The sequence below is a fragment of the Leptinotarsa decemlineata genome, unplaced genomic scaffold, assembly GCF_025532065.1.
Source record: "Leptinotarsa decemlineata unplaced genomic scaffold, Ldec_3_MD MMD2_tig00026282_RagTag_RagTag, whole genome shotgun sequence".
Classification (NCBI taxonomy): Eukaryota; Metazoa; Arthropoda; class Insecta; order Coleoptera; family Chrysomelidae; genus Leptinotarsa; species Leptinotarsa decemlineata.
In genome coordinates this window covers 9,445,152-9,589,330 of record NW_027412668.1, presented here as the reverse complement: position 1 = coordinate 9,589,330, position 144,179 = coordinate 9,445,152, and the positions used below count along the sequence as shown (strand labels likewise).

The window sequence follows — 144,179 nt, the reverse complement described above, 5'->3', positions numbered from 1 at the left end:
AGTACTAAGTGTTTCCTCCTCTTGCAGTTATTACAGCTCTGAAACGACAAAGCATGCTTTGGATCAGATTTTGGATTATATTCTGCGCAAGATTTTCCCATTCTTGTACCACTATGTCATGTAGCTCTCTGAAATTTCTGGGAGCTGGCACAGGTATCCGTGAACGTTTCTTGAGCTTTGGCCGGCGAGCTTATGCTCGCCGGCCAAACAAATCGCATGAGTTGAACCTTGCCAAGATACTGACTAGGTTAGGTTAGGTTAGGTCCAAAGACAGTGGGTCTATTCGACCCTCCACCGCAACTTGCAAGAGTTTATTGTGGCTCACACCTATTCACACTCGACCAAATAAACCCAGCTTCTTAACGAAGCCGATTAGTTTGTATGGTGAGTGGTCTTTCAGGTGAGATGGTGAGAGTACGGCTCTGTCGAACTCTAAAAACCTAATTCGGTCCCCAGTGGGGCAGGCACAAAGTATATTATGCTCTGCTATTTCATCGTTAATGAGGTAGTCGGATGATCAAGGTGCAAGATTTCCACTTTGATACCCGCGACAACCTTCCCATATGAGGGTTTTTTCACGACAGCTACACCTGACGACGCCTTGGATTCAACCGTGCAGGGCATTTTTGCGTCTGGTTTTGGTGAATCATCACTCGATCACAAACGTTTGCTAACCTGCTCATGGGGGGTTTGTCCTCCACCTAGGACAGATTTTGCGGCTCAAAAATTTGGAGGAAGGCGGTTTCATAAGGTATTCCGCTCTTGAGGGGACGACTCAGTCGTTTCCTGGCTGCACCATCAAACCATTTTTTCAGGTTCAGTTATCGGATCAGGAATTGAAGAGATGAGAAGCTCTCACTCCTGATCTAAATTTACAGAGAGGTCAGTTGCAGTCGTAAGCTCGACATCCATCTCCTCTTTAGACTGGCTCCTGGTGTAAATTTACAGGGAGGTAATTTGGAGTCATAAGCTCGAGATCCATCATTTCTGTAGACTCAGCGTCAGAAAGAATTTTTCAGTTTACTCTGTCCAAAAAAGTTCCACGAGTCAAGTCCCACGAGTCGAGGTCAATCACGGCAGAGCCCCGCATTACCGTGACAAGTCGATGCTATGACGATGCTATGACGGTATCTCGAAGGTTGCGTAGACACATTTCGGTATCCAGCGGGGCTACGTGGAAGCAGGCATTCGATGGCCGATTTGCTCAACCCCCACATCCCAAGCCAATGCACTCGCCGAATACAGCATGTACAGTGGTTCAGGCAGTGAAAGATGAACAAGGACAGCCAACCCTCCAAGATACTGACTAACGCAACATTCATGCATAATAATGCACGGCCCCACACTGCCTGAAATACTGACTAACGATTCAGGCAATATACGCTTGAGCATATCTCTCGCGTGTTCGTCCCCATACTCGTATACGTAATGAGCCCGTGAAGAAAAATCGTGAAAAGATAATCCAGCAGCACGGAGTCGCCTTCTAAGCCCTTTCACACAGGAAGCTTCACGTCTCTCGCTCACGAGAGCAAGGAAGGCTCTTGGCACCAAAATGTAACGAGTCCAAAGGAGCTTCCAAACGAAGAGTGGAAGCCGCCAAGTTTCGGAAGACGAGAGCTCTCACGTCTCCTCCTCAGATTGCAAAAGGATGAGTGGGGGCTTCTGCACGAGGAGTGAAAACGGCTCCCCTCAGTTGAAACTTCACAGTATTTATCATGGCAAATTACGATATGGAGCTGGTAATTGGTGTTGTCTGCAACCAACCCGCTCTCTGGGATAAAAGTCTCAACTGGAGTCGTAAGAAGTTGGGTGAAAGTCTGCAAGGTGCTCAACGTAGAGTTCGTAACTTTATCCATCCCATTCTTGATGGATGACTTTTTTGTCATTGAGGTTTGAGTTGACGGTAGAGAAGGTATATGACAACAGCTCGCGTGCGATCCATTCTACGACCGACCTCAAGGAGCCAGGGACGACTGAAAAGGCTCCCGGTAGGTAGGAGTGATAAACGCTTTCCTATAGAAGCAAGAATCGTAGAGCTTTCCATGTGAAAGAGACCTAACTGTCCACTCACTAATGTCCACAATTCTGACTTCTTGCAGATGATTTCGAAGGAAAACTGCTGTAACCGTTCCCCTTCTCAAAGCACTATATACGATAAGGCGGTTATCTGAAACGAATATCGAATGCCGAAAGGTCATTAGAGTCTTCATGGATATAAGTTGATGATACTTCTGCATTCTTACAGAAGCATTGAGAATTCCTCATTTGACATACAAGCTTCTCCAAAGTTTCTTCGAAGAAGGTCATTCATAATTCCTGTAAAACTTTTTGAATTGAACTCTCAATCGATTTTACTTGCTGATGAAAACTCCAAATTCTCTTCCCAATTCATTTGTTTCAGAAGATTAATTAACCACTTCCGATATAATATCAAAGGAGTTCAATTTCAACACCAGACCGTTATTTTTAACACTTGGATACGTGTTTCAAGCACCAAATGATCATCTTCAAGAGAAAGATCATTCTTACTCTTGAAGACGATCTAGTGATTGAAAGATTATGCATCACAAGTACTTGTGAAAAAACCTATCAATTCTAGGTATACCGTATATTGCACAGGTAAAAATGTACTAACAAAATCAATCACTTCAATTAACAAAAAACAAACTGAAATATTAGACTTTTCATAGTTTCCATCGAAAACTAAAATTAACGCTAGATTGAGATTGAGAATTACCCAGTGAAAAATAACTTTCCTAGAACCCTTATCAGAAAAATAATTGAGGAAAGAAGTTTCTTGTCCCAAAATACAGGGGTGAAACCCAAATATCTCAAAATTCTATTCGTAGTAAATTCATTTGTTAAACGTGGAATGCTACCCAGTACATAAGAAATAAAAGTGGCTTTTTCAAATGAAAATACAGTTGGAAAGTAGTTTTTCTCGAAATAAAAAACCAAAACACCACAAGATATTCAATCCAATATTCAGTACAAATTGAACTGTGGAAGCTGTCACAAATGATATGTTGATCAAACCGGATGGTATCTTAAAACACGAGTTTCAGAACATATGAGAGACTCTAAGAAACTGGATATGAAAAACCCCACAGCTCATGTTGAATATGAAAAAGAATATGGACACATTTTTGATTTTGATCATCCAACTATTCTAGATGTTCAACCATATTCATCCAAAAGAATTTTGAGTGAAATGATACATATCCCCAAATCCTATAGTGTTAACACTAGAAGAGATGTCGATGGCTTCAATACTGCATATTTCAATTTGATGCGTTAAATACCTGAATACTTTACACTTTTTTCATTATTTTTCTTTCTGCCATTGATTATAAAACAGACACCACCTTATCAGAATCACATATAAAGCCATTCATTTGCTTCATGTCGTTTTGTGTTGGTGTTGTCTTGGAAATTTGTTGTTGAAATATTCTTCATTTTTATTTTTCAAATATGTATCTAATATGTCCGATGGTTTTTTAAAAACAGTAATATTATCATTATCAACACAAAAAAACTACTTTTTGGTGAGTAATTCAATCAAGAACTCATCATATCTTGTGATTTTGAAACGATAATAATCGTATGAGTTTTGTGGAAGATATATTTATATGAAAATTCATTCCTTGAAGAAGAATTTAATTAAATTCGAAACGTCGCCAAGAATACAATTGATTTTATTGAAAAAATTGATCCTGTTACCCAACCAACCCCTTTTTTAGAAAAAAAAATACTGAATCACTAAACTAGTTAACAAAACCTGAAACGATGACAATGACCAGTTCTACTCCAATGAAATCGTTCTTTGTTCTGTTAGTGGATGTCATCACAAAAAATTCCATATTTATGGAATTGTTCAACATTGACACTGTGCCTGCTCGATTTCATGATGACCTATGATATGGATCTATATCATACACACCACGCGATATTTTCCAAGCAAAACTGAACGCGCATTGCCACAGATTGTTCCGCCGAACACATAAAGAGACGAAAAGTGAATGACACGGTTTTAATCGACTTCCCATAAATCATTTTGAATCACCGAGATATTGGAATTCTCGTGCATTTTATGATAAACGATAGTATAATATGAAAAATTGAGATTTTAATGAGTTTTTTTAACTTTTCCGGCCCTTTTTTATTTAAAAAGGGAATGAAATATATACCTGATTATTAGGAACGGTCTTCATTTGTCTTTGTCAGAAGTGAGGACGATTTTTGAGTGTTTTATCATTGGATATTCTCGAGATTACTTGGCCCTTTGCCAATCTGTTCATCAGCAGAGTTTTGACATGTTCAAGGTGACTATCAAGATTAAATTCTGTCCATCGCAAAGTTTTATTGATTGGTGCAACATTGAAATGAGTTTTCCTACTGGAATGAAATATATGAAACGTTTTTCTGATGTCTAAGTCTGAATCGATACTGAGTCTACACAATAATAGTTGTTGTGTATTGTTGATGAGTGTATAAGTTGAAATGTCTTGAAATGTCTTAATTTTTCAGCAATTTGTACGAAGTGGTTTTCTAAAGTCTTCTAGAAACTTGTATAAACAATGTCTCAACCCTTTAATATGAGATTCCTTGCAAAAGTTAGACGATACATACTGTAAAGGTAAGCGCACACGGTCGATTTCACAAACGGTCGATTAAAATATCGACCAATATAAAATCGTCTTGAATATATGTCTTGTAGCACAATTGAGCAACTTCACAGAAGTTCAGGAATGTATATTCTTGAGTTATGTGGAGTTGAAACTTCTACATGTGGTCTCAGACTATCTTCAAAATATAATAGACCTTTTAACCTTTTCCTTTTCATTCAGAGTCTTGTAGGGTGCTCAGATTTTGAGCAAACATCACGCATGATTCTGCCTACAATTTTTCAATCAGGTTTCTATCACTATATTCTTTAAAAGTTTCACCATATAACTGTGATCTTTCCTATATTTCACCAATGAACAATAATAGGTCGAAACAATTCAAAATACAACAAATCACAAAGCGAGGCATCTGATGGCAGAGTGACTAGCCGGGTATACAATCGACAGTTTGTACGTACAGGTATGTTACAGATGGTCGGCAGGCTATCGCCTCGTCTACAAATCTATGACATGCCACAGATTCCAAAATCAGCGCGATTCTCAATCGCCCATGTGCGCGCTTCCATTCCCATCTATATTGTACAGATTGGCCGATGAAATATTTTGGCTTGAAATAATCGCTCGTGTGTGTTAGGCCTAAGTAGTCGCAGAGTCGCAGAAGAGGGATCTGAACCGCATGAACAAATGTCATTAGTTCGTGTGCGGTATTCACCCACCAAACTCTTGACCTTGTTGCTCAAACGTTTGGACGGTTATGATAATGATACCTGATAATGGAAAGAAGAAATATATTTGAGCCGGTTATTTGTTGTCGAATCAATTTTCATTAGATCGGTGACAGTGAAAGTGAATCAAATTTATAGAAAAACGTGAAAAATACTTGATATATTTCCATCTACAAAACGAGTAGAAACGAGTTGAAGCAACAAAAACATAGAGGTGAAATAGCAAACTTTTGTCAATGCATCAAAGGAAAACTCATAGTTTTCCTTTGATGATAGAATGTTCACAATCGTCTTTGTCAAGAACAGTCAGTTCCTAGTGTGACTTCAAGATTCATTAGTATTCAATTTGAGCCCAAGCAAATCAGTGGATCCAGAGTAAAAAAAATATATTTTTCGATATTGCCAAATCTTTCAGTCAAACTCACATAATTAGAGAAAAATAATATCTCAGTTTTTGTTTCAAAGAACTTCACTTTACTATTACAGACACTGCAAGACACATTTTTCCAAGTCTCCGTTAAGATACTTCTTGTAGTTGTCGAAGATAAATATTGACAGTAGACGTCTAAATGAAAAGACCAGCAGTTATTCTTCAGTAAAGCAATATAATCGATTTCTATTATTTTTCGAAAAGCGTTTGTCACAATTCGGTTTCTTAAGGATTCCCAGCATTATTGGAAAATGTTTCACAGAGGGGAACATAATGATTTTGTTACGTTTTTTCCCGTGGGCTGACCAATAATTTACTCCACTGAACCATGATCAAACTCAACTTTATTTCACTTTCAATATAACATAACACTTATACTGAAACTTCAACTACTACAGATGTCTATCGCCTTATTAGATCACTTCGCGTACCGCACTGTAACTTCCACTTGACTATCTCGATGGGCAAGTAGAAGGCGCTTATATTTGGCTTATATTTGGAATATTTCTCAGAATTCTTTCGAAGCCGGTAGCATTATTCTCGCTATATCTAGAACAGCAGCGAATATCGTACATGCGTACGCTCTCAGTTACGTCACAATTGATTTATGGCTATCAGTGGAGGGCGGCGTTATTTTCTTTAGGGCGTGATTTACAACAATATGTATGATACATTTCATGCGTGTTTGTATTAATTGTATTACGAAAACTATTCTGGAAAAATAGATCTGTCAAATAGAGTAAAATACTCTCTGAATGTTATTTGTAGAGTTACATGTGTTGTTTATGTCATTTATTAGTTTTCACCTTTAGGAAATAGATTGAAGTAGTTCAAATGAGATGAACAAAACTGTTATAACTGAATTTGTACAATAATCTAACTGATTTTCAATAACATTCCAGATGATGATTTATTTATCTCTTGAGAAATATTAGGTGAAAATTCAACCAAACATATGAATTCAAAGTTTAAGTATATTTCTAATTGAATACTTCTTCTTTGTTCTGTGTTTTCTGTTTGAGTTCTATGTAGATGAAGAAAGGTTCCGTGCTTCTTCTCCCGAATTCTTATAGAAAATTTTCAACGTGAGCACTGCTATCTTATAGAAATATGAATGAAATATGAATAGAATGAAATATTGTCAAATATAGAAAATAATCATGAAATGATTCAGATTCATTTGAGTAAATATATGAATTGAAAGACATTCCAACCTCACTTCAATATTTTAACACAAGAACACTCAGTATTCAGAATTCCATCTTTTGATATTTCAAGTTCATAGACATCGAAATTGATCCGATCACAGGATATGGAATATAAAACAATCTCCAAATATGCAAACTTGGCACAGATTGCATGCTGTGCATTTTACCTCAGTACAGTGACCGGATCAAAGTCGCAATGTCAGCGTATAATTCTTTATAAATATTGGGGGAGGTCAAGATCATTGATAGTTAACAGTTAACAGTCTACAGACAGTATTCATTTACGTATCGATTGGGTCATCAGAAATGCAGCACATCTCCTTTTCTTCAATCCTGCTGGGTGGCAGTATAATGTAAGTTTTTTTGATTATTTTAATGTATTTTTTTTTATTAACATCGAGTGTGAGTTTATTTAAAGTATTTTTTCGTTTCTTTCACAATAAATATTTTATTAAGTTTTAAATGAGTTCTTTCATTATTTGGGATGAATAAATGAGCGGGTGAAACAGCAAATAAAAATCCTCTCGTTAATAGCCAAGCGAGTACTGAGTTGCGACAATATAAATAGAAATATGAATGAATCGTGTTGGACAGTTTATGAAGATCCACAAATCCTTATAATCCTCCATGTCGAGAATTTTACTCATCAATATTTTTTAGTTCGGCTTTCTTTCTCAGGAGAGTTAGCTGAGTTTAATTATTATCTATTGAGCACGATGCCATATTCCCATTTCTATATTTTTCCATAATATGTTCTGCGATTTTGGATTTCATTTCATTTCGGCTCATCATATTTTCAGGTTTTCTTATTTTGAATGGTTTTGGAGCCTCACCGGTACATATCTGACCACATACACATGGAACAATATACAGGGTGTACCTGAATAAGTGTAAAACATTTGAGGAGGTGATTCCTCATTGAGAAAAAGACATGATCTTTCATATAAAGAAACTTCATTGGAGCATCCCTTGTTAAGATACAGCTCCTTGAAGGGGGTACATAAAATTTGTACAATTTTTTTCACAAGCACTGAAAAAGTTACAATATTGAAATTGACCTGATGTTTTGTACTACCAAAAGCCACTTAGCCAGTAATTTATTTGGTTCACCCCATGGTTGTAAGGGGTGGAAAACGCAACCCCTAAAATATATTTCCAATGTAACTTTTTGTCTTATCATTTGTTTACCATTTAAAAATTTATTTCCGATAGCCAGTTTTATTCTTAACAAAAAATACAAACAGCAAACAATTATTTTACGAACAACTACAGAGATACATCGTCATGAGTGCGAACTAGATTTATTGTTATTTTGAAGTTAGTACCTGCATTAAACGATTAAAGGGTAATGAAAAACACTAATTTATTAATAACAAAACACACAACATGTAGAAATCATAGTAAATGTTCGATATGTCTACCTTCAGATATTACGTATGCGTCTAGACGTCGGCGCATTGAGCCACGTATTTGCTCAAATATTCCTGGAGTGTAAGAGTTGGAGGGTATAAGTGTTGTTCCTTTAAAATTCGAAATACCGTCATATGATTATATGTTTTTTCATAGTATATCAGGAACATTTTCATGAGAAGTTGGATGATATTCCGTCTGAATTTTATTAAAAATCGATTCCGGAGAAATTTCATAATTTTGTTTTTATTTGTTTCAAAAAGTTTTTCTTTGATTTTGGGGCAGTGGAAATCAATAATGCAAGAAAAAGGATATTGCAATCCCAGATCTGCATGACATCATGATATTCAGATAGCGAATACCTTGATATAACTGGAAATTGAGTTATCATGTGATGTACATATCTATATTTACACTCAATACGACGTCGCTGAGGAGCAGTCAGTTTCGAGCAAGATAGATGACTTCAATTTATTGTTAGGACCCCAGATAATTGCAAACTTTGTGACAGTTGACATGCAATGTGTATATACGCTGGGTAATGATATTCAAATGAAGCGTTTAATTACTTGACACCTCAATAAGATTAGAATGCAATTAATCTGATGTCTATCGTCATAATAGCTTTAGAACAGGTCTGTATTCTGCGTGAGGGTTGAAATTAGCCAAACAAAGCTCCAAGAATATTACTGGAGTTTTTTCCTAACACCAAACCGTTATTTTAACACCTCGACATCAACACCGATCATCTTCTTCTTGAAGATGCTTACTTGGTGATTGAACACATGTCGAGGTGTTAAAATGAGAAGGTTATCGTGTTGGTTGTAGTTCCTCTCGAAGATGATCACTTGGTGATTGAAACACGTGTCGAGGTGTTGAAATAACGATTTGATGTTGGAAAAAACTCCAGTAATATTTATTACTACACCAAAGGTTTCAAATAATGGATCAAAAGCTACAACAAATCTATAAATACCCTTGAAAATCTCTTTCAACAATGATGAGTTTATTATTATAATAGCAATTCAGTATCGGGAATAAAATATGAATCCAATGTAGTGGATAGTCTACTTTATCTTCTGAAAATGATGATTCGGAAAAACGCGCATAAAAAAAGTATTGCGCTTTTGGTATTTGGAAGCTGTACTCGTTCTGGTTTGATTTCATGCCGAAATACACAAATCTATCTGCCAATAGATAATAATATTCATTTCAGCTGGTGAATAGAAAAAACTAATATCTATAAATCTTCACTTGCTCCCAGATATTCTACACAGAGGAATTGTGCACGCTTCATTCCTGACAAAGTATGACGACAAAGTATCAATGAAAGAGGAACGGCTATATACCACTATTTCTTCGATGTTCCAGATTATAAACACGATTTTGATGTTTGGGTCTTCAAATCAGGTAGGTAGTATCTGTCTCAGCGTATGCTCACTGGTGGAGTTCCATATATACGAAAATCATGACTCCGTGATGCATTCAACATTGCTGATTCCCAATATATACGAAGCTGCATTTGCTATTCGAGTAATGTCACTTCATCAGGTGTCCAAATAGTCACCCAATAAATTAATCAACCAAACTGAAGTTGTTTCCCCTGACATCATTTTATTCAGTTTTGCGTCATTTATCTGATCAATATTGATAACTGTGTTGATTCGGCAGCAAATTCTAAATGGTTATTGTCACCTCAAGCCACACTATCCTGTAGATATTCGTTAAGATATAAAACGATGCATAGGCATCTGATTTTTTGCCATATGAATGGAAAAAAGACAGCTGTGCTGTCGTAGGAGAGACGAATATATCGATTTTGTAGTTTTCTTTAACATTTTTTGGGAAATTGGGTATACATTGATGACAAAAGTGTTGAAGCCTAAAAATCATCATTCGCGTTGAGTGATATTGAAATGACGTCGTCTATTGATCTTTTCCTCAATAAATGGTATGATGATCGCAACATATACATGAAAGTATTTCTGTTATTCAGATATATATAGATATGAAACTTTTTCCACAATTTTTTATATTGATAGTGATTAATTTTCTCTTCTTTTTAAATATACGTCTCGAACGAGTGGTTTTTCAACGAGAAAAAATATCTATGAATTAGATAATTTCTAATAGACAAAAAAATGTAGCAGAGAATTAACTTTTTATTACGAGTGAAGATTTGATCAAAGAAAGATCGTTCCGGTTGCGCAAAATCAAAAAATCAAAATTGAAAAACTAGTTCAGTTCCACCCATTTTATTTCAGTTATCGTCAGAAACAGCTTTGAGATTTTTCGCTTCCACCCAGTATAATTAGGATATTTCCATAATTGAGCCCCCAGTATAACTAGGATATTTCCATAATTGAGCTGGAATCGCAAACTCAACCCAAACAACTTGCTCAATCCATGTTTTTGCTAGAAGATCTGCATCAGAAAGGCCAGACATATTCATCAAATCTATTATGTTGAGTTTGATGGTCTCAGCTAGAGTGATGTTGTTACAATCTTCTTATATAAGCCCGGGATAATTACTTCAGACACATGCCGCTGAATAGACTGAGTTTCCAGGCCTACCGAATAATTGTATAAGGGATCTGACAAAGAAGTTAGAGAGTAAGAACGGTTTTTCACTAATGAAGAAGGCGTGTTGCGGAAGTTTCAGAAACTTTGGAGATTTTCTATTTCGTTTCTAATACTCAATCTAAAAAATTTGTAGGAACTTTCATTAGGATTAGGAGGTTATGTCCAATTCAGTTGGAAAATATTTGACCTTCCAGTATTCAAGCAAACTAAAAACAAATTTATGAATACACCGACTCTTTACTTGATTAAAATTTATAACTCCATTCATGATAATAATTATACAATTTCAACACTATACATTTTATTGAAGTCGCGTTCCCTTATACAGTGATTTTCTCATTTCAACTGTTACATTAAACAATTCTACAATGTCTTTCACATAATGTAGGGTAGTTACAAAACTCAATTCTGATGAGGAAGGTTTATCAAAAAAAAACAATAACTTTGCAATGCCACTTTTAGAAAAACATGTAATGTTGTATCGATGGTTGTTTCCTAGGAGGTGTCAAAAAAAATTCTTGATTTGATCATTGTCGTTTTGAAATTTTCCAAAGAGTTTTCTATATAAACTTCAATTTTTACAGAATTTCAAATTGGAACAGAAAACATTGTTGTTGATGAAACAGAAAATACATTAGGACAATATCACTTCCATAAAAGTAGATGATGGTAACATATAAAGCACCATTTCAAATGAAATTCACATGAATAAAACACTCGACTTCATAAAAATAAGTTCTATTAAAATTGCATTGATCAATTCAAACAACAAATTCGAAACCATAGCAAAAACTCGATTTTAGAAGCCACCTTTCTCATCAAACAGATACAGATACATCATTATCCCATCTACAAACTCCACAACTGTACTTATTCAACAAACTTCGTGAACAATATAAGACCAGTAGTATCGTCTTCAACAGCAATTCCATTGTATTTTTAAATTACTGATACCATTGAGAACTACACTCCATTCTCTTATTCGTTCAGTATGAAAGACATCCCCCATCTATTTCCGAATTGGTTTCGTTAGATTTCACAAATTAATTTTCAAGAATTCCCCGGAAGATTTCCACAAACTTATAGATGGAATGCTATTTGAAATTCACACAAAGACATCATTCCATTCTGATATCCATCTTCTATTATCAGAATTGTTTTGAAATCAATAACACAATATATAATAACAACAAAGGCCCTATCTGTCTAAAATTTTCGGGGACAACTTCGAAAAACTCTTCAGCAATATCCAAGTTTCCAAAAATGTACTCATTGGTATAGCTATAGCTATGTTGATGATATTATAGCCTGCTTTATACAAATACATCGATTTTTTCAATTGATCAACTATATTCACGGAAAGTTGAAATTTATGATAGAACGAGACACCAAAAACTTGATGAACATTTCAAACCTTATAATTACAAAAATTAATAACAAACATGATTTTGCAATCCACCACAAACCAAGCGATACATATACTAACAATAACCATTCTAATCACCCTCAGCAACATACAGTAGCAGTTTAATTTAACAAGATCTTCTGACTCATTAGTATCCCGATATTCACGAGGAATTTCACTAAATAATTAAATTTGATAAAATGAATTGCAGTGAACAACAACTTCATCTCAAACATCACTTTTCAAACAGGTCATTAACCAAGTATACCTCCATAACATACGCAGAAAATTTTTCAGATGAAATGAAAAGATCACTAAAAAACAATAACATAATGAATGATACTGGTAAATCCTGGGATAGACTGTTCAACCTGTCTTAAAGAAACAGGTCCCTCATTCTTGTTGAAAGATTGCTCGATTTCAGCCTATTTCCAAAGAGGAAAAAACCAAGAACCCAATATATTGCTTTGCTGACGACAGCACACTTTTTTCATAATCTCATTTGGATTCCAGAACGTCTGCGTCGGATAACCATCTTCACCGGCAGCAGGAGGTTGCATGTCTTGGTGACGATCTACAAGTAATTTCGAATAGAGGTGAAAGTAACCAGGTTCAATTCAATGCCACAAAAACCAAGACATCGGTTTTCTTCAAAAAGATAAATGTTTTCGAACCGCATATCATAATGTCAGGTTAGACAACTCCAACTTCTGCTTCAATAAGTTTGCTAGACGTTAAAATGGATATCAATATATCTTGACTCAATCATGTCGCTGACTTACAAAAGCCGCTTCACGAAAGTTTGAAACACTGTTCCGAACCAGAAAACTGTGCACACCTCAGCAAGTTTTAATGCTTCATAAGAGCTCAGATCAGACATTCTTTGGAGTATTGTTCTCATGTCTGGAGCATACCCTGAAGCTGCTGGATCCCATTCATGAAAGAGCCATCGGCTGATTGGGGACACAAACATCACTTGCAACCTTGATAATCTGGAACATCGAAGAGAGGTTGGAGATTTGTTTCTTTTCTATAGATACCTCCACGGGAAGTGTTCAAGTGACTTGGCACATTCGATTCCACCAAGAGCGGTACATATCAAAAATACGCGATGGAGTGTATTTGCTCGTTGTTTTGAGGTTCAACTCATTACACTTCGAACTTCACTGTTCAAGAACTCTTCCATTTGGAGAATGGAGTTCCTTTGCAATAAACTTCCTGAGAACGTTATTTCAAATGGATTTGATCTCCAGCGATTCAAATCCTATATGATTCACTACTTTCGCACAGGTACTGCTTTTAGAGCGTCTCAAGGATTTTCCTGTGGTGCTTGTGTTTTGTTCTTTGAAAAAAGTCATATGACCTCACGCAAAAGACAAAATGAACCTACTATACGCAGGAGTGGTCTATCGCCTACCGTGCACTTATAGAAAAGTATACATCAGAACCACCAAAAGATCCATGGGAACAAGGCTGAAGGAGCATGAGGGAAACAGCAGATTGTGTCAAACGAAAAAGTCGGCTGTGACAGAACACGCACCCAGCGAAAGAAACCACAGAATTCTATTTGAAAACATACAACTCATTGGCCCAACCAGGGATACCATTGCCGTCTGACAGAGATCCAATTGCAATAGAGATCCAATTTCAACAAAAAAGAAGAAGCGTTGTACCTCAATCGACTATGGAATCCCATTCTGAGAAGTTGAAGGATAGCAAACAGCATGACAGTAGGTAGAAAACCGTCAATGAACATTACCGACAAATTACCTAATGCATGTTCAGGAATTAGCACTCAGAACTACCTGACATAGCATAGATACGCGTTACAAAACCGTGATAGTCAGTCATTGGGAATTAATCCAGGACGTATAAATCACGCCAGCAAAACGCCAAGAAGAAATTAGAAAATCCGCGGCCCTCGAACTCGAATAATAGTGGCACTAACATGTGGATACTGCCCGAAATATTATATACATATTCCGAAAAAAGAATCTTCGAACATCAAAGGAACTTTTTACTGAAAAAAAAACAATTCGACCTGAGTTCGTCACCTTTCAAAGAACAAACACGATTTCTGGCGAGTTGGCTGTCTTTGTTCATTTTTCACTGCCTGAACCACAGTACATGCTGTTTTTGGCGAGTGCTTTGGCTTGGGATGTGGTGGTTGAGCAATCCAGCCATCGGATGCCTGCTTCCACGTAGCCCCGCTGGATACGGGGCTACGTGACAAAATCACTTGTGGTTCTATTATTCCCTAACTGAATCTCATCCCAACGATGACCTTATCCTGAGGTGTGTGTATCTGTACCGAGAGGATGAATGGCACTGAGCCTATCAGCTGTCTCTACGGAACCTTCGGGATATCGGGCGCCCTCTCGTCGTAGCATCGCCTTGTCACGGTAATGCGGGGCTCTGCCGTGACTGACCTTCTTTCCCTAGCTACCCGTGGGAATTTTATGAACAGAGTAAACTTAAAAATTATTTCTGACCAACTGACCTCCCTGTGAATTTAGCGGAGCGTGGGCTTCTCAACTCTCCAACTCCTGATCCTATAACTGAACCTAAATAAAAAGATGGTGCAGCAGAAAACGACTGAGTCGTCTTCTTAAGAGCGGGGTACCATATGAAAATCTCATGAAATCAATAAACACAAACATTTTAATTTTCTTTCGAACGAACAAAAAGAAGTTACTCATTCACCATTATTATTGTTTTGTTAAAATGTCAAGGATTAACATATTTATACATTACCTGTTTTCCTAGAATTACTATTGCATTGTGAATGTTTTTTCAAAATTTACCTGTTTGATATTTTATACTGTTTTTTTGGGTTTACAACCTTCCACAATCTGAGAAAGTGAAAGATAAATCAATAGAGAATCTGCTGAAGAGTGGTAAAATTAGAAATATCACAGTTTTAGGCGAAATTTCCATAATAAATACAGGTTTAAAAAATTAAAATAGCAACCACTTAAGAAAGCTAAGTATCAATATTCATGAATTTCACTAGTTCGGACTTCCATTGTCTACTATATAAAATGATTTGAAATCTCTGAAACAAGTAAAAAAGAATAATTAAAAAAGAATAGTTGAAAATAACAATTATATTAAGCGACAATAAACCTGAAATGAAATGATAGTGAAATAACCTACAAGTAAAAATATAATAATTGAATAAATAAAAATTAAAGGAATGAAAAAAGAAAATAACAAAAAATAAAAAGGTGTGCATTTACCGGATACCCTGTGAGTGCGGAAAATCCTATATTGGTGAAACTAAGAGGCCTTTGAATGTTCGCATTGCCGAGCACAAGAAGCACACACAGCGAGGAGAAACCAGCAAATCAGGAATAGCAGACCATGTTTGGACCCATCAACACAACATCGAGTGGTCCCAAGCTGAGATCTTGCACAGAGAGGAACATTGGTTCAGGAGAAAATTTAAGGAAGCCGCAAACATGTTGTCCAACAACGTAATCAGCCAGGCCAGCGTAGATATACGAAACATATGGAAACCCATCATCAAACGAAAAATGACCAAATCCCGCCAAAACGGTCATCTCTCACGGAATCATTGAAGCGGAAAATGGAAAGTAGAGAAAGTGAAAGTATTTCAACGACCTATAAAATAGTCATCTCTCGGAGGAATCAGTCCAGTCATCACCCGAAGACGATTGTAGATACCAACAATCGAAACGTCGTGAACTAACGTGACTTAGAATCTCTACACCTTTTTATTTTTTGTTATTTTCTTTTTTCATTCCTTCAATTTTTAATTATTCAATTATTATATTTTTACTTGTAGGTTATTTCACTATCATTTCATTTCAGGTTTGTTGTTGCTTAATATAATTGTTATTTTCAACCATTCTTTTTTAATTATTTTTTTTACTTGTTTCAGGGATTTCAAATCATTTTATATAGTAGACAATGGAAGTCCGAACTAGTGAAATTCATCACGAAACATTGTCAAACACCTTCAAACAAACGTATCAATATTCAATTCTTTCACTTGATATTTTTCAATTTGTTAGCAAAATTTATGAATTCGGCAAATTACTGACTAACTGGAGATTCCAGTAGTTTACATCACGCAATAACTTTTCGGGGTGAACTTTTCTGTTGGCCCTTTTTGCCGTCTCTACTTCAGCAGATCCTCTATCCATTCATCTTTTAATTTTTCAGATTATGGAAGGTTATGAACACAAAAAAAACATAAAATGTTGAGTCCTCAACAACATATATATCGCTTGAATCATCTAATTATGTGAAAATTGTTAGATCATCATGGATAATAAAAAAAAATTATCACATTCACTCTGAACGATGAATAGTAAACTTCACTAACTATATTTTTTTTTTAAGGAAACTGAGTTGTTTACTGGATGTTACCACAATGGATTTCCATATAAAAATGTTTATGGAAACACAATTTCCTTGATAGGAATGTAGATTATGAAATACTGTTCATTGTTAAGAAACAGAATTAATTATTGAGCATGATGAATGAAGCGTCATGAATGAGGGTATTGTGTAGATATGTTCGCGATATGATGTATTTCCACCTATTACCTAATGGAATGACTAAAAACTCCGCTCCATCAAAAATGATTGAAGACTGCATTTAACGGGGCACGTGGACCTCTAATGTGTCCATAAATAGTATTTTATGAAGTAAACATCAAGAATTGTAGGTTGGATATCTAATAAATCGCAGTTTGATAATTATATATCTTTTGACGTCTCTAGTAGATTTTTAGAGATGGTTAGTATTACGCTTTGCTCTTTTCAATGGTGAACAATGTAATTTCATGGGTATAATCACGTGTTGGCTAATCAGTAACCCACCGATCCATCTTGATACTACCGTGACTATTCGTAGATAACTAGATTGAACAAGATAATTATCAACACATTTTTTCAAATTCACAACGATTCAATATTTCGAATGAACAACAATATGGTTTTCGGAAATGGATACAACCGGCAACCTTCTCACACATGTTTGTTCGAATGTGGTTGCCAATATCTCTTGGTGAATGTTGCAGGTTCCAACATCCATTATACGAAAAGATTTGGAATCTATGAAAGAAAACGTAAAACTGACAAAATGACACTACCTAAAAATCAAACTTCACTCGATCTTTGATTTTGAGTATCTTGAATTGTGAAACAAACACGATTTTGCGACTCTGCTTATTATTTTGAAAAAGAGTTGATTTTGTTATTCTTCCCGAAAAGTTATTCACTTCGAACTTCTAAGTAATAACCGACTCATTGCGTACACTGGAGGCAATAACGAAGCTAAATCCAGAAAACCCCATCATAGTTCACATCAAACATAAGCTCCACTCAATCATCGAGAAACGTAAACATATCCACTTCATGTAGGTTCCATCACATGTTGGTATAGCAGGCAACGAAGGGGCCAACTAGCTGGCAAAGGATCTTATTACTAAGCCACTTACAGGTATTGAAAAAAGAATAGCCCACCCTGACCTGGAACCGTTTTACAAACAAATCCTCACTAACGCATGGCAACAGCAATGAAATGGCTCCAACTCAAAGTTATCAACAACCAAACCATTGGTCTAACCCAGGAAATCACTTCCAAAAACGAGAAAATTGCATGTTATTGTGTCACGTCTAGGGCCTACTAGCCTCACTCATGGTAATAACCCTCCAACATGTTAAGTTCGTGACTGTGCCATAAGTATCAAACATATTTCATCTTGCTACAACGAGAGAGTTGAGTACGACATCCCCCCTTCAATTGAAGCAGCGTTAGGACAAAATTTTAACCTTGAAAAACTAATTGCCTTTGTAAGACATATAAAGCTACTGCACCGTATATGAAAATTCATTGTAAGAAATCAACACTGTTGCGAAATTTGAATTGTCGCTGATGACCCTCGAGGTTGATGCGACATTAAATTAATATAATTGAAATAAAAATCGAACTGATACTTCTCTATGAGATTTATCTTTGACAAAGTTTCGAACTGATCTAAGTGAATGTTTGTTATTTTTTCAAAGTTTCTCAGAGGAAAGCATTCTTGTGGGTTATGCACAACAGTGGTATTTGAACATATTATTCAGGCTCACACGATCTTTTTTTGAATATTTTCATCTCATTTATCAGTCGTATGTTCACGATACTGAAAAAATACTTTCAAGGTGGAACTCTATCACCATATATTATACGGGCAGTTGAACTTTTATGACCCCACGTAATTCAACCTTTACGAGAACCTTTACACGATCCAATAAATCACTTCTGCTATTGAGTTTCTAACTATAGACGACGCTGGTTATTATTATAGGTTAGAAGTACACATTTCATCAAATATGACTAAATGCGTTTTAAATCATTCCGCTTCAAAATAGAGTTTTTTCAAGTATTTACCAAGCGTATTGAATATTGAATACCTCGAGAGTGTTATATTTTATATAAAAATTTCAAATGTCAGTGCATCGTGATTTTTTCACCAACGGCGTATCAATATAAAGTTATCAATAGATGAAATGATCTATTCGGATTCGGTCAAACAAGTACTTCCAGAAATCCTTAGAATTATTGCTGTTATGATATTGATTGATTATGACGATATTTTTTAAATATACCTTCCACATGGTCGAATATTATATTGATGAAAATCTTGTTTTCTAACATCACTTCTCGAGCGGATTGTAGTTTCAATGATGAAGTGTGAAAAAATATCCAGTTTCATCTTGTGATACACTGTTTGAAACCTTTGGTGCAGTAATGAATACTACTGGAGTTCATTCTCAACATCAAAATGTTATTTTCAATACTTCGACACGTGTTTGAATAACCGAGTGATCATCTTCAAGAGGAATGTTGAACTAAATCGCATACAATATTGTTCTTATTCATACCTCTGCTAAGTACCTGCGTTTTAATTGTTTCAAATCAATTTCTGACCCCTAATTAACTATGACGCAATTATTATGTTCACTCGGTATACAAATTTATTTTAGCTAACTGCATCCCAAAATCATAAAATGGTTAATACACATGAACATTCAACCCACCGCTGCCTTTTTCCTGCTCGTCCCTTATTCAAATTTTCGCACTACACTTCTCGATTTCCGTTCGATCATTATACGCTTCTTTAGTCCTACGTTAGAAAGAAAGACTATGTTAAATCGCGCTAACCACCTGTGTTTCAGAATATTTAAAAAATATTTAAAGATTCAACCCAGAAAAACTATCTTTCGAAACAAAATACCGCCCTTGACCGACCATCGAGAGAACCCTTCAAACTCCAAGTTTTTTTAACCTTCCCCAAAGTTCAAACAGACGTACTTCCAGAAAATGTTCGGCACCACTCTGAGACCGCTGCCTCGCGCAAAGAGCTCACCGAATTCTCTGTCCCCTCTGCCTTTCAGAAAAGCCAGGAAGAAATCAATGGTGCCTCGTCCCCCCGTTTCTCGAACCGTTTATCGTAACCAGAAAACCTGTTTCACTGAAATGACAAAACTCACGATTTCAAGGCTGGGAAATTGATGTGCTCATATCTATATCCTGGACGGTTTTCAGCTACGTGACAAATATATCTAACTCTGCAACTTTCTAAAATACGCCGATGAATTTTGTTTATATAAACACGCTCTCGGTGATGTTACATTGTATGAGACATAGAACCGGCGTTGAAAAAAATTATAAAGTAGAGAAATCAGTATCTTCCCGAAGAGACATACATAGCTTTTGCTGGGTATTACAACGTATTCATTGTAGGTTCAAAGACACTGAAATAAATATCGTGAATACAGTAGCTAGTTCTGACGTTAACACACAGAGATGTCTTTACTCTTTCTCTGTTGGTTACTTTTTGAAAAACCAAAATGTTCACCAGCTGATTTCAGGGACTTCCTCTCCGATCACGACAGAGGACGGTTGTGCCTATAACGACCGTTCTCAAAGATGTCACGTGGATGTTGTGGTCGGAGTGGAGTCTAAAAGTGAGTTTTTTTTTTCGAATCAAGTCAAGTTTGGATGAATTTTGAAGTTAAAGACATTTTGAGAGAACTGGCGGCTCCCTACGCCTGTAACCAGGCTGAATGTCAATGGATTCAAAGAGGTCATCAGTGCGATAATCAATGTGTTATTTGTGAAAGTCATATTGAGAGGACTGGCGACCCTCTATTGAAAAAAATTAGTGTTTTCATGTGAGAAAAAGTGAATCAGAAACCTTAGGGTGGTATCATCGCCTTGAGTGAGCTTCTGCTCACTATGGACTTCTCCTAGTCCGGCCAAATGCGCTCGACTGAGCATCAGCGGCCATAAAAATCAAAGAAGAATAATATGCTATCTTCAGGGTGTTAGTTTTTCGTAACGGTTTGCAGGAGCATTGTAAAAATTTACTCCCATCATTTCTCCCTAACGCGCAAAAAGGAATACAACTTCAAAAAATCTTCACTTTTTCTCCGCCCCTTTGGCATTGTCGCCTCAAAATTTTTTACAGTATTACGGAAAACGTATTCAGATTCCAATAGCACTGCTGCTTTTGTCAGATAACAGAAACGAGAAATCCCAGAATATAATATTTATTCCTATCCCACCAACAATTATATTACATTAGTGTATGATACAATATTGTATTAGGTACTTTCACAAGTGATCCAGGCTCATTTATCTGAACATAAGTGATCTCCTACAAGAGCTAGAACATAATTGTAGTTAGGGAGCTATATAACGTATCCTAAAAACACCTCATTGTGTGATTTTCACTGGACAGTTTTACAAAAACGCAACACGTGTTTCGCCATACAATTGCTTCCTCGGGCGTGTCTTAAGACAAGCCATTGTATGACGAAATATGTGTTGCGTTTTTGTAAAACTGTCCAGTGAAAATCACACAATAGAGTGTTTTTAGAATACGTTAGTTATGGATTTTCATCAAGTATATTTCATATAACTCCCTATATGATTCCATCATATAGGGAGCTATATGAAATCATAAATATCGACCCGATTGAGTCTGAGCACTAGTAGTGAAAGGTTAAAAAAACAAAGGAGTATTATTCAAGGCAAACAATAGTGTCACAGTGAAATTTACCAATCATGAAATGAACTGTCAATCCATTATTCACCCAAATTGAGGTCGTTTGAATAGTATAAATTTTGTATCCGTCTCATTCTACAAACTACCACATTCATAATATTTTTTCACGGTACTTGTCGCGTCATTTCTATGAAGAAACCGCAATTCGTGAAGTAATATTTTATTGAAAGCGCTCAAAACGGCATACATAGCTGTTATTCATTCATGAATATTTAAACATGAATAAACTCCACATCAATTCGTGAAACTACATTGGCCAATATCATACATACGTAACGATCATTGCGGGGTGTTCAATTGGAGCTGACCTGGTCACGCAAAGGACCACGTGGGTGAAAATACGATGCTTGGGGTTAATATTTATATCCGTTCATTCATGACCTCGGTTCATTCCAAAAGTGTTCGGGACAATAACTTCATGCAAAAATCTGTGAAATGTTCGAATCCTTTCGATATTCTATGAGACCTCCAATCACATTCCATAATTAAGATACCAATTAAGAGTACCAAAACAGAATATTAGTTAATTTCTATCGATAAAGATATTAATTTCATTTCGAATTTTCACTCATTTTATTCTTTGCCAGAACATTGTGGAAACCTTATTCTCCTGGGTGGTTCCACCGGCATCAGTCAGATTCTTGGTCGTGTTCCTACAAATGTCATGAATGGAATGTCAGTGTAGCTTCTATCACCTTGTTGTTTAACTTCAGAACACGATACTAACGATTGTCAGGAAGAAAATAGTCAGACAGAATAGAAGTGCACAGTTAATTTTCGTTTTTGAAGCTAAACAAAACCCAATGCAGACTCCTCATACTAGATCTATAAATAAACATAAATAAATCTTTACCAATTCCTGATGCCCTGTAGACAAATCCCATCTGATTTGAAAATTTTCCAGTACATCTTGAAGTTTATGGGAAAGGAAGTTTTTGGCTTTCTACTACTCCATCTTGATACATAAAAAGAAGGATGAGGGAATCTTCCAAAGAAAGGAAGGAAGTAACTCTATACATGGATGTGTAGTTCATGCAAAGAAGTAACTTTCAGACACAAACTGAAAGAAAGTCCTTTTAAAACAGCTACTTTCATATAATATATATATATATATATATATATATATATATATATATATATATATATATATATATATATATATATATATATATATATATATATAATCTTGAAGTTCTCTTCAGATGGGCGGCTTTGCTTGAGACAATCAATATTGGATTTTTTCATTGAGAAATTATTGCTGGAGTAATTTCCGAAAGCACTGCCTATCTATAATATTTATTTATCTGGACGAACTCTTTAAACCTAGATTGAAATTCTGAAAATTTGCTAATACTTCAAATCAGATTTCAATTCCAGCCGGTTATTTTGCTACGACCTTTGAGTGGTTTATATATTGGAAAAGCCAGTATTGGGAATTAAATTCACGAAATGCTTTATAGCGAATTTTGTGAATTATTCTTGTTGTTCTCTTGTAATTATCTCAAGATTGAATTTTTCAGGCTCACGTTCTTCAACCAAGTGATTGACATAATTCGTTTTCTCAGCTCACTGAATAATTTCAACAGAAAATAGACATATTTTATACCTAGCTTTCGGCTTCTATGCTTTTCTGAGCACGCTACATCACTGAATGTATCATTGCCTATACCTAGTTCTGGGAAGTCTCTGAAAGAGTATACCAACAAATTAATAATAATCACGTTTTGACCCAAACTAGCAAATTTTCAGCCAAATTCACACTTATGTTTCTATCTAATATTCTATTGTCTGGATGAATTTAACAAATTTGCAGTTATTAGTTAAAGTAAATAAATGCATGCACTTTCAGGTAGCCTGATTTTGTTCTTCATTTCCTCAGAAGAACTTCATATACTTGAAATGGATGACATACGTGATTTGGAATAATTTCAAATGGTTGATCTTAAGGATGAAAAAAGTTGAATTCAATGTTTCTTTGGAAATATTGACAGTGTTTCTTGGTAGATGTTACAAGTTTCGACTACAATTGTCTGGTAGTACCATTATCTGTATGAAGCTGCAAGTAGCTTCATCGAACCAGAACCTGTCTTTGTCATCGCTTTAGTCTTTGCCAAACAAAGATTGAACACCTGGGTGGCAAGAAGATTTATGAACTTCTGGCAGAATCTTCCAGGCTCTCTTCAAGGTGTTTATTCACCTTTCGAAGCTTGATACCAAACAGTTGTTGGACTACACTAGGGATGAACTACAATATCTAACAAGCCTTCTTACAAGTCACTGTCATTTGAATCATCATATGCAAAGACTCAGACTGTCGAAAGAGAGTGTGTTGCCTCTGTTCGGAAAATAATGGAATAGCAGAGCACATACTTTGTGCTTGCCCCGCTGGGAACCGAATCAGATATTTAGAGTTCAGCAAAACCATACTCTTATCATCTGACTTGAAAGACAACTCACCATATAAACCGATCGGCTTCGTTAAGAAGCCGGGTTTATTTGGTCGAGTGTGAATAGTGTGAACCACAATGAATCCTTGCGGGTTCCGGTGGAGGGTCGAATAGACCCACTCACTTTGGACTCAACCTAACCCAACCATTGTCTGAAAAGATGTTAACAGATTTAAAATTTACAGAAGAATAAATACAATGAAAATTTATCACCAAACCTACCGAATCTGATATTAAAATGGGTCAGTTAAAAATTCAAATATTCAAGAATGTTAATTTGTGAACCAACCAAATTATTATGACCTGAAATGGAAGTGAAATAATGAATGGTTGTTTATAATAGGTGAAATTTCAAGCATATGTAACAAACATACATAGACTGAAAGTGAAATGAATTTTTTGAGATGTATTACGGAAAATACAAAATATCAAAAATAAAGAAGGTTCAATCCGAGTTACTTCACGACGTTCCGATGTTTAGAATCGCACGAAAAACATCATAGTCTGCAGTTTTATTTGAGACCAGGAACAATAGACCAGTCAACAGTTTCAAAATAACTGAAAGGAAAACGGTCACTGTAGAACCACAGAAACTGTGGTATATGGAACGTGTCTTCCTTGATTGAAAAGTAAGAATCTAAACAAATACTGTACTTTACTGAGTCCGGAAATTGTGGAAAGCTCGGTCTATGGGTAGTTTCTGTAGTATCCAACACGGTATTAGAAAACGAGCGATACACATCAACAATTTAGTATAATGCCAGATTTGCACCATCTTGTAGTGCACCCAATGAAATATTTCACATCCAAGAAACGAAATCTCATCAACACCAGTCCGTTCCTTGGCCGTCTTTCTGCAAATTTCATAATTCCTGCGAAATGCAGCAGGACCAGCGCTGCGCACGCGCTCTCTCCTCGGCTCCAACGAGTATCCGAAGAGGAAAACTTCAGTGTGGTTTTCAACGCGCGGGAAGTTCAGCGATTCCATAAATTTCAGTTCGGCCGCTTGATTGGTGTGTGCTTTGGCAGCAAATTGAGAAAATAACGTGTTTAAAGTCTCGGTCAGAGTAAGGTTTCGGACGTTTTGTTGGACGTTGAAGTCGTGTGGTGTGGGTGTTTCATTCGAACTGGTTGGCGATCCGAGGTAATTATCGGTAATGAAGTTTTGTGGTGATATATACAGGGTGTTCAAAATTCGGAAATTATTTCTGGACAAAGTATACATTTTCGTAATTATTTTCGGGGATGACTGAATTTTGTTATGAACAGGGCTATTTTTTAAATATGTTCAGAATCTAGTTCATCTCTTTTTCGCATTTATATCGAAACTTCTGTTGTTATTTTCGTTGTCATGAAAATTATCATTCATACCGGAGTTTCATGTCTTCAAATTGTATTTCAATATTATTACATTTCTATAGCACTCCATATCATTTCAAAAATCAAAAAGTATTACCACCTTACTGTATTTTGTTTTGAATTTTCAATGATTTTTGAATCTGTTTATACAACCTCCACCTTTTTCACTTTTTTATTGAGAGGACGAATTTCTAGAGATAAGTTCCATCATATGAATAGTAATAATATCGACGAATATGCGTATTATAGTAGATACAAACATTAATTTTTCCTGAACCAAGTAGATTCCTCATTCAGTCATAAATCCATATACAGGGTGGTCTACCTTCGAGTGACGATGTCATCAGTGGTATGTTCAAATGGAACATTCTTATTGTTATTTTCAATTTCCGGAGCTATAATTTTGATCAGATTCAAAAAATGTAACAGAAGTTCCGTCAAAACCCATTCGGATAAATGAAAAATACGTCAACCATAGGATTCACAGGGACACATTTTGACATATTCACATTTGATGTTACTTCCCCTATCGCATCCCAGAGCATGTTACCAATTTTTCTCAAATGGATGATCCTATATTGTTTCGCATTATCAGATGCTCCATGATGAACAGATTTCAACAAAGTATAAAACATATGATCTGAAGCTAACTGGTCTGAATCGAGAGCTACAAATTATTTGAGTTGGAAACGAGCCACCCTGAATAACTTTTGAAACAATGATTTTCTGGAAAAATAAAAAAACATCCCAACAAAAATATACAGGTTGACACATTTTGATATATTCATATTTAATTTAACTTTTCCTATGGCACCCCCAGAGCATGTCCCCATTTTTTTTAATAGATCAATTGTTTTGCATCATCAGATGTTTCATGATGAACAGATTTCAACAAAGTAAAATAAATTATGGTCTGAAGCTCATAGTTTGGAAGCTAAAAATTTATGAGAGTTGAAAACGATCGACCCTGAATGAACTTCTGTACAATCTGTTACCTCTGTTTCATAGGTGTTTTTGTGAAGTATACTTCAAAAAAGTCTTATTCTGCCTAGTTGAGTTTGAATTTGATATTCTCTTCATTTGGTATTTGTCTCATTCTACATTAACGATTACCTACCAGGTGAAGTTACAATTGGTGTTTTTGTTTTTGTAAATTCTTGAGAAGCAATAGTTTATAAATATGCTTCGAGAACGGATTGGAATTGTGAGTTTGTACTACCAGGATGGAAATAGTACTAGAGCTGCTGTCCGTATGTTCAATGATAATAATCGAGGAAGAAATATACGACATGAATACTTTTCGGAACTATTGAAAATATTTATGGAAACTGGATCTGTTAACAATAAAAAGCATAACCGTTCAAGAGTTGTCAACGATGGAGCTATTTGTTCTGCAATTTTAGGGCACGTTGGACTAACAGAAAATTCGCAATTTCTCACTAAGTTATCTCAAGAATCAGGAATCAGTTATAAAAATGTTTTCAGGATCCTTCATAAGTACAAATTTCATCCATATAATATTAGAGTAGTTCATGGATTGAACGAAGATGATTTCGATAGACGTATCGAGTTCTGTGGAAGTCTCACTGAATGGATCATGTTGCATCAGAATTTCTTGTATACAATTTGCTTTTCGGATAAATGGACGTTTAGATTGAATGTAGAGGTGAACTGGCAAAATTGTCGATATTGTCCTTATACGGATCCTCATTTATACCGTCAAGTTCATACCCAACGACCACAAAAACTGAATGTTTTGGCAAATTATCGATGATAATTTGACTAGTGATAAATATTTGGATTTGTTGGAGAATCGAATAATACCGTACATCAATACGACCATTGAGGAGGATATACATTTATTAGAAAACGAAATAGTGTTTCAGCAGGATGGTGCACCTCCCCATTATGCAGCTCCAGTGCGACAATTCCTGGATGATCATTTTCCTGGTCGCTGGATTGGCAGAAGAGGTCCTTCATAATGGCCACCGAAGAGGTCCTACAGAATGGCCAATAAGATCTATGGATCTCGCTTCTGTAGATTTTTTCAGTGGGGTAATTTGAAGTCTGAAGTTTAGGATATTTAATCAATATTGGAAGATTTGAGAGAGAATACCATGTGAGAGCGACAATGGAAGCTCGTCTGTATCATTGTATGGAAGTTGGTGGAAACATTTACTATACTATAGTACCACTATATACGTTTACTATAGAAAATTTTGTTCTTCCCACTATACAGTCATCATATTTTGATTCAAGGAAAAAAATCGTTTTTTCAAATTTATTGCTTCCATAATTGTCTCTAGAACGAATATTCCAAAATGTGGGCTCCTGTATAATTGTTGACCTGATTTTTTATTTTTTCTGTGAATCATTGTACCAGAGGTTATTCAGGCTGGCTCGTTTTAAATGGAATGCACTATATATAAAAATTGATTTCAATAAAAATCATCAAATCTAATCACGTCGATGGATATTTATTTGAGGTTTGCTGGGTGGAGTTCATATTCTGAATAACTTCATGAAAATGGTCTCATTGGTTGAAATGCGATAATCAAGTGGGCCATTTAACTGTTTTCCTTCTTCTTATTCAGCGATATGGAAAGATTTAGTACATACATTCACGCAAAACTACAGCGGAATATGAGAGTACGTCATCCTTTCTGGAAATAGATTCTGCATTTTAAGATTTGAGAAACTACCAGGTGGCCCAGAAATCAATATATTCTATTAGAAATCCAGATACGATGTTTTTGTCTAGTTTCTATGGAAAAATGAATTTACTTCGCGCACACTACTAGCCCGAACATACACCTTTTGTCGTGAATATTACTGAAGTTCAATCACCAAACCGTTATTTTTTACACATCGATACGTATTTCAATCACCAAGTGATAATCTTCAAGAGGAAGATTAAAATAGTTTAATCTTCCTCTTGAAGATGATTACTTGGTGACTGAAACACGTATCGAAGTGTTAAAAATAACGGAATGATATTGTGATTAAACTCCAGTAATATTCATTACTATACCATATCCTCAATCCGGCAGAAGCAGAGTTGATTCTCTGGAATTGCGGAGACTGGCTCCTGAATGACTGAGAAGTAACTTGTCCAATAGAATGCAGTATAGTCAAAGTCAAAATATGCTTTATTGTCTGAAGATTCATATCTTGGTTAAAATAATTAAATAAAAAACAAACAAACAAAATTACACGTATAAGCTAATGCTACTTAGTCATATAAAACTATAAAATAATAGTTGTGGAATTAGCCGCGGTGCTAGTGCGCCCGACTCACGATCGGAAGGCCGTGGGTTCGATTTTCGCCTCGACCAGATTTTTTTCTCGAGAGAATTTATCTGGTTGAAGCTAGGATGATTCTTCAACCGTGTTGGGAATCACACGTTTAAAGGTAAGACCTCGTTATTCCTTAGCTCGCACAAGTTTCTCAACTTCTGAGAGTTGTCGTTCGTATGGGGGCGACAGCTGATTAACGTTGAAACAGATTTTAAACAGATTTTTAAACAGATATACAATTTCAAGTAGATACTGAATATATGTATATGTAACAAAATAGGACATAAAAAGTTTGTATTTACTTAGCACAATACAACACTATAGGAAAATAGCCAGTGATAATATATTTTGAAAATTTCCAATATCGATTACATGAACTGTATTGAGAGTCAGACACAAGTCAATCAATCAATCAATCATTCTTTATTGTTCAAGAAATCCTTATTGACAAAGCTAGTAAAACTTTATGAAGTCAACAATGTTGAAGTTTTTGAAAAATATTAACATTATAATATACAGTGAATGAATAGATTTAAACAGTTTCAAAAATGTATATATACATAAATAGACATAAATATATAAACCATTACAGATGATAAATAAATAAATCATTACAGATATGTAAACATCTGAAATACTAAGAGTTAAAATACATCATCATGATATTCTTTTAAGTCATAGTAGGCTTTCTGCAGAAGTACTCCTTCAATTGAATTGAAGGGGTTATATTTTTAGGAGTGATTAATTTTTGGGAAAGAAAGTTTTTGGCTTTCTACTACTCCATCTGATACATCAGTTTGTGTCTGAAAGTTACTTCTTTGCATGATCTACACATTTTTGTATAGAGTTACTTATTTTCAAATTGATTACTTCCTTCCTTTTTTTGGAAGATTCTCTCATCCTTTTTTTTGTATCAGATGGAGTAGTAGAAAGCCAAAAACTTTCTTTCCCAAAAATTAATCACTCCTAAAAATATAACCCCTTCAATTCAAATAAGATTCCTCTTGGCTGGGATTAAATCAAATAGGTGAATGAATGTCATTACTATGTCATCGATGACATAAGCAGATCAAGCTTATTCCGTGACATTCAAAATCGTAATTCATGAATGAAGTGTGTGTATTTTCTATAATGTTATCCAATTTGGTACTGAAGAGCCTTAGGGCAAGTGTATCAAGGCGAAACATCGGTGTATACCAGTGAGGGTGACAGTGTTCCATGTGAGTACAATTTATTACCATTCATTCAAAGTAGAACTCATATGAATGATATCTGATTCTTATTCTACAACAAATGTTATACAAACTGAGTAGAGAAAAGTATCTTCTGTATAATTCAGTGTTCATATAGAAGTATTTGTTTCGAAATAATTTTTGTTCTTTCGTGTAATTCAATGTTTATATGAAAGTAGCTGTTTCAGGAGGACTTTCTTTCAGTTTGTGTCTGAAAGTATGATCTACACATCCATGTATAGAGTTACTTATTTTCAAATTGATCACTTCCTTCCTTTCTTTGGAAGATTCTGTCGTCCTTTTTTTTTTTGTTCTCCTTTAACTAATTTTCTGAATTTTTTAAAATTTGCTATTGCCCTATAGCATAATGAAAGGTGGTTATATATTTTCTTGCTCTCATATATCTGAGAAAACTTCGTAAATGCTGATTTTGGGATTGGCAAGAGTAAATTCCGACTTCTTCTCGTGTGGTAACGTCTGTCATTATTTACTGCTGAGTTGGAGTATTTTTTGTGAATTAAGCAAACGGTTTCTAAAAGGAATAAACAAGGTACACTAAGAATTTTCTGACTGATGAAAAGTGGTTTGTAGTGGTCTTGTGATTTTGCCCTACATACGTATCTGACATCCCTTTTTTGTAGAACGAATACTGAATTTAGTAGTTGCTGACTATAAAAGCCCCAAAAAGCAATTCCATATCTCAAGTGCGACTCTGCCAAGGAAAAATACACGGTTCTAGCTGAAACAACTGGAACTGCATAGCAACCAGATGCTATTTTTTTGCATAAATTTGTTATATGCTCATAAAATTTTCATTCATCATCTATAAATACCCCTATAAATTTTGTGTGAGTTTTGTTAACTATAGCGTGATTTTCTAAAAGTAGGTCGTCAAAATTGAGTTTGAAGCAAACTATGTTCGTTTTATTTTTGTTGAAACATAGGGAGTTTGAATCGCACCACTGTTTAACCCTATAGAGATCCAGGGTTATGATGTCTCTGAGATTATCTTCATTTGACCCACGCCAAAGGATCATGGTGTCATCCGCAAAGAATGTGAACTTTCCTTCAATGTCGATAGCTACCAGATCATTCAGATAAAGCAGAAAGAGGATAGGACCCAGAAAAGAACCTTGTGGTACACCTGTTGAATCATTCTCAATATGCGATATATTTCCTTGGAGTTTCATTAACTGCTTCCAGCCTGTTAGATAACTGTAAAGTCAGTTATATGACAATCCTCTAAAGAGTCTAAAGTCATATCACTGAAGTTTAAATAATAGTGTTTCATGGTTCAGGAAGTCGAACGTTTTTGAGAAATCACAGAATACTGCCCCACTATATACATCTTCCAAAAAAGAGAAGATTGCAATGCCTGTGTTTTTATGGCTCATATACTGTAATAGGCAGGTCTCGAAGGATTATTTGATATGAAATTTGTCATCACGATAATTGAAAAATTCCTGGAAAAAAGTAGGGAAAGTTACGACAACATCTTCAGACTACTTCAATTGGAAAATTTTTGGAAATATCTTCAACTGAACAAAATATGGAAAATATCTTGTAAAGTGAGAGTAAACTGTTGAAATATCAGCGGCAAACATTGAATTGTTCAGAAATTGTAATAAATAATCGTCTACAATGAAATGAGTAGTACATAGTTAAAAAAAAATAGGGCCAATAATTCTTAAATTCAGATACCAGAAAAGTATTTTGATATATCACTACTCTAGCATATCTATTTTGTACATCCTTTTGTATACATTTTTGTATGAATGTCAATGTTTTTTTATCAGTATTTTGTTCATTCAACCTTCCAAAATCTAAATAACTGAATCAAAGAAACTGCTGAAGTGTACTAAAGGCCAAACTGAAATTTTCTGATTGATTTGGCACTTACTTGATGAAGATCAATAGTAATATCATAAACTGAATCTTTGATCTTCAAGAACATCATTTTTGAAAAATATCACGGCATTTTCCGCTATAACACAGTAGCTTTTTTGTAGTGAACTCACTACCATCATTTGCTATAATCCAATCTACCTGAATGAGATAGTGTGGTAAATTAATGAATTAACTGTCTTGAACAAATTTATTTCCAACAATATTTCAATTATCACAAACTAATTTATTCATTACAACACTTAGCAACTAGCGCTTAATTTATTTCCAGTATTCGAATTTCTTGTTTAGCCTCTCGATTCAGAGGTTGCAATTGAGTGGTCTCTTCAGTTACCCGAATCGAGTCCTTCAGATTTTTTCTTGAGAACATAAATAAAACGGAGAGTTTCGTACTCCTCTCGTTACTGAGAGAGCTTGGAGTATAGATGTACGACGGTAGTTTGAAGATAACATTCATCATTATATGGAGGTTGTCAAACATTTTCAATAACCATTATGTGGACTCAAGTTCAGTAATGATGTCTGAAGAAGATATTGCACAGTGAAACATGTGTTTTGGTTCAATAAAACGTTCAACAAAAATTTCAAAATGAAGTGAATGAAAAATGAGTAACTCCATCTCGTTGACGTTTTCTATTTTCACCAGCATGTATTCATATGAGAGAATACAGCATATCAAATCCTTATTCTTTTGTCGATTCTTTATCGTAGTCATAGAAAGTTTCACGAAATATATATTCCTGTGAAAGAAATATTATATTAACTCATACATAATGTATGGGATAATGTTCCTTGGAAATGCGATGGGAAATTGATGTGTATCCTATATTTTCCTGTCGCCTCCACGAACATGTATTTTGATTCGAGATATGATTTGCTTCATTTTTCGCTTTTGTTGTGGCATCCAACCGATTCTCTGCTATGCTATGAATTTTGAGCGAACCATTATGGATACTGTACCTGGTTTACACTAAGAATGGACTATTTTAATCAGTATGGAAATTGAGGTAACACAAAACTTTCATATCTCAATGAATCTCAATTAAAAAGTTCATAGGTAGAATTCGAATCTTCTTTTTTTAAGACAAAACACAAGCACCACAGAAAAATACTTATAGTGCTCTGAGAGCGGTGCCTGTGCGAGAGTAGAATTGAATCGCTGGAGATCAAATCCATTTGGAAAAACGTTCTCAGGGAGTTCATTCCAAACGAACCCAGTTCCCCAAATGGAAGAGTTGTTTAACAGTGAAGTTCGAAGTGTACTGAGCCTCAAAACGATGATATGATATATACTGCTCTTGGCTTGATCATTATCATTATCAATAGAATATAGTTTTCAATATATTAAAAGCATATGACATACATAGATACATTATCATCAACACAGCTTTAATAATTGGATGGTGAAAATATCTTGAAATTTTTCATCGAATAGAACTGGCCGATACTTGATAAGGATCCATATTAATCCATATTACATGATTTTCACTATAAAAGGGTTTTACAAAATCCGCGACACGTGTTTCGCTATACAATAGCTTCTTCAAGGATAAACTCTAATAGCTTCTTCAAGCATTACTTCTAAATTACACCATTTTATACTCTAACCTAATACCTATTGGTATACCTGAATAATAAATCTCCCTGTAACTGTCAGGTATGAATTCATTAACAATTTGTATGGATATCCATACATTTTTCGAAAGTAATTAAACCTAACTATTTTTACCTGCAAATGAACAGATTCAATAATGTCGAATTATTCAATTCAGTTTGCTCATTCATAAGATGTTGAAAGTTTTTAAATTTTTTTATTTCCATACTCTCCAACAGGTTAAGTTTCAAACCTTTCTTCTGAAAATGGAGGGGTTTGTATTCATGGGTGAACTCATGTACCTCTGAGAATAAATGACTGGCATGTGTGGAATTTATTTTTCCATTCTGAACACTATATTTGTTTTCCATTATGCGGGCTTTGAACGTTATTACAGTACTTTTATCTTTGTTATTTTTAATGTGCATACTTTAGTTGTTGTTGGTTTTGAAAGCAGTATTTACACCTTTACTGTGCAGAAAATCTGACATATTTGTGGTGGGTTGGCCTAAGTAGGTTAATGTTCTATAACTTTTATTTTATTCTTCTCGAATTGGGTGAACTTCTTTCAAAGTAAATTGATGGATGTAGCCGTTACTATGTGGTTATACAGTCAAAGCTTGACTGTATAACTTTTTTGATAATAAAGAATGTATCAGAGCACTATCGTTATCATTGTTGACGGCTATTTGCTTCATTATATTCAGTTCTTTTTTGAAATTCGCTTCTGTCAAGGGCACATTTATCAGTCTGTGGATCATACTGTTGAAAGCTGCTAACTTATGCAGATGTGGGTGGACGAATTATGAATGATAATATCTGTATGTGCCAGTTTACGATAAATTGAAAAATCATGTTTGTTGTTAACTGTTGTTATTGTCAAGTCCAAAAAATTTATAGAGTTATCCTGTTCCATCTCCATTGTGAATGGGATGGAAGGGTGGAGAGAATTGATGAACTATACCAATACACGAAACTTCTTACCAGTGGGTTACTGTGTATTCTTCTCTCCAAATCTTCCATGAAAATTTCTGCCAGAATAGGACTAAGTGGATTTCCCATTATGAGACCTTTGCAGGATGAGTAAAACGTTTCATTGAATTGGAAGTAATTCTGTGACAAACACACCGTAAGCAAGTCTAATATTTCATTTTTCACTACCGGATTGATAGAGTTTTCGTCCAATAGATTCTCCCCCAGAGTAATCGTTTCATTCGAAAGAATACTGGGAAACAGATTCTTTACATCGAATGAAATCAATTTGGCATTATCCGGCAGTGTAATATCTTGAATTTCATTGATCAAATGGTATGAATTCCACAAACTGAATTTTGATTCGAAATTGGTGTGATTTTGAATAACTGCAATGAGTTTTTCGGACATTTTAACTGAAGGAGCTAGGGGGAAAGAAACTACCGGTCTTATCGGATACTTATCTTTGTGTAATTTAATCAACAAATACAATCAAGGTGGTTGTGGTGTGTTCAGGACTAACGATTGGATTTTTTTGACTTCTTTCTGATATAAATGGGTGGGGTCGTTTCTGAGACTATCGTACATGCCAGCATTTAGACAGTCTGAAGTCTTCTCCACGTATTGTTCTTTGTTCATGGCTATGACCGCTTTGCCTTTATCAGCTCGCGTAAAAATAATTTGCCGAATTATCTTCTATGGATTTCACTAGTTTCAACTCCGGATTGAACCTACCTTTATGCATCTTTTCAGAGTTCAAAATTTCTGCAGCAATATGTTTATTGACGTAGCATGTCTCCATCAATGCGATATCTGTATCAATTCCCAAAACTTCTAAATTTGTCGAATGCTTGAAGAAGCTATTATACAGCGAAACACGTGTCGCTGTTTTTGTGAAACCCTTTTATAGGGAAAATCATACAATGAACTGTATTAATTGATTTTTTTTTTATTTTCCACCAATTTCCACGTGAATAGACAAGAATCGAGAAGGGAGATCCGTAAGACTTTTATGAATCGACATACTTTTTGCAGACAATCTAGTCATCTTTGGTCAAAGAAAAAACCCATACCCCATCCATGATTAGCTTTGACATTCACTCAACTCCCGAATATATATAATAAAGGTATATAATAAAAGTTTGTCGACTTCGGAATATACATTTTTACGAAGGAAGTTCTGAGTTTACTGAAGTTGCGGTTGTATGATAAATTCAACAGGTATATTATTAAACGTTGATGACTGTATGGAAACTTCTCTAGTGATTATATATTCATCATTCAGTATCATATCGACTGAGTAACAAAACATTGGAGTGTATACTTTCACATTCAAACTTTCTTCTCTCTTCGTGCATTCATATTAACCCTAACCCTTTCAGTCAAATTTTATTGAAAAAACTTCAATACATGCGTTGACTTGATTGCCTGTTTATTTTTCAATTTTTAATAACCATATCGTAGCAGAAGTGTTTCAATATTCATTAATTTTTTCTCCGCATTTATTCTTTTTATAATGTTTTTCAAATATACAAGAATTGGGAATGGGTAACGAGGTCTTACCTTTTAACGTATGATTCGTAACACGGTTGCAGAATCATCCCAGCTTCAACCAGAAAAATTCTCTCGAGAAAAATATCTGGTGGAGGCGGTAACGAGCAGTAATATAAGCAGGAATTTCTGACAAAAACATAACAATCTGCACTGACAGCAGACAAGCACTATTAACTTTGAACAGACAACGTGTTACCTCAGAGCTAGAACTAGAGTGCCATCAAGATTTAGCCAAAGCCTCGGTAGATAATAACATTATCCTGCGGTGGGTCAAAGGACATGACAGAAGTGAAGGTAATCGCATTGCCTACTCTTCAGCCAAAGAACCGGCTGGACTAAGAATTTTAGGAACCAGTGGCATCTACGGCCTGATGAAATCGACAATTGCGGAACCAGCCAAATGTTACACCCATGATTAATCCCTAAAGAGATGGGATGGAATCAAAGGGTGTAATCGTGCCAGGATCACCCTGGGCGACCTTGGGAAGCTGGTGCCGAAGAAATATCAGGCGAAGATCAGGAAAAATCTACGCTTAACAGTAGGATTTCTGACTGGCAACTGTCAACTAAGGAAACACCTTCATAATATAGGTCTAGTGGACACACCTCTATGCAGGAGGTGAGACTGTCAGGCATATCCTATACGAGTGCCCGGAGTTATTGTCAATAAGAGAGTGTGTTTTGCGAGTCTTGGCCTACACCTGCCGATATGAAGGAGATGTCTCAAAGTGACCTAGAAGGACAACTCCTCGGGAGGATGTGCCTAAATGTTGTGGGCTTACACTCACCCTCCCTACTCTTCGGATACAGATACAGATAAGCATTAGATATGACTCTTCATTCATTAATTCTTGTAAGAAAATGTGTTACTTTGGTAATTGAATAAATTAAGGACCGTGTGGATTTTTGTTATATATATAATAAGCTTTGTAGACTATATCTTCTTCTGAGTGTCAAAAAAACCTTGACCATTGACCACACCTACACCTCAAAAACATAAAATATAAAGCTGTGTTTGAAATTGATGAATTTGTGTTAACACAAAGTTTGATTTTCAGTTTCTCTCTTCAGATTGACTATAACATTCTCTGAATACCGTAATAATCGAAATAAAGGTGGAAAATAAAAGTTTACAATAAATTTGGTGGATCATATGGCGTGGGACGAATGAACTCACTGTAAATAAAAAATGATTTCAAACATATCACAGGTACTCAATTGGCACTTCATTTATGAACAGAATGTACTGAAAATTAAATTTGTTGACATGGATTAACATTCTTAATCAAAAAATTGTCACAAAAAAATAACTCGGTTTTGAAAATTTCACATGTTCTCGGCCTCGCTGGAGATTTTCAACCTTGCGCAATCTGAAAAAATTCAATGGAGGATTTCATACGGATGTTGGTAGGGCAACCTTTCTATTTCACCTCTTAGTTTCTGCGTAAAATCAAATTATTTTTCACAGAGAGGAATTTATCATATTTTATAATTTCGTCTATCAAAATAGCCTATCAAAAATGTTTGATTTTGAGACGCCCATATAAAATTCGATTTTGATTTTAAAAAGTGAAAATCTTCGAAAAGGTTGACGGAAAACTGGTTTTCTCCACCAAAATACATTTTGTTATCATTATTTGTTTTCACCCTCTATCTTCGTTGGCCTGGTGAGAGAATATCTGCGTTCTGTTGGTTATCCTATCAGCAGTTTGACAAATTTTCGGAGGTGCTATTTTTCATTTCATTCTTAAGTGCATATTTTCAAAACAAACCGTTCGGAGAGAAGACTTTGGGTAGCTGAAATGATAGACAATTATTTCCTCTACAATACTGGATAGATTTTTTCCGAAGGCGAGATGCATCAAAACGGATATATGAATGAAATCACAGAAAATGCCAACTCGTTTCGTTTTTTGAAGATAAAGGCGGGCACACAGGAAATATGATTATGCATTTTTCACTTTAAACAGTCATCATAATAGACAGTTTATCAGAAAATTATGACTATGAAACCTTTTATGTGCTCTCTGGAGCCGAAGGCTAGAGTAGATTCGTAATTTACAATAGTACTTTTGAAGTTCATCTAAGTTTATCTGACTGACTATCTCCTACCATTTATAAGATCTCCGTACCTAGATTTGAAAAGTTCCCTGTATATTCATCCGTTTCACACCTGAATAACCAATAAAATCATCGACAAATTTTCGAATAATCGAAAATAATTCAATTCTTTTTTCAGATGTTGAAGAATATACATATATCTGAGGGACAAGTTTCGAAAATGTGAGGAATATCTGCTTCTACCAGATGATCATCGATTTCGACGAATGTTTCCGTTTACAAATATAGTAAAAGTGGTGAAGATGGACGTTATCTGAATATGCTGCATTCAAGAATGTCAAAATATTCCCGTTATATCTCAGTTGTTTTGATACTAATGATATATTTGATCGGAGACATCGATGGATTTTCATCGACCAGTAAGTATATATTTCCATTTACTATTTTTTGATACATACATTGCAGGTAAATGGAGTTTTGGCTCTACTATCTACTACTATTTCGGAAATAAAACTGTTCCCACTCCATTCAGCTAGATTTTGAATCAATAGCTTGCAATAGCAATAGCAATAGCAAAATACCACTCAAATGAACAAGTTTTTTTTTGTTGCTGAGAACTTTTGGTGATTGAAATCTATAAACGTTAATTATTTCATCTAAATGTCTTTATTACCTCGAAATTCCGCAAAATGTTGGGAATTGAGACTTCAGAAGTCTGAAAAGTATTTAAGAAATTTGTTAACAGTTCTTCAGAAAATGGAAATCCACAATTTGAAAATTATATAACTGCTAGGCAACTATTTCATACAGAGCATTTACGGTTGAAAACAAATATCGCTATTTTGATAGCCATTGGTTTTAACAGTGGTGCCAGGCTGAATCACCAATGTATTACTCAATTCAGCTGTCCTTCAAGGACGAATCGGGTGGAGTGAAGATGAAATTATTTCCTCAACGCAGGAACTATCTATGAGATTGAAATGATATAATAAATCAACGAGGCAACCCAAGGTGATCGATTGCAAATCCCGTTTTGACATCGACTGCCGGACAAGCTTCCTGCTCTGTCTTTTACTGTAGTTTTTACTGCAGAGCAACTAGATTGAATCAGAGCTGAAAAAGAAAACATCCGTGGTACAACACCAGAAGCGCTGTTTCGACTCAACACGGTATCAAACTGAAATCATACACAGGAAGGAGAATTGGTTCGGGAGGAAATTCAAAGAAGCCGCATATATGTTGTCGATCATTGTATTTAGCCAAGCTAGCGTAGATATACGCAATATATAGAAACCCATAATCAAGCGAAAATGGCCAACTCCCGCCAAACGGTCATCTCCCACTAAACTGGTGAGGCGGAAAAAGGAAAGCGGAGATAAGTGAAAGTACTTCAATTACCCATAAATAGTCATATCTGGAAGGAATTAATTCAGTCATTATTCGAAGACGATTGTGGATACTAACAATCGAAATGCTGTTAAGTAACTTGGCTTGAAATCTCTCATCTTATTTATATTTTTCATTCAATTGTTCTATTTTTACGTGCATTTTATTTTACTATCATTTAATTTCTGTATCGAGATAAAAGTACATTACTTAAATACCTAATAAATATTTAGTCCAATACAAGAACACCACGAAAAAACGAATACGCTTGAGAATATATATGGGAATAACGCAGTACTTGAAAAAATCAAACACATTAAAGAACATTTTGAAAGTACAAACATTTTGGAATAAGTAATAGTTATGAAAATAAAAATGAAACTTGTGCACGAAGAATTCAAAAGGCGAGTATAAATAAAATAAAATGAAACGAATCAGTTGAAGAAAGGTTAGACGATCTCATTACATTTGCCTGTTGGTGTTTCGTATATGAATCGTTTACCCCATTCTCAAACATGTTAAAGTTCATTATTTCTTCAATACGGTCAAGAATGAAATTGAACGCTATATAAGAAAATGATCGCTGACAAACAGTTTTCCTCATCTGTGGAAGAACATAAAGGTGTCTTTGTCGAGTGCCATAATTATGCGTTGGTAAACTGGCGTGATTTTATTTTTTTTTCATATTTCAATATAACATTCAAACAATATCGTTGCCTCAGATCCAGTATCTCGCATCACTTATATAAAAGATATCTAGTGGTTTGATGATGATCATGGCCCCTAGGTGTCTCTTTCATAGGGAAATATGTTATTGCCTCTACGTATCCAGGATTCTTCTTCGAGGGTAGTCAAGTCCAATAACGCATTCATGCTTCAGCCCAACTCCATTAATGATACCGAGGTGAATCGAAATAGCGCTTTATAGATCACGAATGCTACACTTCGGGCTTTGGTTTCATCTCTTATATTCAACATAAGATATTTTCAACCACATTCAAGTCGGGGTTTTGATTCTCAAATAACGAACAATATGTTGGACAACTGGGATATTCCGTAATTTTCCAATAAGCAATATATGATTGTGTTTCAAAACATTCATTTCCTCGAAAACTCAATGGTTTATTTATATTATTCTTTCCTATATATTGAACGAAAGTGATTTTTTGTGAAGAAAAATTTGTTTATCATCGATCTTTTTTGGATATTTCCACCAATGAATCAATCTATGTTTATATCCATTTTTCGAAATGCTCACATATATTGGAATTGTCAAGATGTCATATTTTCATTTCTTCACAACGTTTATTTCAACATAAATGGCAAAGAAACAGTGGCTGCGGTCTTCTGTGATATAGCCAAAGCATTTGATTGTGTGAATCATAAAATTCTTTTACGGAAACTCAGTAGACACTGTATAACTGGAATAAGTCTTGAGTGGTTTGAGTCATACTTGGCAGATCGCACTCAGATGGTTGAAACCACTTCATACTCAAATGAAGGTGAAATTACTTGCGGCGTCCCACAAGGTTCGGTACTGGGCCCACTTTCATTCTTAATTTACATTAATGACCTATTGTCTGTGAACATCCAAGGAAAATTAACTCTATTTGCTGATGATACTACAATTTTATGGCATGTTCCTCCCAAGCATAGTTTGTATGAAGTTATTGAGAATGACATCACGAAATGAAGGACTGGTTTGACCCAAATCTCTTTAGCTTGAATTTATCAAAAACATAAGTAGTGTCCTATTGTTGCCAGATTCCAGCCGTACATCTATATAATATTCAAATTGACAACGTACCAACTTCTAAAATCCTTGGCTTGTTCATTGACAATAATTTAAAATTCAACAAACATGTAGTTACTTTAGAATCGAAGCTCTCCTCTGGATGTTATGCAATACGACTAACTGTATTTGAGCTCGGATCTGCAGAAGCTAGAATGGTTTATCAATCCCTTTTTGAATCCCATCTTCGTTAAGGTATTTGTTTTGGGTGTGTGTTCTACCACATACCTTCAATCAGTACTACTAATACAAAAACGTGCCATACGATGCATATGCAAAGTCAAGCCTAGGGACTCTTGTCGGCCTCTTTTTGCCTCTAACAAAATCCCAACTGTTGTCTCCTTATTTATATATGGGACAATCTGCCTTCTCTTCAAAAATAGGGTATTGTTTAACAACTTGGACGCGCCAATGTATCAAACCAGGCAAAGATTCAGCTTTAAATTACCGCTGCCTTCTCCGACCTTAGTTAAAGATTCCATTATTTACAACGGTCTCAAAATGTTCAATCACCTTCCTCAAGCTATAAGAACCATAAATGACCTTAGAGCTCTTGAGAAAGAGCTTGCTTTCTGTGAGACCTTATTATAGCTTAGCAGAATTCTACGATAATAATTTTAATTGAGAAAACTAACTGTAATATCTACGCTATTTTATTGATTTGATTTCATTCAATTTAGTTTAAATTGATTTATTTAATTTTATTGTACATGTTCTTATATCCTGAACGTTTGTTTTATTCACATGTCTCTTTTCAGTTCATGTTATCACTTACTTTTAGTGATTTTACTTTTGTGATGCTTTTGTGATTTCATGTATATACTATTTATATTTCGCACAAGAATTTGTCGATGAGAATTTATTCTTCAGACAATAAAGTATATTTGAATTGAATTGAAAAAAAAAAGTTATATAGTAGAATGAAGTGAAAATTTACATAAGAAGAGGTTTTCATATCACATACAGTTGATCACAGGTTATGCAATTTTATGAAACTACATACACTATAAAAACATTTTTCCATTGAAAAGTTCGTCAACTCGTGTTTAAATGGAAACAATTCATCTGTGTTCTTCAATTCTTCTGGAAGATTGTTGAATATTTTGAGGCCAAAATATTCAGAAGCACATGAAATAATTTCTCTTTCTGCTGAATTTACATGAAAATGTTGCATTTTTCTTTGATACATAACCATAAATATCCGAAATGCGAGTAAATGTGTTCTTATTTTCAAAAACATGAACACACGTTTCGAAAATGAAAAAACGTGAAAGCGTCAAAACACGAAATGTTTTGATAATAGCTCTACACCGTTCTCTGTTAGAAACTCTCGCGATACATCTCAAAATCCTTTTTTCTTTCGCACTCGGTGCATTGCCCCAAATGCCATATCCATTATTCGATTCAACTTCATAATCTGGCAATGGAATTTCCAAGAGAGATGTTCTTCTAGAGATACTTCTGATTACCTAACCTCTTCATGTGTATTCTGTATTGTAATTCCACCAATTTCAACTTCAATATCATCAATGGATCTATGGCGACAGTGAATTCTCAACATCAGAGTTTTTTTAATGTTGAAGAATAGGTTCCTGCTACCGAAAAAAATGAAACTACCTGAATTGTTTCAATAAAATCTGAAAAATATTAAAATTTTAATAGGGAACTTCATAATGTAGAGTAAGGGCTAAATTTCTAGTTTACCTAGATAAGTAACTGCGTAAATTCCACGCATTTTCACAAAGAAAAGTGTTCTATTCATCAGTATCTATAAACTTGCCTACCGAAAAAAGAGCTTTTCAATTCTCAACTTCTCTAACAGAAGTGAAATCAGTTTTGGAATGTGAATCATGTCAATGTTATTGATTGACTCCTGAAAAATTCGATGCAGTACAGTCTGCTGCCAGAACGTATTCTGACAATTTTTATACTAATCTGAAAAATGTCAAAATTGTAATGGAGAAATTAATACACGTGTGGAAGGTGAAAATACCCATTGAAGGTCGATTGAAAATCTTCCGTATAATTACTTGGTGTAGTGTTACTGTGTACAACATCTGTTTCAATTTTATTATGAAAGTGTGGAGTACGATATTAATGATGAAAAGTGATTTTCGTGTAATCACATGTTCATATATTCGAAAGTGAAAATATTTTTTTCGAGATATAGTACGTCTTCAATGCCAGTTTTTTAAACAAAAATGTTTTCATAACTTTTTTATTAAAAAATAGTACAGTATTCAATTCAACGAAGTTCTGAGTTCCATAAAACATGGTCAAAAATAAGGCATTAAACTGTTAGTAAGAATCATTCAACTTCCAGTTATATTGCCTGACCTCATCTCTGTCAGAGTATGGGTTCGAATGGAGTGGAGTTCAAAGAGATATGTGGCATATCATAAAATATCAGCAGTGATTTGTGACATGTTATTCACACATTTTAACGCACTTTGCTGAGTGTTTATGTTGTTCACTGAATTTTGTACACCAGCTGATGCTGAAAATGATTACCACCAATTGATATGGCAAAGACTCGAATTCTGCACACAAAATGATGAAAGCATAATTTGTATCATGATTTTCAGTGTTTTGATGTATATGGGAAAAATATAGATAGTACAAATCAGTGACTGAATAGGTCCTCAAGGATCGGAGTGATGCCTTGGTTTTCTTTCAATTGAATCTTATGTGAAAATATCTTATACAAAATTGTTGTTTCATCAATATCTTGAAAATTCTTTTCTGCAAACTACTTTCATTTGATTTCATCTTTTGAATACATTTCATGGAAAACATTTCAAGAAACCAGTAATTGTGCCCAGTAGCAATAACTAGCAGTTTCAACACATGTCACAGAAGACCAACGTTCATACCGGGATAGAAAACACTTCAAGCATACCAGTGGAGTAGGAAATACAGTTAACTTGGAAATGTTGATAGGATTTGCATCCCTAACCGTGATTTAAATAAATGAATAAAAATAATGAATAATTTGTATTGGATTCAAACTATCACTATCTATAGAAAGACATCAGATGTTTTGGAATTTTCTACACATTCCAATAGTTGCGTGAACAAAAAAAAAATGATACATAAGACAGGGTTTCACCCTAGAGTTCTATGCACTAAACCTTACAACTCCTGATTGAAATTCTAGTTTCAATTACCATCAAGGAAACACTCCTCCAACTATACTCCTCTGGCTCTTGAGATCTGTGACTGAAAAACTCTTCTAAAAATGTTTCTCTCACACACAGAATCGGTATTGATTCAAAGTTCAAGCAATGCTACTACCTGTTACATCCATCCTTTCAAACATATACACAGGGAAGCCCACCGATTCTAAGTATGGTATTACTACAAGTAGATATCTCTGTCGCTACCAAAATCAAAATGAACAATATGTATCTTCAATACAATGTTGTGAAATTGGCCCCAATTTCACAACATTGTATTGAAGTGAAATTGTGAAATTGGCCCCAATTTCACAACATTGTATTGAAGTGAGCCCGACTCACGATCGGAAGACCGTGGGTTCGATTCCCGCCTCGACCAGATATTTTTCTCGAGAGAATTTTTCTGATTGAAGCTGGGATGATTCTGCAACCGTGTTAGGAATCACACGTTAAAAGGTAAGACCTCGTTAGTCCTTAGCTCGCACAAGTTCTCAACTTCTGAGAGTTGTCGTTCGTATGGGGGCGACAGCTGATTAACGGAAAAACAAATTTCAAAACAGATTTTGAAACAGGCATTGGCATTATATTGTGAACCGTATAAAATGAAAAGTGGAGAAATGAAATGTAACAGATAAAAAATAACTCCTATGAGAAACGTATTCGAATTATTAGGAGATACAGCGGGTACTTTGAAATTTTGATACTTTTCATAGGAAAGTTGATTGCTTGTATCTGTCGGAATCACGTTTTCCTCCTCAGATAAAAAATTGTAGTACTTACTAGTCATCTTCTGATGATACCACTGAATTCCACTGAAACAGACACAACCATTTCTAGAAGTGTGTTTCGTTTCTTTAGTCGAAATGAAGCTTTTGAAACTAGTGGTTTTTAATTTCATTCGAACTAACATGCAAGGATATTAACCGCTTCCGCCAGAATATAAAATGTTTAGCAATAATCCCTTCACCAAATTATGAAGCGATTATTTGTCAGCATATAAAAATATATATAATAAATTTTATGAAGTGTTTTACCGGATATTAAACAGGATTCACTGTATTGAAAGGTTTATTACTTCAATGCAGAAGAACCATGACGGGTTCATTTTTTTGTTGAATTCATCAACTTTCGAAAGCCAGGAAATATTCAACAGATTTCAATATATATCCAGTAACTTAACATTGAAATTTCTCAGTTGTTTTTCTCAACCTAACTATTATACATTGTTTCCAATGATAGAGAGATGCAACGTCTACCACATGAATCTTGTGAATAACTTTCTTAACTAAAAGTCTAGATTCAACCAGCAGATAACTTTCATTGAAACTTTCGTTGCAACAGATTCGACCATGTGAAAAAAGAATCTCCATTTCCTTCATTGAAATTGAGCTATTGAAACAAGTAACTTTCACGAAAGGAAAAAACACTCGCCTCCGCTATAATATTAACTATAAATCTATGTTCCTTTGCTTAATTAAAGTGTTTTCCCATTTTCAACAAGATATCTGAATGATGAAATTGATTGGTTTCAAATATGATTTTAAGAATGAAGTTTTTACGATGAACGAGAACAAGAATGTTTCCTATTTATTCAGCGAACTGAAACACATCTTCATGCAGCTGCAGTTTCGTAAGAATTTATCAACTTTCCAACCAACTGATTTCCTAGAGTCTTTGAAGTTCACTAGATACTTATTGAGACAACAAGAGGATCATTCCGAATTCTTGGGGTTCTTGTTGAATACTCTCCATGAGCAGGAAAAGAGCAGAATCAATACTCCTGATCGCTCTGGATTGACTGATTTCGTACAGTCAATCTCATCTTGTATTTGTAGATCTTCAGCTGGAAAAATTCTCACATGTTTACTTTATAGTAAATGTTCAAGAGGTTGCAATAACGAATGTGACTTTCCGAAACTTCAAATAGCGTTTCCTAATATGACTGATAACAAGTCCGTGCAGAGCTTATTGGTTAAACATCTGGAAATAGAACTTTTAACGGGTGATGATCAGCTCTATTGCCAACTATGCGCTAGACTAACTGACAAAAAGTATAGCTGAGGCACCAGTCAATCTGATAATGACACTGATAATCTTCAAACATGACTCACCCTCTGACAGAAGCACCAAAATCTTACGAAGGTTAGAAGTAGATGAACACTTCAATCTAGCAGACCACTATTATATTCGTCATGCAGTTATTGTTCACAGTGGTTCTGGCGTTCAATCCAGTCATCATTACGCATTGGTCAAAGACAAAAGAGACTGATTTGAGTCTTTATATCTTGAATTCTTTGGAGCCTTTGAAGATACCATACATTTTATTCTATGAAAGAAAGAATACTGACCGATCAAGATCTTTGGATGATGTGGTGCTGCAGGTTTTTCTGGGTTTTGCTGCAGCTAAAAAAGCAAATGCGCCACTGGAATCAATCAAGTCATCCGGAGCTGTTTTATGATTTCAGGATTTGTATCACTTCATTCTTTTATATATTTAACAGGTGAATTTTTTAAAACTTCTGATTATTATCTGATGAATATTTAAAATGAAGACGCTAATTGAAACCACATAATGTCTATGAAACAATGATCACTCTCCCTGAACTCAGAATATAGTTTTTGATATTGTCTTGGAGTTGAAGATGAAAATATTTTATATTTTTTAATTTTCACCATTCCAGTGAGCTCAATTCACTCGAAGAAAACAAAAATTACTCATTTCCGGTTGATATGGTCAATTGAAATTAACAATGGAACAAATAGTTTCTCGTTCGGTTATATTACCCTCTTCATGAATATACGCTCGAACGAAATAAAATATATCAGTATCTGGCCGCATCTCATAAATGAAGTGTATTCTTCCATCTCGCGGAGCTTTCCTATATATTCAGATTTTATGAATCAATAATGCTCATAGAGGAAATAAAGCCATATATGTATGACCAGCCATATGAGAAGTTTATTGGTATTTTCATCCTCAATTACTCGATAAAATTTGCACTTTGGGGTTGAATCGTTAAATGTATTGAACGAGAACATGATATTTCTAAAGTAATGATACTTGCGTTTTTTCAATACATAAACTTCAACAATCTGATAAATTACCAAGGATAATTGAAAGAGAGTTTGCTTGAGTATGAAAAAAGGATAAACTGGAAAGTTCACTCCGAAAAATGACTGTTTAATCGGAATCATGTCTGAGAACTGTGTGCAGGAAAGATACATACGTATCAGAAAATGAATATTTTGAAATGAAATCTGGCAATATTTATCCCTCCCAACTACCTACATCGTAGTTTCTGGTAAATGACTGCCGGAAAAGAACCACTTTCCCGGCTAATACCACGCTGAAAGAAGGAATATCATGAAATACAAATAAAATAAAAAACATATGCCTCCTCACTCACAAACAAGCGATTTTGTTCAAATTGGGAAAACGTGTGAATCGTTGTTTTCATGCCACGTACCGCTATATAGGTGTCTGCAATATGATGAATTCACACTAGGTATACAAAAAATATATAAATATAACACATATAACACTAAATATAAATTTCCCCACCGGAAATTTGAGGGAATGAAGAAACAGTGATAGAAAGATAATTTTGTTCCATGTACGCGCCTTTCCCCCGTAACTTGCTCCCCAGTTAGAATATTCGAAAATTCTCTTTCATTGCAGATCAAAAATATAAAATGAACAAAGCACAAAATTTTAGCCTCCGTATATAGAAACAATGATGGGAAAGTAATTCCATTTCATGAACACGCCTTTTCGCCTGCGGCTGACGCTCCTGTTGAAATATTGATAAATCCTTCTTTATAGCATATCTACAACATAAAACGTACCTACATACAAAATTTCAGCCTCCGAAAGTATAGCGGTATGAAAAAACAGTGATAAAAACTGATTTTCATATGTAAACGAGCCCCTTTCACCCCCACCAGGGGGTCCCTTTGAAATATTTGAAAATTCTCCTCAATTGCACATCTAGGACCTAAGGCGCACTTATATACCAAATTCCAGCTTCCCAGGACGAAATAACTGAGATGAATGAGTGTTTATCAGTATAGACAGGAAATTATAATTTTTGACTCAACCCAAACTATTGTACCATATTGGGAGAAATGAGTATAATCATCCAAATGAAAATTTTTATAAATGTTATACATATTTTAAGTTATATTTTTCCTTTCCTTTTTTGGGAGTTTCCCACATTTTTGTTTATTGATAGAGAAGAATTATAGGAAGTCAAAAAGTTGCTGACCACTTAAATTCAACCATGTAATACATTCTTATCATTTTTTTGAACCTTTTGGTGGTGGTGAAAAGTGGTCAAATGGACATACATTTTGAAGATATGGTGATTGTGATTTCATTGTATTTTCAATAATGATAAAAACTACGAGCATATAGCACTCTTCTCTCGTTCCATACATGAGGGTTCCCAGAAAACAGCATCAACTTTTGAATCCATCTACATTTGCCAAGATAATTTTCAATTTCGAACTAATACGATTATCGGGTAAACCTATACTGATATATCATTCCATAGAAGAATTATTCTCGAGAATTTAATAAATAACATATTATATCTGATCATATCATTTGCAGTTACTTTCATTCAATATATTGGTATACGGTTACAATATAAAGTGTGTTTTCATTCGTTAGTTGAAGTAGTTATGATATCTAAACGTAATTTCATTCAATTTGTGTATTACGTTTATTCTTCATCTATTATTCTGTGAATGATTTGTAAATTTGTATTGTCGCCAACACTGACAACTGCAAGAAACTTGTTCCATCTCAAAAATAGACGTTGTTATCCATCGGCAGGTCCCCTGTAAATGTAATTATTAGTTTGAATATGAATTGAAGGGGTTATATTTTTAGGAGTGATTAATTTTTGAGAAAGAAAGTTTTTGGCTTTCTACTACTCTATCTCGATACAAAAAAAAAGATGAGGGAATCTTCCAAAGAAAGGAAGAAGTGATGAATTTGAAAATGTACTCTATAGATGGATGTATAGATCATGCAAAGAAGTAACTTTCAGACACCAACTAAGAGTCCTCCTGAAACAGTTACTTTCATATAAACATTGAATTACATGAAAGAAAAAAATTCTTTCGGAACAAATACTTTTTAATGAACACTGAATTATACAGAAGATAATATTCCTTACTCAGTTTGTATTTCAAACATTCGTTGTGGAATAAAATCCCATATCATTCACATGAGTTCTACTTTAAATGAATGGTAACAAATTGCACTTACATGAAACACTGTCATCGTCATTGGTATACATCGATGTTTCGCCGTAAGACACTTGCCCTAAGGCTCTCCAGTATCAAATTCAGTAACATTATAGGAAATACACACAATTCATTCATAAATTACGATTTTTAATGTCACGGAATAAGCTTGATCTGCTTATGTCATCGATAACATCGTAATGACATTTATTCGTCTATTTGTATTTGTTTTGAAAGAAGTTTTTTTTTCGTGTAATTCAATGTTTATATGATAGTAGCTGTTTCAGAAGGACTTTCTTTCAGTTTGTGTTTGAAAGTTACTTCTTTACATGATCTACACATCCATCTATAGAGTTATTTTCAAATAGATCACTTCCTTCCTATCTTTGGAAGATTCCCTCATCTTCTTTTTTGTATCGAGATGGAGTAGTAGAAAGCCAAGAACTTTCTTTCCCAATAGTTTGAATAGTAGTGAATCATAATGAAAATTCTTGGGCATGTTTACACTGTGTCGAAGATAAGAATGAACAGCATGGGGATATCGGAAAAGGTGAATGATACGAGATCGATTGAATTAGAGAAAAAAAGCGCATTGATGTGCGTAACGATATGCCATTTAGAAAGTTTTAATATTCCGAGAAGTTTTGCAGATATCGGAGAAAAACCTAGATTTATTTTCAAAGGAAATGTGAAGTAAATATCACTCTGCCATGGCCACTTAATAAGGACTACACGATAAAGTAAGCAGAATTTTTCTGCGACGTTTCTTCTTTTGGAAAACATCATCAACTTTGTACTTTTATGTGGATAGAAACTAAAGTATACCCTGTATACGACTCCATTCTTCATTATGAATACAGCAACGTATCACAAAATATGATTTCATAATCATTTCTCGCGCAAAATGGAAAGTGATTACTTAACCTGCTTTCCTTCAATTTTAGATAGTACGCCCTGGAAAAAATCACACATAATGTTGTCATAGTGATACTGTTGCTTGGTTGAATTTCTGACATATTACCGTTCCTGCTTTTACATCTCCTACTAATTTGTGTTGAAAATGGAAATCGGCAGCTTTTCGAATACTGAAAAATTTGATATGTTGTCATGTCACATTTTGTGACAAAGAAATTGTATTGATGTTGAACTTGCGTACTCTAATAAGTATCCTGAGAGGCGACAACATGGTAAATCAATATTCAGACATTCATTTCATAATTAAAATAATACTGATCATTTAAAAAACATGTGGTTTCCCGACAAATGCAATCTAATGAAGAAAGTCAGCGTGGTGTGTTACAGGCTGTTGTTGAAAATCCTGTGAGTGTAGTCTCATATTTTCAAAAATGTAGAAGATTCACTTAGATTGGTAACAATATCCTTTAACAATATTGTTCCGACTATGATAACTCAAGTTTTGAATTCGTCTGTGAGACGAGCGTACTCGTTTTTCAAAAATAACGGCGGGTTATTTGTTTATTTCCTGTAAAACATATTAGCTCCTTGTTATTACATTACAATTACATTTTATGAACTATTGATATTGCCACTCATCTTTGTATTCAACAACACAAAAATTCCGGCAAGTGGGAAGTTAAAATTTATCATAAACGAAACTGATAAATTTACTTCATGTGTCAAAATATGACATTTTTTCCAGCACGTACTATCTAAAATTTAAGAAAAGTAGGCTAGGTAATCATTTTTCATTTTGCGCAAGAAATGGTTAAGAAATCATATTGTGTGATACGTTGCTGTATTCACAATGAAGAATGTAGTCGTATACAGGGTATACTACCCATATAAAAATACAAAGTTGATGATGTTTTCTAAAAGAAGAAACGTCGCAGAAAAATTCTGCTTACGTTATCGTGTAGACCTTGAATAGAAGCCATGGCAAAGTGCTATTTGTTTTACATTTCCTTTGAAAATGAAGCTAGGTTTTTCTCGGATATCTCCAAAACTTCTCGGAATATTGAAAATTTCTTAATGGCATTAAGTGGGGATTTCGGGATTTACTGAAGAGCGGCAGATTAATATACACGTGGATACCTTGTACCAGGTTAAGTACCGCCACCCCAGGCGGCCTTATATAAGGCCGCCTGTGAGGGATGAAGGATCAGATTAGTAAAAAAAATGTTCATCAGAAATTCTCAAGCGCGTCAGATTATGGTGAGTTGAGTTAATTTCCTGCTAAAAAATGTATATTCCAGTAATCTGACAATTTGAGAGTGACGTAAAGGAAGAGGAGGGCAACAAAGTTGTAAAAAAATAACATCATTTCGACATTCTCGAGCGTAGTTAATTTTTTTTTATTGTGAAGGAAATAATTCAAGGATAACGAAAAATATATAATCTGACGATTTCCGCAAGCCGAAATAACAAAAATTCGTCGATAAAGTTCAATTCGTGCAGCTGTGTGATACCTATATTTCTCTTTCCGAGTTTCTATTCCTCTATTCCCTATTCACTTTTCCTCTATCTATTACTCTCTCACTCCGTCCCGTCTCTGAATTCTGTTGCCATAACGCCATCACAGCGGATCACAGAGACTCAATTGTGATGAAGATGAAGATGATGCTTAATCAATCAAATAATTGATGGATGTAGCCGTTATTACGTGGTAGGAAATCATAATGAAGAAAAGAGAAATGAAACTTTCTATGTTTCCACTTTTATTTGTAACTGACGTTACTGCAGTTTCTTTCTATAACGACATTTTCAAACTTATACAATATATAAGTTTGAAAATGTCCTCATAGGACGGAACTGCAGTAACGTTAGTTACAAATAAAAGTGGTTAAAAACATAGACAGTTTCATTTCTATTCTCATCATTAATTATTCAATTGATTATAAAAAATAAAAATTTTTGAGCATTTTTAAAAATTATTTTCTTATAAGTATCCTACTTAAAAAACATACACTTTTATATTTGCATGCCATTTCCTGAGCTATTCAATTAATCAAATTCAATGAATTGAAAAAATAAAAAAAAAATTGTTTTTGTCAGATCAAGCGAATCCCTCTAGATGATCGTCAGATTATGGGACAGCACGTGTAAAACATACAGATGAACCATATATATCTTAATCTGACGCGCTTGAGTATTTCAAAATTGCTAATTTTTTTTGCACATTATAATAATGGCCGCGAGTTTGCGTCACATCGAAATTGTCAGATTATTGAATGGGAGTTTTTTTTGTTGCACTTAACACCCCCTTAGAAAATCTAACGCGCTCGAATATTTTTTTTTTCTTCTCACCCTTACGTACAACCACCCACATCATGCAAACGATCAGATTAACATACCAACATTACTAAAAATACTTAGGCCATTGATGCTGTCAATATCTGACGTGCTTCGAGTATGTCCATATAACAGTATTTTTTTACATATTTAAAAACCTATAGCCGCTTCCCCCGCCGATGAAAAGGTATATATTACATAACATTTTTTCTTCTTATCATCTAAGCTTTGCAACCTAATATGTCTCAGTGACGCACGATTAAATCCCCATTTTGCATCGTGGGCTCCCCTACTATCATTACGCACATAAATGCGCTACTTTTCTCTAATTCAATCGACCCCGTATCACATACCGTTTCCGATATCCCCATGCTGTGCGTTCTTGGACACAGTGTATAGCAACACACATGTTTTCAATTCTTCTCAATTGACATCTATATATCATACCAAAATGTATGCATCCAATGCATCCATTTCAATTTCCCATTCCCATCACACACTGTGAATGATCAAATGAATTGAATTTTCTCGAAACCGCAAACCTTACGTAAGGCCTTCAAATCCATTTCATGATTACGAAATAGAATTATAATTCACGTCAAGGAAATGTTCCAGTGTGAACGTATAATTTCATGGACTTGATGCCTTCCGTCTTTTATCCATTAAAATGTATGACTTTTTTTACGGGTTCATTGAAAAGTGAGAGAAGCGGTGCGTGTCGCACGCTACCTTTCAAGCTTTCCAGCTGCTTGGAAATCTGTGCGGCAATCACTTTCTATGAAGAAATTAATATTTTTTGTATCTGAACAATTCTCAGTCGTAATAGGATTCAGTGCAGTAAAGGAAGTTTTTGAAGTTCAGAGTTGTGAAATATTTGCAACAAAGGTATCTCAACTTCTCTCAAGTTGGGGAAGAATTTCAAAATTTTACATGAATCAAGGAAATAAATTTAAAAAAAGTTTCCATGGAATTCAATGAAAGAGTATCACAAAATAGAATGATACTGTAAAAAGTTTTTCATATAAACTTGAGATTCATTTCTAGAAACCTAAGGAATTTTAACGAAGAAGACGGTAAATGACTTCATCAAGATTTTGTGTTGATGTTTGAGAGAGTTAGGGTTCTGCCAGCCGAAGAAATGAAAGTCAACTCACCTGGAATCCTGGACTTCTATGGCTTCGTTGGTTTCCACCGCTCTTTCACACGTAATGCAAAAGGACTGTATTCTGGGTATGGACTTATCGAAAAAAAGGCACTTTTCCGGGTCACGTCTCTCGGGTTTTCGAGATTGTGATATGATTTAGAGTTGCTATTGGCAGCACGAGCTCCTCGGTGAGAACTGACATACCATCTGGCGGCTGGCCAGAAATTATGATACAGCGGGAGCAAAAAGTGAGGGACAAATAATTTGATAGAGAATTCCAAATATTTATGTTGAATGACCGAGTAATGGGTTTTGAGAATGAAGTAATATAATATATAATAATTAAATGCTTAATCTAACTGAAAAAAAAATTCAATTAAACTAGAAAGGAACGAAGAGTGAATATTTTGTATTCAGAATAAATAGAGATGGAATTTTGTTATTCTGTCTTGGGCTAGTATTTGTAAGACTCTTGGTTTTTTGTTTGTTGATTGCGAACCTGAATCGTATTGAAAACTGAAATGTGCTTTTTTTGTCAAGTGAGTACTTTGATTCATTTTCATTTTCTTGTACATTGAAAACTTTGTGTTGGAAGTTATCCAGAAAAAATTCTCAAGTGAAATCAATGTTTTCGACTTGAGACAATTGTATTACCTTAAAGTCACATGAAATATTATTTAACAAAAGATCAGGCACAAAAGTCAGTTCATTGTTATGATACAAGTCGAAAAATGTATATATTGTACATTTCATATCAGAATTTTTCGGTCAAAGATCTTTTTCTTATATTGCACCAAAACTATATAACCATCATCAACAGTTATTTTTGATTCGAAAAAACCCTATGAGATTTTTTTCGAAAAACACCAAAAAGTTCAATTAGTGGTATTATCGAAGGTAGAAAAGAACAATAATTTTTTGAAATCTAATCTGACTTATATAAGTTATTGTACTATGCTTATTTCCTATTATGTGTTATATTTGTGCGTCTGAATATTTTTTTTTCAATGAAAAAACACAAGCACCACACAGAAATCCTCAAGGAGCTCTCAAAGCGGTGCCTGTGCGAAAGTAGTGAATCACATTGGATTTGAATCGCTGAAGATTGAATCCATTCAGAAAGTTAGTTTATTCCACATAAACGCCGTTCTCCAACAGAGAGAGTTCGTAAACAATGAAACTCGAGGTGTACTGAGTTGAACCTCATAACGATGAGCAGCCACAGTCCGTCGCGTATTTGTGATACGTACCGCTGTTGGGGACACCAAATATGCCAAGTCACTTCCCGTGAAAGTATCTATAGAAGACAGATAAATCTCCAACCGTTCTTCGATGTTCCAGACTACCAAGGTTGCAAGTGATGTTCTCATTTCCAATCAGGCAGAAGACTCTTTTCAGGATGGAAGCCAGCAGCTTTAAAGTATGTTTGGGGGCGGAGCTCGATACATGGAAACAATAATCCCAAGAAGGTCTGATCTGAGCTTTATAAAGCATCAACAGTTGCTGAACTGTGTACAGTCTTCTGATTGAGAACAATATCCCAAGCTATTGAAAAGCATTCTTCGCAATTCCCACGATTTGACTGTGCCAAGACATCTATCTGTATCTTTAGAGTAGGGAGGGTGAGTGTAAGCCCACAGCACTTAGGCCACATGTGACCCATTGTACATCCTCCCGAGGAGTTGTCCTCCTAGGTCATCGTCCATCCTGTCTTTTCCAGAAAGGTGGACAGGTCACTGGGAGACATCTCCTTTATATCGGTAGGTGTAGGCCAAGACTTGCCGAACACACACTCTCTTATTAACGATAACTCCGGGCACTCACACAGGACATGCCCGACAGTTTCATTTTCCTATTCACACATCCTGCATAGAGGTGTGACCACTAGCCCCATATTATGGAGGTGTTTTCTTAGTTGACAGTGGCCAATCAGGAATCCTACTATTAGGCGTAGATTTTTCCTGGTCATCGCCAGGTATTTCTTCGGCGCCAGCTTCCCAGGGTCGCCCAAGGTGATCCCGACAAGATTACGTTTTTTGATTCCATTCTATCTCTTTAAGGATTGAGCATGGGTGTAACATTTGACAAGTTCCGCAATCCTCGAAGTCATCAGGCTGTAGGTGCCACTGGGTCCTAAAATTCTTAGTCCAGCCGCTCCTGTCGTGCCTTTCAATCCATCTCAGGATAATGTTATTATCTACCGAGGCTTTGGCTGAATTTTGGTGACACTTTATTACTAGACCTGAGGTTATACGTTTTCTGTTCAAGGCTAATAGAGCTTGTCTGCTGTCAGTGCAGATTGTTATGTTTTTGCCAGAAATTCCTTTCTTGGTTATTTCTTTTGTGGTGATTGAGATACCACCCAGTTCTGTTTGGACCACGCTGGTATTTCCTCACATTTCCCACTTAATTCTTAGGCTTAGTGATCTGGAGTACACTCCACACCCTTAGCCTTCTCTGGTTTTTGAGCCGTCTGTATAAATCCGTATTGCATTTATATCATCTGACTCTATGTTCTGCCTAATTTGTATTTTGTAGGGTTCAATAAACACGAATCTGTGTTCAATTGCATCGCTTGTTGCCTGCAGCATAGGTTGCGCAGTAAGCGCTTCCCGCCATAGGCCCAGCCACAATTGACTCATTCCTACTTCAAAGTTTACACCAGCCGTGCACAATCATACCACGCAACCTCCTTAACGTACAGATCCAGAAGGATCAGACCCGGGATTAATTCCATTGCTGCCGTTGATGTTGTTCTCATGGCTCCTGTGATGTTTAAACAAGCCAGTCGCTGTATTTGATATGATTTTTGGATGGCCGTTGCTTGTACAACTTTCGGTCCCCATGCAATGGCTCTATACGTTAACATAGGTCTTATTATTGCATTGTGGATCCAGGTGACCAGACGAGGTGAAAAACTACATGCGTGTCCCACCGTCCTCCGGCATTGCTCATAACCCACGTACGTTCTTTTTGCTCTACTGTAGATGAGAGTTCCATGTTAGCTTCCTGTCAAAAATAGTACCAAGGTATTTTACCTCTTCAGAGAAGTTTAGTTTGCTTTTGAAGATTTCGGGAGGTTTTAAGCCCGTTTAACTTCTTTTACTGGTGAAAAGAACCATCTCAGTCTTCTTGGGCTTGATCGACAGTGAGTGTTCCTTACACCATGTTTCTATTAATTTGAGCCCATGCTGCGCTCTATCGCACAGTGTGTTTACAAATTTGCCGGTCTGCAAGATGACTATTTCATCTGCGTATGCAATTGTGTAGAATCTGAACTATGTACCAGAGAAGGGGTGATAAGACACCTCCCTGTGGACATCTTCTCATGACCAGTCCTTTCACTGTGAAGTGTTCACATTTATACTTTTTGCTCTACCAGATAGCATCTTGAGTATCTATTCTCCCACTACCAGAGGTACATTCCTGGAGTGTAGTTGCTGGGTGATTTTTGGAAAGGTTGTTTTATCAAACGCTCTCTCGATATCTATGCATATACCCAGGGTGGAATTCTTTGTTGTCCAATGATCTCTCGATTCTGCTAACCACATGGTGAAGGGCCGAATCAGTAGACCTTCCCGGAGTAAATGCATGCTGATTTGGATAAAGTGAAATAGTACTTCATCTCTTATACATAGCCTCTCCATGGTTTTTTAAGAAAACCGATGTGAGACTTATTGGTCAGAATGCTTTTGGTACGGTGTAGTCCATCCTACCTGGTTTGGGTATGAATACTACTCTCACTTCTCTCCACTTATTGGAAATATACCTCAGAGCTAGAGAGGCTCTGAATATTCCAACCAGGTGCGGCATAAGAGTGTCCAGTCCCCACTGAAGTAGGGCTGGTCTTATATCGTCAGGTCCTCGTGACTTGAAGGGGGGAAAGTTTGATATAGCCCATCTTATTTTGTCACTTATTGCACTAGCAGATTGCCAGTTGCATTGTGAGGGTGTCGTTGGTACATCCGTCCAGTTCGTCGTTCCAGGAAAGACAGAACCTGGGAAGTGAGTTTGCATAATAATCTCAGCACTTCCCTTTGCCAAGACATATTGGTGTCCATTTTAACTCCCAACAAACTTATTGAAGCAGGAAGCGGAATTGCCTGACATGACATTATTATATCCGCGGCCTGGGTTTCTGTGGCATTGAATCAAACCTGGTTTCTTTCTCCCGAATTTAAAATTACTTCTAAATCCTCATTAAGATATTCAACCTCCTGCTGCTGGTGAAGTATTCAAGATATATTGATCCACAGACACTTGCAGGGAACGTTCTTCCAGGAAGCTGGAGAGCAGTACACAAAAATGATCTGAAAAGCCATAGCATCGGTCAAAGGCCTTAGAAATATGGGACATATAGGTGTGTGAGTGTAAATAATGATAATCGACTCTATTCATCGACAAGAGTGATAACATAGAAAAACAAATAGTTAACCTATAACAGAATATTTGGAAGTTATCCATAAAATTGAAGACTGAAAAATAAAATAAGAGGCAGAAACACAAGAGATAAACTACAATAATATATCATAAAAGATAGCATTAACGGTATCCAATTGTACAAAAGCTCTACCTGTATAGATAATATTATTACCAACTTGAACGATAGTAAGTGTATTACGGAAATATCAGATCTTGGCATTTCTGATCATGGTGGACAATTCATTTCTATCAACAAATATACTCCCGAAGCTGATGAGTATAAATGGCACAGAAAAATCAATCACAAAGGATTGGAAGCTATGAAACGGTCCCTAGAGAATGTTGATTGGCAAATTTTTCACAATAATGATTCCTCGTTAAACTCAGTAGCAGAATTCCTGAACAGCACATATAGTTCCCTTATTCGTAAACATTTCCCAATGAAAAAAACAAAAGTCAAAATTCGGCGAAAGAGACCTGTAAATTTTTTTAATGATGAATTACGTTCAATGAGAGATACTTTACAAGCACTGCGCACTGTAAGTACCTCTTCAAAACATCCCAGCGATACGGAACATTTAAAAAAATTCAAACATGAATATGAAATTGCAGTTTACAAGGCAAAAAAAGAATCGTATGATAAATTCATACAAAATTCAACCAACAAACATAAAGATACTTGGAACTTATTGAACTACGAAAGAAACTCTACTAGTGAGCACAAAACAATTCCCAACAACATCAGTGCCAATGAATTTAACATATTTTTCTCAAATATTGCCGAGAATATCATTGAATCTCTACCTACCTGCAACATATCCGCTATCGATTACATTTCTAGCCTCCCAAAACCAGTTAATTAATTTTTTCTACTACCAGTTGATCATGAAGAAGTGACACTTGCGATTCGAAAACTCAAGAACACCTCTAGCTTTGACATTTGAATAGTCAAATCATCAAAGAAACCATTGACTTTCTTGTTGAACCTTTGACACAATTGATGAATCGCTCCTCCACGGAAGTTTTTTTTCCCGATGTCTTTAAAATAAGTGAAGTAGTGCCTATCTTTAAAAAAGGTGATCCCAATATACCAGACAACTATAGACCTATCTCGATTATACCCATTTTAGGAAAAATCCTAGAAATTGTAATTGAAGATCTCTCCAATTATTTAAACAAATACAATCTTCTTCATGACCATCAATTTGGGTTCATCAAGAATAGATCTACAATAGACGCAGTGGGAAAGGTAATACAAAAAGTTATCGAACATGTGGAGAGTGGTGAACTCACCTCGCTAACATTGTGGGATTTGAGTGAAGCCTTCGACTGTGTCAATCACAATATCCTTATCAGTAAACTTGAAATTTTTGGAATAAGAGGTACAGCCTTAAACTTATTAAATTCATACTTAACCAGGAGGAAACAAGCCGTCTGCACAAACGGGGAATTATCTGTAGAGGAAGTAGTTTCTCATGGCATACCTCAGGGGTCAATCCTTGGACCTATACTTTTTGTAATATATGTGAATGATATTTTTCAAAGACCTAGCACAGTCGTCTGTTTTGCAGATGATACAACAAAGATTCACTCTAACTCCGACATGAGTAAACTACTCGACAAGACCAATGAAATTGAAGAAAAGGCTGTGAACTGGTTTACTTCCAATAATTTGAAATCAAATTGGGGAAAAACTCAACAAACAGTTATATCTTCAAATAATAGGGTTACCACACAGAAGCACGTAAAATTATTAGTTATAATCATTGATGACTCACTTATATAGGAAAATCATATTGAGTTTCTATGCGAAAAATTGTCAACTCAGCTCTACCTTCTTCGCCAGCTGAAAAGATTCATAAGTACCAATACATTACTAACTGCGTATTACTCACTATTTCACTCCCATTTGATGTATGAAACTCTCTTATGGGGACAATCTTCTCATGCTCAAAAGGTTTTTCGTTTGCAAAAAAAGCACTTAGAATAACGAACCATGTCAACCTATCTTCATCTTTTACAAAACTCTGCCTTTGCCTTGTATATTCATTTTAAACACTTTGTTAGAGATCCATAAAAAGAAAAGTATATTCTCCACCCAATCAGACTATCATAATTATCCCACTAGAAATGCAGATAAACTGAGACAACCGCTGAATAAACTAGAAATGTCTACACGAAATTCACTGGACCTCAAGTTGTACAACCATTTACCAGTTGACCTCACTCAGCTCAGTACTCCATTATTCAAGAGGAGAGTTAAAACATTCCTTTTAAAAAACTGTTTTTACTCAACACAGGATTATGTGAATAGTACTTACAGTTAAAGATTAACTCACTTCATATTACTTTTCTATATATATGTTGCTAGGTGATGTTCTGTAGCACCAATATTTTATACTACCTAGCAGTTAGGTTTTATTTCAAATGATCAATAATGATTGTATATTATCTTTTGATTTTGTACCCAGTACAGCGTGCAATCGCACTCTTTTTGACCTGTCATAAATGCATTTATTGTATGCATAACATGATTAAATGAATTCTGTCTGTCTGTCTGTCTATAACGTGTAGTGTCTGAACTCACTGGAAAGTGCTTTATAGAGGATAACTGAATTATATATGAAACTTCGAGTGAAACAAGCTGTGGAGTGTTTGAGGATAATACCACGATTTATGGTTTAGGAGTTTTCTTTGAGAGATAAATTTGTGAGTTGTAACAAGAAAGTGGAGTTGTTTAATTTCAATTAGTTTGAGCAATCGAGACTCCTCAAATTTAGCTGAAATTTGATCTCTCTTACACCAAAAGAGAACCGTATACAGTTGTTCTCAATTTCCTGAAGACGTTTAATAATCGATTGTATTATGGCAAACCCATAGATGATATCACAGTAAAATATTCTGGATAATATCAGTGCTCCGCAAAGCCTCAATTTGAGCCTGGATTTTATCAAGTCTTCATTTCGGTGAGATATTATGAGGGTTCTGGAAAATCACACTGACATGCTCCTGGATCCGAGGTCGGAGTCTAACCACAGTCCAAGGTTTTTGGTTTCATTTACTATCGAAAGTGAATCATCACCTAGTCGTACATCGATCAGAACTTTAATTCCAGTCATTTTGCGTTTCGTACCCATCAGTAAAAGTTGGGATTCATTCGTGTTCAGTTTCAGTTTGTGGGCGGCTAACATGTACGAACGATTGTCAAGATCCTGATTGACTTCATGAACAGATTCTGGATTTTTTTAAATTGGAAATTGTTTAGACTTTTGTCAGATTGCTTTTTATATAGTATATATTCCAATCTTGTTTTTCCACTTCGAAACAAGTATTAAGTTATTTTTTGATTATCAAAACATCAGTAGAATGTGTTGGACATATCGTGCATGAATATTTGGGTATAAGAAAGCTTTGTTCCGCTTTGTGCCACGCGAGCTCACAATCGACCAGAAACAACAACGAATTAATGAATCTGAGAAGTGTTTCGAGCTCTTTCACCTTAAAAATAACGATCTGTGCCGAAATGTGCCAATAGATGAAACATGGCTCCATCATTTCACATCAGAAACATAACGTTTGTTCGAAGATAGTTGACAATGTTTCGTGGTGCAATTCATTAATTCGAATTTCCATTGTCTACTATGATATAAATTGATTTGAAATCCTTGAAAGAATCTATATAAACAAAAAAATATTCGCTGTAAAATAACAATTATATCAACCAAAAAAACTGAGACTACAATGAAGTAGAATACAAGCAACAATCAAAAATTGAACTATCAACACGAGTTGGAAATTAAAAATTATCAACAAGAAATAAAAATTGAAAATTGAAATATTCCGAACCAAGTTACTTCACGACGTTTCGGTTGTTAGGATACACAATCGTCTTCGGGTGATTTCAAATCAATTCATAAAATATTAGACAAGGAAAGTTCGAACTAATGAAATGCAGAAACATAACGAAAGGCATTTGAGTGGAATGGACGTGGTGAACTGACTCCAAAGCATACAGAAACGCAACAATCGGCTGGCAAAGTCAGGATGTCAGTATTTTGGGATGGGCATGGTATAACATTCATCGACTATCTAGAAAAGGGTGAAACAATACACAGCGACTATTAGATAACGTTATTTGAAGGACCAACTCACGAAAACGGCCCCGTTTAAAAAAAATGAAGTGATGATGTGTGGCACAAATCAATTGAAACGATGACAGTATCACCTGAATTGTGCTTCTAATTGCTTCCGCATCCACAGTTTTTTCCAGATCTGCCTCACAGCTACTTTTTTCTCTTCTTTGACCTCGAGAAAACGGTCGCTAGAAAGGAATTTAGCGCCAAAGAACAGGTAATCGTCGAAACCTGTCGAGACCTATTTTGAGCCAAAGTAACTAAAACAACAATTTGTTCAGGCCAGTCTCGACCTACCTACACCGTAGATCAATAGACTGATACCTATCAGAGAGCAACCATTCCCCTGGCTGATACCACAAAGGGCGTTGGAATCTATCCAACAAGTGTCAGTGCAAGAATCTTCACAAAAGTATTTCCTGCATATGCTCTTGGCGATACTACTGCTGCTGGAATCGATTTTCAATTATATAAACAGGCACACTTGCTGACCAGTTTCGGGCTATTTGGCGTCTCCCACCCAGCACCAGATATTCATAGAATATTCCCTGTATATCATAAAACGAACGTATATATTCCAAATATTCATAGAATATTCTTGGAATATATACATGCCTTTAGAATATTCATAGAATATGCTTGAATGAATATGGCAGGATTATTTCCGAAAGAATGTGCTCTGAATGTCTATAAATGGATTATTCTCCCTTGAATATTCTAAGAATATTGTCGATCGAATATACCATATGGTATATTCTTAGAATATATCCCCACGGTATATTTTGGAATATTCTATACAATGGAATTTTGAATTATCTTATAATAACGTATTCAAATAATCCAATATTATTAAAAACAAAAATATTTGAAGATCTTAATCGAAAGCATAACCTAATGTATATAACCCTGATAGTGTTAACCAGTTTTTGAACTCAACGCGAAGATTCTGGATGAATTGCTCCAACAGCAATTGTTGGAAACGACAAAAAAATTTGAATGAGCCAATAAATGAACCAATTGCATCAATAAATTGGTTAATTCTCATCCTATTAGTCTTTTTGTATTTGAAATTATTCAATTACAAAGCGAAAAATTCTGGAAACAGAGAAATGAGGAAGTGAAGAATTGGAGTAAATGTTTCTCATTGGTCAATTGAAGTGTAGCGCGCGACAGTCGAATAAGCTCTGCGAAAGCGGCTGTCCCTTAATGCTTGGGACCTTTGCGTTAAATTCGACATTTGATTCAATATGGCGGTTGACGTGGCAGGTTCGCGTGTGTAATGCATGGTGTGTTGGTGTTATTATCAAAGTATAATTCTGTCACGTTCAGTGAACCATTTATAATTTGGGGTTGTCCAATTTGCAGTACAGCGAATAGTTTGATTTTGGATCTTCAAACAGGAGAGTTGCATATATTCAGTCTTTAAAAAAAGTAAGTAAAATGCAATAGTATCGATAGTAAAGTCATGGTGATTAACCTACTATACCTCATTTTAGGTTCGAGGAGAGTTAGTGTGTGAGATTTGTTGGTTTGACTAAGTACATATTTGAGCTAGAGTGATTTCAGTTGTGTATCTTCAATAGAGAGAAGTAAGTGAATGACACATTCTTTTGTATCATTTGTTTTCATAATTTTTATCACTCGTTTTCAAGATAGTATCAATTTGCCCAGAAGGAAACAGAGTGGTACCTAATACAGGCAGGTGCGCCAAGGAACTGAAAACGTAATGAGTACTTTTCAACAAGACAATGCAAGTTGCTCTCCAAGTCATAAAATGTTGTAAATGTTCATGAGTAACCTATGCGAAAAATATCTATTTGATTTTCATTCCAGTTTTATTGTGCCACTTTCAAATAGTGATAATGAACGTTAATGTACATTTTCTTCCAGGTATTACTATTGAAACACTGGCTGATGCATTGTTGGACAAATATAAGGAAAACTATTCTGGTGAGCAAAGTTTGGATAACTTTAAGTAAGTGAAATTCATTGAAGAACCCATCATACCACTCATTTTAAATACTTCATTTGTGTGTTTATTTTTTTGAGTGAGAAACCTAACCTAACCTATTTCTTGATGTAATACATTTTTTCTTTTTTAATGAAATGATATACTTATTATTTTTTTATTAGTGCTGATGAATTCACAGAGTTGTTATTTTAGTATATTTTTTAGTATATATTTGTTTGAGAGTAGGAACATTCTAATTTGAATACATTTCTAATATTTGTAATATGACATTATTCAGGAATATTGTATTCAGTGAATAAATATTTTGAATTAGATTTTTTATTTTTAATATTGGTTGAAACGTCAAATATTTCAGTGTATATTGTTTTTAAAATATATTTGTTTATGAATATCATGTGTTTTATTACTTGTGTGAATCTTGCATCAAAATGCAATATATACATGCCTAATAGCGTTTACTCGTCACATTCTTGGAATATTCCAAATATTCCTAGAATATTCATAAAATATATTTAAAGAATATTCTATGGTGTTTCCTTATTGTATATTCCTACAATAAACTAAGAATATCCTGAATATTTTATGAACATTCCTCGGGTTCTATTCCTGGAATATTCTTAATAGAATATACCTTAGATATTCTAAGAATATTATAAGATATTCCAAGAATATTCCCAAGGAATATTCCTAAAATATATCAAAGGTTCGCCAGGAGCACTTCCAGGGAATATTCTCCAGAAGATATATATATATCCATGGCATATTCATAGCATAATACAATATCCTTAAATGTATATTCATGAAATATACCTGGCATATCTATTGCTATGTGGGCTCGTCAGTGCAAGGTGGTGCCCAACAGCAACGTTAAGTTGTTGATATTCCATAATGGGAAATCGAATTTCTTTCAGAGTATCATTCCTCTAACTGAACTGAAGCGAACGACAAACAACAAATTTGTCATCACTCCGGCTAGTTAACGAAGTACTAACCTACCGCATATCCAAAATTCGCCCAATTCCTCCTATAAAAAAAGAAACCTCCGCATAGTTTCAGTGAGCATTCTTGAAGACTGGCTGTAAATCAAATTAACTGAAAGAACAATCCATTCAGGACAGTTTTAACTCACTTACGCCGTAGGTTAATGGTCTGACAACTGTTTTCCTGGCTAAAACCACGAAGGACGTTGGAATTCATCCAACAAGTGTCAATGCAGGAATCTTCACAGAAGTATTTTCTGCAACTACTGTTGGCGATACAAGTGCTGTTTTCTTGAACAAATTATTCTTTTAGTTAATTTAGTTAATAATAATATGTATGGTGAATTTTGAAATAAGTAACTAATTGTTTGTAAATATATAGTGAATTTATAAAATATTGATGAAATATTGGAGAGCACTTGAATAAATTATTGAAATATTTTAAAAAAAATTTCACACTTGTAAACAAACTGAAACATAATGAAGATTTTGAAATACTTATGAGGAACAAAATGAAAAAAATCGATAATACTAATTGAATATATATAAATATATATATATATATATATATATATATATATATATATATATATATATATATATATATATATATATATATATATATACTACTCGAGCTCGCCCTTCTTCATTTCTTTTATAATTTCGTGGCATAGTTCTGCTGTAATCATAAGTGACAGTTTATGAAGGGATATATGCAACTAAGAGCACCTATATCTCGAAAAATCAGGGCAACTATCTTTTCTGGTAGGAATAGATGCCCAAGTATTTTCTTTTAATAAGTTATAAAAAAAAGAATCTATTCGCACTTACATGTAGACTCAATGAACCAGTATATTGACGTAATAAAAAATATAATGAAATTTATTACTAATTATAAAGTTATACAATGCAAAATACTAACCTTTGACGTGTTTCTGAATGTCGAGAAACGCACGAGAAATTCTCTTCTGAATCATACAACTGTCGTTGGGTATCTGAGGTACGATGTGACTTCGGGTCCTGCTCATAGAATAATTTCTAAGTCGCGAGTTTGGGAAGTTAGCTTTTTAGGATATCAGGCATCTATCCCGATGGGGCATCTATCCCAGTTTTCCCCTTCTTATGATGTATATCACCAGCCTTCAAGTATGCCCACTGAAAATATATGAACCTATTTTGGGGCTGAAGATAAATCGTACTGTATCGAAAAACTCTATGATCGTTTCAATCGTTAGGTTGTCATTGAAGGCGACTATGGTGAATTATAAGGTCAAATTCTATCAATTATTTAAGCATTTCAACTCAACTGTTATATTCTCAATTATTTTGTTTGATTTTTCGTTCATTACTGTTCCGGTACATATCAGTATCATTATATTCAACAAATGTGCTTGTTCCAGAACGATTCCGCAAAGACATAACCTTCAGACACAGACGCAGCTATGAACGTCACAAAAGTAAAGATGCAGCCATAAATAGCGCCGTCAAAGCCACCTCAAACACGAGCAAACCTGGCGTATTTGCTACCGAGAATTGCACCGTCGTGGTCGCACAAATTGGAGGTACCGCCACATTACCATGTGTTGTCAGAAAGTTCAATAGTGGAGTGGTAAGTGTTGGTTTACGTTTGCTTTGTACTTGGAAACTTACTAATATGCATAAACTGAGAGATAATTGAAATACGCTCGAATGAATCTAGAGAGGCAAGAAAAGGAAATGTGGTTGACAATTCATCCGCTTTCAACTATATTGAAATAATAACCATGATTTGAAACGTAGATCATTAAATGTAAATCTTTTTTCATTTCAGATTTTTTTCAAATCGATGAAAACAAAACCCAAACCAAGAGTTTCACAGCGATAAAAAGCTACGATATTATGATTATAACTGAAGCCTCACTCTACGGAGACAACTCAAATGAATATAATAACAATAATCGCTACTTCTGGTGTTTGGTGTTACTATGAAACAAATAAACTACACTCTTCAATTGATAATAATATATATATATATATATATATATATATATATATATATATATATATATATATATATATATATATATATATATATATATATATATATATATATATATATATATATATATATATATATATATCGCTTCTACTGGGAAGCTTCTTCAGGGCCTATAATTTATTGAGTTGTTAGTTTTTTCGCTCTTGAAAAACATTACAAATCATACTTACCTACAGTAAAAATGAGTTAAAAACAATAAATTGAACATATAAACTGACGAAGAAGGTTAAACATGTATAAGATTGTTTTGGATTTGACAAATGTCATACCTTCACATAAATGTCATTTTTCAATGGATATGATGATTTCATAACCTTTGATTTAAAGAAAGAGTTATTGATAGATACAATTGTCATTATTATCATATTTTTGATGTAGTTCCAGTAAGTTACTATATGTCCTGCTGAGATTATCAATGTCAGTTTTCTTATTCATATAAACATAAGACTAATCAATTTCAAACATTCTAAGAAAAAGGCGTTTAAAAAACAAGTTCGGTTAATTGTCATCAATTCATGTATACATAACAAACTCATCATGGAGTTGAACTTTTCTGATAAATTTTTATTTATTCGGTCATTTTTAGAGGGAAATTGAAAATGTGCTATACATATGTACCTAGAGATTTCTTCTAGGCATCGCGACTAGCTTTTATCAAAATTTCAATTCTGTAAAGTCATAAATGAATGTGGTTAATGTGATTTAAAATTTTATTTTGATCTTTTCAGGGTACTTAAATGAAAGCTTGTTTCTAAAGTTTTTTATCATTATTTCATTTTTGTATATCAACGAGTTATTGGAAAAAACCAAGAATCCAATATATTGCTCAGCTGACAACAACACACATATCTCTTCATTACATTGGTATCCCAGGATATAGGTTGCGGAAACACATCTCCAACAGCAACAGGAGGTTGAATATCTTAATGAGGATCTATAAGTAATTTCGAATTGGGGTAAAAGTAACCAGGTTCAATTCAATGCCACAAAAACCCAGGCATCGGTTTTCTCCAAGAAGATTAATATTTTAGAGCTGGATATAATAGTGTCAGGTCAGACAATTTCGCTTTCTGCTTCGATGAGTTCGTTGGGAGTTAAAATGGACACCAATATGTGTTGGCACAATCATGTCGCGGGAATTGCAAATACTGCTCCTCAAATGGTTGAAATATTGTTCTGAACCAAAAACTGTACAAACTTCAGCAAATTTTGATGCTTTATAAAGCTCAGATTAGACCTTCTTTGGAGTATTGTTCTCATCCATGTAGTTCCGCCACCAAACATACTCTGAAGCTGCTGGATCCCATCCCGAAAAGAGCCATTCGCCTAATTGAAAACAAGCTATCACTTGCAACCTTGATAGTCTGGAACATCGAAGAAGTGGTCAAGTGACTTGGCACATTTGATTCCACCAAGAGCGGTAGATATCAAAAATACGCCATTAACTGGAGCTGCTCATCGGTTTGAGTTTCAATTCAGTACGCCACTGTTCAAGAACTCTTTCATTTGAAAAACTGCATTTATGTGGAGTGAACTGCCTGAGGAAGTTTTTCCGAAGGAATTTAATCTCCAACGATTCAATTCCAAGGTGAAGAGCTACCTCCGCAGAAGCACAGCTCTTGAGGATTTTTCTGTAGTGTTTGTGTTTCGTCTTTAAAAAAATCATATACATTCGAAAAAGGTAGTGTATAATGAAACACATGTATATTTCATAACTCTTGTATTATAATCCTCCGTGATTTCTATCAAATACGTTCATCATAGATTTTTTCTGTTAATGCCAACTGCTTCACATACAGATGTGATTGATGTCGTTTTCAATCAGATTCCGATATTTCCTGCATTTATGAATAAGTTGTCAGTGATAACTAACTTGAGGGCATTTTGATTTTATCTAAAGTTCAACTTCCAAGTTGAACTATTGAGTGAAAGGTTCCATCACCTTTGAGTTCAGAATAAGAATTATTTCACTTTTTCACTTGTCACTTGCAATACTCATTCAAAAATATTCCAGATTTGAAACCGATTGAAAGAAATTTCTTCAAAATACACATGAAAGCATAATGAAATTCAATTCGATATACAAGAACGTCTCTCTTTGAAAATATTTCTCACTCCTGTCATCCTGAAAATCGTGAGTGGTTTTTCTATCGAAGATACAACCACAGCATCATGTTTGAAATGAATATGAGTCTCAGATTATGTGAAACGAACTTATAACATTCACCTCAATATCAGGAGCATGTGTTCAGAAATACGAGTATATGTAATCAATTCACTTGTAATAGCATCAAGTATGCAACCGAGATACGTTAATTATTTCATTCATATGCATCATGAGAAACCTTAGACACACTTCCTTTGACGTTCCTGATTTTCGTTTTGTGAACATGTTGTCTAACTAGTTCGCTGCTAATAAATTTATATACAAAACGATGAGCTGAACTATACTTCGAAGGTGTCTCCATGCGTTGAGTTTGAGCCGTGTGGATGCAATTTGCTATTTGATGAAGTTGGGAATACATGCAACGAAAATCGATTACATTCTTCTGCTCAGTAGATTTTCACTGAGCAATAGCTTTTTCGTAGTGAATAACATGCAGTGAATTATGAAATAGTCATTCCAATTCAATATACAGTGCATTTCTTCAATGTCCCCCCCCCTCAAAAAATTGAAATTTGAGATAACGAAATTAAAGCATGAATACTTTATTTTGAAGTGAAATTGACAGATGGAACTTTCAAGATGGCTTCAGGGCGCCATGGAATGGGGAGTCTTGTGATACATCGTTTTGAAGCTCCTGACAAATGCATCACAACTCTAGAATATAATGTCAATATCTTCAACTATTACAAAATGGCGGAACTGTTGATAATTTCCTGAAAACAAACATATTAATATCGAAATGTTTGTCAACATATTTGTCATCGCCCCATCTGCCCGTAAACGAGGTACTAACAATCGCATATCGGAAACGCCCAATCCCTCGAATGAGGAAAAAATTTCATAAATATTAAGAGGGCATACTTGAAGACGGGCGGGCTGTGAACCAAAATCTAAAAGATATTGTTAAACGCCTTTTGTGGTATCAGCTAGAGAAATAGTTGTTTTCTGATAGGTGTCAGTCTATTAATTTACAGTGCAGGTTAACGGGCAGATGGGGCGATGACAATTATGTTGCTTGTCGTTCGCTTCAGCCTTGTTCGAGAAATGATACTCCGAAAGTAATTCGATTTTTAATTATGGCAAATCATCGACTTCATGTTGATGATGGATACTACCTTGCACTGACGAGAAGCCAAATGGCCCGAAACCGGTCTGCAAGTGTGCCCGTTCGGGGTATTAGCCAGAGAAGTTCTCGTTTTCTAATAGGAGTCAGTCCAATAACCTACGCTGTAGGTGAGTTGAGACTAGCCAGAATGAGTTGTTCTTTCAGATAATTCGATTAACTGATGTCTTTGCGGGAAAAAGAAACCAAGGGGTATCAGCCAGAGTAGTAGTCGTTTTCTGATAGGTGTCATTCCAATAACCTAAATTATAAGTGACTTGAGACTGTCCTAAACGAGTTGTTCTTTTAGATAATTTGATTATCAGATGTCCTTGCGAGGAAAAAAGCACGATCTTCTTCAACCATGACTATCAGTGGACTGCTGACACGTGATGATGTAGTTCGAATAATCTGTTTCTCTTCAAAATCTGTTTTTCCGGTAATCAGCTGTCGCCCATATACGAACGACAACTCTCAGAAGTTGAGAAACTTGTGCGAGCTAAGAATCAACGAGGTTCTACCTTTTACCGTGTGATTCCTAACATGGAAAATGAATTTTCAAAAGAGACACTGAAATGAAGGTGAAATGTACTAATATTGAATTGTTCACTTTTTTATTTGAGAATTTCAACAAAACTTTCGAAAAACTTTTTTATTATTTCTACGTTTCGTTGAAATTTTGTCAATGATTGATTCTCTCAATTTGTATGAAAATCTTCTTGGCATTCCAACAAGAATTTTTCGAAAACAAGTAACTCTTCTGCGGAAAATATTTGGAACTGTCAAATTAGTCTCTTGTCTTTGTCCATTTCCAAATATTTTCATTTCATAAATCGAAATGAAATGGCCAATTACTTGCTCATACGTTTCGTTAATTATTTTCCTTGACAATAATGTGATGATAAAAAAAGCTAGAATGAATTAATTGAGCGATGCACAAATTCCAATTTAGAATTCTTAACTGCATGAGCGACTTTATAATAGACATAATTGAATTATCCAAGAGGCAATATATTTTGTTTATGAGCAGAACTCAGCAAAGTAGAATGAATATCCGAGCAATTTCCTCTGAATGCCAACTAATGAGGCAATATATTCTCATTGACCTTCTCCTCAACATTTTATAAAGGAATAAATTGACATCTTGAGGTTACAACTATGAGCAACATAAACAGAATTCTATTCAGACTAGAAAGATATTTTGAAGTTCTGGAATTTGCAGTGGAGGTTTGTCAGTTCATAAATTACTTATACATTCAAGAAAGTTGTTACTTCAGTCTCAGGCAGCCGGTTAATTTAGGATAACACGGACAAATATTCTCAGTTCAGAGGAAAATTGGTTGCTTTCTCTTTCCTGCGAATACTCAATGCAGAGAAAGGGTGTGTCTGGCTGGAGCAACATCAGATATAATAATAATGATAATGAATAGATTCAGAAAAGCTGAATACACTCAAATGAATTAATGAAATGGAAGAGGTTTTTTGTATTGAAGTGTATAATTTTTTGAATTCTTGCAAAGCGCTTTCGACTTTCGTCATCATCAGTACTCACCTGAAAGTGAGTTATCTAATTGAAAAGGAAATTTTGTGAAATTTGAAGTTGCAAAAAGTTTTTAATCTTTAAGGTTAAGAAATTTGGAAAATTGTTTAAGATTACTTACTTGTCAGGCAGCAGGAAGTATCAAAATAAGTACATGGCACATTTGTAATATTTGACTTATATAAAACAAAATAGGCTCATAGCCAAGAAAATACATTTTTGGATTGAGGCCATGTGGTTCAGTCAAAGTATTATATGAAGGAGGACAACTTGAGACAGGATGTGTCAAGTGTCATGTTGAAATAATGGTACCAACTTGAGAAGTGATCCATTATGGATTTAAAATAATAAAAGTCAATATTGAATAAAATGTATTTGCAATAATTAATAATTCATAATCCTTTCATGGAGGGAAAGGAAATCTCTGTTTGAGTTTACTTGAGTATTCAAACAATGATCATTATTGGAAAGTTCTTCAGAAATCTCCAACTCTTCAAAGAAGTCAAGTCTAAGGAAATTTTTATTATCTATTTTATGTAATATTTTGGAATTTCTATTGGGACTAAAGTTGTGATTGTTAAATTTTATGTGGTGGCCAAAAGCAGATTTGTCTGTCATTAATAATGATAATAATAACTTCATTCATTCGAAATTTTTCAGACAACATGAAAATAACAAGTGAATGAAGAAAAATGGCGATAAGAGCGAAAGTAATTGCTTCACATAATAGGAACAACACAATTTCAACAATTCAGTAAAACCAAGATATAATATACAGCTATGAAGTAAACTCATGGAATCAACGATAGTGAAATGGATGTATAAGAGTTTGAGATATAATTATTATTAAAAAACTAATTAATATAGTTCATTGTATGATTTTCACTAAAAAAAGGTTTTACAAAAACCGCGACACATGTTTTGCTATACAATAGCTGTATTCAATATATGTTGAATAGAACAATATCCTTGATGTCTATAAGAATTACAGAGTTGATAGAAAAAACCATTAAATTTTAAACAAAAGTTGAGCATTACGTGAATTCTCACTGCAAAATTATTATTCAAAATTTGAAATGAACATTCATACGTGTGCTACTTCAACTAAAGTCTCCACTCTATAATGAATCTCAATGTAGAGATGTGAGACAAATATTTGTTGATAAAATTTTACTTTATGTCAAAGCTAATAAAATTCAACTCTCTCCTCATGAACATTCTTATACTATACCAAAAGAGCTGATGCAATTTTCTTTCCCAGGAGTGAAAAATGTATAGGTCAACGGAGTGCAAATTACCTTGCTCCCAGAATATATAGTTAGTTACCAAATGAGCTAAAGAATATATCAGTTGATAAAAAAAAAATGAAAACGTGGATTGTCAGTAATAGACCAATAATCGATACAATTTTTAAGCAAAAACTAATTGAGAGAAAAAAAAACTTAATTACACCTATTACAACTGATTACAAGTATCTGTGTCTATATGTCGTGTTATCCAGTATTAAACGACGTTTCCCTGAAAATGTGAAATTAACCGCATTATGACTTAAAATAACCGATCTGAGAAAAAACCTTAGAATTAGAATGTGCTTCATAGTATGGTAGTTGTTTTGATACAAAGATACTTAGGTGATAGATATTACATTTTTTTCAATTATGTCAAACTCCAGATTTCACCATAATTATAATTTCGACTCTATATTGAATACTTGTACTCTTATATTAAACTTATTTTGTTACTGCCTTCATATACACATATACAAGTAGCTTTTGTAGCTACTTCTGTGGTTTTACCATGGTTATTCACCACTTATCCTAATTTAATGTGATACTGTATTTTCAAAAGAACTTCTTTATGTATTGATATATTGTTGACTGTGAATAAACCTTATTATTATTATTTATTTAATAATTTATTTTTTCACTCTAGTGTACGCTGGTCAGGCCCTATCCATCGAAGCCCCGATACATTCGGGAGGGCGCGCCAGCATTATCAACCAATGACCACTCCCCACAACGTGGGGTAAGTGATCATTGGGTCCGAGAATCATGTGCCCTGAGCAAGTGCAGTGAGCCAAGAACGACAGTCTTCTGCATCTGTGCGGCTAAGATTTCTGTCTAAGTGCGTCAAGCCAGTATGATTTTAAGATTCGAGAGTAGAGAAGACATCATTCCACCACGGACTCCAATAATCAGAACAACCATTTCGGCAGAGTGATCTGTTTATTCGTTTTTCTTGATTTTTTCTGACGATAAGCTATGATGAACACCTCAGTTTCCGACTTTAGCCCACGGGATCTGAGAAAAGCGATCGTCAGGCGCTTTGATAAGCCAAGCAGGCCTCTAATGTTATTGAAGAAGACCCCATGCATTGGCTTATCCTTTTGTTTCCGCAGAAGTAAAGTGATCTCTGCGGGTTTCATTTGGGTTTTTTCTGAACGGGTTCCAACTCGGTGACAGAGTTGTGGTCACCTCGTTCAGTGTCGAAAACTATACCGAGTTCATCAGCTGCTCGGGCAGCTACCCTAAGGAGGAATGCTTCAATTCCTGCTCTCTTATGGTCATGAACCATGCAGAGAAGGGGATATGAACTCCTGACGACTTTACAGGCTGTATCCAGTACCATTCTGTCATGTATACACTCCAAACTCAAAAGTACAGGGCCTCCCTGTTGTCGGAGGAAGTACAACCGTGGAACGGACGATTTGGGATGCAAACTCCTATAAAGATGCATCATTTTTCGGGTCTTTACGTCGAGTTGATACAGCTCCTTCCGAGTCCACTTCACTACTCCAAATGAGAAGAGTAAGATTGGAACAGCAAGCATATTTGTTGCAGCAACTTTGTGCTTTCCCGATAGTTCCGATGACCAGATCTGTTGAAGTTTGTGATGTTACTTGCCGCGGAGAGAGTTTTTCACTGCTGTTACCTCTTGTGAGTGGCGTTGTTCCACCCCGTGGTAAGTACCTATACGTCTCTCCGGCATCCAGATATTGTAGTATGCTTCCATCTGCGGGCTGCACATCCTCTCCGTAGTCTCCGCATCGCCCTCTTTTGAGATGGACCATTGCACATTTGTCTATCCCGAATTTCATACCGATAGCATGCGTGTACTCTTCCAGCACCCTCAAGGACTGATGGAAATCCTTCTCTCCAGAGGCATGAAATTCAAGATCATCCATATAAAATAAATGGGTGACTTTGTGTCTACGACTTCCGGGGTGCCACAGTTATACCCTCGACTATTTCTGAACGCAACGGATAATGGCAATAGTTAAATCCAGAAAAGAAGGGGACTGGGGAAATTGCCCTGAAATACACCCCTTCTGAAAGTGACCCACCCTGTTTGGAATCTGGCTTGACCGGATGTAATGGTGAAGCGAGTTCGCCAAAGTAGTATCAGTTGTTCAATGCCTCTCACTATTTTGTCGGGTACCGCAAGGCATCTGATTATTATTATTATCATTATTATTAATATTGTTATGTAGCATTTCATAATCATCAATAATTATCGAAGGTAACGAGGTGAATGAATAGATTATGCTTGGTCTTAAAACCAATTATTCCACATAAACCAGAACGCTCTTAGGTCACATGTGGATTGGTATTATCGCAAATTCAACAATTTTGTTTGTTCACTGAAGATAATTTTTCTATGGAAATTGGAGTCAGTTGCCAACTATTTCAGATCCCCTTCAGCGAACACACGTCGTTGTCTACGGTCGTTCACCTCCAGTTCCTGGGTCAGTTGAATTTTGTACGGGTGCAGGCCCAAGTCACGACGCAAAATTCGCCAAGTTCTTGTGACCGACGCAAAATCAGCTGCTTTGGATTCTCCCACACACTCTCAGAGACAGCGGTGGTGTTTTCGGCAGATCTTGCGTTTCATCGACATACTAGTGTTGGTCGATCCTTTGCTGAACCAATAAATTCGAATTTATCTATCACATTGCGAATGGTCCTCTTGGTAGGACGATTATGGCGACCAGAAAATGGGCGAAGCGCGCGGTACGTTGCTCAAACGGAACATCCGTTTTTATAAAATAGTTTTATCTTTTGTACGTGTTGTTGGAGGCTATATCAGTCCAAGGTGATTTGGCAAAACAGACTGAATAAATGGCAACTAGTTTGACGAATGTAGCTTGAACAAAATGGCCGTTATCAATTGTCAAAGTTCGGAAGTCCCTGCTGAAAGACCCCTATTGAGTATTTAGAAGGGAGATGAAAATCATGGATCGAAGAGTTACCTGTTGGGTTTGTGGATATTTTTTGGTATTCAAAAACCTCAATAATCCAATCAATTTATAGGATTACTCATTGAAAAACTAATTTAATTTCGAGAGCTCCTGAGTTGGAAGAAATCCAAAGCCACAAAATAGACATCTTTGGATATTCTGAGCATATGATCGTACCTTGAATCTGTATATCTTTTATATCCTGCGGTATCCCTAAAGCGCTATAGGAAGTTATCAACGAGTTTTTTGAAAGTTTCGTAAATTGAAATAAGTGACTCGTTGTCGAATTCAATATTTGAATTTGCAGTAACCGGCTTAACTCTCTGTATAATTCTAGAATGTTTTTACACTCAAACGAAAGAAATGACACAAAATAATTCAAGTTTGAATGAATTAAATCTGATGATACACTGAAATTAAATGAAAATTTGATAATGACCGAGTTGAGACATATTCACAAATTCCTCAGAAACATCTGTGAATTCTTTGAGTAATATATTCAATGGTTGAAATGTTTCAAATGAAGTTTCATTACTTATGTTGTTCAAGAATTTGTTATTCGTTTGTTTGACCCCAGTACTTGGAAATGCGAAAGCCAAGATAAGGAAAGTTACATCACTCGAGACTGTATTAACTTCCAGAAGATTGTACAAAGTTACATGAAGTTCGTGAGACACCGTTTAATCCTCTGTTGTCTCTTCCTTCCACCGTCGAAAGTGAGCACGGGCATTTCTCTGTTTGGCATGTAAATAAGGACCCAGTGTCTATTTATTTATTTTCGGCTCATTATAAATACCATCCTAACATATTCGGTGAAGAACTTGATCTCAAAAATAAACTTTCTTCTAAGATTGGAATATTTCAATTTTGTCTACTGTTTATTTTATATCTTTGAGAACATATTGGTAATGCAAATTTATTGTGGAATAGTTCATATGATGATAACAAATGTTAGCTAAATAACTTCAAATGGAAAGAATGGAGAATCCTATAACTGATTTTTATGCCCCTCTTCGATAACACGTGCCAAAATTCCATACTTGATAATAATTGTTCCTATTGTTATGAAACAAAATTCTTTCGAGTGGCAGAATATTTTATGCATGAGAGCTTCGATTTCAGGACCACATTTGAATTATGAAAAAAGTATTTATGCAAACATCATTTATAATATCTGTTAGGATCAAACATTCTCTTATCACTTCATTTTCCAGATTGACACCTCCGTTTCCAGATCTATACCTTTTAGGTTTTTTCAGTGAATATTAGATTTATAGCGTATACATTTTCTCCAGTGAATATTAGACACTGATGTAACGTTACGATGGAAACTAATGGGCAATTCTTGATTACAGGTAAATGGCTAAAGGCTGTGAATTTATTATCAAAACTAATCTATTATATACGAAGAACGTTCCAGATAATTATCAGTAGTTAATTGTCAATATTCTTTAATCATAGTTATGACTCTTCATCACAATCCCAATCGCTGTCACTATCTTCATCGAGTTGAACCAATATAATCGAATTTCCTTGTTTTCAATTTTCAATTTTCAATAAGAAAAAATTTATTATTCAATAATTCAGAAGGAAGGACCCAATAAGATTTATCTATATCAATCAAATTATAGTTCATTTAGTTTCTGTTAAAACAACGATAAAAATAAAATAAAAACAACTATAAAAATTAATTGGCGCTCCGGGGCAACTTCATTGATTCCAGTGGCGCATTTGCTTTTTCAGCTGCAGGAAAACCTGGAAAAACCTGCAGTATCACATCATCTGAAGATCTTGATCTAACAATGTCCTCTCTCTTATAAAACAAAATGTAGGGTGTCTCCAGAGGCTCCAATGAATTCAATGCATCGCCAGAACACTTCGAGACACGACTATCGTCAAACTTAAACCAGTCCGTTTTGTCTTTGACCAAGGCGTAATAATGACCAAATTCAACGCCAGAACCACAGTGAACAATGACTGCATGAATATTATAATAGTGGTCTGCTAGGTTCAAATGTTCATCTATTTCGAACCTTCCGAAGAGTTTCTTGCTTCCGTTAGAGGTTGATTCTTTTTTGAAAATCATCAGTGTTATTATTAGATTGACTAGTGCCTCAGCTATACTTGTTTCCTTATAACAGTCAGTTACTTTTGGACATGTTCGACAATACAGTCGATCATCACATGTTAAAAATTCCATTTTCAGATGATTTAACAATAAACTTTGCACGGACTGGTTATTAGTCATATTAGGAAAAGCTAGATGAAGTTCCAGAAATTCGGTTTTCGGTACTTTCTGAATATTTACCACACAGTTAACAAGTGAGGATTTTTTCAGCAAAGGATTCACAAACACAAGACGAGATGGGCTGTACGGAATCATTCAGTCCAGAGCGGTCAGGAGTATTGATTTTGTTATTATTTTGCTCACGAAGAGTATTCAACAAGAACCCCAAGAATTCTGAACAATCCTCTTGTTGTCTTAACGAGTATCTAGTGGACTTCAAAGACTCCAGGAAATCGGTTAGAGGGAAAAATGATACCTTCTTACGAAACTGAGTTTGATGAATAAGTAGGAAACATTCCCGTTCTCGTTCATCATCAAAACTACGTTCTTGAAATTCTTCGTCATGAACAACACTTGTGAAATGCTATTCATGTAGCAAGTGTTTCCTAAATCATCCAATCCAATTTTCTCCTCTAGATTTTCAGGACAACTATCTACTGATTCGTAAGGAAGAACATGTTTCACAGAATCTCCATAAGAACCATTCCTCGAGCTGCGATTGATACTTCCAAGTGAAGAACGGTTTCGTAGAGGGACCGATTCGGCTCTTGCTTCATGAAGCTCTTCCATTGAAAGGGAACCAGTTCTACGAGGACTGCAACTCATATTTGGGGGGCAAAAATGACCTGAGTCCACTGACCGCACTGAAAAAGAAGAAGGTGGATCAACCACTTATGAAAAACCTCCACTTTTTGAATTGAATGAAAATAACCATATATAATTGAGAAAAATCACATGTCTATTTTCATTCAAAAACTGTTCAAAAAAGTGTAAAAATCAAATTTATCCCAGCAAATCATTTATTATATGGAAAAATGAAAAATCAGAAGAAAAATATATTTATTTTGACAAAATAGAAATCAGTAGAGCAAAGGAAATATAAAACATCAAAGATCAAACTATTTTTACAATCTGCTCTTAACTATCGAGAAGTTGAATGGAGTGAACCAAATACAAATGATGAAAGTTCAACAAAACTTTGTTTCTGATCGAAAGTGAAATTGGATCATTAGAAGGCCATAGAGAAATTCTCCGAAGGATTTGTTGAAGAAAGAAGCAGATGTGATTGAAGTAGAACTTCTTCAGCTCCATCTATGCTCCAAGTATACATAATATATATATATATATATATATATATATATATATATATATATATATATATATATATATATATATTAATTTTCTACAGATTTTTGAATTCATTTTGGGTTTTCATTGATAAATTGACATTCTTGGATACATTTTTCATTTTTATTCATTATTTCCATTATCGATTTACTGTGGTTGATTGTTTATAATCTGTTTATAATGTGTTTTTCCGTTAATCAGCTGTCGCCCCCATACGAACGACAACTCTCAAAAGTTGACAACTTGTGCGAGCTGAGGACTAACGAGGTCTTACCTTTTAACGTGTAATTTCTAACACGGTTGCCGAATCATTCCAGCTTCAACCAGATAAATTCCCTCGAGAAAAATATCTGGTCGAGGCGGGAATCGAAACCACGATCTTTTGATCGTGAGTCGGACGCACTACCACCGCGGCCAATTCCACAACATTGTAAGTACGATGTCCGATGCATTAGACTTGAAATGGTGTGGTGGTGTGACAAATGAGATTACATATTTTTTCGAATGAAAATTAGAAACATATCTAGAGAAAACTGCATAGATTGTTGTTCCATGATATGTGGTAGGATCATTCCGGTTATTATTCATTTGTAGTTCCAGTTTATCTTGTAGAAAATTCACCAAATTTCGAAACCTCGTGCTAGAATCAGTGGCAACGTATGATACTTTTTTTTTTATTCTTCAGAGCCTACTCAACCGCAAATGTGTGCTCGCCCCCCTCTTTCTCTTGCCCCTACAGTCATACGGAACACAACACTCTCCTTCCATCTTCCCTAACGTATACCTCCCTTTCAACTTCTGTTTGTCTCGCCTGATCACACTTTTTGTAATGCTCTAGTCACGCATCCACCATCTTCAACAAGCGCGCGTGAAAAAGTTTCACTTCAAAACCAGTATTCAACTATCATAGTTATGATTATGAGGCAATCTCAGGTTTATATGAATATTAGCTCAACTACTCTTGTAGGCGAAGCGTTGAAAATCTCACTGAAAATCAACAATATGACGATATTTTTCATTACCCCAAACGAAATTGATGTGATGTTTTATTCTTTTGATTGATAATTGAGAAGTATTGAAAAATACCGTTTTTTTGTTGCAGGTATCTTGGGTACGGAAACAAGACTACCATCTCCTCACCGTGGGTCTAACCACCTACAACACGGATGACCGCTTCATGGTGGAGCACGTCCGCCACCTCCAGAATTGGGGGTTGCTCATCAAGAAGGTGCAACCGTCCGATGCGGGGCTTTACGAGTGTCAGATCTCCACCCACCCTCCTACCAGTATTGTCGTGGAGCTTAGAGTAACAAGTGAGTTTTCAAGTTCATTTCATGCTCGAGTGGAATATTCCCTGCAGTAAATCGAGCCATTTATTAAATCGAGAAACTTTAATGTACTCCCAACTTTGCTACGAAATGAAATTCAACGGGCATTTTACTAGCTATAACTTGCGATTGGAATAATCGTGTCTCGGAGTGAACTTATAGTACCATAAAAAAAGTTATTGGAAAAGAAAGAAATTTATTCTACTACTAATATTAAATTCGATCAGGTGTGTGGAAAAAAATTGGGTAATGAAAAACTCAAATATATTCATATAAATGCGAAAGTCTCATTCATCTTAATTTCTTCTTACTGGTGAGTCCTAGGAAGCTGGAATTTGATATGATGGTGCTTCTCAGTCTTAGATGCGATAAAGAAGGATTTCTAAATACAAAAAATGTAAGAATCTTTTAAAGAAAGGAAGGAAGTAATCAATTTAAAAATAAGTAACTCTATACATGCATGTGTAGATCATGCAAAGAAGCAAACTGGAAAAAAGTCCTCCTGAAACAGCTACTTTCATATAAACATTGAATTACACGAAAGAAAAAATAATTCTTCTGAAACGAATACTTTTATATGAACACTGAATTATACAGAAGATACTTTTCTTTACTAAGTTTGTATTTCAAACATTTGTAATGGAATAAAATCAGATATCATTCAGAAGAGTTCTACTTAAAATGAATGGTAATAAATTGCACTCATATGGAACACTGTCATCCTCACTGGTAGACACCGATGTTTCGCCGTAAGACACTTACTCCGAGGCTCTTCAGTACCAAATTGAATAATATTATAGAAAAAACACACAATTCATTCATGAATTACGATTTTTTATGTCATGGAATAAGTTTGATCTACTTATGTCATCTATGACATCGTAATGACATTCATTCACCTATTTGATTCAATCCCAGCCAAGAGGAATCTTATTTGAACTGAAGGGGTTATATTTTTAGGAGTGATTGATTTTTGGGAAAGACAGTTTTTGGCTTCCTACTAATCCATCTTGATACGAAAAAATGTGGAAGATTCACACATTTTTTGTATTTTTTTGTATCAAGATGGAATTTTTGGGAAAAAAAGTTTTTGGCTTTCTACAACTCCATCTTGATACACTGTTTTTTCATGCCTTATGGGTTGTTATAATCTTGGACAATATTGAAGGGTATGTGTGTGAAGGATTCCATATATGAAATAACCTATCCGAAAAAAAAAACACTCTGAACTTGAGTACATAGATATTCGTGTACCATCAATCATGAGTACAGATCATTTATATACACAAGTATATACTAGTGAAACCACCACCGACAACTTCTACAACCATGAAGCATGAGTGTCCCGAATCAAGTAAATCGCACACCTCGCTGTCAAAGTGTCTCATTCTGACTGAACTAATCACGGCAACCGTCTGCTCAGGGTTCAAGTTCGAAATGCCAACCGCTAGGTGAGTAGCAGAATGTCTTGATCTCACAATGACCTTCAGGAGATTTTCGTGCATTCTCCCATCGCTGGCTCCTATTGTGGACTAAACGCTTTAACTGATTGTTCTTATAATGTCAGAAACCCCCACCACTCCAGAGTAAATCTATAAAATTTCATTCAAGATCACTCGAGTTCAAGGTCAAAGTCGAAATACATGTTCAAGGTCGTATGACATGTTAATAGCTTAGGGTCGCTTAAGACTTTCAAGGTCATAAGACGTGAATATAGCTCAACGTCGTGTAACGACAACGACGTTGATTTGTATTTTTATATTTTGAGTTGATCTCATCAGCATTATTCATTTGGTCCTGTCACCCAAAATTTATTCATTCAGGAAGAAATATCAACATTATCGCTTTCAATGACACAAGCAGATACCACTACCTAGATGATGAAACTCATTTCAACGAATATTGTCCTAATTGATGATCAGAAAGGATCACTTCTGGCCTTTCGGTTCATATATATTCCTTATCGAGAATGAAAAGCTTCAATATATTCGGCACCTGTACAACAGAACCAATATCTCCAGAATAGAAGGCAACACTGATATCTTTCAACACCTACTCATATATCTGCATATAAGCTATTTCTTTCACTTGGTCAAAGAATACCAAGGCACATTCTTGCTGGACATGATGGACTTCTCGATCTCCTCCTTCAGCCTACTTCACATAAAGGAAGCAAATATTGAGTTCTTGTATAAACCCAAATTCGAAAAGTCCTCGTGTGTGAGCATATCTCTAGGGTGTAACTAAATAAGTGTGAAACATTCAAGAAGGTGATTTCTGATCGACATATAAAGAAATTTCATTGGTGCATCCCTTGTTAAGATACAGCCCCTCAAAGGGAGTACATAAAATTTGTATAACAATTTTTTTCACAAGCAGTAAAGAAGTTACAATAGTGAAATCAATCTGACGTTTTGTACTACCAAAAAGACACTCAGCCACAAATGTATTTGGTTTACCAATGGTTGTAAGGGGTGGAAAACGCAACCCCTAAAATTTATTTCCAATGTAACTTTTTGTCTTATCATTTGTTCACCATTTGAAAATTAATTCTGAACAAAATATTTCTCCTGGGTTTTTATACATCGTCATAAATGCAATAATACGAAACTAATATATCTAGTAGGACGCTATTAGTGATAGTGACAATTGAATTGGTATGACGCTGTCAGTTTGTGAATTTTCGAAATTAAATTAATACTAATTGTGTGTTGTTGTTCTGTTCCTAATTTGTTACTTCAATAATTCACTTGTTATTGAAATGACATACACAAATGAGGAAATGGCTGATATCCATTACGTTTACGGTCTGTCGCAGGGGGAAGGGTTAAAAGCTTTTAGAAGATATGCTGAAATGTATCCTCAACGGCAGCATCCTTCACATAGAATATTTGCTCGACTTCATCAACTATTACGAGAATATGGTTCATTAGACAAAAGAACGCTGGATTGTGGTCGCCATCGAGAAGTACAAACACCACAGCTTGAGGAAGCAGTACTTAATTTGATTGAAGAACAACCGACTACCAGTACTAGAAAGATTGCTTTCCAGATAAATGTTGATCATATGACGGTATTTTGAATTTTAAAAGAACAACTTTAATACCCTTACCATCTGTAACGAATACAGGCACTGTTACCGTGAAACTTCTCGAACCGTTTTGCAATTGGATGCTGGAAATGATTAGAAAAAATTATGACTTTCTGAAGACGATAGAATTCACAGACGAATGTAGTTTTTCTCGGGACAAGATTATTAATTTTCATAATTAGCACATATGGGCTGATGAAAACCCTCACGCTATTGGCGAAACTAACCATCAAGAACAGTTTTCTCTTACCGTGTGTCTCGGAGTTATTGGGGATGATTTAATTGAGCCTCATTTTCTACCTCCACGATTGAATGGTGAGCCATACGTTCAATTTCTGAGAGGAGTGCATCCAGTACTGCTGGAGGAAGTTCGTTTGGGCGTCAGAAGGGATATGTTTTTCATGCATTTAACTGAAACATATGCAAATCAGTGGATAGGTCGAGGAGGACCACAGAACTGGCCCGCTCGATCCCCGGATCTCAATTCTCTCGATTTCTCTATTTGGGGCCATTTACAGCATTTGGTTCATCGTACTCCTGTTCGCGATGTAGAGGACTTAAGAAACCGCATCATCGATGCGTGCAGGGTAATCAGAGATACTCCAGGAATATGTGAGCGAATACGTGGCCCAATGCGCCAACGTCTAGACGCATGCGTGATGTCTGAAGGTAGACATATTGAACATTTACTATGATTTCTACATGTTGTGTGTTTTGTTATTATTAAATTAGTTTTGTTCATTACCTCTGTAGTTGTTCGTAAATAAATTTTTTTGCTGCGAACTGGTTTATTTTGGGCAAAATACCCACGAGACATTTTTTGTTTAGAATGAAACAGGCTATAATAGGAAATAAATTTTCAAATGGTAAACACATGATAAGACAGCTACCGGATATGTGCAATTTATAATGACATTCACGAGCCCATGAAACGAGATGAATTCAATCATTTTGATACCAATTTCAAACGATTCTCATTATCTTCAAATTATTTACAACCCAATAACCTATTACAAATCTATAAATAGTCATAATATTTTAAGATAATCAAATTCCTTTGCGTACTAGGCACATTTTTGAGGTTAAGTGGAAGAGCAATTAAATCATGACATCATGTAAATTGAACTTCGCCTTTTATCTTCATATAATAAATGAAGTGAACCTGATTAATTTACTTCAAATGTATTAAAAGATGATAAAGACGATATTATTATTATTATTATCAAATCGCATTCTCATAGACTCTACCACTTAGTATATCGAAATGATCCGTGAATATTTCAGATCATGTTCTCAGTAATTTTCCGTTACTCTACATTAAAGTCACCATTTCCATCAATCTTGCCCCTGACACTCACCTCCTGAAAGCGTCACTTACCGAAAACTGATGAAACCGTTTCACACTATGAAGCCTAATTCCTATTAAACATTTCCACTTTTTCCACCTCGGCTCCCGAACTCTCATTTTGCTCCGCACCAGCCTCTACCTTCGCCTTGGCCACAATCCCAAACGGCTTGAGACCCCTGGGCATGCCAGCTTCGAAAGAATAATTCATTGTGAACGACCTACATAATGCATAAAGTGCACAAGACTTCACTGAAACGGGTTATCTGGTGAGATTGGAGTTCATAATGTGAAAATTCACATGAAGATTTTCCGTTTCTACATGGTTTGAAAGCCGCACAAAAAGCATCATTGGAAAACCTATCGGTTGGTACATAAATGATGAATTTGTGTTCGGATAAACTCGGCTTTGCTGGAAGCGGTAATAAAATCTTTTCAGAAAACTAAATGAAGAAAAAGAGTTTTCTCTACTCTACTTCATTTTGCATTGGTGAGAGGTAGGTCTTTTATATTGTGTAAAACTCCTATGTATTTCGTATATAAGCAATGCAGCTTCAATATCATTGAATGAATAAGCTATTAAATGATTCAAACAGAAAATTTTTGAGAAATTCGATAGAGTTCTGAACGAATTCAAAAGTAAGATATTTTTAGGTGAGAGTAATTTCTTGGAAAAAAATCTTTTTGGGTTTCTCCTGCTGAAACCACATGTCGTTGGTGTCCAAATCATTCAATTGTGCTCGTCATTGAAAGTGATTGCCTGGCCAACGTCGTTCTCAATGTAATGTGGATCGATGACGCTGTTAGCCCGAAATCCACACAAAACACTGACTTTTTCGAGATGCATTAGACGCTCTTGAATCTCATGTGGATCGGTATTGTTTCGAATTTGACAATCTCATTTGTTCACGTACTCATTCATCGTAAAATGGGCCCCATCGCTGAATATGATTTTTCGATGAAAATTATGGTCCATCTCCTCCAGCTTACACATGTCGTTTTCCATGGTCGTTCACCTTCAGTTTCCTTTTGAAAGACTCTATAGTAGTTGTATTACCATTTGCCGAGTTTCCTTTCGGAAATCGTGAAATCAATCACCGAGGTATTTATAGTCATTATGATTCAAATTATTTGGGTATACAGGGTGTAACTGAATAAGTGTAAAACATTCAAGGAAGTGATTCCTCATCGAAAAAAAAATAGGATCTTTCATATAAAGAAACTTCATTGGAGCATCCCTTGTTAAGATACAGCCCTTAAAGGGGGTACATAAAATTTGTATAACAATTTTTTTCAAAAGCACTGGAGAAGTTACAATATAGAAATTAACCTGACGTTTTGTACTACCAAAAAGACACTTAGCCAGAAATTTATTTCTTTCACCCCATGGTTGTAAGGGGTTGAAAACGCAACCCCTAAAATTTATTTTCAATGTAACTTTTTGTTTTATCATTTGTTTACCATTTAAAAATTCATTTCCGATAGCCTGTTTCATTCTAAACAAAAAATTTCTCCTGAGTTTTTTGCCCAAAATAAACCAGTTCGCAGCAAAAAATTATTTTACAAACAACTACAGAGATACATCGTTATAAATTCGAACTGGATTTATTATTATTTTGTAGTTAGTACCTGCATTAAACGATTGAAGGGTAATAAACAAAACTGATTTATTAATAACAAAACACACAACATGTAGAAATCATAGTAAATGTTCAATATGTCTACCTTCAGACATTACGCATGCGTCTAGATGTCGGCGCATTGAGCCACGTATTCGCTCAAATATTCCTGGAGTCTCTCTGATTACCCTGCACTCATCGATGATGCGATTTCTCAAGTCCTCTACATCGCGAACAGGAGTACGATGAACCAAATGCTGTGAATGGCCCCAAATAAAGAAATCGAGAGGATTGAGATCTGGGGATCGAGCGGGCCAGTTCTGTGGTCCTCCTCGACCTATCCACTGATTTGCATATGTTTCAGTTGAATGCTGACGTGCTACTTGACTAAAATGGGCGGGAGCCCCATCAAGCATGACGTCCAAAGAAACTTCCTCCAGCAGTACTGCATGCACTTCTCTTGAAATTTGAACGTATGCCTCACCATTTAATCGAGGAGGTAGAAAATGAGGCCCAAATAAATCATCCCCAATAACTCCGAGCCACACGTTGAGAGAAAACTGTTCTTGATGATGAGTTTCGACAATAGCGTGAGGGTTTTCATCAGCCCATATGTGGTAATCATGAAAATTAATAATTTCGTCCTGTGAAAAACTACATTCGTCTGTGAATTCTATCGTTTTCAGAAAGTCACAATTTCTTCTAATCATTTCCAGCATCCAATTGCAAAATTCAAGACGGGTCGGAAAGTCTCGCGGTAACAGTGCCTGTACTCGTTGCAAATGTTAAGGGTATGAGAGTTGTTCCTTTAAAATTCGAAATACCATCATATGATCAACATATAGCTGGAGAGCAATCTTTCTAGTACTGGTAGTAGGTTGTTCTTCAATCAAATTGAGTACTGTTTCCCCAAGCTGTGATGTTCGTACTTCTCGATGGCGACCACAATCCTGCGTTCTTTTGTCGAATGAAACATATTCTTGTTATCGTTGATGAAGTCGAGCAAATATTCTATGTGAAGGATGCTGCCGTTGAGGATACATTTCAGCATATCTTCTAGAAGCTTCTAACCCATTTCCCTGCGACAGACCGTAAACGTAATGCATATCAGCCATTTCCTCATTTGTGTATGCCATTTTAATAACAAGTGAATTATTAAAGTAACAAATTAAGAACAGAACAACAACACACAATTAGTATTAATTTAAATGCGAAAATTCACAAACTGACAGCGTCATACCAATTTAATTGTCACTATCGCTAATAGCGACCTACTAGATAGATTAGTTTCGTATTTTTGCATTCATGACGATGTATCTCTGTAGTAGTTCGTAAAATAATTTTTTGCTGCGAACTGGTTCATTTTAAGCAAAAAACCCAAGAGACATTTTGTGTTTATAATGAAACAAGATTTCGGAAATAAATTTTAAAATGGTAAACAAATAATAAGAAAAAAGTTACATTGGAAATAAATTTTAGTTGTTGCGTTTTCCACCCCTTACAATCATGGGGTGAACTGAATAAATTACTGGCTAAGTGTCTTTTTGGTAGTACAAAACGTCAGGTCAATTTCAATATTGTAACTTTTTCAGTGCTTGTGGAAAAAATTGGTATACCCCCTTTAAGGTGCTGTATCTTAACAAGGGATGCTCCTATCTTTTTTCCGATGAGGAATCACCTCCTCAAATGTTTTTCACTCATTGAGTCACACCCTGTATAATAAGAATAGTGTAGAAATTAGGTCAATTATTATCGAACATGCTCAAAGAAGCTATTTTATAGTAATACACGTATAGTGCTTTCGTGAACTATTGAGAGAGACTTTCACAATAAAATTGTATGCAGGGAGTTCCAACAAAAACTTGAACCCCTCTGCAAGTCAGAAACGTTCAATCGAAAATTTCAAAGAACACGTCAATTTTTAATTCTAGGAGGACTGATTCAAATACGTAACTTCACCCCCCTGCGGACAGCAACTAACCCCCCTATTTTTTTCAATGGCATGGGGAGGGAGTGATACAACATTTTTGAAGTCTTTTGTCTCTATTATTACTGTGATTTTTTTCGAAATTAGTTCGTTCGTTATTGAGAAATTGAATGTCGAACGTTTTATTTAAGAAAAAACAGAAAAATCGCTGTCGCTCATTTTATTGAGGAAGCAACGAAAATAATATCAATGTCATTAGTAGTGAACGTTTCGAAATGGACGACTCTGTTAGTTTTTTCTGCACTGGTAGTTTTTGTTGAATCTAGTTGTCGCAGAAAAAAAAGTAGATAGTTGGTTACTGTCACTTCTTCACAAATTATTATACAGTCATCCTTGTTCTCTGTGTTCCAACATGGTTCATTCTACTGAAGAAAGAATGAAAATTGTTGCAACTTAGTATCGAAATAATGTGCTGAATCTGCTGCAACAATTTATAATACGAATCATCTAGACGATAACGGGAGCCATCAATACGTTAAACAGTTAATGGATAAATTTCAAACTTCAGGTTCTGTTAACAACAGAAAACATGAAGTATCCCGTCCTGTCAGGAATAACGGGGTTGAAGTTGCCGTTTCAAGATATGTGCAAATAGATAATCGACAATGTATCAGACAAGTAGCTGGACCATCTGATGTATCAGCTACTAGTGTTTTTCAGATTTTGAAAGACTAAAAATTTCATCCTTTTAAACTGAGGCTATCAGGAATCATACGAAGATGATACTGATCGTCGGCTTCTGTTTTTTGAGGTGATCAGCGAGAAATTGACCAATAACCCAAACCTATTATACACATGTTTTTCAGACGGAAGTTGTTTCATGTTGAATGGTGAAGTGAATAGACATAATTGTCGTTATTGAAACGATGTGAATCCTCATTTTTTATGGAAAAACATTCACAAACTCCATAAAAATTTAATGTCTGGGCCGAAATTCTTGGTAATCATATTATTGGACCATTTTTTATTGAAGGTGATCTCAAAGGAGACACATACCTAAATCTATTACAAGACTGTGTAGATTATATGATTACACAAATTTTATAGAATATTACAATTCAGTAGAAAATGAAATAACAGTCCAGCAGGATGGTGTACCCCCTCATCCTGATGGTCGGGTGAGGCAGTTTTTGGACGAACGTTTTCCAATGCGTTGGATCGGCAGAAGGGGTCCAGTGGAGTGACCAGCTAGATCACCTGATCCCACACCGATGGACTTCTTTCTGTGGGGACACCTGAAGTCGAGAGTGTACTCTACTGAGCTGATAAATCTAGAAGACCTGCGACAAAGAATTGTTCGGGAATGCCGATTGCTGACTCCGGACATCTTGAATAATGGAAGGAACGTTTTCGAGAGTAGCCTGTATTATTGTCTGAAACTAGGTGGAGGTCATTTCGATCAATTATTCAGTTGATTTGGTTTCCATTGATATTATTTGTTGTTTATTTCCTCATTGGAATGAACGACAGGGAATTTTCCGTTTTTTCTTAAACGAAACTTTCTAAATTCAATAAATTGATGGATGTAGCCCTTACTACGTGTTAGAAAATTATAATGAACAAAAGAGAATTGAAACTTCCTATTACGTTTTTTAACACTTTTTGTAACTATCGTTACTGCAGTTTCGTCCTATAAGGACATTTTAATGTATAAGTTTGAAAATGTCCTTATAGGATGAAACTGCAGAAACGTTAGTTACAAATAAAAGTGGTAAAAAACATAATAGAAAGTTACAATTCTCGTTTCTTTGCTCAACATCCAATGTCTCAATAACGAATGAACCAATTTGGAAAAAAATCACAAAAGTAATAGAGGGACAAAATACCTTTCAAATGATGTATCACTCGACCCCCCATGCCATTGAAAAAATAGGGGAGGTAGTTGCTGACCGCAGGGGAGTGAAGTTTCGGGTATGATTTTCATATCATTATCAGTCTACCTGAAAATGAATATTAACATGTGCTTTGAAATTTTTGATCATACGTCCGTTTCTGACTTAGAGTGGGGTCAAGTTTTCGTTGGAACGCTCTATACATCAGTGAATACAATAGACTTTCGGCGAGTTCCACGAATAATGAAAAAATCACACTATAATTTCTTCGTGGAATTTCATTGGCTAAGCCTTAGTTGTTCAATTCACAGAATTATTCAGTTACTTTCTACAAAAAATGAAGTAACTTAATGATACTCAGGATGATCGCGATCTTGAAATATATCAGGAACATCCAGTTCATGACTTTCATGGACTTCTCTCATCACAAGCTGAAATGAATGACTATGTCGATAAACGCAGCAATTCTGAAAGAGACGTCAAACAAGTAATGGTTCCGTGAGTAGATCAAAAGCCGCAAAGGTAATTGGCAATCGACGAAATGATTGGTTGTCAGTCATCCGCATGGTATGTGAAAACGACATGAAAGTTTGTAAGCGATTTTTAACGAGAGAATCATATCGAGATTTTAAAAACAATGTAGTTCTCATGTATTTGTTTGAAGGTGGTTAACCCAAAGACGATTGTGGATACTAATAATCGAAACGTCGTGAAGTAACTTGGTTTAGAATCTTTTAATTTTATAGTTTTGATTTTCATTTCTTGGTAATAATTTTTTAATTTCTCAGCTCGTGTTAATAGTTCAATATTCTTTGTAATTTTGGTTGTAGCTTGTATGTTGTTTCATTGTAATTTCAGTTTTTTGCTTAATGAAATTGTATTTTCAGCTGATCTTTTTAATTTTTTACAGATTCTTTCACGGGTTTTGAATCAATCTATATCATATTAGACAATATAAGTCCGAACTGATGAAATGTCTCATGTATTTGTAGTGATTTTTCAGCCATGCTCCAGGAGACCTTCCTAAATGTAGTTTGTGCTCTACAATATACACTTTTCGAGTACTGCGGTTGCACCGATGAGCATATGATAAATTGGAGATGATTGGATAGATGTGAAAACAAAATTTTATTGTTACTTGAATATTCATTTAGTAGGGAACGATGTGAATGACAGCTAATTTTTTCTTGGAGAGAATAACTGCTTCACTTTTGTGTTTCAACAGAACGATAAAAATCTCTTGAATATCAAAATCAATTTGTAGCTTCGTTCCTTGAGTTCAATCTTTTCAAGTAGATTCCATGATCTGAAGTCAAAAATATATGAGTAATAAACAATGTTGATTGGGATCATGATGTGTAAGCTTCTTCTGCTGGTGTCAAACAATTTGTCGGTTGTTTTCGGGTTTATCAGGTATGGTCTGCAGGTTTTCAAAGTTAGAGTTTCGTCTGCTACTTCGGCAGACATTATAAAAGGTGATGCAGCAAAACTAGAAGTGATCTATTTTGCTGCGACCGTTGCCGCATCGCCTTCGATACTATCTACCGCAGTGGTAGACGAAATGCAGTTATAGAAACGTGCAGGCTGATGAAACCGTCTTGTAATATAATTTTGGCGGATTCAAGACACTTGTCTTGATCCCACATTCGCATCACAAGTCGAATCACTTATTTCTGTCATAACAGTACAACTTCATGGGATCTGTCCTATACTGTTATTCAAAGTGCTGATGAGGTGATAAGACAAGTTTCTCACTCCAAAACTTAGAAGTACAACATTGAGGATGATAGTGTTTGATGTGGTTGATATAAAGATCAATACTCATTCATCTATCAGATTGTGTAGCGCTCCTATGAATGATATCTGCTTTGATTCGATAACAAATGTTTATAGTGGAAACTGAATAGAAAACGGTTTTTCACGCTTATATCCGAATTAAACTTCTGTGAATGCACTATATCTGTTTGAACAGTTTTTACTGTTATTTTTTCCTTCGGAACTGCATTATTTTTTCAATGATGGAAAAGCAAGAAGATTTCTACAAAAAACTGTTGTCTTCTGGAAATAGGTATGTCTTTTTCAATTCAAATTTCATGTAAAACTTTATGCAGGTGTAAAAGGGTCAAAGTTTTGGTTTATCCCGAAAAGTTACTGCGTGGATTAAAATTTTACTTCAGTAATATCCATCAGTAACCCGCGCATTTGATGATCATGTCTATCAAAAAGAGCTAAGAAATGTACATATACTCACCACAACGTTTCGTTGGCCAAATATATGTGTTCGTTTTCAGAATAAATCAAATTCAACTTTTTTCCTTCGTCGAGTTTTATTCTCAAATTTTTTCGATATATGTCGAAAGTGTCCTAGAATGTGGAAGATGTTGATGTTATTGTTTGACTTTGGAAACACTACATGTTCTACAAGGTATTCGCTGATATTTCGCTGATATTCGTTGCAATTTATCCACCTATATTTCTTTCTTCAAGACGGGTTGGAGCTGTTTGGAAAACACACGTCTCCAGATATAATAATGTTGATTTTCGAGATTACGTCACTTAGCTCATTATTCGATGGCCATCATTTTCATCTTGTGCCAATCCACTCCATGATCAGAGTCGGAGTTCAAAATGTTTTCTGACAATCTTATCCGTCGCGGCAATGTCGATCCCTTCGACCGTTCCTGCACCGCCTTTGATAATGTATACCACAGTAGCAGACGAAACGTCAGGCAAGAAAACCTGTAGACCACGACTAATGAACCTGTAAACATTGTATTGCGTGCATTTCGAAAGCCCATAAGAAACCTCGTGTCTGGTTGAGATACGTTGACGACACCTTCATAATATGGAACCATACGAATACTGAACTAAACGCCTTCCTGAAAAATATCAACATCGTGAGACTTTCCATAACTTTTACAATGGAGAAGAAAGTCCACAACGAATTGCCATTCTTAGACGTATTAGTGAAGTGGGCCGAAACTAAGTAGGAAACATCTGTATTCCGAAAATCCATTCAAAGTGGACAGTATCTGAACCACGAATAAAACCACCATCAATCTACTGAAAGAGACGAGGAATCATCAAAACTCTATTAGACTGTGCTTTCTTGCTCTGTAATACGAAGGAAGGTCTTGAAAAGGAACTAGACATCATCAAAAATGATCTCCAACGGAACGGCTACTCGAAAGTGAAACGCAGGAGACAGCAGGAGCCTCGCAAAGAAGAGAAGTCGTCACAACCACTGCTTGTACTTTCCTAGATCAAAAGATTATCGGAAAGGATGAGAATAATTGGTTTCAAGTACAACATCAGAACCTGCTTCAGATCCGGAAACACTATCCGTAGCAGCCTCACGAAAACTAGGCTATCAAGCGCGGACAGCGATGCCGAAAATTACATTCACCGGATACCCTGTGAGTGCGGAAAATTCTATATCAGTGAAACTAAAAGGCCATTGAATGTTCGCATTGCAGAGCACAAGAGACACACATAGCGAAAGGTAACCAGCAAATCAGGAATAGCAGAGTATGTTTGGACCCATCAATATAACATCGAGTGGTCCCAGGCTGAGATCATACTCAGAGAGAAACATTGTTATAGGAGGAAATTCAAAGAAGTCGCATACATGTTATCAGCCAAGCCATCGTGAAGATACGCAATATATGAAAACCCTTCATCAAGCGAAAAATGGCTAACTCGCGCCAAACGGTAATCTCCCACTAAACTATTGGAGCGGAAAAAGGAAAGCGGAGATAAGTGAAAGTACTCAAATGACCCATAAATAGGTAGTCATCTCTCGGATTGTGTACTAACAATCGAAACATTGTGAAGTAACTTGGCTTGGAATCTCTTAACTTTTTATTCTTAGGTCAATTGTTCTATTTTTACGTGGTTTTCATTTCACTATCATTTCATTTTATGTTTTTTTGTTCAATATAATTGTTATTTTCGGCTATTCATTTTTAAATCTTCATTTTTAGTTCTTTCAGGGATTTCAAATCATTTTATATAATATCAGACAATAGAAGTCCGAACTAATGAAATTCATCCTGAAACATTGTCAGTCACCTTTGAACAAATCAATAATAAATCTGTCAATATGAATTCCACCATAATTACACAATTATTTAATGAATAGATTTTGATTATAAAATATAAAAATATAATTGACTTACTTATGACTTGATAGTGGGTCGTAGTGTGACTTTGCTTTCTTTACAGGAGGCTGTTCACTTTCAGTATCTAAGTTATCACTGTCCGACATATGGACCGGGAGGAATATTGGATTGAAGAGAGAGTGTGTCAGAATAATTTATGAAAGCGTAGCGAAACCTGCAGCTATGTATGGTGTGCAAGTGTGGGGGAGTAGAATGCATAATAGTAGAGTCAGGAGACTGCTGAGCGCGGCCCAGAGGCCTTTTCTTATTGCCGCATGTGGGGCGTATAGGACGGCGCCAACAGCCGCGCTCAGTATGATCACGGGGATAGCCCCACTTCATATAGAAGCTGGAGCTAGATATCATGAGTGGAGAATGAACGGGGAAAGGAAGATTGAAAACAGATTGAAAGGTGTAGATAAGATACTTCCCTGGATGCAAGAGGGGTTACTGGAGGAGACGCAGGACGAAGGGATGACCGAGGTGTATGTGGATGCCGGAGCGAGGATGGACGAGGAAAGAATGGGCATTGGGTGGGCGTATGAATGGAACGATGGTGAATGGGATGTAGGGAATGAGAGGATTCCCGAGCAGAGCAGTTTGAATGAAGCGAAACTGATTGCGATAGAGAAGGTGATAGAAATGTGGGGCATGAATGGAAACGTTAGAGGGATTAGTGACTCCGCAATAGCGGTGGAAAGGATGAAAGTGGTACGAGTGAAGAATAAAAGGGTGGCTAGAATACAGATAATGGTTGAGGCGAGGTATGAAAGGGGGGCACGGACCGAAATCGTATGGCGAAGAGGTCAACAACATGACAATCCAGGCAATGGAAAGGCCCACAAGAAGGCCGTGAAAGGAATGCGTAGGGATAATATTTCATGGAATGTGAGGAAATTGAGTAGTAAGAGTGATGAGAGAAAGAGGATAAAGGAATGGATCAAGGAAGAATGACAGCGAGAATGGGATAACGGCATGACTGGGCGACTGCTCTACGGAGTCTGTGAAGCAGTCGGGTATGAGTCACTGGAACTGTCGAGGAAGTCAGTCCAGCTGTTCACGGGGTACGGTAATTTCCCGGGATACCTGGCTAGGTTTAACCTGGCGCCGGAGGTGCCGTGCCCTTGTGGATGGGGGGGAGCTTGAACCGCAGAACATGTGATAGGGAGATGTATGGACGGTGATAGAACTGGGTAGCGCGAATGGAAAGAACGGCTGGAACAAGAAAAGGGAAGAATGCAGCTGAGAGACAGGAATGGAAGGAGAAATCAATGGACACGTGTGGCAAATGAGTGGGCAGAGAGTGTTGATGAGAGGGATGGATGAGAGGCAAGCTACCAATATTGTTGCTTAAGATGGAACGACGACGATCTTTCCAATCTAGGCAATACACTCCTTGGAATACACTTGGAATACACTCTAACTGATTTGTAAAACTCCAACAGCTAGCAAAATGAATTGTTGAACAGAGAGTATAGAAATATGTGTATATATCTGAATTATGATGATACAGCACTTCCTTTTGATATGGAAAAACTTGTGAATATTCATATATCACCGTACATATAATTGTTCAGTTAAGTTTAATTTGTTAATTTGGAATATGTAAAGAAATGGAAATTTTTGTTTTGTATTCAATAAAGTTAATGGTCTTTGACCCCCGGTGATTTGGACGAGCACGGGTCTTTTGGCAGTGGTGACGCATGGATAGATGGAAGATGCCTAATTGAGAGGCTTTCGAGCCAGGACAGCGCAGGGCAATGGCATTATTCATTCCCGACATATTTTATTTTCAATTATCCATTCAGTGAAAAATAGGTTATTGTTGTTCAGGGATTTCAAAAAATTTTATATAGTAGACAATGGAAGTCCGAACTAGTGAAATTCATCATGAAATATTATCGATCACCTTCAAACAAAGGTTAATGTATTCTGTAGTAAACACAACTGTATATACTATAGGTATACCGGCTCAGTTCAGCGAGAGAGATGGTGTTTCGCCAGACAAGTGGAAAGAGAATCGCACAGTCGTTTGCGCATGGTGATCCATCGCCATGGAATGCCTTGCCACGGCAACAATTGGTTTACGTGCGGCTTTGCGAGTTTCACATCATCAAGATTCACATCTGCAAGTTGAGGATCCGTAACGAACCCTGCTTGTTTAATTTTTTTTTTGCGTCAGAAATTCCAGTCCAACCTTTCAGGTGTAGAGAACTGGAATATGAAAACCAGTGGGAAAGAAGTGTGACTCGGGGGACAAATTTAAGAATTTCGTTAAGCATTCGCCTGTTTGTTCTATTCAAGATGAATCGTTTCATTTGATCATTCGACTGAACCACCTTGTAACTGTTAACGTCGCCCTATCGCAGTTCCATTTTCATTACATTACATCCAAAGTTCGTCCCATTCAAAGCGTTGCCGAAGCATGAAGCAGCATTGCATTGTTTATTGCTAATAAAAACAGAACACCAACTATTCGGGCTTTCTCCTAGACTCCTAATGGCGCATCAGCACAAAACTTATTAAAGACAATAATAGTTGACTGCGTGTGCCTTCAAAATGGGCTATCATTAGGCGGAGCCCTCATTACATATTGTCACATGTTCGGTTCTAATTACATGTAATACACCCATTAAGGAGTAGCAAGCGCGGCTGCGAACATAAATTCGGTGTTGAAACTATTTTTCACTCAGATAAGCGTAATCAACTCATTCGGCGGTTTGAATGGCCTCATTAATAAGGTTTTTCGTGAGGGTGTGTGGTTGGGTTTTATTTTATTAGATCGCTCACGTTTCGGTGTTTTATCAATGAGTTGTTGTTGAATTATGAACTTTGGTGAAATATAACTGGATGATAAGCGAATATGTTAATCTTGGTACTGTTTTCTATACGGGGTGTTTATTAAACATGCGGCAAAAATTCAAGGGACTTTTCCTTGGACTATTCTAAGGATATTTGGGCCTCCAATGATTTTTTATAGGGCGCTTTGTTTCGAAAATACGGGGCAAAAAAGAATTTAGACAATAACAATTCATTACCAGAAGTTACATGTAGACAGTAGAAAGTATTTCTTTCAAAGAAGATCAAAGGTTGATTTGAAATTTTTATCTCTATTGGAGAAACTATTACTTCATGCCAACAGCGTCATGTTCCACAAGAGTATCACATTTTTTTAACGAAGAAATCAAATTTCTTGGCCTTTCAACGACATCATTCGTTTGATTATATTATTGCGAAGATGAACTCTCAAAATCTACCACCTATTTAAAGAGAAAAATAAACTGTATCAAATTAAGAGCAATATCAATTTGTTATGAAAACATATTTTTCGTTTGAATTTGAAACTGTATCTTTTCAAATAACTCATTTCGTCAATAACAAGAGTTTTGTGAATCTATATACATATTCATATTCCATATTTATATGCACGAATTTTGCATAGAATGAACAGGATTTTTTTGAAGAAGTATTTCATTCATTTCAGTTTGAAAAAACTGTGTCATTTGAACTTAGATATTATTGAAAAAAATTTGAATTTAGTATTATGCGCGCACGCACCAGTATGTGTTGGATAGTGACGTTGGTGTGTTGTGATTTTGAGAAGGAAGTGTTTTTTGTGTCTGTTTAGGTAGTGAGTGCAATTCTTTTCCGATTACTTTGTATCTAATGGAACAGATTTTACAAGACTGAGGTCTTACACAGTTGGAAGATATTTTCATGGGTAAGTATTATAATTGGATAAAATTGAGGTGTTCGGCTTACTTGAGAAAGAAACTTCGCTATATCAGTAAGTACTGCGTTGTATACCTAGTACCGAAGAGAAAGTGGTAAATTTTAACAGCAACTCTTGATTTTGCCCTCATTTTGCGAAAATTATATCAAAGCTTCGATATTTTTTACACATGCATTATTACATTTGCCGAGCTCTGCAAGTGTATATTAATTTGAACTGAAAAATCCTCCACGTTGATTCAAATTCGTCAATATCTTGTTTTGAACATATATTTTATCTTGTTTTAAATAAGTCCATTTTTCTAAATAAAATTTGATTTTCTCTTAATTCACTTTATGTTGAATGAGAGGTACTTATAGTTTCAACAATAAATTATAATACAAAATATACCAAAATAGACAGAAATAGGTGTAAAAAGCACCTAAATATGATAGCCACTATCTGATTTCAATATGTAAATGTTTGTTGAATTCCGAAATGTCTTGGCTTTCTGTAATTACTTAATGTTTTTATGTTATTCATTGGGAACAAATTGAATATACCCTACTCAGCTTCAAATTATTTAATATATTTCCTTTAGGAATGTAAGAAATAGGTAGAAATATTACCAAACTCACTAGAGGAGAAATCAAAAACGTGAAAACAGTGAATGTTTTTATTCAAATAGCGAATCTCACACCTATAAGTATGTTTGTATGATCATGAGTTGAATTTTTCAAATTGAACATTTAATATTTTCCATTGATTCTGTAGTAATACTCACACAAAACTTTAAATTCCTATAACGGTTCCAAAATGATAATTTTAAAAGGCAATTTTTCTATGAAGACTTCTGCCCATTTCAAAGGGATTTGAGGTACCTACCTCTTTTGAATTGATTATTTATTTCCGATCAAGGAATATCTAAGCACCTTTCAACTTGCTAGGAATCGTGTGTTAAACAATAAGACATCAGACAAGTTTAAAATTTTGAGGGTTGTCGTTCGTATGCGAACAACAATTGGGTTGCTCAACAGAATAAACCCACTCAAACAGTTTTTTATTGAAAAAAAAGTTTTTTTTTGATCAAGTGGCAGCTGTTTTCATAGCTGTGCTGATTTCTTCTTTCGTTTCAGAATCCAATTGATGTTCCGACAATTGTGGATAAACAAAAGCAGAATGCAGAACTTGATAGACGATAGTGATTTTTTTTATGTTATTTACCAGAATGGCATCTAGTTTGGAAAACTGTATTCGTGTAAAATTACTAACAAATTATAGTGTTGTTTTTACAGGCCTCGATTTTTTTTTTTTTATTTGTTAATTTGTAATTTGCCAAGAATATGTCACTTTTCTTATTCTGTATGATCTCTCGATAATGTCTATTAAATTTTTTTTTATCAAATGCATTTTCAGGATAATATTTATAATTTGCAATTGCTTCAAATAAACCCATCATGATATATAATGTATTATTCAATTGCTTTCCTTACTACTTATAGCTGTTCATATTACAGATGGGATACTTCGAATTCAAGTCTAAAGACATCCGTATGAGAGGGACAGTTTATAAACAGAAGCATAAGTTCATCTTTGATAAAGTAAATGAGTTTATTTGATTCATACAAATAAAAGCGTTTGAATGAAAAATGATTCTCTCCAAAGGAAAACAATAGGCGTCAGTCCATTAAACCTACTGTGTAGGTATATAGAGACTGGCTTGAACGTTTGAAGTTCCATTTGCTTTAGATTTGTTTATTGCCAGTCTTCAAGCATAGCCCATTGACTAATAAGAAAACAATTAATTTCTCCTACGGAGATATTTAAATAGTGATCCAAGTTCTTTCGAAACCCAAAAAAGTTTTGCTTCGAGATTAATTTTGCTCCCACTGAAGAATGCATACTTACTTCTCTTGAGCTAATGTGATGATTTCTATTGAAATGTATGCACAATTTTGGTGAAATATTTTTCTTTTACTTGAAAGAAGCGTTTATTCAGTCCATTCGAATCAATTATTCAAATTCAACTTGAGGTAATATTTTTCTCAGTTTATAAAAATATTTCTTCATGAATATACGAGAACAAGATTTCTTCAAATCGAGATAATGTTCTTTACTTTGAGATTTTAATTTTTACTCTGTAATCTTTCTCAATCTACAAGAACTGTTGAAAATGACTACACCCCGCTCGGATGCAAAAATCCAATTTTCCCCACAAAACTTTTTCAGAAACACCAGTATCGTTTCTGATTGCGTTACACCCAGCAATTACTCGATTTCTCAAATCTTCCACAACTTCCCCTGTAATCAAAATGTTGTTGATAGGTACTAACGGAATTTTTAGATATTTTATCACTTGGTAGGTCAAGTATAGTGCGCTATACTTTCATTTTGACTACGTTAATAATTTTATTTCTGACCGGGATATTATAAGCTTATATCGTCATAGTTACGCTATCAATAAAGAGGGTCATAACTCCCTTGGGACATTATAGATTTTATAATTCCCTCTACCTTTCACAAGTAAAAATGAATAGAAATGAAAACTGAACCATATTTTATTTATTCACGTCATTACAAATAATAAATGTACAATTTTGAAATGTTCCCTGAAAATTACTTCCGCCACTGGAAATAATTTCTTTTTTTGTATGGCTGGAGCTTCTGTTCACTACAGTCGAGGTACCTGCCTCTTCTGATGACAAAGTAGACAACATACGCGCCGTTTTATTTCTCAATTCAATGCTATCCTCCAAATACCCCTCCGCCACCGTGGAACTTTTCCAACCTCCGTGTCTTTTTAAGTTAGTCATAGTTGCTCCTGCATTGGCTAGAGCAGTAGCAGAAGTGCGATGAAGGCAATGTCCCGTATAGGAAGATGAGTTTGGCAATCCTAAATACATTGCGATTTTGCTGGGGATTTTCCCAAACATGTTTTTTCCAATTGGCTGATATGTACATTTATTTTGTCGGAAGCTCAAAAAAAAGCGTTCAATACCTTTAGGACGCAAAGACATATAAAGTCTTAATAAAGGCAAAGCGGAGAACTCTTTTTCATCCACAAATGTAAATTTCTTCGATACACCAGTTTTACTTTCCGGTACGTTCACTACCATAACGGAATCCCGGTCCTCTATATCCGATATCTTCATATTCAAAAATTCCTGACTTCTGCATCCTCCAAAATAACCCATAATCAAAACAACCTATAACAAAAAAAAGGAAATAAATACACACAAAAAGGAAAATGAGAAAAAAATTACCTTATGCAATAAATGAATATCATTAGGAGCGTCCTTTAGGAATCTGATAACATCTTTAGGAGATAAAACAGCAGACTTTTTCGGCTTATAACTCTTACTCTTCCGTTTCTAAAAAGCCTGTAGTTCATTGAACTTGGTGATATCTCGTTTCTCATGTATAGTCACCATCGATTTTAGCATTGACCATTTAGTCCATAAAGAATTCGGACTACTTATACGTTTCTGACTGAAACGAATAAACACAATTACTACCAAATCTACCGAAAAACATAGAAAATTCCTTACCAGTTCTTGAAAATATGACAGAAATACAGTTTCAGTGACATCTTTTGGCATAACATTTTTCCGTGTCAGCCAGTCCAGATATATCTTGTATTCTTTTTGGTATACGGCTTCACTTTTCGATGGAATTAATGATTCGCTTGCTTGTTCAGCTTTTTTCTAAATATCCTCCATTATATTTGGGGTAGAAAACACGTTTTCACCGCAAACACAGCTTGATAACAAAGTTCTGTTTATAAACAAGTAACATAGCAACAACCTAGCAACAAGAAAACTCTACTATAATCAACGGTACCTGATTCAAATATACCGGGAAGGTAATGAATTGGTACATTTTTCCGTTTCAAAAATGAACAAAATTTTATTGAAATCGGTCAGAAATAAAATTATCTATGTACCACGGGAATTAATGAGCCTTAATAACCTCAGGCAATTGCTGTCCCTCGGGCCACAGGCCCTCGGGACGCAAACTTTGCCATCGGTAATTAAGGCCCTCCTAATTCCCTTGATACATAAATAACTATTAAAATCATCAACATTCTTATTATCGACATTTTTTTCGCCCCGTATCTTCCAAACAAAGCGCCTAATCAAAAATCATCAAAGCCCAAAAAATCATTCGACAATGCACTACTCGAATCTATAATATCAACCCTGGCTGGAAAAGGCATACAATCGACCATAACTAGATGGACTTGTGAAAAAAGTTTTTGGCTTTCTACTACTCCATCTTGATACCAAAAATGTGGGAATCTTCCAAAGAAAGGAAGAAAGTAATCAATTTTGAAATAAGTAACTCTATAAATGGATGTGTAGATCATGCAAAGAAGCAACTTTTAGACACAAACTGGAGGAAAGCCCCCCTGAAACAGCCACTTTCATATAAACATTGAATTACACGAAAGAAAAATCCTTTCGATACGAATACTTTTATATGAACACTGAATTATACAGAAGACACTATTCTCTACTCAGTTCGTATTCCACACATTCGTTTTATGTCATGCTGGTGAAAAGAACGACTGCAACTGCAACTACAACTCTTCAAGACGAGGCCATTAGATTCAGGGTCACCAGGAAGTGGGGTACTATATCCCCTTCCGTGGTCGGTCCTGATGGATTGTCTGCCTGATTTCTTCGTTGGAAGAGAAGTAAATCTGCCATCTTAAACAGGTGACCTCGTCATATTGGCAAGCTCCACGCAAGCTCCAAAGTACGATTAAAGTGGTTCACAGTGGACGCTATTGGGAGCAGATGTCTATCAATCCCAGCAGAACTGTGATAATCCCCTTCACTAGGAGGAGAAAACGCTACTTTTCCTCAATGGTGAGGTAATTCCATTCAGAACGTTTGTGAAATATCTTGGAATTTTACTTGATAAAAAATCACCTGGAACGCTCACTTGGAAAAAGTTTTACAAAAATCCAAGGCTGTTCCTATGGACATGTTAAAGGATTTATAGAAGAACTTGAAATTTAGATCGCTAACAAATCTATTGGATATATGTGATGATTTTCAGACCAATGAACACTTAGGTAGCAAATACCTAGTGACCGAAGGCTTCACAGTAAACGACTCAGGCGAAACTCTTTAGCTTATAGAAACAGGCTCGTCTGGCTATCTGTAATTCCATCAGTAACACACAGTCAGCAGCCATGGAGATCCTTCTAGATTTACCACCTCTTCACATTTTTCTGGAGATAGAGGATAGATGGACTGCAAATAGACTTTTGCACTTCGCCAATTGCACAAATCAATCTCATGTATAGTACCTACATTAAACTGCAGGTCGACACTGAGAGTCACAGCATTCTGAGAATAACCTTCAAACTTTCTCCTCTAACTATCAACAACGAACTGCCTATTCACTACTTCTTCCGAGTAGAGTGGACTGGATCCTCCGGAAGAAGGAAATATCAAGGGCAGATAGTTGTAGGTTCACAGATGGATCAAAACACTTTCAGGCTCTGGTGTTTTCAGTTGTAGACAAGGACAGAGGTACTAACCTGCCTAGGGATCTATGTCACTGTATTTTAATTGTGAATCTTTGCTGTTGAATTGTGTGCGGAGAGACTGGTAGAGTACAACCTCATACACAATTAAAAAAAACCTGGACAGTCGAGCGGTGATGTAAGCTTTCTTCTTTTACCGAGCAACGTCTCAATTGGTAGTAAATTGTCAAAAATGACTCTCCTCAATAGAAAGACTCAACGAATGGTCTGCGGTCTGGATTCCTGGCAACGCTGGCCTGGAAGGCAATGAGGTTATCGATTCCCTCACGAAGGAGGGTGCTGCCAACAGCTTCATCATACCAGAACAGTTAATGGCATTGCTTTAGGTTTCGCCAAAAAAATATTGAACACCTGGATGACGAGAAGATTTAAGGCTTTCTGCGAAATCTTTCAGGATTGGCTCACTTCGAAGTTTGAATCCAAGCAGTTGTTGAACTAGAGTAGTGATGAACTGCGATGTCTAACAGGCCTCCTCACTGATCACTGTCGTCTGAATCGTCATATACAGAGACTCGGATTGTCGAAAGGCAGCGTGTGTCGCCTCTGTTTGGAAAATGATGAAACAGTAGAGCAAATACTTTGTGCCTGCTCCACTGCAGACTGAATCAGGTTTTCAGGATTCAGCAGAGCCACACTCTTACCATCTGACCTGAAAGATCACTTACCATAGAAACTAATCGGCTTCGTTAAGAAGCTGGGTTTTTTTGTTCAAGATTGAATAGGTGTGAGCCACAATAAACCTTTGCGAGTTGGGGTTGAGGGTCGAATAGACCCACTCACTTTTGGCTTAGCCTAACCTTACCTCACTTCGGATAGAAGTTTTAAATATGTAATACATTTTTTGCAATCAATGTTTCCAAATGGAAATGAATTAGCAAGTACATCAATAATTTGATACTGAACAATGAAACGAAATGAAGAGTATCGAAGCACGCGAAAAACAGGTGAGGTGATTGAAATTGCTCGACTGCGTATTGATATAAAACTACATTATCATACAAAATTGGCAAAAAATGAATACTTCTCTCCACCAAGAACCATTTTTTTGATCTTTTGCTTTACTATTGTATTTATAATAGATTCATTTTGAAGAGGAGATACAGAGCTTCAAAAAAGATTGAAGCACATGTTATAGTATAACTGATTTCTTTCATCCAACTTTTCCCTAGTAGCTCTGTCATTCAATATCTGTACATCTGAAATCTGAATTTTTTTATCTAGTAACTCAATTGTAAGTATTTCATTAGCTTTCGACATGAATATTACTGGAGTTTTTTTTCTAACACCAAACAGTTATTTCAACACCTCGACATATGTTTCGGCTACCAAGTGATCATCTTCAAGAGGAAGGAGATGAGTTTAATATATGTTTCTGAGATGATCCCTCGGTGATCAAAACACGTGTAGGGGTGTTGAAAATAACGGTTTGGTGTTGGGAAAAAACTCCAGTTATATTCATTACTATACCAAAGGTTCGAAACAGTGCATCATAAGCTATAGACATACTAATTTCTACATCTGTTTATCACTTAGTGCTTTTCTGTTACTGAACAGGCGATGGTGTCTGTTGAGTAGCCTATAAGTATGAAAATCAAAATAGAATAAAATACAAATTCTGACTACCAACAAAATATCTTATTGTGAGAATATAAAATCAACTACAGAATACAAAACGCTTTTCATGTCGACCCAACCGACAAATTTTTGAAGGAATAATCTGAAAAATTATAGAAACTAATTAAGGATCTGGCGGATGTATGAGCCACGTTTCAAACTCGTGAAAGTTGAAAAATCTGTTGCATTGTTTAAACGAGCGTAAAGGATATAAACAAAGTCTGGTCCGAAGCCAAGTTTTATGTGTTGTGCAAAGTTAAATCATCATTCTGTATAATTAAAAGAGTTATTGAGAAGTTTTCTATTTTTCGCTTTCAGTTCTGAATGAAATAACACTTCTGCAGATTATATTTTTCCATGGCGCTCGGTCAAAGTTTCGTAGTTCGTGAAACACACGCTCATTTATTTGTCTCCATTTCCCATTAAAAACTTTTCAGCCAGAAACATTGATACATCAGAGTTCATTCACATCGTTCGTTTTTCTCAAATATACATTTTAGAAACTTATTGTAACTCATAATCCGTAACAATTCAACTATCACTGAAAAATCGAACTTGATATGCTGATAGTACTATAATCACTGAAATCGAAACAAATGTAGAGACTATATGGAGGACAAATACATATCTATGTTTCACGTAGTTCAAAGTGCAAAAGTATCTAGAACATGTACTGAAGAACATAGAAACCTTCATCAGAACGGCAAAATAAATTCAACATATACTAGTGACCTCCTCAGATCTTGGATTGAAATTGTTCATTTTCAGAAAGAAGACTTCAAACTCAAATTCTTGGAAACTATGAAAATTATCAAATTGGAAAGTTCACACTTTCTGATGAGATAACAAATATATTCGAGAAACATTTCTTCATTGAATTTGTTTTGATGACAGATGATCGTACTTTGGAATGCTTTCTAATCTAATCAGACAGTTGAATCTAGATCATAATTATTCATTTCATTAGAACACATGTGGAAGTTATTGTTTGAAATTATTATGAGATAGGAATAATCTCTACTATACTTCTTGAGAAAGTAATTTTATAGAGAAACATGTATCACGAATTCATCAACCTATCACAGTATAATCACAATGAACTATGAGAGTGAATTTTGGTAGCAATTTGACAGTATTTCTCCAAGGATACACTGATATTGCTTCTTTCAAAAATAACAAATGGCGGATTCTTTTTTAACTATTTTCGAAGTGTTCAACTGTACATATTATAAAAAATACATAGATTCCCGAACTAGCATAGATAGAATACATGTAGATCAAAATGAAATGAAACTCTTTTTCTAATGAAACAATATTCAAACTTCATTTTCTACATTTATTTTCTAAATTCCCTTTTCAAATACACAATCATATTGTGTACCTATCATGGACGAATATATGTATGTATATAAGTTTTTCCGTTAACAAGCTGTCGCACCCCTACGAACAACAACCCTCAGAAGTCGAAATATGTGCGAGCTAAGGACTAATGAAGTCCTTCCTTGAAAGGTGTGTTATTTTTCATATCTTGAGATACTTTTACAAACATCCTATTATGAAATTTGATTTTGTAGGCGAGGATGAAAATATAAAACAAATTTCCACTGGCCGTGGAAAAAATCGAAACCTTGTTGAAATTTAAGAAAAACTTGAAGGTGTTCCATTGTATTGAATGATATTCTTGATGAATACTTTCAAAATATTTTGGGGGTTGGAAGTGTTGTTTTTTTTTTGTTGTTCCTTTTGAGCGACTCATTTCAATTGCATCTGTAAGTTTTGCATGTTATAGGTATGCCAATTTTCCTTTGATTTCGAATGTTGTCACTATATGTGAAGTAATCTTCAGATTTTCTAATTTGAGAGTATTATTTTTGATTCCATCGTGTCTGCCGACGAAAAGGTCAGTTTTTCTGACCTTTTCGTCGGCAGACACCTAAATTTTTTCTATCCTTTCATAACTATATTGTCGTGGCCCAAATGGCTCGCTAATTGGAGGTTAACTCAGATGATAGGATTTATATAGAAATAATAATCATAGAAAGAAAATACTTGAGTTTATTGAAATGAAAGTACAACATAGCCCTCAACAAAGTTACGCTTTTTCAAAAATATAATTTAAGATGCCGACAATATGGAAGGTACATTTTCAGGGGTGATGGATCTGTTCCCGATTTTAGGTCGAAGTCTAATATTGCCAATCAGCATTTTTACGTTATCGCATTTATGCTAATTGCCGAATATCATAAATATATTCAGATGAATGAACTCATACTAGATCGATCATTCCAGTGCGATGCACCGGGTTTATAAATTTGGAAAATAAAATATTTTCAGAAATTAGTATTTTTAGTAATTTGGCTTTTGACACAATTCGTAACACTCGCTCCTTCACCAAGTTATTGAGAAGTTGTGTCATCCGCAACTTTACCGTCGGTTCGGGATTATTATAAGTTTGTATTGATCATACTCGTGAATGTGACCTAGAAGTTAAAATACGGCGAACTCCACATAATTCTGCGGGAGCCCCATTAGACATGTCTTCAACTAATACGGTCGCAAATTACGAACTAGAAATCGCAAGTTTCCCGTAGAGTCAACTCACAAGCACATCCTGACTGTTAATTTTATCTTTATGAAAGTAAATAATTTCTTCGAAACGCGAAAACTTTGCTGAATTCACTCATCAACACCGGAAGGGAAGTTGGGCTGAAAGCCGAATGATGGAAGGGTATTACGATACAGCCTTTGTTAACCGTTGTTGTGATAAATAATTGGTCTAGCTTACTTCCTGAATGGCCTCGTGTGGATTCCGAATGTTTATTCAATTTAGTTGGGAAATCAACTGCTGTGAACCGCTTCTAGATTTGGTGCAATGCCTCTTCCATTATGAGTGAACAACGTGGTCAGGCATGTCCATCAGGTAATGTTTAGCAGGAATAATAGCGTGTGGGTGTATGAAATTCCACCACACAGACAGAACTCTCTTATCTATCAAAATGGAAAAATTTTCGAATTTTCCAGAATACACATATTTTACAATGACATATACCAGAAACTCAAAAAAACTCTTTCAGTTATATCGCAAATCATTTTTTTTAAATACTTCAATTCAAGAAAATCAGAGCCTGGAGTGGCCCTCGAAATAACCTGAAGTGGCCTTTTCATAGCAAACTATTTTTCTCAAAAGTTCAAGCGCTATACATAACACGATGAAACAGTTCATTGCCTTCTTTGTTCTCTATGAAATTTTCATATCAGTGATATTATCATGAAGACAGTCGTGAACCACCATATCCTTAAATAATCGGAAAGGTTCAACATCTTGAGCAACCATCAAAATGGCTTTGGAAACAAAGATCAACAGGCGACCTTCTATGGTATGTCAGCTATATGTTTAATATTGCAATCGAGAAACATGAAGAGTCAAGATCTGTTGCGCTCGATATTTCCAAGGCCTTTGACCGTGTTTGGCATGAGGGTGCTGGCCAAACTTCAATGATATGGGTTGTCGGGTTTTTGTGTCTGACAGCTTCCTGAAAAAATTCTGAAAGTGGCCGTTGATGAGTATCTCTCGAATACTTTCACCATCAGCGCTGGTGTTCCCCAGGGATCCATATTGTCTCCAATACTCTTTTCATTTCATATCAACGACTTGAAAATAACCAAGAATCCCATATATTGCTCTGCTGACGACATCACACTTGTCTCGTCATTTCATTTGGATTCCAAGACATCTGCTACGGAGGCACATCTTCACCGGCAGCAGGAGGTTGTATATCTTAATAAATATCTGGTGGTGATTTCGAATTGGGGTGGAAGTAATCAGGTTCAATTCAATGCCACAAAAACTCAGGCATCGGTTTCCTCCAAGAAGATAAATGTCTCCGAATCGGATATAATAATGTCAGGTTCCGAACCAGAAAGCTGTGCACAACTCAGTAACTTTTGGTGCTTTATAAAGCTCAGTTCGGACCTTCTTTGGAGTATTATTGTTTGCGGGCTCTGCCCGCAAACGTACCCTGAAAATGCTGAATTCTATCCAGAAAAAATCCATCCGCCTGATTAGTGACGCAAACATCACTTGCAACCTGGATAGCCTGGAACCTCGAAGAAAAGTTGGAGATTTATTTCTCTTCTATAGATACTTCACGGGAAGTGATTTGGCACATTCGATTTCACCAAGAGCGGTACATATCAGAAATACGCGACGGAATGTGGCTACTCATTGTTTTGAGGTTCAACTCAGCACACTTCGAACTTCACTGTTTGAGAACTCTTTCATCTTGAAAACTACTTTTATGTGGAATAAACTTCCTGAGGACATTTTTCCAAATGGATTTAATCCCCAGCGGATCAAATCCAATGAGAATCGCTTCTTCCGCACAGGCACTGCTCTGAGAGCACCTCAAGGATTGTCATGTACTGCTTGTGTTTTGTCCTTGAAAAATTTTTTTCTGCTTTCTCTGTAGAAATTATATTTTTCTAAATATTCGGCCTTCAAATCATAAAATAAATTTTTTGGGCAATACCTGTTTGGCTTTCTACATCTCCATCATTGAACAAAACATTGAAAACTATCATCTACTTCGAAATTCAATATTTTTTTTTCGAATTAAATGAAATTATAGCCGTGATTAACTAACTTCATGAATATATATATACACATTGTAGAAAATAAGATACTTGTCCCTCTCGGTGAGGGAGAAAATAAATGCTAAGTTTTATAGTGATTTCCAAAACGATGCTAATGAGGTGACAAGGCAAGTATCTCGTCCGAAACTCCAAAGTACTCTATTGAGGATGATAGTGTTCCTATGAATGATATCTGTTTCGTTTTCGTAACGAATGTTTGTAGTGAAAACTGAATGGATAGAAGTGATTTTCGTATAATTCGACGTTCATATGAAAATTATGAATACACTGACCTATGACTTTATGGAAATTAATACTCTCAATGATAATGATATGATTTTCACGCTACAAATTTCATTCGTATCATGTTGACTTCAAAACGGTCTCGAAATGGTGTTGAAGAAGTTGACAACAATGAGAGTAGTTCATGTAGAAATGTTCAACCTATATTATCACCATACTCTTTAATTTTCGTATTCAATTCTGAATGTGAAAATTCATATGAAAGTCTACAATAACTCTATGTTCTGTTTGAAGGTGATTGACAATGTCTCATGATGAATTTTGTTAGTTCGGTCTTCCATTGTCTGATAATATATAAAATGATTTGAAATCCCTGAAAAAACTAAAAAAGAAGTATTAGAAATTAAAGAACCAGAATAAAAATGAAAAGCTAGAAAAACAATTATAACAAAATCTGAAATTAAATAATAGTGAAATAAAATACAAGTCTAAATGGAACGAATTGAACATAAAATAAAATCAGAAAGTTAAGGGATTCCAGGCCAAATTACTTTACGACGTTTCGATTGTTAGTATCCACAATCGTCTTCGGGTCATCACCCGTCTTCAGGAGATGCCATAAAGAAGCGACCTACGATTTTCTGAACTGTATCCAGCCCCATGATGTGGATTAGGGTGAAGTTCAAGTCGAAGGGGATGCTGGGTCAAATATAACCTTTAACTTTTCAGGAAATAATATCAGATACCACCGAAGATTAGTTTACAGTATCTAGCAATTGCATATATCTGTTTGACAATTTGAGTGGGAACCCAAAGCACACTTGAGGTTTAAATCATTGTGAGTTGAATTACTATCAAGACTTGTCATTATATCTACTAGTTTCCATTAATTCACTGTGCTTCTATGTATAGCTGGACGCATGATGTATCAAGTAAATGCATGCAGAAATCTAGTATAGCAAGCATGTATGAGCACGCGGAAACAAGAAGGTCTCACATGTCTTGTTGGTGTCACAACATCCAGGTCAATTGTTCTGATCTTTGGCGATGGACAGGTTCATGCAAAATGAGGTGAGCAGAAATCTAGGTCTCGGGCTACGTTACACAGGTCCCAATATCAGATTATTCGGGTATTCATGCAAATTGGGAAAGCTCAAAGAAAGCAGGCAGATGTTTTAGGTGAGGCGTTGATGAAGTAGGGTGATAATGTACCAGAAACATGAAGGCCTGAAATAACACGACAATGCTCTTATGGATGAGATTGTGGTTATAGTGAAATTTAGCCGTTTTCTCATATGAGGTGGTAGGTGGCCTTGGAAGGTTGAGTTCTATGTAGACCTCCATAATTGGAGAATTGGATGTTATCCAGGAAATGATGAAAATGCAGCTGATCAATCTGTTTCTTTTCTCAGCCCAAAAATCCAAATAAATGTATAATGAAACACCTGCTTCTACCAGAGGTTAGCCTTGAGTAAAAAATTGAAAAGAGAGAGAGATCCCTTGTTTCTTCCATCTGACATACACACGTCGTCTGTCATAAAACAATTGTTGAGGAGAGATAAGAAAATCTCGTATTATGAGTTGTGAGGAGGGTTCAGATAGCTTGATATTATGAATAATTTGAAGTTCAGAAGTATTTCTTTTCGAATTCAAAAATTGAACAGAAAAGTTGAAACGCATTTGTTAACCAGTTCGTTTTTTGGTACTGCTATAATGATAACGAAATTGAAAGTGTATGTACTGTAAAATATATAATTGAAACCAATTCCCATTGAAATTTTTCTCACATACTTCACCCCATATTTGCCCTACAAAACATAATGCTGTTTTGTTTAGCAATTTCAATCTCAGTGACGATTTTCCATTCGTTTCAGAAGCACTGGCGGAGATACAAGGAGCTCCAGACCTCCATCTGCGCTCAGGTTCCCTCCTGCGACTAGTTTGCACCCTCAGGGACTCGACAGAGCCGCCAGAATACGTTTTCTGGTTTCACGAGAATCGGATGATCAATTACGACCCCGGAGTTATCGTGAAAGATGGGCGGAGTTCCAGCATACTCCACGTACAAGAAGCAGAGAAGGGCCATAATGGAAATTATACGTGTAGTCCATCCAACGCTGTTCCAGCTTCGATAAATGTGCATGTTTTGAATGCTACTGCAGGTAAATTGAATAAGATATCCATTTTGGTTGTGAGGTATTGAGGCAAGTATAAAAAATTGTGTAGTGGAAAAAAATAATTGAATACTATCTGATTTAAATCATCATCTCCCACATAGCAATAGATATTCCAAGAATATTTCATGAATATATATATATATATATATATATATATATATATATATATATATATATATATATATATATATATATAAATATATATATATATATATATATATATATATATATATATATATATATATATATATATATATATATAAATCGGTTCAATTCGTGAGGTTGCAGTCAATAGCTGGGCTGTTGTTACAAAGAAAACTCTTTGTTATATGTCAAGCTTTCGGTATATTCCACACCTTCGTCAGGACAACTACAATAATAAGATTATATATCTTGTAAAAAATATATAAATATGGAGAACTCACTAACGGGAGAATAAAATATAAAAAGGTTCAAAAACAGATAGAAAAACATTAAATAATGACAGTTGATAAAAAGTTTTGGCTGACAATGTCAAGTGGGAAAATTGTGAATGATACTCGAATTACTAGATCTTTTATTTTCTTTATCATATTTCAGTAGGTACTTGTAAATTTTGCTAAGACTATCAATATCAGTTCGTATATTCATTGAATGTTCTTCGTTGTTAATATGTATCATTTCCAAAAATATTCTTTCAGTTGTATTGGTTTCTCTATATAAAATATTTGGATTTTCAAAATTCTGTTAATGCACAAGAATTAACATTTCGTCTACAGTCGCTCTTATGGGAAGTGATGCGACTACTTAGAGGTCTAGATGTTTGTCCTATATATGTTTTAGAACAATCCATACAAGAAATTTTGTATACTGAATTGGATTTTATATATATATATATATATATATATATATATATATATATATATATATATATATATATATATATATATATATATATATATATAACAAAATTAAGGACAAAACTTGGAAATTATCATTGGGTGATCAGCAGAACGGAACTGTACTCTTATAACACAAGTCATTATAATATTTCGATAAAATTCATTATCATCTTCAGGGAAAAGCTACAAAATTTGTATGATGGTGATACAACATAAAAATCAATAATATGAAAGGTCACAACTAACTGTTAGTGAGGTTGGCCGTGTCGAAATGAATGTTACATTTAAACAATTGAAACATGTCAATACAATAAAGAAGTCATTAAATTAAAAGAGGTTGACACGTCACTGGATACAAAGAAGAATATTGAATTGAAATTTACAAAAATTGTTATTTGTTTCAAAATTATGGATTACCGGTAAAAGCCATGTGGATGAAGAACAAAGAGAGAGACACGAAACAATTGACAATGTCAGCTGTCATGTAATTCAGTTTGAAAAAGTGTGTTTTGGTTGTAGATGATAAAACTATGGAACAAAAAGAAACTATTCTGATGCAAGTGTGATCAGAGACATCTGCTGTACTGTAAGTAACTCAATGAGAAAAACCCAAAAATAAAATATGTTAATTATTTGACACATCCTCATTAGTCTTGAGGGAAACAAGTGAAGAGGTGTTGTTGAATGGAAGTAAAACCCTGCCATAGACAGGTTGGAAGTTTGTTTAAAAAGGAAATATCAGAATGTCATGAAATTATAATGATGAGGTTTGGAAATCATGTAGATTTTGGTGAATGTCTAATAAGAAGGCATAGGTTTCACTGAGGTGATCAATATCTGATCTTTTATTGAGGCAATTATTGGATTATTTTATCAACTGTTCATGTCAATTTCAACGCAAAGCTGCCAAGCGTTAAGGGGCAGCTTTTTTTACAGAGCTTCGACTGTCGCGCGCTACACTTCAATTGACCAATGAAAAACGTTTACTCCAATACTTCAATTCCCCATTTCTCTGTTGCCAGGATTTGTCGCTTTGTAATTGAATAATTTTAAATACAAAAAGACAAATAGGATGTCGTTTCCAACAGTTGCAGTTGGAGCGATTCATCAGAATCTTCGCGTTAAGTTCAAAAACTGGTTAACACTATTATGGTTTTTCGACAAAAAGTTATTCTTGATAAAAGTTTGTACATCCCCTGAAACTAAACATGCCTAGATCTAGAATTCTCAGGCTACATCTAGCATGACCACGTTGGCTATAGCTACCATCCGGGTCCAGAATATAAATACAAATCGAGATTTAATCGAGTGTGCATGATACAAATCAAAAAAGAAACAATTCGTGAAACAACACTCCAAAAAGGGTGACTATCCGCGGACACGTGTTTCTGGCTATTGGTGGTGCAGAAATGATTCAAATAATCTCAGGCAAATCTATACTTTTATTCTCGAATGTAAAAAAAAATTAATTTCTAAGCACATTTTCTTCCTTGGAATTATTGTCACTGTCAGTCATTTCTGTCAGAAAAAAAATGTTTTATGTTTTGTAGAGATACTTGTTTTCTTTCCCAATCCCACGTTAGTAAGTAGTAGTAATACAATTGTCCTGAGGAAGGTGGTAAGCAACACCGAAAGCTTGACAAAGAGTTTTCTTTGAATAGTCCTCAAAATCTAATCAGCAAGCACGTAATGTGGCTTGAAAGTTATGATACTAATTTTGGTATGTACACCATTAGTACCATTATTCAATCTCACAAAAGTAACAATTGGCCTATGTAGCTATAATATATGTACAAACAATGTCAATATTGGATAGTTCATCTCAGATTATTTGAGGTTATCACTTTTGTCGGGCGTTTCGAGATGAAAACACATTTTTCATGCAATGCCAGAAATTGAAACTTATCGCCACAAAAGGAAAGTATTATTATTCTTCGATGAATCAAATATGTGCAACTGACAGAAATCGAAAATTGTTTCCCGAAATCGCTCTCCGTATCTCAGACTGTGAATAGTAAGAGCTCTGAGCTGAAACAAATTGCTGGAAAATAACTCCACCAACTCAGGGAAATAGTTTCTAAACGCACTCCTTTCTCTGTGGAAATCTCGCTAACAATGCCGGCATACATCCTTCAATACAGCGGGTTATTGAAAGGTTAAATGAAGCTCGAATAGTTACCCGGGTTCATTTCTATTGAACTATGGCCATTATTTGCCAGATAACGAGTAAGTGTAATGCTGCGCGCATATATAAGCTACTTTGAACAATGGGATACTTTCTCGGGAATTTTCTTGACTGGATTTCAACTTTGACTGAAGTTATATTTCTGAAATAATTTTTGTTTTAATCAAATCGGGGATAGCAATATAGTTCAGAGGGAATAGAAGTAGCTGACGAATGGAACTCAATTAAAAAAATTCATATGGTGAGCCTCATGAAATATTTTATTTAATGCTCAAGAATACTTTATCGATGGAGGTAATTTCATCACTGATTACCTATATCAATTTCAAGAATAATGACCTTGAAGGCGTTACTCGAGATCAACTTGGATATTCAAAGGACGAAAAATCATTTGGAATTTTCTGTAGTAGTGGTGAATTCTTCACCCACCTTTTACAGTATTATTGCCAATAAATTCGCCAAATTTTCGATTACTGAAAGCAAGGTTTTTCATCATTATTTTGATAATCTTCAATCTTGTTCTGAAGTTGTTTAGAATATTCTTCATATCGAAATCAATCACTCACAGATACAGGGGCATCCTCATTCAGAATAGGTTTAGCTATTGCTCCCACCTCTTTGCCAATAATGAAAATAATCGCACTGTGGAATCTACCTCTTCACCGAGGTAGAAGAATCCAGTTGAAAAATCAGAGCTGCCTAATCATGGATCACTCTCAATAGCAAACATCATCCGTGAAGAACTGAAGGCTCTAATTGATCTATGAAGAAATGAAGCTTCAGAGAAGATATTCCTGAGCAAGAGCAAAACACGAAGACTACTAGGAATCCCACCAAATCGATGAAAAGAAAAATGTACCAAACATTGAAAAAATCAACATTCCTTCCAGGTGAAGAAAAATGATTGCTGACATCGCACTTCATCAGCCCACCCAAGATTCATACCATGGAAAATGCTCCACCTGAACAGTTTTCCGTTCCGGAGATTGAGTCGCTCAAATTGTCAAGTTTTTACTCACATTCATTCAGCCACTATACGCTCTGAAGAAAAAACTAATCTTTCGTATAAATTCAAAGTAATTTGTGTGGTCGCCAGAGGAAATATTCGGCTGTTCAGTCTCGACTTAGACAGTATACAGTCTATAAACCATCGTTGTTGAATTAGCTTAAGATCATCGAGAGAAAACTATGGACAGATGAAAATATTTCGTTAGAATATTCCTACTCCGTGAAATGTCAAATGTGTAGTTGAAACTTTTCATAAATGACGCCTCATCCTTTGAAACAACGGATGCTTTCTTGCCATAAAAAGTTTTATCACGATGAGTAGTGCGGCTCTATCGTAATGTATCTTCTTCCACTAGCTACGGGCAGGACTCTTTATATACCTTGAAGCAGACAAAGAATCTAACCCTGAGTATATTGAGGTGAATACATGTCGTGTGAACTACGACAAACCCTCCGTATAATATTGAATCAAGATCTAGAGTTTCTCAGTACTCCAACTTTTGATCCTCTGGATAAATCTAGACGGTCATATGGTACAAACCAGAAACGACTAATCGCCTCCTCAAGAACAACGCATGAACTGCCTTCCATCAAATCGATGAGCGGAAGAGGAGAAATCTGCATCAGTGGAAAAAATGAATTCCCATAGTTCATGCCAGCAAGGTTTCAGTTCCAGCCAGGTTTGAAAAAGAATTACATGAAATTTTCGAGCAGCGAAGGCGAAATCTACATCAGTGGAGGAAATGAATTTCCATAGCGCAGGTCAGCAAAGATTGGGTTTCACCCAGAGGTGAGGAAGCAAGCAGAGCTGTGTATAGCTGACTCACAGAAGCCCTCATATGGAAAGGTTCCTGCGATAGGCAAGGTGGTAATCTTGCACCTTCGATATTCAGTAACTTTGACAATAGGTTATCTGAAGATCAGAAGACATGAGCGCGTGTCTACCTGAAATTCAACACAGAAGACCTGCTTTACATGCCACATATCCTGGTTGCTCACCTTCCTGATGAAGTACGACGTTGACTAACTACCGATCAGGTCTTCACCAGAATGAGAAAAATTAATTCATTTCTGTCAATGTTGAAGTTCATCATACATCACAATGAATTTCAAGGTCTGGTAGAAGTACACACAAACTGTGCCTGCTCAGCTGTGGACGGGATAAGGTTTATGGCGTTTAGTAGTGTCTAACTTTTTCCAGCTGACCTAATTACTCACCGAGTGGAGTAATTGAAAAAACCACCGTATTAAGTTATCGAATAGACCCATTCAATTCAGACATACTTCTTTCTGTCCACCTAGTACAGACACCTAACTGGATTCCTTTCTGTGTACGTCAGCAGGATGAATTCGTCTTTAAAATCCATGATGGAGAAGAAATAGCTGAATGGAATGAAGGAGAAGAAGACTAACAAAACGTCTCCCTATAGAGAAGCTACTCTTCCTAAAAAGTACCTGAATTGACAGTTGGATCATCACCAATAACTCATGAGAGGCATATTCAAGACCCTGAATGATAATCTCTCCAACACGTGAGGTAGTCTAGTCAAGGAACTGTGTCACATTTAGAAGACACCAAAACCGGTACTCAGCCTGTCCTGAAGCGAAGAGTTGTTTGAAAATCTGTTTAAAATATGTTTTTTCATCAACCAGCTGTCGCACCCCTACGAACAACAACCCTCAGGAGTTGAAACTCGTCCGAGCTAAGGACTGACTGTTGAAGAAAACAGGAAGGAATATGGGATTAACATTACGGATTTATTCAGGTACGAGAACATCATTCGTAGCACCCGCAAAAGACATGAAAACACCAAATGCAGACAACGGCTTGAAGACATTTTCAACTGGATTTCATTTGAATGCGGCAAAACCGACAGCGAGTAGAAAAATGCGATGAAGGCAAGTTGCCCTCAGCTTCCACAAACTGCAAATGAACTGAGTGAAAAAAGTGAGATATAAGGTGGTGTGCATGGAATTATTGATTCACATGTTGACGAAATAGAGGCATAAATGAATAAAATACATTGAGGAACGATAATAATAATAATAATAATAATAATAGTCTTCATTGGGTGAAATACAATATAACATCCTACACTGCAAAACTGCAGTGTAGAACACTACAGGTTTGTTCTACCACTTAACCTCCACAGCCAGCTACGAGAACTGGCAACAAAAAAAATAAAACAAATACAAACAAAAAACAAAAAAAAAATGTAGAAAGTAATACATTATACACCTGATATCAATCAGCATTCCAATAACAACAAAAAAAGAATATACATATGGATAAGCTATTGAGTATTTAAGTTTGTTTACCTAATAGTTCAATTTTCAATTTTTGTCTGAAAATACCTATTTTGAAATGTTTTGAATGAGGGGGAAGTTTATTGCAAACGTTGCATATCTGAAACGTAAATGATCGTTTGAAAAATTCATGAGTGTGTAACGGAGGAGTTGATAACCCTTTATGCCTTACATTCAAGTTGTGTACGTCCGTCCGAAGAGTAATTTTATTATATAGATAGGTCGGAATCTTATTGCAGATAACCTTGTGATAGAAACACGCTGAGTGTAATGACCTTCGGTTTTCCATATTGAGCCAACAAGTTTCCGACAGCTTTGATGAGATTCTGTTCCTTCTACGTACCCCATGAATAAGGTGAAGGCAGGAGTTTTGAATCATTTGGGGTCTTTTCTTGTTCCTAATTGTGAGGCATGGTCCATAGAGTACATCTGCATAGTTCAAAGATGAAAGAACGAGACTGTCACATAAAGTAATTTTTGTATTTTTAGGGAGGAATTTTTGATTTCCGTAAATCAGCTTGAGTGAAAGGTGTGCTTTCTGGATTAATTTGTTCACATGGGAATTAAATCGGAGATCACTATCTATAGTCACCCCAAGATTTTTTGCTTCCTTCACAATTTCCAATACATTAGAACCTATACTAATATTGAGTTGTTGTTTTACAACATCTCTGTGATTTTTTGGACCGAATATTAGTGATTTCGACTCAGATGTATTATCCATTAAGCACATATTTTTAGCAAGGGATGAAAATGTATCGAGATCATGACTGATCCGTCTATTAGCGTCATTTACTCTGTATGGTTCAAAAAAATAATAGATTTGGGTGTCATCGGCATGAAGATGAACACTGCAATACTGAAGGCATTTCACTAATTGACTGGTGTATATCGTAAATAGGAGAGGGTCAAGAATTGATCCCTGTGGAACGCCTCTTTTTAAATTCAAAGGCGTGGAATGTACTCCATCAAGAACAACTTCCTGGCATCTATTGTATAGATAGTTTCGAAAAATAAGAACTGAATCATCTGACAAGCCAATGTAGTGTGAGATCGAGAATAACAGCTCATGATTGATGGTGTCAAATGCCCTGCTGAAATCTAGAAGAGCCAGGAAGGACGGTACATTGATTTCGATCACTTGCATTGAAAATATCATCGGTTACCTTCAGTAGAGATGTAGTACAGCTGTGACCACGCCTAAAATCCGACTGTACTGTTGGTAGTAATTGTTGGTATAATTTTTTCTATTATTTTAGAGCAAGCAGGAAGGATACTGATGGCCCGCAGATCTTTCAGTTCTACTGGATTATTGTTTTTTGGTATTGGAGTTACCAATGCTGCTTTCTACATAGCCGGAAAAACATTTTTTTCTATTGCAGGAATTCCACTGGTTTAACCGTAAGATCTACTTTAATACGGCAATATGTGAGAGAATGATCAGAAATATCTACATCCTCGACACCCTTCTCTACTACTCTTTCTAGACTCCACACTGCTATTAAATCTGGAGGCCTATTCTAGTCGGCGAGTCAATTATTTGACTGAGCTGATGAGTTTCAAATATTGATAACAGGTTGCTCACATATACATTTTCCAAACATAATACATCTAAGTTGAAATCACCAACGCAAACAACATTGGGAGTGGCTATAGATACCTCGTCGATAGTATCCTCGAGTTCAGGCAGAAAAATATCTTATCCTGAGAAGGATAGTTGTTCAATATTAGGACTAGAAACTATTATGGAAGTGTTTAGGGTATTTTTTGAATAAATACACACACCACCACCTCTTGAATGGAGGCGATCTTTTCTATAAATTCTATAGCCCCTTATACTGATCAGTTCATCATTAATACCATCGTGTAGCCAACTCTCAGATATACACAAAATGTCAAATTGATTCTCTTGAATGAGTTGCTTCTATTAGCAATAGAAGGAAGGAGAGATCTCAAAGTCAAGTGTCCAATTTTAATACTCATACGATAGATTAAAAAATGAACAATAATTATAGCTGAAATCTGAATACAATTGGAAAATTCAACAAAACGAAAATGGAGATAATGCGAAATTAAAATTATTTATTTGATATAATGAAATAATTACTAGAAATGCTTAATATCAGTATCATGAAATCTAACGAGGTCTCAATTTCTTCTTTTCCAATGTAGAAAGCACACTTTCAGTTGGTACCGGAGTATTTGAAGAGAGAATAGTGCTATCTGAATTCCGTTCCTCAAGGGTATACTGTTGACCACTGATGACCAGGGTGTTCTTCTTTATTTTGGCAGACAAGTTCTTTGCTTTTGCAGCTCTTAAATGAACTACCAACTGATTTCTCATTTGTCGATCTTCGTAAGGTAAATTTTCAACGAACGCTATCCCTGAGTGTTTCAAAAGAGATATGTTTGAGAAAATCTCAGACTTTTTCAGATTAGACAGCAGGTCTAGAATTATCAGTTGTTTATCAATATTTTTGTTTACAAAACAACGATTGATATCAGAGTTGGTAAAGGTAAATTTAACTACTTCTGGAATGATGTGAGCTATAATTCACTTTTAAACCACATATAAGAATGGAATTCTGCTTTAGCTGTCAAAAGCCTTGATCGCAGGAGGTTATTTTTATCCTTCAATTCATTGACAGTGTGGTTCAAAGCATCAATTGTCTTCTGAAACTCAGCCTTTATAGTTTTGATCTCAGCTTTTGTTTCTTTTTCGTCTTTACTGACTTTGGTTAAAAGTGTATATATATCTCTATTAGAGATATCTTTCCCAGCCATTATTGATGGTTTTGGAAAGGATATTTTTCATATGAAATAACCCCACTCAAATTGCACCCACCACTATTTATTTTCACTATCAGTAGAAGAAATGAAAAGGACAAAAACAACACAGGCAATAATTGGAATTGGTTGGTTGGAACTCATGTGGAAGGATGTAAATGTAAAATCTGTTTATATCATATTTGTGTGAAAAATTTCATTTCGAGTGATGATTTTGTCAAATTCGTTAGTGATTGATCAAATGAAATGACAAAAATTTTCATTTTGTTACAGAAGAGAAACCAGCAGCAATGCAACATGCGAATTCATCATGTTCACCTGCAAAATTTCAAATTGTGAGTTGTGGTGTACTTTTAGTTGTGATTGTACCACTTGTACCACGGACGTGACTGTAAATGAACATTCATATTGGGTGAGTTACAATAAACATGCTCTTATTTTATATCGTCATCATCGACACGATTTGATATTTTTATGGGGAATGATTGCACTTCTTGGAGCTTGAAAATGAGTTGAATAGCTGATAGATGTTTATTTTCCTATTAGAAATAATTCTTTCACAAGGAAATTTCTTTCTTTCTACTAGTATTCAATAAATGAAACTGAAAGCACCCGTTGCGAATATCATTTATGTTCTGATTTGATAGACAACAGTTAATCCAGAAGGAATATTTCGGAAAACATGAATTAGAGAGTTATTTTTCAGAAACGTATTCAATGTTTTCATCGATATTACTGATGAAACACCGATATAATGAAGTATATCCATGCAACACGAAGAGGTATTGAAGATTTGTCATCAATTCCTTTTTGGAAAATCGTGGATTGTCTGGGAGGTCTGCCACTTTGCCAGCTCCCAGCGAAATTCCGCTTATATTCTAGCGATTCCTCTGCGAGATTTTTGTCGACTTGTCTGTAGAATCGTGAGTCAAGTTCATTTGAAAATCCTTATCCACTGTTCATGTGGAGGTCTCTGATAGCTCGCAAGAAAGCTAGTTGCTATCCATTATCGAGTTTTTTGTGGAGTTCTTGTAAACACTTTCGTTAAAATATTTGTGTAGTTTCTTCGTAATATTTGCATGCAGCGTTTCTGATGTGGTGGACGGCAGTTCGCAGTTCAGAAAAATATTTTTCTCATTGAAAAAGAAAAACTATCGTAGCTGTAACACTTTTCTCGGATCAAGAAATAACACGATGAAAATTCCATGTTGCATTTTGTAATATATTTTAAAAAACTACTTCTCCATCATAGTCGTGGGAAAAGTAACATTGTAGATTTTTTCTGATGCTACAACAAATTCTTTCAAATTTTCAAGAAAAAAATGTTTTTTCAAACGTTGAAAATTGCTAAAGATTCTTACATTTAGTTTTATAAGCTCCCGATTGAGGATTATTTTGTGATGGCATTCTTGAAAACTTAAAGCACTCAGTATGAAAATTTATTGTTCAGATCATATTCGGAAAAGATTGAAGAACTTGCACTGTAAATTTTCAATTTTGGTTACATTTGCTATAACTCCAAATTCAAATTTTTCTTCAGGGATTCGCATTGAGATGTGATCTGGGAGTTATAGTGTGAGATCTTCAAGATTTCTCCTGTGGACATCCGTGGCGATCGGATAGTGCGTGTCGCCTCTGTTTAGAAAATGATGGGGCAGTAGAGCACATACTTTGTGACTACTGTGCTGGGGATCGAATCAGGATTTTAGAGTTCAGCAGAGCCGTACTCTCACCATCTGACCTGAAAGACCACTCACCATTTAAACCAATTGGCTTCGTTGAGAAGCTGGGTTTATTTGGTCGAGTGTGAATAGGTGTGAGCCACAATAAACCTTAGCGAATTGCGGTGGAGGGTCGAATAGATCCACTCACTTTGGACCTAACCTAACCCAACCCGTGGCGATCACAGTGTATTTGCACTTGAAGTTCGCATTAGATCCTGATCCTTATGTTTCTCGCGGTGACGTCTGTGTTTTATTAGATTGTTTGGAAGCTGGCCCATAGCTTGATCCACTGCGACCTTTTCTGATCCATTGTTATGTTTCTTGGTTGTTAGAGCCTATTGTCTATCATGATCTCTTTGATGAGACTCCATAGCCTTGACACTGACCCCTTCATATAACTGGCAGCCTTTGGTTTCTCTTCCCTGCATCGTGCGTATCTCAGCCTTGATATCGCTTCGTATTCACAGAGTACATACAGTGCGGTTTGTTCCTCTTCTTGGCAGAACCAGCATTGGGCTAAAACATCGGCCTCCTCATTGCCCTTGTGACCCTCATATTCGGGTACCCAAGCCAGAGGGGCCCTATTTTGGGTACTCAGCTTCTCAGTGCGCTTAGACAGCTTCCCATCAGTCTGTAGAGAAGACTTGGAATGAGCTCTGCGCCTTTATTGCCGCCTGGCTTTTGGAGAAATTGTTAATGGTTTCATTTATGACCTTCAGCCTGTTTATTTTCCCTATACAATGTTCGATCGCCGCTACTTCTGCCTGGAACACAGGCAGAAGTAGCGGCTACCCAAGTGTTACTTGGCTACCCAAGTGTTACTTGGGTAGCTAGTGAGAGATTGTGATTGATGGTATCAAAGGATCTATCAAAATAGAAAGGAACCCATATCTTGGAATAGTTGTCACGAGCATTTTCCATATTTTCATATGGAAACACTTTAGGGAGCTATTGTATAATGCAGATGTCGCGGCCCCCAGGGTGGTCGAGCGATGTGTCTAGGGGATCACAAAAAAAATATTTGTTTCATAATTTTTTTTTTTTTAAAGAAGCAAGTTTTTTACTGCTGATGAGTTTCTGCAGGAGGTTTGTAGTAGCAACATGCTGTGAATGAGTGAATTCGTTTTATTGCAACCTATCCAAGAAGTGTTGTCATTTTCTGCAGGTACTGTAATATTTTTGTATACATTCAACTAAGTTTTCAATTGTCCTATCAACTGACTAAATTTTTGATTGTAGTTGTTGCTAACTCACTCCCTATCTTTTTGAATACATTAATATTTTATGATGAAATCAAAGTTTATCATATGAATTTTGTAAATTTGTACATAATTACACTTTTATCTTAGGCTATTCGTACTTATGAAGTGTACATCTGAGTAAACCAATCTTTTCAATAAGGCCAAAACGTACTTCCATGTGTTGTAAATTATTTTTCTGAAATATAACATCAAAAAGTGTGTTTTCTTTTTTTCTAAAATATAAAAAAGCAGAGACTACCAGACGATGAGCGTTTCGAGGTAAGTGACGAAAATAGTAATTTATATTCGGCTACCCAATATCTCAATGAGGAGCTTCAAGTTATTTGTAAAAATGTTTTATTATGTGTTCCGAATGAAATCAGTGATCAGCAAGATGAATTCTGAAAACTTCTCATTCATAACGATCTACATTCAAATTGAAAAAATTGATTTTTTATAAGACATGATACTTCAATGAATCGAGTTCCCCACTGACATATTCTATGAAGCTATATGACTCAAGTGTTCTGTGATATCTTCCTGGCAACACTGAATGGTTAGAATAAGAAATTCTGTCAAACTCTTTCTGTCAAGTTTTAGTTGGCACACAAAATGTCGAACAACTTGAGACTTTTAAATTTCGTTCTCATTTTATCAGCTATAAAAGCGGACTGTATAACTATATGAAACATTTCGTTGGAATTTTCTTATTATAAGTTTTTATAGTTGACTTGAGTTTGTTATTTTTTCTATATTTCTATAGTTCTCAGGAAAGCAGATTATATATTGAACAGGTGAATTTTTCAGATGAAATTGGTTTCTGAAAAAAATTTTTTTTGGATTTCTACTTCTCGGTATAGAAAATATTGTTCAATCTTTCCGGGGCTTGAGAGGCTCTAAGAGCGGTGCCTGTGCGAAGTAGCGATTCATATTGGATTTGAATTGCTGGAAATTGAATCCATTTAGAAAACCGGTCTCAGGAAATTCATTCCACATAAACAGTTCATCGCGTATTTCTGATATGTACCGCTCTGTGATGGCTCTTTTCTAGGTGGAATCCAGCAGCTTCAGAGTATACTTAGTGGCGGAGCTCCATACATGAGAACAATACTCAAAAGACAGTCTGATCTGAGTTTCATAAAGCATTGAAGGTTGCTGAGGTGTGTGCAGTTTTCTGGTTCAGAACAGTGTTCCGAGGTTTTGAGAAACGGCTTTTCCAATTCCAGCGACATGATTGTGCCAAGATATATTGGTGAACATTTTACTCAACAACAATCTTATCGAAGCTGAAAGTAGAATTATCTGACCTGACATTATCATATCCGAATCGGAGACATTCACTTTCTTGGAGAAAATCGTTGCCTGGGTTTTTGTGGCATTGAATCGAACCTGGTTACTTACACTTTCGAAAACACTTCTAGCTCATTAAGATATACAACCTCCTGCTGCCGGTGAAGACGTGTATCCACCGCAGATATCCTGGAATCAAAATGGAATGACGAAATAAGTGTGCTGTCGTCAGCAAAGCAATATAGTGATTCTTAGTTTTTACCAATACGTCATTGATATACGATAAAAAGAGGGTTGGAGACAAAATAGATCCCTGTGAAACACCAGCGTTGATCTGTTCAAAAAATCTATTCAAAATTTATTTTTCCGTTGATCAGCTGTCGCCCCCATACGAACGTCAACTCTCAGAAGTTGTGACACTTGTGCGAGCTAAGGACTAACGAGGTCTTACCTTTTAACGTGTGGTTCCTGACACGGTAAAAGTATTCTAGAGATATCCATCGACGGTCACTTGCAAGGAACATTCTTTCAGGAAGCTGTAAAGCCATACATAGAAATCATTTTACAAGCCATAGCATCGAAAATTAGTCACCAAATCCTCATGCCACACATGGTTAAAAGCCTTATAAATATCAAGCGAAACATATACTTCTTTGCATGATTTACACATCTTTGTGAAGACTTGATTTTGAACTAAATTGCTTTCTTCCTTTGGAAACATTCCATATAGAAAAAAAGAAAACTAGAAATCCGGAAAGCCTCTCATTCCTAGATCATATAGTTTCAGTCCGAAGAAAAAACGAATCTATGTGTGTGACTATATCTGCAAGTAAATTGTAGGAATTTGAAATTTTCCAGTTCACTTTGATAGTCTATTCGTAGGGAGTAGCTAAAATCTCTACAAATAATTATACATAATTTTATGTGAATTGAAAGTTTTGAGTGTTGATTCTTTTTCAACTTGATTTTTGATACCAAGTTTTGAGTTATTTGCAAACACCTAATAGTGTAATGGAATGCGAAGCGGCAGTTTAAATAACAATACAGTATCGTAATATTGTTTATGCCAAAGAATATAGAATGAACATAGTTTCAGTAACGAGAATGTTGCCGAGTTAGCTGCTGCTGAACTATTTTCTTGATATTTTTGAATTTCTTCTGGAGTCATATCTTGCGATTTTTTCTTTTGAATATCAAGAAAATATGATTGGTGGAGTTACTATTTTTGTTATGTCATCCATATACATGAGGAGCGATGAAACTAGGAACATTTTTGAAAATTGGGTTTCGAAACGTTCTTTGAGATTTTTGGTATTATCATTATCCATACATATATCGCCCTTTACAACGAAACTGTTTCTAAAAATATTCAGAATATTCTATGTATTTTGTCAAAAATGGAGATCATCATCGTTTTCCGGAGACAATTTTGGATACCGACAATCAAAATGTCGTGAAGTAACCATTTCAGTGGTTCAATTTTCAATTTATTGCTCAAATTTTTATCTTATGGTAATTTCATTTCGGGGTTTTTTGCATGAAAGAATTGTTATTTTCAGCTCTTCATTTTGATTTCCACTTTCATTTGTCTTTTCAGGAACTTCAAATTATATTATTATGATACCATATTAGACAATGGAAGTCCGAAATTCACCACTGTCAATCACCTTCAAGCAAACATTGAAAGTATACTCAGACATTATGTGAATGATTTATTGTCAATACCCAATATTCAAATACAATTGTTTGCTTCTTTGTTGATATAGAGTGATGTGATGAAAGGAATCGTTCCATTGAAAATACAACAATAATAACCACACACAGTGATTATCCGAATATTAACAATTGAGACTATTCCATTAAAAAACAATATCCACATATCTATTCTAGAAACATTTTTGTTTGAAATGATGGAATATTCATTTCAGAGTTTTTGTTTTGCTACTGCTACTGCATAAATATAATATCAAGAGCAGAATACGAAAAGCAATTAATTACAATGAATCAAATAACCTGAATGCTCTACTCAAAGTCAAATATGTTCACTTGAAATTCGCTGCACTGTGTATAATCCTTATTTAATGTTTGTTGTTTTCCTAATGTGATGTTGTTCGGCATGTCAATGAATATTGATGAGCAGCAGTGATTTCTATTTCTTCATTCTATGATTTGGGGTGGACATCTCTACAGCGATCTCGAATATGAGTAGAATTGATTTCACTTATTTTATTATCTGAGACTGACAAAACTCTGATGCAAGTCTACAGAATCCAAGCATAATTCAGGAGTTTCGGACAATGTGCTAACATTGAGGTTGACTGAATATTTCATTAGACACACATTTAATACTGGCAAACAATTCATATACGTCGCAAAAATTCTAGTGATACTAAATCGATGTGAGTATTGTTAATATTTAATATAAAAAAGGAAGTGATACAAATTATGATATTATGAAATAACAACTAAAATTAATTGGTTCTCCGATCCGACTTGATTGGTTCCAGTGGCGCATTTGCTTTTTCAGCTGCAGGAAAACCTGGAAAAACTTGTAGCACCACATCATCTCAGGATCTTGATCTGCCAATGTCCTTCCTTTTATAGAATGAAATGTGAGGTGTCTCCAGAGGCTCCAATGAATTCGATGTATCGCCAGAATATTCAGTGACACGACTATCGTCAAACGGTTTGACTATCGTCAAACGGTTTCGTCTTTGACTGCGTGAAGATTATAATAGTGGTCTTCTAGATTGAAATGCTCATTTATTTCAAACCTTCGTAAGAGTTTGGTGCTTCCGTCAGAAGTAGAGTCGTGTTCAAAGATTAGTGTTATTATTGGATTGACTGGTGCCTCAGCTATATTTGTTTTATGATAGTTAGTTTTGGCGCATATTTGGCAATAAAATTGATTATCACTCGTCAGCGCCCGATCCGCTTCGAGCAAAATGATTTTTGCCGCCTTTTATCCATGCGTTATTCCATAGATGGTGTAATTTTTGTAATCTACTGAAATATGATGTGAAATTTCAGTTATGTCAATAGTAATATATTATATCTTAACAACTTTTGTGTAGGGTGTGTTTTTTTTGTTCAAACATCTTTCAAATTTTCGCCGCCGATGCCGCGCCGCCCTCAATTTTGCCTCCCCTCATTTTTGCCGCCTCGGGAAATTGCCCGGTTTGCCCCCCCTTCCTTAGATCGGGAGCTGTCACTTGTTGAAAGTTCTATTTTCAGATGATTAAACAATGAGCTTTGCACGGACTGTTGAGGTGAATAGTTTGATGTCGAAAATGATATTTTTTAAAACTATTTTTGGTGTATTTTTTGAATCCCTGAATATTCACGTTTGATCACATTTTCTCCGAACAGACTTTTTCGAAGAGAATTCAAGAAGAATCGGATGAAAAATAAAGTGGTTTTTTCCAATCATGAAGGAATATGGTTAATTTTTCATTCGATAATGAAAAAACTACAACAATTTATTGTTGAACAGGCTCTACGAGTATCCATTGAAAACAGAGAAAGTTGAACAGAACAATTTTTATACGTTTTCCGAGATGATTTTCCTGACAAAATCCGAATACAGAGAAAAAATCTCATTCTTATAGTAAAAAAAACAACTTTTGTACGCCTTCTCGCGTATTGAAAAATATTTTGGAAAATATCAATGCATTCATATAGAAAACTCACATAGAAACTTTCTTATGGAAGCTAGATGGAAGCACCAGCAGGTAACTTTCAAAGGCTGCTTCAACTCTGAAGCAGTCTGAAGCAGTCTGAAGCAGTCTAGCTAACACGTTTTCTAGACCCTTCCACTAATGCAAAACGCTGCCCTACTATGGGTCTCCTGAGAACAGGCCTTTTTGGCTGGAAAATTACGAACAAGCAATGACAAGTGAGCAGATTCATTATCGTAATGAAGTAATGAATTGATTTTCCACAATATCATATGTTTTCTTCGTATTGCTACTCGCAAGCGTCGCATAACTTCAAGATATTAGTCCTTATGTGGCAAGAACTCGTGATGCACTATGCCACGGTAATCTCAAAGAACAGCGAGCAAATCCTTGACATCTGGTCGTGCTGTTTTTGATCTTGGCTGTTCAATTGAGATAATCAGACTTTGGTTTCGGTGTCACATCCATATACCCAAATTTGTATCGCCGTGGATGTCGTTGAACAGTCCATTATGCAGGGTCAATCTCCAGCAACAGCATCGACCGATTATATGGGAGAACTATGATCAGAAAGAATCTGAAAATTTGACAATGTACTGAAGTTGATGGGAGCAATTCGTCTAAAATATTTTCGAAATGACGGCTCCTCTGGTTATACCGGAAGTAGCTCCCAACTTTGTTATTTCAAATGGAACCAGCTATTTATATAGTTACATTTTTGGATTTTACATCAAAATCTCATTACTTTTCATGTAAATTGAAAAGGTATATTTTCAGGAGAGATAAAAATTGGGATTTCCATTTGAAAAACGGCACTTTAGATGGTTTATTGAATTTCATTCATGTTCTTCTTTTCTGACCACTATGGAATAATACTCATCAAAGTTTCATAAGAAGTCTATTGAATTTGGTTCTACCCACAAGGAACCCGATCAAAACATAACGATTAAGTTTTCCTCATAGGCAAAATTGATGAATATTTTAGGGTCTGCCAACATAATTTTTGACATAAAAACCCAAATGTGGAGAGTGAGGCTAGATGGACTGCATATAGACTTGTGCACATTGCCAATCGCACAAATCAATTTAATGCAGAGTGCAACAGACTGTTGGTTGACAGTGGAACTCACAGCTTTCTGGAAATGACCTTTGACTTTATGCCTCCAACTATCAACTACGAACTGCCTTATAAAGTACTGTTCCCGAGTAGAGAGGACTGGATCTTCTGGAAGAAGGAAATATTAAGAGCAGATAGTTGTTGGTGGTTCACAGATGGATCAAAAACACCTTCCGGTTCTGGTGCAGGTGTTTTCAGTCGCAGACCCAGGACTATGCGACTGTATTTCAAGCGGACATTTACGCTATTGAATTATGTGCGGAGAGATTGGAAGAATTAAACATCATACACACGTCAATAAAAATATTCTAAGACAGTCAAACGGCGTTGGAAGCTCTTGGCTCCTACCGAGAGCAACGTCTGAATTGGTAACAAATTGCCAAAAACGACTCTCCTCTATAGGAAAAATTAACAGATTGTCTTCGGCCATACCGGCCTGAAAGGCCTTGCAAAAGAGGGGGCTGCAAGCAGCTTCATCGAACCAGATCCTGTCATTGCCATCACTTCAGGCTTTGCGTAACAAAGATTAAACGCTTGGATGGCAAGAAGATTTATGGACTTCTGGCAGAATCTTCCAGGATTGGCTCACTCCAAGGCGTTCATTCACCCTTCGAAGCTCGATACCAAACACTTGTTGGTCTAGTTGTAGGAATGAACGTTGATGTCTAACAGGCCTTCTTACAGGTCACTTGAATCATCATATGAAGCGACTCGGACTGTCGGAAGACAGTGGGTGTCGCCTCTGTTTGGAAAATGATGGAACAGCAGAGCACATACCTTGTGCCTACCCCGCTGGGGACCGAATCAGGTTTTTAGAGTACGCTAGAGCCGTATTCTCACCATCTGACTTGAATGACCACTCATCATACAAACTAATCGGCTTCGTTAAAAAGCTGGGTGAGACACGATGAATCCTTGCGGGTTGCGGCCCACTCACTCTGGACCTCACTCAACCTAACTTTCTCGTTCCCAAGCAATACCAATCCATAGAGTGAGCAATCATCAATAGATGGTTTTATGAAGCTGATTGCTCTAATGGTATTACTGAATAACAATTTTCATTGAAAATGAAAACTCATCGATAATAGAATACTATTTCTGCAACAATTTTAAGAGCATCCTCCGAGACGCGCATTGCCAATTTCCTGTTAGAAATATAGTGGAGGTAATCAGAATGCTTGTAGCACAAAAAAATTCTGGATTGCACTACAAATCTCTATTACACATCCTGTCGAAAGCGCCACACGAAACATCGTATCTCTAAGCGATTCGATACAAAATCAATTGGTTTTCTGGATGTCGCTCTAATAAATTGATCGCTCCTTACAGTGAACCATTTGCTAGTGTACCGCTAATAGCATGTGTTATTTATTTTGTGTAACGCCACCCCAGTGTGTTTGAGGTGTTCTGGTGAAAAATAACGGCCATATTTCACGGATGAACTCCTACGTGACAGCACTAGCTATTTTATTAGGATTTACACCATTCGTTCAAAATCACTGAATAGGAAGGTTGCAACACCGTGAAGATATTTCTTTGTTACATTGTTGGTTTTTTTATTTAAATTGCATTTCGGTTGATTTATAATGTTAATTATCTCTGTTCGGAAATTTTACGGAGGGTTTGCGGATAAATCTTGAATATGAGACGGTAAAGCGCCGATAAATTATGCTGCCGAAATTTTAATAGAGCGTTATTAGATGCAATGAAGTGATATGGGATGGGTTGTGAATATGCTAAGAATGTCTTATATTCGTGAAAATAGGGGTAATAAAATATGTGAGGGGGGAGAATACGTTCTGTTTCCTCTCATTCTGGTATCGTCTTCGAATTTGTGCTTTTCGACTTATATTTATATATCAACCACCTGTTGGCGATTGAAGAATGAATAAAAAATAAACAGAAGTTGTACAAAATGGAATTTACAACTTTGAAAATTGCTAACGGCTATCTTGTTGATGCTACATCTGACAAATTAGTTGTTATTCATACAGTTTGTTTGTCAAATCACCATGGACGAATATAGCATTCAATTACAAGTGCGAATGATAAAACTGTTTTATTAAAATGAATGTTTTGTTCTGGCAACATACCGCGCGCTTCGGCCATTTTACGGTCGCCATAATCGTCTTACCAAGAGGAATCTTCGCAACGTGATGGATGATTTTAAGTCCACTGGATTAGTGAATAATCAACCATCGCTCGTACTTAGATAAAACGCAAGATCTGCTGAAAACATCTCGGCTATCTGTGAGAGTATGCAGGAGAATTCGAAGTAGTCGATTGAGAGTTGCTCACAAGCACTTGGCCTTCAGCAGACCACAATTAGTCGCGTCGTGACTTGGGCCTGCAGCTGTACAAAATTGATCTGACCCAGGAACTGGAGGTGAACGACCATATACAACGACGTATGTTCGCTGAATGTGCTCTGGAGCAGTTGACAACTGATCCTAATCTTCATCGAAAAAATAATCTTCAGCGATGAGGTACTTTTCTGGATAAATGAGTACGTGAACAAATGAAATGGTCGAATTGGGGATGATACCAAACCTCATAGAGCATTGAGCAGTAACCAGTCACTGACTGGTCTGGTATAAAAACAGTTTTACAGAAGAATAGTTCTGACTCTGTTTTTGAAGGAGCTTTGTTTGAGCACTTTGAATGAATTAGGAAGATGATTGTAGAGATTGATATTCAATTAATTTTCAATAGACCTTGTGAGTTTGTATCGAGGCTGTATGAACAGATCTGCATTTCTTGTAACATGATGATGAATATCCTGATGCTGCAAATAGATTGATTTATTTTTATGAATTTCAAGTAATTGACTATACATGAATACCCATGGTTGTGGTAGTATACCCAGTTTTTTGAAAAGCAGCTTACAGTGATCTCTATAAATGACATTCATCAATATTCTGACTGCTTCTTTCTGAAGTCTGAAGATTCTAATGGAGTGAGAGGAATTACCCCACAAAACTATGCCATAATTCATATGTGAGTGGAACAAAGCAAAATATGAACTTCTCAGGGCGTCAAGAGGCGATACTCTATTCAGCTGTCGGAAAGCAAATATACTCTTACACAGCTTCTTACTCACTTCATCAATGTGTGCATACCATGATAAATTCCGGCCAAGAGTGAGTCCTAGTAGTTGGGCAGAATCATCGCCATTTTCAGTAGTTTCAGTATTTGAGGTCGTAAACAATACATTCTGGGTCTTGCTTTCGTTTAATTTCAACTGATTTTTTGTAAACCACAGAGACGCCTGTCTCAGAGAATCATCAGTAATTGATGGTAATTCGATTATGTTTTTCTGAGACGTTATTAGAGTTGTGTCATCTGCGAAAAGAACACATTTACCTGGTGACATAAAATGACTGAAGTCATTGAAATATATCAAGAATAGCAATGGTTCCAGAACGGATCCCTGCGGTACACCATTCTTGATAGTTTTATTGTCAGACATGTTTCCATTTCACAGATTGGGTGAACAATACTCCAAAGTAGGTCTCATCTGAGCTTCAGAGCATCAAAAGTTGCTGATATTTGTACTGGTTTCTGGTTCGGAACAGTGTTCCAAGCTTTTGAGAGGCGACCTTTGCAATTCCAGCAACATGATTGTCCCAAGTCATATTGGTCTCCATTTTAACCCCCCAACAAACGTTTCGAAGCTAGAAAGCGAAATTGTCTGTCCTGAAATGTTCATATCCCGTTTGGAGACGTTCATCTTTTTCGAGAAAACCGATGTACGGGTTTTCGTGACAATTAATTGAACCTGCTAACTTTCACCCCGATTTGAACTCACCTCTAGATCCTCATTAAGATATGGAACCTCCTACTGTCGGTGAAGATATGCATCCACAGTCGATGCCCTGGAATCCAAATAGAGTGCCAAGACAAATATGCTTTCACCAGCAAAGCAATATATTGGACACTTGGTTTTTCCCTTTCAGTTGTTGATAAAAAGAGAGGGTTGGAGACAATATGGATCCCTGGAGAAAACCAGCGTTGATGGTGAAACTATTCGAGAGATATCCATCGACGGTCACTTGCAGGGAACGTTTCTTCAGAAAGCTGAAGGGCCATATACAAAAAAGATCCAACAAGCAATAGCATCGAAGTTTGGTCAGCAAACACTGTCAAAGGCTTTAGAAATATCTAGCGCAACAGCTCTTTACGCTCCATGTTTCTCGATTGTATTATTTCAAATATGGGTGATATATGATATAAGTTCACCTGTTGATCTTTGTTTCCGAAAGCCATATTGATGGTCACTCAAGATGTTGAAGCCATATTCACATATTTGTGAATATGGTGGTTCACGACTTTCTCTATGATTTTTGATATAACTGATAGCAAAGCTACTAGTCTAGTTATTTGGAAGATTTGCCTTGGCCAATTTGGGAATAGGCGAACGATAACTGCCGAAAAAGAAGAATTGAAAATTCCTATATTTTTACACCAATTGTGTTTGTAACTTACGTTACAAAGATATTTTCAAACGAACACATTACAATAGTAACAAATACATGTGTTCTGTATTTGTACCTGTAGAGTAGGGAGGGTGAGTGTAAGCCCATAGCACAACCACATGTGACCCATTGTACATCCTCCCGAGGAGTTGTCGTCCTAAGTCATCGTCCATCTTGTCCTTTCCAGGAAGTGTTCAGGTCACTGGGAGGCATCTCCTTCATATCGGCAGGTGTAGGCCAAGACTTGCCGAACACACACTCTCTTATTGACGATAACTACATTTGTTAAAAAAAAATAGAAAGTTTTGTTTTTCATTCTTCATGATGTAGCCTTTACTAACACGTAATTTATTGATAACTACCGGACTACGGCTAGTTTTGCAAAACAAACCCTCTATAGCGGAAATATACCTGAAAAAACATCCCATTAATGGAATAACACCCGAATTCTGATTCAAAGAGTCGACTCCTTTGAAAAATACTGCAAGCGTATCCTGTATGAATGCACGGGTGCACGAAATCAAATAGCTCCCCTTCAGTTGTACACCGATTAAATCAAATTCCAAACATTTGTTCGACTGAGCTTTTAGACGACGTCGTTGTTCACTTCGTGATGATCAAAGGAGGCTTCGCCCTGTTAGAGACGATAAAGCCTCCTATTCATCAAGTTATACAGGGCCGGTTTTCGAGGAAACCCCCTCGTCACACACAATGCGCAGGAAGGGAAAGCTAATTACTCAACTAGGCTGTCTACAACTTCATAATGTTATAATAACTTCGAAATCTCATGAAAAGGAGTTTCGAGGACTTCTCATTCACGGACTGGGCTGTAAATTTTGGGATGGTGATGGAATTTCTGAAAAGGAGATTTCATGTATTCGATTGATGTTGGTGCAAAAGGGTGTGTATATGAGGTTTCTGATTACGAATGTCGATTTTTTTTGTTATCGTCAAGAAGGCACAGATTCAGTGTGAAAATACAAACGGTGTAAAATATTCAAATATCTATTCATGAATGGAAATGATCAATTTTTGAAACTTCAAAATATCACTGAGAGCTGAATATTCGGTATTATTTTGTTTCTTTCTTTCTCTTTGTGTGGACATTTCAGATCTTTGATTCTGTCTGTAAGATATTCCAATTATAAGCAAATATATTTTCAGTGAAAATTGTAGTGATATTTGTCGATTGTCCATTGATAAAATTGCAGAAAAGAAGTTTTTTCGGCAATATGAATCACTGACGAATCGCCCCGGCTCCGCACGGATGCAATGCTGATACTTAATATGAATTCATCTACCAGAAATTCAAGTACATGGGAAAAACAGTGGTGAAAAGATAATTTTGTGTTATAGACGCGCCTCTTCCCCGCAGCTGGAAAATTCACGAATCTTTTGTTATTGCACATATATTATGAAATAAACTTACGAAATTTCAGACTCCGAACATATACTGGAATGGAGAAACAATAATGAAATTGTAACTTGATTTTATTAACGTGCCTTCTTCCTCTGCGACTGGCATCCCAGTTGAAATATTCAATTCTCTTTGCACACCTACAAATAAAAACGGACCTAGATATAAACTTCCAGCCTTCCAAATATAGCCGTACGGAGAAACTGTGATGAAAGAGTAATTTTTATAAGCAAATGTTCCCTTTTCATTCCCAATGACGGAGCTCCAATTGAGATATTCAAAAATTATTTTTTATTGCACATCTTTAACATGGAAAACACCCACATACAAAATTCCAGCCTCCAAAAATATAGCGGCACGGAGAAACGGTGATGATAATTAATTTTCATATGTTATGGTTTCGTTTTTATTCCCAGTGGTGGCGCACCAGTTATGATATTCGAAAACCATTTCTTTCCGCACATTTTCAACATGAAGAGGACCTACATAGAAAATTACTCACTCCAAAAATGTAACGGTACGGAGAAAGTGATGAAAAAGTGATTTCCATGTGTAAATGCTCCTTTTCTATTCCCAGTGGGGACGCTTCAGTTGGGATATTCAGAAATGTTTCCTTGTTGCTCATCTTCTACATAAAAGGACCCACATACAAAATTTCAGCCTCCAAAGATATAGCGGTACGGAGAAACAGTGATGAAATAGTTATTTATGTATCAAGGGAATTAGGAGGGCCTTAATTACCGATGGCAAAGTTTGCGTCCCGAGGGCCTCTGGCCCGAGGGACAGCAATTGCCTGAGGTTATTAAGGCTCATTAATTCCCGTGGTACATAGATAATTTTATTTCTGACCGATTTCAATAAAATTTTGTTCATTTTTGAAACGGAAAAATGTACCAATTCATTACCTTCCCGGTATATTTGAAACAGGTACCGTTGATTATAGTAGAGTTTTCTTGTTGCTAGGTTGTTGCTATGTTACTTGTTTATAAACAGAACTTTGTTATCAAGCTGTGTTTGCGGTGAAAACGTGTTTTCTTCCTCAAATATAATGGAGGATATTTTCAAAAAAGCTGAACAAGCAAGAGAATCATTAATTCCATCGAAAAGTGAAGCCGTATACCAAAAAGAATACAAGATATATCTGGACTGGCTGACACGGAAAAATGTTATGCCAAAAGATGTCACTGAAACTGTATTTCTGGCATATTTTCAAGAACTGGTAAGGAATTTTCTATGTTTTTCGGTAGATTTGGTAGTAATTGTGTTTATTCGTTTCAGTCAGAAACGTATAGTCCGAATTCTTTATGGACTAAATGGTCAATGCTAAAATCGATGGTGACTATACATGAGAAACGAGATATCACCAAGTTCAATGAACTACAGGCTTTTTTGAAACGGAAGAGTAAGAGTTATAAGCCGAAAAAGTCTGCTGTTTTATCTCCTAAAGATGTTATCAGATTCCTAAAGGACGCTCCTAATGATATTCATTTATTGCATAAAGTAATTTTTTTCTTATTTTCCTTTTTGTGTGTATTTATCCTTTTTTTTGTTGAAGGTTTTTTTGATTATGGGTTATTTTGGAGGATGCAGAAGTCAGGAACTTTTGAATATGATGATATCGGATATAGAGGACCGGGATTCCGTTATGGTAGTGAACGTACCGGAAAGTAAAACTGGTGTATCGAAGAAATTTACAGTTGTGGATGAAAAAGAGTTCTCCGCTTTGCCTTTATTAAGACTTTATATGTCTTTGCGTCCTAAAGGTATTGAACGATTTTTTTTGAGCTTCCGACAAAATAAATGTACATCTCAGCCAATTGGAAAAAACATGTTTGGGAAAATCCCCAGCAAAATCGCAATGTATTTAGGATTGCCAAACTCATCTTCCTATACGGGACATTGCCTTCGTCGCACTTCTGCTACTGCTCTAGCCAATGCAGGAGCAACTATGACTAACTTAAAAAGACACGGAGGTTGGAAAAGTTCCACGGCGGCGGAGGGGTATTTGGAGGATAGCATCGAATTGAGAAATAAAACGGCGCGTATGTTGTCTACTTTGTCATCAGAAGAGGCAGGTACCTCGACTGTAGTGAACAGAAGCTCCAGCCATACAAAAGAAGAAATTGTTTCTAGTGGCGGAAGTAATTTTCAGGGAACATTTCAAAATTGTACATTTATTATTTGTAATGACGTGAATAAATAAAATATGGTTCAGTTTTCATTTCTATTTATTTTTACTTGTGAAAGGTAGAGGGAATTATAAAATCTATAATGTCCCAAGGGAGTTATGACCCTCTTTATTGATAGCGTAACTATGACGATATAAGCTTATAATATCCCGGTCAGAAATAAAGGTAATTTTCATGTTTGTATGTTCCGTTTTTATCGGATGCTGATATATTCAAAAATGATTTCTTGTTGCTCATCTTCAACATGAGAAGGACCCACATATAAAATTCCAGCCTCCAAAAATATAGCGGTACGGACAAACAGTGATGAAAATTAATTTTCATATGTGAATGCTACATTTTCATTTCCAGTAGTGGCGCACCAGTTACGATATTCAAAAATCATTCCTTATCGCACATCTTCAACATGAAAAGAACATACATAGAAAATTAAATACTCCAAAAATGTACCGGTATGGAGAAACAGTGATGAAAAATAATTTCCATATGTAAATGCTCCATTTTGATTTCCAGTGATGGCGCATCAGTTATGATATTCAAAAATCATTTCTTATCGCACATCTTCAACATGAGAAGGACCTACATAGAAAATTACATACTCGAAAAATGTAGCGGTATGGAGAAACAGTGATGAAAAATTAATTTCCATGCGTGAATGCTCCTTTTCTATCTTCAGTAAGGGCGCTCCGGTTTGGATATTCAAAGATGTTTTCTTGTTGCTCATCTTCAACATAAAAAGGACCCACATACAAAATTTCAGCCTCCACAGATATAGTGTTACGGAGAAACAGTGATGAAGATTAATTTTCATATGTGAATGCTCCATTTTCATTTCCAGTGGTTTCGCACCAGTTATGATATTCGAAAATAATTTCTTATTGCACACTTTCAACATGAATAGGACTTACTTAGAAAATTCCAACCTTCAAAAATATAGCGGTACGGAGAAACAGTGATGAAAAGGTAATTTTCATATATGAATGCCCAATTTTCATTTCCAGTGGAGGCGCTCCAGTTGGGAGATTCGAAATTTTTTTTTCCATTCTTTTCAAAATGAAAAGGACCTACATACAAAATTACAGCCTCCAAAAATATTGCGGTACGGAGAAACAGTGATAAATGGGTAATTTTCATATGTAAATGCTCCCTTTCTCTTCCCAGTGGGGGCGCACTGGTTGGGATATTCGAAAATTCTTTCTTATTGGGCAATAGGTGATTCAAACGGCTCATAATAACAAAAACACTTTCGAAATCCTAGTATTACAATATAATAATTTCCTATTCAACAATTGTGAACAAAAACGACAGTAGTTCTTCATGAACCAACATCAATTCCAGCAAATTTGGAAGTCAATGGATCTTTTCAATGCAATTTTCTGAAAACTCGGGGATCTGAAAAAAAAAGGAAAGAATGATTAAAGTCTAGAATTGAAGATGACAACAAAAAATCCTGAGAAACATCTTTTTTCGGGGATGAAAATACTTACACGATATTACACGATAATGGTGAAAATACTTTCACCATTATCGTGTAATACCAAGTTTCGAAGTGAACCAGTCGAGTACTGATCTGTGTACACAGAAAAATCGGCAAACAACACACCAGCTTCTGTCTTCAAACGGAATAAAATGTTTCCCCCCTCTTTCGCTCCGCACTCCTTTGACACGTCCTATGAGTTCCAGACAAATGATTTTTTGTTGCTCCTAAAAGGAATGTGTATCCTGCGCTCGTATTTGTTAGTAAGACGGACGCTTCCGACGCCGATGCCGGGCTGCGATTCCCGTCAGCGTGATGGACGGGCGCCGCTCATCACTCAGCTTGACAAATGGGATGCCTCCGCTACGAAAATTGCGAGTAAAAGTAAATATGTTTCGTGTTACTTTTGCTGTTCTTCTTATGATTATGTACGAGAAATATTGTTCGCTTACTGAGGCGAAGCTTCACAAATGAGAACTGGATGTCATGATAGTAATAATGTTTCATTTCCTGCCTGAATCCCGTTCATAGAGTAGTGAACATAATAATTTACGATTGACAAAATTACAAAAATTACACCAATATTGCCAGAATAGAAGATTATACAAAACTATTTATCTATTGACGAAAAAACATTCCACAAGTCACTACCAATAGATCTGACAAGGATAGAATAGAATAGTAAAGGAAAGAAAAGGAAAGGAAAGGATAGGATATAATCCTATCCATCCTGGGATGGGATGTGATGGGATGGTATTGGATTGGATCTGATCGGATCGGATCAGAAGGGATGGGATGGGAAGAGATGGGACGGGACGGGATGGGACGGGACGGGACGGGACGGGACGGGACGGGACGGGACGGGACGGGACGGGACGGGACGGGACGGGACGGGACTGGACGGGACGGGACGGGACGGGACGAGACGGGACGGGACGAGACGGGACGGGACGGGACGGGACGGGACGGGACGGGACGGGACGGGACGGGACGGGACGGGACGGGACGGGACGGGACGGGACGGGACGGGACGGGACGGGACGGGACGGGACGGGACGGGACGGGACGGGACGGGACGGGACGGGACGGGACGGGACGGGACGGGACGGGACGGGACGGGATATGATGGGGTTGGATGGGATATAATGGTATAGGATAGGATAGGATGGGATATGATAGGATAGGATAGGAATGGATAGGATAGATAAAATAGGATGGGATGGAATATGTAAGTATAGAAAACGGAAGGATAGGATAAGATAGAGTAGGATACGATAGAACAGAATAGAATGAAATATGACAGGATAGAATGGAATAGGCTAGGATATGTTACGATAAAATAGAATAGAAAAAGATGGGATAGAATACAAGAGTATGGAATAGGATAGGATATAATGTGATAAAATGAGATAGGATAGGATACGTGACTTTGAAACAGTGAGTAATATGCGATCACTGAGTGATCTCCTGAGATTCCTCAACAAAAGTAGTTGACTGAATGAATATTCACGATTTCTTACAGAAAAAGGCCCTTCAATTTTGTTCCAGAAGAGTTCACTTTCAATCAAATTTTGAAAAGAAAGTTTGGCCATTTGGTTAACCTTGATGAGACTTCGAATAACAAACACATTTTGACTCGTGAGTAAAAGTAAATCGGTTCCCTGTTAGTTTTGTTGTTCTACTTATGATTATGTATGAGAAAGATTATCCGTTTCCAGAAGAATTGCTTTAGAAATAAGAACTTGATGTCATGACGTTATTGTCGATATAAATCTGGTAGTATATGGTTCGCAAAGAAGAATGTACTGAAGGCATGTGACACGAGATCCTTGGAGATTGATTTCATTTCATTAGATCAAGAGAGTCCAGAGATTATGTGTATAGTCCAGAGATTATGTGTATAGTATTCAAAAAAATAGACATCTAAAGATGGACGAGTCCTGTTCTATAATTGGAAACATTCTCTCACATTGTTCATCACTTCGAGTGTCTTCAAATCTTTGAAAAATAACAGGATTTGAGACTTTTCGATGGATATGAATATAGTTATTAATATAAAGATTGAAGAAACCATAATGACTTTCCTGCGAAACCAATTCCAGTATGAAATTCACTGATATCAAAAACGAAACTCTCTTCTTCTTCCCATCAGTATCTACGAGAAAGAAAGATATGGAGCCTCATGAGGAATCTGCTGCCATCGAGCAATACGCAACTCGTGATTGACTCCAAAAAGTTCATTCAGGAAGAATAAACAGGCCCTTCTCTTTCCAAAAATATTCAGAATCATGGCAAGGCAATCTCTATTGATCATGAACCGTGTTATAAATGCTAATGTATTTGCGATATGTGATGTATTCAAGGAATACTTCACTGACAGATTTCCACTATACCGTTATACAAAAACGCAACACTTATTTCGTTATACAATAATTTCTTCAGGCGTGTCTGTACTAACATTTGGTCATTGACGATCAAAACTTGTCTTTGCAGTAGACGTTTTCATTAATCGTGTCCGGTTCTTCATTATTTGATTTTTTTTTCATATAAAGCATAGAGAGGTTTGGTAATCCAAATAATATTATGAAATGCTGCTTTTGTTCAATTAGTTGGGGAAGGGTAAAAATGTGTGACCACGTCTCTTCGACCCTTCAAATTTTCTCCATTCCTGTAAGAATTTCATCTGAACTATCATTGTAATTGAAATTTTCAGCACTGAAATATCTTGTGGAAGTTCTAGTAGTAAACAGAAAAAAGCAAACATATTGCATTCTTCAACAAGGGTTCTCATGACTTTCCTCCAAACAAGAAACGAAGTGGAAAGCCAAATTAGCATTTTTCGACACAACAAACGATATGTTCGCGTAGGTTCACAGAAAATTGAGGAAGGGAGGTCTGAACAACGTAGATATAAAGGAATTCTCATCGTTTGGCAGGTCGTTTCAACCATGCGGTGTTATAATGCAATGAGGATCCTCGAGAGGCGATTTCATTTCGACTTTACTGGATCATGCCTAGGAATTGCTAACCACTCATGATATTTTTCATTCAAAATGCGCACTCACATGCGGATAAATGGATTCGTCGGTTTGATTAAAGTTCTGTTGTTATATATGGGGGTCCAAACTGTGTGGCATTCCTGTTTGAACCATAATTTGCGGAATGAAGTGGAGTGACAAAGCAAAATATTCTAGTATTTTTA

At 35.7% G+C, this 144,179-nt stretch overlaps 2 protein-coding genes and 1 long non-coding RNA gene across 3 annotated transcripts; 2 read left to right on the top strand and 1 right to left on the bottom strand.

The window, feature by feature from the left end:
- Positions 1-24,886: 24,886 nt before the first annotated feature.
- On the top strand, positions 24,887-125,154 carry LOC141484654 (limbic system-associated membrane protein). The gene is made up of 6 exons (XM_074179776.1): positions 24,887-25,069; positions 38,078-38,318; positions 66,807-67,015; positions 81,008-81,218; positions 112,900-113,187; positions 122,644-125,154. The coding sequence occupies exons 2-6, from the start codon at positions 38,219-38,221 to the stop codon at positions 122,757-122,759; spliced, it is 924 nt and encodes a 307-aa protein (XP_074035877.1). The 5' UTR covers positions 24,887-25,069; positions 38,078-38,218; the 3' UTR covers positions 122,760-125,154.
- On the bottom strand, positions 101,381-103,023 carry LOC141484655 (uncharacterized). Its single transcript, XR_012466727.1, has 3 exons — positions 102,528-103,023; positions 102,243-102,468; positions 101,381-102,185 (listed from the first exon to the last, which is right to left on the bottom strand). It is a non-coding gene; the product is annotated as an uncharacterized lncRNA (long non-coding RNA).
- A 12,854-nt stretch (positions 125,155-138,008) lies between the features above and the next one.
- LOC141484653 (uncharacterized) lies at positions 138,009-139,659 on the top strand. Its single transcript, XM_074179775.1, has 3 exons — positions 138,009-138,530; positions 138,590-138,811; positions 138,867-139,659. Exons 1-3 carry the CDS (start codon positions 138,360-138,362, stop codon positions 139,512-139,514), a joined length of 1,041 nt encoding a protein of 346 aa, XP_074035876.1. The 5' UTR covers positions 138,009-138,359; the 3' UTR covers positions 139,515-139,659.
- The last annotated feature ends 4,520 nt before the right edge of the window (positions 139,660-144,179 follow it).

Bases quoted from the DNA above. Each gene is read 5' to 3' on its own strand.
- LOC141484654 (XM_074179776.1), top strand. From the start codon at position 38,219: ATGCTGCATTCAAGAATGTCAAAATATTCCCGTTATATCTCAGTTGTT. The intron at 38,319-66,806 runs GTAAGTATATAT...TGCTTGTTCCAG, and splicing joins CGATGGATTTTCATCGACCA to AACGATTCCGCAAAGACATA. The intron at 67,016-81,007 runs GTAAGTGTTGGT...TTTTTGTTGCAG, and splicing joins GAAAGTTCAATAGTGGAGTG to GTATCTTGGGTACGGAAACA.
- LOC141484653 (XM_074179775.1), top strand. From the start codon at position 138,360: ATGGAGGATATTTTCAAAAAAGCTGAACAAGCAAGAGAATCATTAATT. The intron at 138,531-138,589 runs GTAAGGAATTTT...TATTCGTTTCAG, and splicing joins TGGCATATTTTCAAGAACTG to TCAGAAACGTATAGTCCGAA. The intron at 138,812-138,866 runs GTAATTTTTTTC...TTTTTGTTGAAG, and splicing joins ATATTCATTTATTGCATAAA to GTTTTTTTGATTATGGGTTA.